Raw genomic sequence first — 144,179 nt, forward strand, 5'->3', positions numbered from 1 at the left:
TGTGCCTTGATAACTGAGGCGTCACAGTCCTCTGGGGTAGAGAATTCCAAAGCTTAATCACATCATTGAATGAAGAAAAGCAAATTACTGCGGATGCTGGAATCCAAAACGAAAGAGAAAATGCTGGAAAATCTCAGCAAGTCTGGCAGCATCTGTAGGGAGAGAAAAGAGCTAACGTTCGAGTCCGATGACTCTTTGTCAATGCTGGCAAACACAATTGAGTGAAGAAATCCCTCATCTTAGTTTTCTCTCCATTTTCCTACCTGTTCCCCATAACCGTTGGCTCACATGTCAATCAGAAATCTGTCCAACTCATCCTTGAATATATTCAGTGACCACCCCGACTCCACTGGTCCCTTTGGAAGAGAAATCCAGAGACTAACAACCCTCTGAGGAAAGAGATGGCTGGAAATACATAACGTACCTACAGCACAATATTACACAACTGGAAATAATAAATGTATTTTATTATAGAACCGTAAATAATATATCTAATATGTACCATATAACACTTTTTAAAAATTAAGTTACGGGATGTCGGCGTCGTTGATTAGGCAAGCACATATTGCCCATTCCTAGTTGCCCTTCAGAAAGTGGTGGTGAGTTGCCTTCTTAAACCGCTGCAGTCCTTGAGGTGTAGGTACTGTGTTGTTAGGGAGGGAGTTCCGGGCTGTTGCCCCAGTGACAGTAAAGGATGGCAATATATTTCAAAGTCATATCTCGACATATCTCTGTCCGATGTTAATTTACTGTCTCCTTGAATGTCAGCCATCTCCTGGGGAAACCAGCCCTTTAATTGTGAACATTGGGAAAGAGACCATCCTTTTAGCCAGACAAATAAATGTGTCAAGCTGAGGGAGCAAAGGGTGTCAATGTCTTTAAGAGAGAGAGACCTGAGCCAACCTTTCCAGAGTCTGCGCCCTCCCTGGATTCACTTCCTTTCCCTTCAGTTGCTGCAAGTGACCACTTGAAGGTCAGAATGAGAAAAGAAATGGAACGGGGGAGAAAAGAAAGTGTTTTACTCACAGATGTTGGAGACAGGAGGAAGTTTGAATCATTGTGGAGCTCCATCTTTATTCACTCAAAGTCCTCGCCATGATTGACTGGAGGACCAGCGTCTTCCGGTCCTCCCATTGGGCAAGACCTCAGCAGGAAGGTCAAGGGGTGGGTCCTCCTCGCACATGCGCAGCTTCCCCTCTTCCTTGGACATGCCCAGTCACGAGCCGGGAGGGAGATCACCGAGCGGCTTCTCGCTCAAGCCAGAGCCGTCAGCCGGTTGCCTGGAAACCTTATCTCGAGGAGGTGTCGAGGGGCGGGGCGTGGCTCCCGTGTCCGCATGCCGGGTCTGCGCAGGTGACCCCGAAGACGTCACCGCGAAGCATAGTGATTCCTATTGGCTGATTCCGGCAGGGCTCTACTGTGACGTCACAGGGCGGAAGTTGGACAATGAGTTACAGTTTAAAAGTTCCTCCTCTGGTCAACATCTGGGAGGAATCAATGTTTCCCCTTTCCATTTCTTTTCTCATTCTGGTAGGATATTGGTGACTTGCAGCAACTGAAGGGAAAATATGTGAATCCAGTTTGTATATTAAACACATTTTTAGTCCAGTAATATAGACATATGTCTGGCAGCCTAAAAGAAGATTTTCAGCTCTCTGTGTCCAGGACAGGAAGCAGTGAGCATGGATCTGTCAATCAGCCTGAATTAGCCCCTTCAGGAGAATTGGGAGGGTGAAGATTAGATACAGCAGAGTGAGAATGGAGAGAAAGTGTGTGGGATGGAGACTTACAGCTTTGGGGAATGAGAGAGGAAAAATGTTCCATAGAAACTAACATTTTTCTCAATTTCTTTTCTGTACTGACAGTGATGACTTTTGTAAATCCATTTTACAGGACACAGGTAAGGGAGGATTTCAGACTGAAATCTCAAACCAGACGTCACATCAAGATCTGACAGTCATGCAGTTTTTGCATGGTGAATATCATCCACCTTTGACAGAAATCGCAAACGTCACATCTGGTATCTGTCAGAGTCACTCGATTCCTTGGGACCTGAATCTCATCGGCCTTCGAATCTAGAAGGAGAAATGTTTGTCCGATCGGTCAGCTTCAAAGATTTTAAACATCAGTATGACTGGAAAAGCACCGAGACACACACACCCGAGTGAGAGTGTTCCAGAGAACGGACTGTGGAAAGACCTTTAACCAGTTAAACAGTCTGAAAAACACTGCACCATTTACAGTGGGAAGAGACAGTACCAGTCTTGTGTGTGTGGAGAAGGCTTAAACCGATCATCAAATTTGGAGGGTCATGGACACCTGCCCCATGGAGAAACCTTGGAAATGCGGAGACTGTGGGAAGGGATTCAATTTCCCATCAAAGCTGGAAATCCATCAACGCAGTCACACTGGGGAGAGGCCGTTCAACTGCTCTCAATGTGGGAAGGGATTTTGTCAGTTATCCCACCTGCTGACACACCAGCGTGTTCACACTGGGGAGAAGCCGTTCGTTTGCTCTGAGTGTGGAAAGGGATTCAGTGACGTATCCACCCTGCATAGACACCAGCGAATCCACACTGGGGAGAGACCGTTCACCTGCTCTGAGTGTGGGAAGAGATTCATTCAGTCATCCCACCTGCTGGAACACCAACGAGTTCACACTGGGGAGAAGCCGTTCACTTGCTCTGTGTGTGGAAAGGGATTCAGTAATTCATCTCACATGCTGACACACCAGCGAGTTCACACTGGGGAGAGGTCATTCACTTGCACTGTTTGTGGGAAAGCATTCTCTCGGTTATTCCACTTGCTGACACACCAGCGCGTTCACAGTGGGGAAAAGCCATTCACCTGCTCGGAGTGTGGGAGGGGATTCAGTGATTCATCCAATCTGCTGACACACCGACGAGTTCACACTGAGGAGAGACCATTCACCTGCTCCATGTGTGGAAAGCGTTTCAATCATTCAACATCTATGATGAGACACCAGCGAGTTCACACCGGTGAGAGACCGTTCCCTTGCCCCATGTGTGGGAAGAGATTCACTCTGTTATGTAACCTGCAGAGACACCAGCATATTCACAAGTGGTGACAGGGGTTGGATTCTGCTGTTATTGCTGCTGTTAATCACATCCAGGACTGAACTATGTTCATTCTGACACTTGGTGAATCGGGAGGATCAGAGGGTTTCTTTCTGCTGGACTGGCTGGTCTCGTTACTTTGCTTCCAGTAGGCTGATGCTCTTTGAGCCGGGGAGAGAACATTTCCACTGAAATGATCCACAGAAGCTGATGAAGGGCATATATTTTGTCCTGGATAGTAAATAGTGTTTCCCACCCACTTCTGGTAGATTTAAGATAAATACATTTGTCTCTGTTCCATTGAGTCTACAGCACAGGGCCACGCCAATCGGCTCAATTGGTCTCTGTTATTATTAATGCTCCACATGAGCCTCCACCCAGCCCTCTTCATCTCCCCCATCAGCATACATATCCTTCTATCTAGCTTCCCCTTCAATGTATTCATGCTGTTCACCTCAACCTCTCACTGTGGTTCCACATTCTCACCACTCGCTGGGTAAAGAGGTTTCTCATCAAATCCTATTGGATTATGGAACCCCTGAAAATGGATTGAAAATACACACAGCGTTTGAAACAAAAGGGTGAATTGTCAGCACTGATGAAGGTAAATGTCCTGATAGACATTACAGCAACTTAGTCGAAAGGTGACGAAGGCTGATATCTAAATGTTGAAAGGTGTTGACAAATCGGAATGGCAGGAAGCTGGGAAAAGGTGATAGGATCATAATAATAATCTTTATTAGTTTCACAGGTAGGCTCAAATAAACACTGTGTTGTACCCTCAATAACGACGCTTAGAGAGTAAACGGTAAAGAAGGCTTTAATAAGCTAAGAACTAGCCTGGTGCCGAGACAGGTGCTAACTGGGTGCCGCCCACAAGGCGGCCCTTTATATATGACTCCCAGGTGGGCGGAGCTGGAGGCGGAGTCCCCCAGGGTTCCAAGCCCGATCTTAAAGGGACATCACCTTACATGATGATAAGGGTACAGTAATACAGTAACCGTTCATCACATTCACCCCCGTTTTAAAAAAAGTCTGGCGGGGGTGAAGTGCCATCATAAGTCCATTCGTCTTGGCAGCCTGATCGTCCTTATCGACCTCCTCAGCGCGGGCAGTGGTGCGGCGGACACGGACGTCTTAGTTGAGGGTACGTCCGGGAGCACGGTGGTCGGAGCCTTGGTCCGGGTCGAGGTAGGGGATTGGGGTGCAGGGGAAATAGTTGGGGCTGGGGGTAGCGGTGCCGGCGCCGGTGGGGTGTGTAGAGGGGGGGGCGCTAGGGGGCACGCGCAGTAGGTGCCCACCAACGGAGAGTGGGGCCAGGCGGGGGGGTGTTATAGTGGAACCAGCGGGTGCCTGATCCCGGAGGGAAACTGTATATCTTGCCTGCCGTCAGGGTACTCGATATAGGTGTAACTGGGGTTTGCGTGTAGTAATCGGACCTTCTTGACCAGGGAGTCCATTTTATGGCTCCTCGTGTGCCTCCGGAGAAGAACAGGTCCCGGAGCCATCAGCCAAGGTGGAAGCGAGACCCTGGAGGTAGACTTCCTGGGGAAGACAAACAATCGGTTGTGAGGGGTCTCATTCGTGGCCGTGCAGAGGATCGACCTAATGGAGTGTAGGGAGTCGGGTAGGACCTCCTGCCAGCGGGTGGTTAGGAGAAATCTCGACCGTAGTGCCAGAAGGACAGCCTTCCAAACTGTTGCGTTCTCCCTCTCCACCTGCTCGTTTCCCCGCGGGTTATAACTGGTCGTTCTGCTCGAGGCGATGCCTTTGCTGAGCAGATACTGACGCAGTTCATCGCTCATGAATGATGTACCCGGTCGCTGTGGATATAAGTGAGGAAACCGAATAGGGTGAAGATGCTGTGCAGTGCCTTTATCACGGTGGCAGAAGTCATGTCGGGGCAGGGAATGGCGAATGAGAAGCGGGAGAATTCATCAATAAAGGTGAGGAAATAGGCATTGCGGTAGGTGGATGGGAGGGGCCCCTTGAACTCCACGCTTAGTCGCTCAAAGGGCCCCGAGGCCTTCATGAGCCGAGCCTTGTCTGGCTGGTAGAAGTGCGGTTTGCACTCCGCACAGATCTGGCAGGCCCTGGTCATGGCCTTGACCTCCTTGGTTGAGTAAGGTAGGTTGCAGGACTTGATAAAGTGGACGAGCCGGGTAACCCCTGGGTGGCACAGGTCATTGTGGATGGCTTGCAGGCGGTCCTCCTGCGCGTTGGCGCACGTGCCGCGGGACAGGGCATCCGGGGGCTCGTTGAGCTCCCCTGGACGATACTTGATATTGTACGTGTAGGTGGAGAGGTCGATCCTCCACCTCAAACTGTTATCGTTTTTAATTTTGGCCCGTTGTGCGTTATCGAACATAAAGGCGACCGACCATTTGTCGGTGACAAGGGTGAACCTCCTACCGGCTAGGTAGTGCCTCCAGTGCCGTACAGCCTCCACAATGGCTTGTGCCTCCTTCTTGACTGCAGAGTGCCGAATCTCGGAGGCAGTGAGGGTCCGGGAGAAGAACGCTACTGGTCTGCCTGCCTGGTTGAGGGTAGCAGCCAGGCAATGTGTGACGCATCGCTCTCTACCTGGAAGGGGATAGTTTCGTCCACCGCGCGCATAGCGCCCTTGGTGATGTCGGCCTTGATGCGGTCGAAGGCCAATCGAGCCTCAGCCGACGGGGGAAATATCGTGGCTTTGTCCGCATATTTGGGGACCCACTGGGCGTAATAGGAGAAGAGCCCCAAGCACCGTTTGAGGGCCTTGAAGCTGCGAGGAAGGCGGCATTCCTTTAGGGGCGCACGCGGTCGGGGTCGGGACCTAGGACCCCGTTTTCCACGACATAGCCGAGGATGGCTAGCCGGGTTGTGTGGCAAACGCATTTTTCCTCGTTATAGGTCAGGTTGAGGGCTCGGGCGGTCTGGAGGAACTTTTCGAGGTTTGCGTCATGGTCCTGCTGGTCATGGCTGCAGATGGTGACATTGTCCAAGTATGGGTATGTAGCCCGCAAATCATACTGGTCCACCATTTGGTCCATCGCCCTTTGAAAGATGGAAACCCCATTTGTGATGCCGAAGGGGACCCTGAGGAAGTGGAAGAGCCGGCCGGCTACTTCGAAGGCAGTATAGAGGCGGTCTTTTGGTCGGATGGGGAGCTCGTGGTAGGCGGATTTGAGGTCGACCGTGGAAAATACTCGGCATTGGGCGATCCGATTTACCATTTCTGCTATGCGAGGAAGAGGGTACGCATCAAGCTGCGTGAAGCTGTTTATGGTCTGGCTATAATTCACGACCATCTGTTTCTTATCCCCGGACCGGACTACCACCACTTGTGCTCTCCAGGGGCTGTTGCTAGCCACGATGACCCCCTCTCCCAGTAAACGCTGAACCTCTGACTTGATAAAAGTCATGTCTTGGGCACTGTATCGCCGGTTCCTGGTGGCGACGGGCTTACAGTCGGGAGTGAGATTTGCGAATAGCGAGGGGGGTGCGACTTTCAGTGTCTCAAGGCTGCACACCGTCAGGGGGGCAAGGGTCCGCCGGACTTCAGTGTCAAGCTTCGGTGGCTGCACTGGAAATCCAGTCTGAGCAGTAGGGGGGCGCAGAGGTGGGGGAGGATATAAAGTTTGAAACGGGTGTATTCGGCGCCCTGGATCGAGAGATCCGCGATACAGTACCCCGTGATTTGTACTGAGTGGGACCCGGATGCGAGGGCTATGGTTTGGGATGAGGGATGGGCGCACAATTGCAGCGCCTTACCGTTTCTGAAAGCTCTCCGTGCTCCCGGAGTCGAAGAGGCATGAAGTGTCCCGCCCGTTGTCTTGGACCTTCATCATCGAGTTCTGCAGATGTTTTGGCCGAGGGTGATCGCTCCCAATCACGGGTAGTCCGAGTCCTCAGCCGAGTCGGACTCATAAGATGGCCACCGCCGTCGGTCGCACGTGTTGGGTCGAGAAGATGGCCGTCCCCATGATTCGCACGAGGCAGATGACGCGTCAGAAGGGGGCGTGTCGGGTTGATGCGCAGCCGCATTGCGAGCCCTGCAGGCCTGAGAGCCTGATTTTCGGGCCGGCTGTTCTTTGTTTTTCTGGCCCCTGAGCCTGGCCAGGCAGACCCTCGCAAAATGACGCTTCTTCCCGCATTCGCTGCAAATAGCAGAGCGGACTGGGCAGCTGGGCATGGATGCTGGCCCTGCCCGCAGAAGTGGCACGGTGTGCCACCAGGATGAGCGGGTTGCCACGCGGTGCAGGCCCGTAACGTGGCTGAGTCTGAGGAAGTCCGAGGGGGGGTCGCAGAGTCCGCGGGGTACGTGCCCAAATTATGTCGGGCCAGCGAGGAGGCGAGCGTTAGCGTGTCCTGGAGGTCTTTTGCCCCATTTTCGAGTAGCCGCTGCCGGATGTAGGTCGAGCGGATGCCGGACACGAACGCGTCTCTGATGTGCAGGTTCATATGGGTTTCCCCTGTCAAATCCTGATGATCACAGTCCCTGGCAAGCGCGGTGAGTTTTTCAACAAATTTGTCTAGCGATTTCCCCGAGCGCTGCCGTCAGGTAGAGAGTAGTGCCTGACATGCACGTCGTTGATAGGCTTGACGTACCGCTTGCGGAGTAACTCAACCGCCTCTTCATAAGTAGTCGCCTTTTCGAGCATGGCGGAAATTCTGTGACTCACCTGGGCGTGGAGTAGGCGCAGCTTGCGTGGCCCTAGGATGGGAGTCTCTGAGGAGTCCAGGTAGGCCTCGAAGCATCGGACCCAGTATTAAAAAAATTATTTTGCCTCCGGTGTCCGTGCTTCCAGGTTGAGCTTCTCTGGTTTTAGGCCGGCGTCCATCCTGATGTAGTTTAGCTTATTAAATTGTTGTACACGCAATAACGACGCTTAGAGAGTAAACGGTAAAGAAGGCTTTAAAATAAGCTAAGAACTAGCCTGGTGCTGAGACAGGTGCTAACTGGGTGCCGCCCACAAGGCGGCCCCTTATATACGACTCCAAGGTTGGCGGAGGCGGAGTCCCCCAGGGTTCCAAGCCCGGTCTTAAAGGGGACATCACCTTACATGATGATAAGGGTACAGTAATACAGTAACCGTTCATCACACACTGCAATGAAGTTTCTGTGAAAATCCCCTTCTCGCCACACTCCGGCGCCTGATCAGGAACACTGAGGAAGAATTCAGAATGTCCAAGTCACCTAATAAGTACATCTTTCAGGATTTGTGGGAGGAAACCGGAGCACCCGGAGGAAACCCACGCAGACATGGGGAGAACGTGCAGATTCCGCACAGACAGTGACCAAGCCAGGAATCGAAACAGCAGTGCTAACCGCTGTGCTAACCGCTGCTACCGTGCCACCCATATCGCTGCTGTTAATACTAATCGCTTATTGTCACAAATAGGCTTCAATGAAGTTACTGTGAAAAGCCCTGAGTCACCATATCCAGCGCCTGTTCGGGGAGGCTGGTACGGGAATTGAACCCGTGCTGCTGGCATTGTTCTGCATTACAAGCCAGCTGTTTAGCCCACTGTCCTAAACTAGCCCCTATTAAGGATGATGTGGAGATGCCGGCGTTGGACTGGGGTGAGCACAGTACGAAGTCTTACAACACCAGATTAAAGTCCAACAGGTTTGTTTTGATGTCACTAGCTTTCGGAGCACTGCTCCTTCCTCAGGTGAATGAAGAGGTATGTTCCAGAAACATATATATAGTCAAATTCAAAGAAGCCAAACAATGCTGGAATGCGACCATTAGCAGGTGATTAAATCTTTACAGATCCAGAGATGGGGTAACCCCAGGTTAAAGAGGTGTGAATTGTATCAAGCCAGGACAGTTGGTAGGATTTCGCAGGCCAGATGGTGGGGGATGAATGTAATGCAACATGAATCCCAGGTCCCGGTTGAGGCCGCACTCATGTGTGCGGAACTTGGCTATAAGTTTCTGCTCGGCGATTCTGCGTTGTCGCGCGTCCTGAAGGTCGCCTTGGAGAACGCTTACCCGGAGATCAGAGGCTGAATGCCCTTGACTGCTGAAGTGTTCCCCGACTGGAAGGGAACATTCCTGCCTGGTGATTGTTGCGCGATGTCCGTTCATTCGTTGTCGCAGCGTCTGCATGGTCTCGCCAATGTACCACGCTTCGGGACATCCTTTCCTGCAGCGTATGAGGTAGACAACGTTGGCCTATTAAGGATGGCATTAGTTCAGTACTGAGAGATCACCTTAGCTTGAAAGATCAGGATGTGGATTCAGTTTGGTTCATGATAAGAAATATTAAATATATGAGGTCTCTTGTGGGAGTACTTAATGGCCCTCCTAAGAGTGATTACACTGTAGGTAGAGTGTATAGGAAGTAATACATGAGGCTTGATGATTGTGGTACATTTGTTTCAAGGGTGGTGTTAATCTACATAGAATCATAGAATTTACAGTGCAGAAGAAGGCCATTTGGCCCATCGAGTCTGCACCGGCCCTTAGAAAGAGCACCCTACCTATGCCCACACCTCCACCTATCCCCATAACCCCATTACACTATGGGCAATTTAGCATGGCCAATTGACCTTATCTGCACGTCTTTGGACATACATTGGAGAATCTGATTCTCAAAACTTAACTGGAAAATGGGTTCACAGAGTCTTTCTGGGAAGGTAGTGACGTAGTGGTATTGTCGTTGGACTCATGCTCTGGAGACTCTGGTCTGAATCCCACCATTGCGGATGGTAAAATTTGAATTCAATAACAAAAGCTGGAATTAAAAATCTAAAGATAACCATGAAGCCATTGTCGATTGCCTTAAAAATCCATCTGGTTCACTATTGTCCTTTAGGGAAGGAAATCTGTCATCCTTACCTGGTCTGGCCCACATGTGAGTCCAGATCCACGGACAATGCGGGTGACTCTTTTTAAAATTTAAAGTGCCCAATTATTTTTTTCCCAATTAAGGGGCAATTTAGAGTGACTAATCCACCTACCCTGCATATCTTTGTGTTGTGGGGGTGAGACCCACGCAGACACGGGGAGAATGTGCAAATTCCACATGGACAGTGACCCGGGCCATGATCAAAACCCAGGTCCTCAGCGCCGTGAGGCAGCAGAGCTAACCACTGCGTCACTGTACCGCCCATGTGGTTGACTCTTAAATGCCCTCAGGATTGGGTAACAGATGCTGGCTCAGCCAGTGATGCCCACATCCCATGAACGATTAAAAAAACATTTCTTTGAGCCTACATTCTTGAGCCAACCAGGGAGCTGGTCATCCTAGACCTGGTAAGTTGCAATAAGACAGGATTAATCAATATCCCAATGGTGATGGAGCCTTTATGTAACAGTGATCATAATGATCATGAATTGCACATTCAGTTTGAAAGTGAGAAGCATCGGTCTAAGGCGAGTGTTTCAATTGTAAATTAAGGTAACTCGAAGGTTATGAAGGGAGAGCTGGCTAAGGTGAACTGGGAAACTAGGTTAAAAGTTAGAACATCAGTGTTGCAGTGGCTGACTCTTAATAGCTCTCAGCAAAGATTTATCCCAGTGAGGGAAAGCTTTTTGAGAAGGATGCATCATCCATGGTTAAATAAGGAAGTCAAGGATTGGATTAAATTGAAAGAAACACCGTCCAAATCTGCAAAGGTTCGTGTTCGCTTAAAGGTTGGACAGATTTTAAGAACCAGCAAAGATTGACCAAAGAGATAGTAAAGAGGCAAAAATTAGAGTCTGAGGGAAACATTCTCAGAATATAAAAACAGATAGTAAAAATTTCTATTTAAAAAGGAATAGAGTGACTAAAGCTAGTTTTGGTCCTCTGGAGAATGAGTTTGGGGAATTGATAATGGGAAACAAAGAAATGGCAGAGGCATTAAACGGGTATTCTGTGTCGATCTTTACAGGAGCAGACTGAGAACAATTCACAAAGATAATTGAAAATCGGGAGGTAATAGGGAGGGAGGAACACAGAACAATCAACAGGGAAAAGATGCCAGGAAAACTATTCGACCTAAAGGCTGACAAGTCCCCAGGACCGGATGACCTGCATCCTTGGGTTTTAAAAGAAGTGGTGGCAAAGAGGGCAGATGCATTGGTTATAATCAAAGAACAAAGAAAAGTACAGCACAGGAACAGGCCCTCAGCCCTCCAAGCCTGCGCTGACCATGCTGCACTTCTGAACTAAAAACTTCTACACTTCCCTCTACAGGTCCGTATCCCTCTATTCCCATCCTATTCATATATTTGTCAAGATGCCCCTTAAATGTCTCTATTGTCCCTGCTTCCACCACCTCCTCCGGCAGCTCAGCAAGTTCCAGGCACTCACTACCCTCTTGTGTAAATCATTTGCCTTGTACATCTCCTCTAAACCTTGCCCCTCGCACCTTAAACCTATGCCCCCTAGTAATTGACCCCTCTACCCTGGGAAAAAGTCTCTGACTATCCACTCTGTCTATGCCCCTCATAATTTTGTAGACCTCTATCAGGTTGCCCCTCAACCTCCTTCGTTCCAGTGAGAACAAACCAAGTTTATTCAACCTCCAAAATCCCCCCAAATTCCTCAGATTCTGGAAAGGTCCCAGTGGATTGGTAAATAATAAATGTAACACCTTTATTCAGGAAAGGAGGGAGGCAGAAAACAGGAAACCATAGGCCAGTTAGCCTAACATTGATAGAGAAAGTCCAGAAATCCATTACCGAGGAGATTACAGCAGGCTCATCAGGCACATCCAACATGGCTTTGTGAAAAGGAAATTGTGTATGACTAATCTGTTAGAGTTTTTTCACATAGTAACATTCAAGTTGGATAAAAGGGAACTGGTAGATATGGTGCACTTCAATTTCCAAAGACATTTGATGAGATGTCACATCATAAGACAAAGGAGCAGATTTAGGCCATTCAGCCCAGCAAATCTGCTCAGCCATTCAATCATGGCTCATATGTTTCTCTCAGCACAGGGCTAAATCGCTGGCTTTGAAAGCAGACCAAGGCAGGCCAGCAGCGTGGGTTCAATTCCCGTACCAGCCTCCCCAAACAGGCGCCAGAGTGTGGCGACTAGGGGCTTTTCACAGTAATTTCATTTGAAGCCTACTTGTGAAATGAAAATCGCTTATTGTCACATGTGGACATGATTTGCTGGGCTTCCCACGCACCTCGCACACCTATCCCCTACCCCGAAAAACTTGCTCATCATAGTCACTGTCATGTGTGCCCGGTGGACTATCTTAAATTGTATCAGGCTAAGCCTGGCGCACGATGAGGAGGTATTAACCCTGCTTAGGGCATCTGCCCATAGACCCGCCTCTATCTCTCCTCCTAGCTCGTCCTCCCACTTGCCCTTAAGCTCCTCCACCGGAGTTTTCTCCGCCTCCGAAAGCTCCTGGTAAATATCTGAAACCTTCGCCTCTCCCACCCAGGTACTGGAAACTACTCTATCCTGTATCCCCCTTGGCGGCAGCAGCGGAAAGCCCGGCACCTGTTTTCTCAGGAAGTCGCGCACCTCAAATACCTAAAACCATTCCCTGCTGGCAATTAAAATTTATCCTCCAAAGCTTTCAAGCAGGGAAAGCTCCCATCTATAAATAGATCCCCCATCCTTCTAATTCCTGCCCTCTGCCAACTCTGGAACCCACCATCCAGCCTACCCGGTACAAACCTGTGGTTGTTATAAATCGGGGTCCAAATCAATGCTCCCTCCACTTTCTTATGTCTCCTCCATTGCCCCCAGATTCTCAGAGCCGCCACTACCACCGGATTTGTGGAGTATCGGGCCGGTGAGAACGGCACAGGTGCCGTTACCAATGCTCCCAGACTGGTGTCTTTGCATGACGCCGCCTCCATCCGCTCCCATGCCGACCCCTTCCCCACTACCCACTTCCTAATCATGGCTATATTAGCCGCCCTATACTTTCTTACTTATCTTTGTAACATTGGAACATAAGAGCAGGAGTTGGCCATTCAGCCCATCGAGCTGGTTCCGTCATTGTCATAAATCTGCCTGGCGACAGCAGTAGATGATATTAAAAGTCCTCAATTCATATGCGTCTCTCCCTGGTAATGGGTTTAGAGCAGCCGTTTAGAGAAGAATCAAAAATGAATGGCTTATGGAAGAGAAATAGATTACAGATGATTGGGAAAAGTCCAAGAGATAGTCATATGATAATGTTTAGATAAGGAAGTTGATCAGGACAGACAGCTGAATATGCACAAAGCATAATCAAAGAACAAAAAAGGTATAATTGACCAGACCCTGAGAGGCAAAGAGAGGCAGTTAACATCTCGGAGTCTCCGAGAGAAAGGTAGGCAGGTTCCAGCCATCCAGCCTGAAGACCAGGTTTACAGTCAAATACATTTCTAAGTCTTGGAGCCAAGGCAGTGCAGAAAACCTTTGTAACGGCAGTTTGAAATAGCTTCGCTGGATCAGAGGAGAACGTTTTCCCAGACTTGTGTATCATCCCTGTATTGTGTGGTAACTATAGCCGGTTATTTAATTTGGATGTTGTTTGGGGAACAGGGGAAGTCTTACAAAGTTCAGGATTGTAGATATATTGTGTAACCAGGAGTAAGTTCTCTATAAAATGTGGCGTTTAGTAATTCGCACATCTGAATTGCGTGAGAGTAGAATCATCCTGTTTGAGTGTATTTGTCTTTACTTTAATAAATAGTCTTTAATAATTGTTGTACGATGACTGGGCAATCTGTTCTCACTGGGGTTTCATTTGTCTCCTCACACCAAAACAAAATAAATCTATACACCGCCATGAACCGGTGTTCCAAGTTGGGATATCCAACAGATAACATTAGCATGCTTCATGACACCCTTCAGTGCGTTCATGGCTGATCATCCACTTCAATGTCTTTTTCCCCACACTATCCCCATATCCCTTTGTGTTATTGGTATTTAGAAATCTGTCAGTCTCTGCCATAAACACACTCAATGACTGAGCTCCCACCGCCCTCTGGGGTCGAGAATTCCAAAGATTCACAACCCTCTGAGTAAAGAAATGTCTCCTCCGAGACCGGTCCTAAGTGGCTTCCCCCTTATTTTGAAATTGTGCCCCAAGTTATAGGCTCCCCAACCAGGGGAAACAACTTACCTGCATCTCTCCTGTCTATCCCTTTCATTAAAAAATATGGATAAAATAAAGTAAAAAGAATTGGATACAAGGGGGACCGAAAACAAGCTTACTGAAGTGATGGGGGGGGGGGGGGGGGGGTGGGGGGCGACAATGCCAGATAGAAATAGGTGTTAGATTGTAGAAGAGGTGAGTTCAAAGTGGAGAGATAAGAATATCATTCACACTATATGTTAAAAGCCTGTCCAAAGTGTTAGTGAGAGAGAATAACATCAAATTGAAAAAAATGTTTCTCCACAGCAGGGTTAATGGGAGATAGGAGGAGAGAAGAGAGAGAAACCGCTAACAAACAGGACTCTGTCACAAAGCAGAGAACTCCAGGCAGAAAGCTGCTGGTTTTTAGATTCCTCAGAGAACAATTATGCTGAATGGAAGAAGGACTCTCCCACCTTCAAGAGAACTCATGGATGGTAACTACCTTCTGGATTTAGCTCATGGAGTTATATAATAATAATCTTTATTGTCACAAGTAGGCTTACATTAACACTGCAATGAAGTTACTGTGAAAATCCCCTCGTCACTACCCGGCTCCCGTTCGGGTACACAGAGGAGGAATTCAGAATGTCCAATTCACCTAACAAGTGCGACTTTTGGGACTTGTGGGAGGAAACCGGAGCACCTGGAAGAAACCCACGCAGACACTGGGAGAACATGCAGACTCCGCACAGACAGTGACCCAAGCAGGGATTCGAACCCGAGTCCCTGGCGCTGTGAAGCAACAGTGCTAACCACTGTGCTACCATGCCGCCCATATTGGATGTTGTTTGGGAAAGGGCCATTTCTCAGTGTTCAGGAGCGTAGATAGCTGGGAACAGGGGAACTTCATAAGATGCTGTGGATGTATGACCATTATTGTAGTGAAGTGCATTGTTGTAGTGTATTGTTGTCTTGTGTGTTTATTTTAAGTTAACAAATATTCTTTATTAATTGAGTACACCACTACTGGACTTTTCCTCACTGGTTTACATATCTTTCCTCATATTATCCCAGATTGTAAATATACACCACTAACTTGGTGTTCCAAGTTATCCTTCCAGGTTTTGGGATGCCCTCACATTTAACATAAGAGGGTTTCTTAACAAAATTGGGAGATCATCTGGGATTTTGAGAAGCAGAATACCTTGGGTGAAAGGGAATTTATGACTTTTAAATGTAACGAGAATGAGCAAAGTGTTGAAATAAGGGATTGTGTGATTTAAAATAAGGTGACTGCAATGGCTAAGACTTGTTTGGGAGTAGACAATGTATGGTTTGCAAAATGTACCTAAAACTATATTGATGGAATTGGCAAACTCATAACAATTAGGGTTACCCACAGGAAATAAGAAAGGTAGCTGAAAGAATAGCGAATAATTTAAATGTACAAGAGTTGCCAGACAGACCAATTCCTCCCAAAAATGAGGCAATTGTGTTGGCAAAAATTCAATTACGAAAGTTGAAATGGAGGAAAAGGAAAAAGAAATGGAACAAGTGAGATCTTTCCCAAGGGAATTGGAAAGGGAGAAGTTAGCAATGGGAGAAAGAGAGAATTTCAGCTTAAAATTCTGGATGTTAGGGCATAGTTCTATGTATGAACCTAGTGGGGAGATGTTTAGATTTGCACTTCCAAAATTTGGTGAAAGCATGTCGAGAAAATAGCTGGAGAAATTAAATTGTTGATTGCTGCTCTGAGAGTAAACTTGTAGATAGGGCTAGTGAAGTCGATGCATCTTTCTCAAAGGAAATGTCTGGGGCGTATGATACAGCGAAGAAAGCTACATTGAATGCTTATGAGTTAATACCGGAGGCTTAGAGGCAAAAGTTTTGAAATGTAAGAAAACGGTCTGGACAGACTTAGATTCAATTTGAAAGGGTTAAACAAAATAATTTGGATTCGTAGGAAAGAGCATAAAAAATATAAGGAACCAATGAGGTTCTTAGAGATATAATGTTTTTGGAAGAATTCAGAGATTCACTACAGGAACTCATGTACAGGAACAAAAGGATAAGACTGTCGGGCAGGCTGCTGAACTTGCTGATGTCACACTTTTAAATATGAGAAAGATAGAAAATGGGAAGGTGCGAGAAAAGACAGTCAAGCAAGAGAAGGAATGGTTGAAAATTCCAAGGAGACTTCACCTCAAAGTAAAAAAGATGTTGCTGAAGGAATAAGGGTTATGAGGAAAATTAGATGCTTTCATTGTACTAAATTGCACCATATAATATCATTATGTTGTGATTAAATGGCAAACCAGTTGGAGGTATACATCTTGAGAAAGGAAATATTAAATGAGAGACAAGAGAACAAGATAAGCTAGTAGGGTATATACACAGAGAAGAACAAACAATAGGACTAATTGAAGGTGTGAAAATGGGTGCACAACCTGTAAAGGGGCAGAGTGAATTGCAGGTGGTTATGTGTTTAACGATTTTGTATGTGAAGGGAAAGTCTTTTCAGGTTTACAGGATGGAATGGGAAAAGATATTAACATTTTAACAGATACAGGAGCAAGGCAATCCCTAATGGTATGGGATAAATATATTTGTTCAGAAGTGATGTTGAAGGAAGAAATTTTAGTTACCAGTGTTCACGGGGAGGTTAAAGGATTCCTCTGTGAGAGCAAACTTAAGAAGTAGCTTTGAAGATGGGAGGAATGGTTGTAGGAGTGGTAGGAACATTGCTAATTGCAGGGATTCAATTCATTTCAGGGAATGATACAGGTGAGTCACAGATAATAGTGATGCCCACTGTGGTTGAACAGCCAGGAGACAATCAAGCGACAGACAAATTGCAAATGGAACATCCTTGGGTGTTTCCTGATTGTGTAGTAATGAGATCACAAGCACAGACAATGAGACAAGAGGAGCAAGTAAGTGTATTGATGTTGTCCATCATAATTTCCTTGTGTGTTTTCCTTTAAGTTAATACTTTACTAATTGATCACAACAAGACTGAACTGTTCCTTCCTGGTTTGCATATCTTTTTTTCACATTATACCAAATTGAAAATATGCACCACTAAGAACCGATATTCCACGTTACCCTTCTGGGTTTTGGGATACCCTCACATTTAACATAAGCAGGATTATTAACATTTTTAAAACCATGTTCTGTTTAATTAATGAACTTTTATCAATAAAAATGTTTGATTTTATTCAACGTTTCATTACTAGATTGATGCACTATAGGGAAAGTGGAAGAGAAGGGTTGGCAGACTCTTTAACAGAAAGTGAGTCCCTCTGAGGTAATTGGCAAAGAAGCCAGAGGGGGAGTTGAGATTTTATTTTATTTGTTTACACAGCGAGTTGTTCTGATCTGCCTGAAAGCAGATTCACGAGCATCTTTCCAGTGGGTAAATACTTGAAAGAGAAGAATTTGCAGGGCTGTGGGGAAAGAGCAGAGCAGTTGGATGACTCAGAGACCTTTCAAAGAGATAGCAGGGGCACGATGGGACGAATGAACTCCTGCAGCCTGTGAATCTGAGTCTCCTGTTTTTGTGCAGGTTAAAAGGGACAGATTTCATTGCAGCCCCTTCCCTGTATATGTATTTAAAGAGACGGGTTTCTCTTCAGCTCTGAGTGACCGATATAACAATTGGTTGGAGGCCCATTTCCCAGTCAGTTCTCCAGCACCTTCCTGTCTCTCTATTAGTGCGATGCCCATGGCAGTTTCCCAACTGGTGCGCAGGCCCCGTTATTCTCAGCTAAATTCAGCCCTCAGCTCCGTCTCCTGCCTGTCATTGACACGAGAAACAGAAAGGTGCCCGAGGCTCAAATGCGAAATCTAAACTTGTGGTTCTAAACCAACACTTCAACATTTGTTAGTCAATTCCATGTTATTTATACCGGGGATTTTATTATTTGATTTTGGCTCTGGAGGCAAAGAGTGGGAGTTTTAAAGGGTATCGTTCCCTTTCTAACTTTGTATTGTATGTAGCTGTGTTTTTCAAAATATTTTGACCGGGGCCCATTTTTACCAACTGGCCATTCTCCGGGATCCATGCCTGCCGACCATCGCGACCCATGGTAGCCGACCATCACGACCCACGCCAGCAGACCATCGCGACCCACGCCAGCCGACCATCGTGACCCACGCCAGCCGACCATCGCAACCCACGCCAGCCGACCATCGCGAGCCACGCCAGCCGATCATCGCGAGCCACGCCAGCCGATCATCGCGACCCACGCCTGCCGACCATCACGACCCACGGCAGCCGACTATCACGACCCATGCCAGCCGACCATCGCGACCGAAAATTTTTCTGTAACTTTAATGTGACAGGTGAGACTGCTTGGTTCTCACGATCTCATTTGCTTTGTCATTCACTGTTACATTTCTGCCAAGGACTTCAACTGATGATTTAAGTTCTCATTGCATCCGTTGAAAGAAATCAAGAAGGTTTATCCTTGAACTCATCATGATTCATCTTTAAATGCCTTTGAAGTTTTGAGGGTTTTAAACTTTCATTTGCCAGTTCCTCCCGCATAGAACACACGTGAGCTTTGCACCTGGATTCACATTAGCACAATTAATAAAGCCATACGTTAAAAAAAATCATCTTTATGATGTTCTGTTCCTGATTTTGGATTCTTTTTAATGTGTTGTTCACCAGAGGCCCTGGAGCTCACATGAGCACTGCTGGCAGCTACAAATTGGAGCAATCTCCCTTGCACCCTGAACATTGGTCTGGCCAGGTGACCTGCTCTCTGCCGCCACTTCTGGGCAGAAAACTCCATCGATGTTTTAAAAGAATTTACTCCTTGGTCAGCACGCTGACGTCAGGAGGAAACGTTCTGCCCCGCTGGGCTCCAGGCCTGCGCACTGCTGAGGGGTAACACATGCACGGGGCGGTCGGCATTCCTAAAGTTGGTTGCGGCCGGTCACGGCCATTGTGCACTTCTTCACGTGATCGGGAATGCCATGACCAATGGCCCCACGATCCTCCCAATGCTTGCCTTCGACTCACCTGCCGATCGTGACCCTGAGTTTGAAAATGACTGGTCTATAGTGTCAGCCGTTGCTCAGTGGGCAGCTCTCTCACCTCTGAGTCAGAAGGTTCTGGGATCAAGTCCCACACCAAGGACCGGAAGACAAAAATCACTTCCAAAGGGCAGCACGGTGGCGCAGTGGGTTAGCATTGCTGCCTCACAGCGTCAAGGTCCCAGGTCTGATCCCGGCTCTGGGACACTGTCCATTTGAAGTTTGCACATTCTCCCCGTGTTCGCCCCTACAACCCATAGATGTGCAGGTTAGGTGGATTGGACACGCTAAATTGCCCCTTAATTGGAAAAAATGAATTGGGTACTGTAAAAATAAAATTTTTAAATCACTTCCAACATTCCTCGTCCCGGCACTGAGGGAGTGCTGCACTGTCTTTCAAATAAGATGTTAAACTGAGGCCCTGTCTGCCCCTCAGGTGGGTGTAAAAGTTCCCACAGCCACTATTTTGAAGAAGAGCAGGGGAGTTATAGATCATAGATCATAGAACAGTACAGCACAGAACAGGCCCTTTGGCCTTCGATGTTGTGCCGAGCTTTGTCCGAAACCAAGATCAAGCTATCCCACTCCCTGTCATTCTTGTGTGCTCTATGTGCCTATCCAATAACCGCTTGAAAGTTCCTAAAGTGTCTGATCCCCAGTGTCCTGGTCAATATTTATCCCTCAATCAACATCACTAAAAACACATCATCTGCTCATTATCTTTTTAAAAATAAATTCCAATTAAAGGGCAGTTTGACATGTCCAATCCATCTTTTTGGGATGTGGGGGTGAGACCCAAGCAGACACGGGGAGAATGTGCAAACTCCACAGACATTGACCCAGGGCCGGGATTGAACCACTGCGTCAACCTATCTGTTCATTTGTTATCTGGAACTTAATTGTTTCAGCCTCCCCTAACTTACCATTTAATAAATTCACTTTGGTTCGGACAAGACTTTAACCAATTAAGAAAAAGGCAGAATTCTCTGGATAGTAAATTTAAAAATAAGTTTATTAAATGAAAAATGTTTACTGGACAACTTTAAGACATTGACTTTTACAACTTCATGCGGGTGATCAGTCTGTAGAAGTGTAACCCTCTCTGCCTCCTTCTTTGACAGCAATTCTTGTGGAATTCAGCCTCGGGAGTCTGGCTCCTTCTTTGACAGTAATTTCCTTGGAACTCGGCCTCGGGAGTCTTCAGTACTTGGCCAGCAAGGAAGACCTTCGGAACCTCTACTTTTATCCCCAAAGTGACCATTACCTCACGTCAGAGTTGGGTCTGTTGTAACATGATAATTGCTCAATTTGGTCACTGGGTTAATTTAATTGGATCCCCAATTACTGACACCACCTTCTCTCATTATCTCAGACAGGAATACAATAGAACTGTTTCATACTATCCCTTTATCTGTTTCTATACAATCCCTTATTCACACAGTTTCAAATGTTGAGGCTAATCAGAGCTTGAAGGTCTCTCTTGCCAGTACATTTATCCTCATTGCACATTCTTTACATACACAGCAATTACGTTTTTACAATTTTACAAAAAAAAACTTTGTCTTTCACTATAACCACTGATTCATTATTGATTCATGAATTGTAACTCAATTCAGGCTCATTATTTATTCAATCAAAGGGCGGCATGTGGCGCAGTGGTTAGCACTGGGACTGCGGCACTGAGGACCCGGGTTCGAATCCCAGCCCTGGGTCACCTGTCCGTGTGGAGTTTGCACATTCTCCCCATGTCTGCGTGGATTTCACTCCCACAACCAAAAGATGTGCAGATTAGGTGGATTGGCCACACTAAATTGCCCCTTTATTGGGAAAAAATAATTGGTACTCTAAATTAAAAATAATATTTTCTTTTTAATTATTTATTCAATCATGTGTTACTGACTGGTAGCTAATTAACACAGAACTCGTTCAATAATGCATTTGGTTAATACTGTTATGGGACAGGGTTCAGAAAATTCCAAAGTGTATTACGGAGTTCATCTGGCCTATAACTGTTTATTGATGTTGGTTATGATGAGCAGAAGTGTCTGCCTTTCAGGTGTCATTCAACAGAATTCTTAGGCACTTTTAATCAAAAAACAAACTTTATTCTACAAATTTAGTAAACATTTGTATAAACACACAGTAAGAATTATTATCAACTACAAACATAAAGAGCCCACGCAGCTACAGTAATCTATGTATAACCCTTAATGAATACCCCCTTCACTGTTCCAATTTAATAACAAGATCCAAGTAAAAACCAGAACCCCCTTTTCAAAGGTGTGGCCCAGCACACAGCACTCTTACTGGTAGAAGACTTGGTATTGATACTTTTGTTTCCTTTCCAAACAGCAGGTTTGAATTCTTTCCAGAAAGCAACAATCTCTTTTAAGTTATCAAGCAGTCTGGAAACAGCTTTTAAAATGAAGATAGAGAAACACTTCTTTCAACCTGTGCAGTTCAAACCAGCCCAAAACTCAAAGCGAAAGTAAAATTTCACAGAGCCACCGCCCAGCTCCACCCACACAATGACATCACTGAAGCCATGTGATAAGACAAAAACATTTCTTAAAGGGACACTCCCATGACAATACAAGATTCACTGGTTCAAAGAGACAGTTTTGTGGAAGGCAATCACTTTCTTTCTTACTCATCTTGATTGGGTTGAACAAGGAGTCTCAGACTTGAGCCAGATTTTGGCAGTATAAGATGCCCTGTACCTTTACAAAATTCTGGAACAATTTGTTAATTTAAACTATTTTTGCTAGTTCAGTTTGTGGAAACATTTTGATTTATACAGCATTATTTTTTTAAATGAAGATCCAGTCATGTGTTAGGGTTTCACTGAAGGTAAGCATCCAGTTACAACAGGCGGTAACAAAGGCAAATGGTATGTTGGCCTTTATAGGGAGAGGATTCGAGTACAGGAGCAGGGATGCCTTGCTGCAATTATACAGAGCCTTGGTGAGGCCACACCTGGAATATTGTATGGAGTTTTGGTCTCCTTATCTGAGGAAGGATGTTCTTGTTCCAGAGGGATTGCAGCAAAAGTTTACCAGACTGATTCCTGGGATTGCGGGACTGACTTATGAGGAGAGATTGAATTGGTTAGGATTGTATTCACTGGAGTTCAGAAGAATGAGGGGGAATTCTAACAGGACTCGACAACGCTGATGCAAGAAGGATGTTTCCGATGGTGGGGGTTTCCAGAACCAGGGGTCACAGACATTCAAAGAAACTGAGTCTTAATTTTGTGTAACAACCTTGGGCAGGATTCTCCCTTGGCTGATGTCGAAATTGGGAAACGCAATTGGGCAGAGAATGGGTTCTGATGCCAAAATCACGGCGGGTGCCGATTTGACGCCAAATCGCAATTCTCCATGACCTCGACAGCAGCAATGCAGTCCAGAATGCATGTACAGTAAACACTGCTTGCATATCAGTAGCGGCCTTGACCCAGTATTCTCCGGTGCCTCCGCGATTCTCCGCCTCCGATGGACCGAGTTCCCTTGAGCTTTTAAAAATCATGAAACCAGCGTTGTGGCTTATGAGGGACAGAGATTGGGTACAGAAGTGTCCAACATCGCTATAGTTTGCTGATAGTTGTCCCGCTGGCCAGGGGGCTTTTGTCAGGGCTGGGGGGAGTAGCGGGGGTAGCCAGGAGTGGGGCTGTGGGGTCGGGGTGGATGGGCACGGAACACCATTATCTCAGCTGGAAAGGCAGCTATGCAGCTGCGCTGCTGCTGACCGCCCACTGTGGTCGTAGGGCCATGGGTCTTATAGGTGCCCGACCCCAGGCCACCCCCCCTAGGTGCCCTCTGGCCCCAGCGACCCATCAGCTGTATGGGCGCACTCTAGCACAACCAGTGCCATCTTGTTGACTGGAATGAGTGTGTGTGTTTGTGAGGATTGTAATGTGTATATGCGACTACAGCTTGTCAGCCTCAGAGTGTCAATCATGGACCCGGCAAATCCCGCATTGTTTATCATTGGAATCTAATGTGTTCCACATGGTGCCAGTGCTAGCCCCTCCACAGTCGCTGAATCGGTCCAGGTTTGGCACCAGTTTTGCTGTCGCCAAAGTCCACAAATCCTGCCCCAGCGTCAACACTTAATCTCAGGAACAGAGAATCCAGCCCCATGTCTTTCACTCAATTTCAAATCACCTGTGAAAATCCAAATACAGCATATCGTGGAATTTATTGATTTAAAACAGAACGAGTTGTTGTGATTTGGGATTCTCTGCCTGACAAAGGTGCAGGAAGTAAATTCAACTGTAACTTTCAAAAGGGAACTGGACAGATTTGATAGGAAATGAAACTTGCCGGGTGATGGGACCAATTAGATAGTTCATTCAAAGAGCTAGAATAGGAACAATGGGTGGGATGGCCTCTTTCTGTGCTCTCTGAGACTCGTTTGCATTTGAAGAAAGTGGGAAATACCTGGAACCCACCTCCTATGAGTGGAGTAGAAGCAGAGATGATGGAATGTTTCCAAAAGGAAATTGGATGGATTCTTGAAGGAAATAAACCGACAGGGATAAGGGGATATGGGTCACAGTCTGAGGATACGGGGTAAACCAATGAGAACAGAGATGAGGAGACATTTCTTGATCCAGAGAGTGGTCGGCCTGTGGAATTAGTTACCACTGGAATAGTTGAGTCCAAAACATTGTATGTTTTCAAGAAGCGGGGCGGGGGGACAGTGGGATTATGCTATTAAACTGGATGATCAGCCATGATCATAATGAATGGTGGAGTAGGCTCGAAGGACTTAATAGCCTCCTCTTCCTCCTATTTTCTATAGAATAGGACAATGGTTTGATCCACAGAGAGCTGGCATGGATCCAATGGGCCGAATGGCCCCATTTTCAACCCTGATGCCAGTCTGATCTAAGGAGAAATTTCAACTGTTACAGTCTCTCCACCTCACTGAAGTCCCTCATCCCTGGTGCCATTCTCATAAATCTCCTCTGCACCCTATCTGAGAACGTCACATCTTTCCTAAAGTGTGGAGCCCATATATAGGATTCCATTATGGAGTGATAGAATTGAAAAGCAGGGAGGTTATGTTCAACTTGTTTAGAACCAGGGTTAGACTAACTGGGAGCACTGTCAACATTTGTCATCTTCATTCAGAAAAAGGAAATAGTGGCACTGGAGAATGTGCATCAAAGATTCACACTATTAACACCAGAAATTAGCCACCGTTGCATCACCTTTCCGGTTGGATTTTTGTTCCTTAAAGGAATCTATGTTTGTTGTATCAATGAAAGTCACCAAAGTCCCAGAGGACCATAGGCTGCTTTCCCCTTTGGGAGAGAGAGAGCTGATTGGTGAGATTGAATCTGAGGGTCGCCACACCTCAGGTGAGGGGCAATGTTGAGAAGGCCATTTCATTGATAATCGCACCTGGTACAGGAGTTGAAGCCGTGCTGTTGGCATCGCTCTGCATCATGAGCCAGCAGTGCAGCCAAGTGCGCTAACTAATCCCCTCGTAAAATGCAATAATTCCTTAAATATTAGCTATTGCCTGTCAGCCAACAAACCATTAAGGTAATTTCCCATTCTACCTCAGACAACTTGCCCCTCATACCCTGCTGTGAGAAAGACACAGATAAATTAAAGAAATAAACCAAGTCATGACCATATCCCATCTTCATGGCAATGTGGTATGATTTGGGGGATTCCAAACAGAAATGGGAATGAAATATCTTCTAACTTCCAAACACCCCTTCACTCTGTAGTCCTTGTGAAAGTTGAAACCAGGTATTCACAACAAGGCTCAAGTATCAGCCCACTGGACACAAAGTCATGAGACCAGTCAGTCCAGCAGAAAGAAATCCTCCAACCCTCCCCATTGACCAACTGAATAAAATGCAGTCCTGGATGTAATTGAGAGCAGAAACAATAACCGCAGAATCCAATCCCAGTAATCAATTGGGAACTTGTTGTGTCTGAGCAAGTGCGATGAATGACCAAATCCCTTCCAACACTGAGAGCACGTGAACGGCCTCTCCCCAGTGTGAACTCACTGGGATTTCCATGAGTGAATTCAATTTAACTTATTCATTTGAATATGACCATATTGTTAGTATGTTTTGAAAAACTCTGGGTGTGTAACCTGTATTGTTATCCTCCTGTTTGTATATGATTTTACCCTCTTTCCTCACTCACTGGGTGCGATCCAATGGCCAACCTGCACCGGCAAAGCAGCTCACCGCAGTGCTGTGTGGCTAATGAAAGCCAGGAGACCTTGTCCCGGGATCTACTCGGCTTGCCACGCCTTGCAAGATTCAACGCGATCTCGCGAGAAGTTGTGATGTAAATCCCGTCATTATGGGCGGGATCACTTTTTGGCAAAACTGCATATTAGGGCGAGGCCATCAGTCTCACCCTAATGTGCAGATTCCCGAGGTACCTGAGGCTTTGGGATTCAATCCCTTCGCCTCAGAGACCTTGAGAGGGCACCGTTCAGCACTGGACCCTATAAAAAGAAACAGACGGAACAGCACTTGTAGGGGTCTCCCAGAGGATTGTAGGTCACAAACTGCATGCTCTTTGGGAAGGGTGGCGCCCTGGCACTTCTGGTGCCATCTAGGCACCCTGGCAGTGCCATCCTGACACCTTGCTGGTGCCATTTGGGTGCCTGCCTGGCACTACCAAGGTGTCCAGGTCGCACTGCCAGCATGTTGGCACTTTCAGGTGCCAGGCTGGCATTTTTTACATGCGTGCGATCGGGCAAGTGGTGCCCAGAATGAGTCTTGAGGATGGTGCGGGTGGGGCCGGCGGTCCTCCCATACTCTGTTCGGGCTGGTGTAGAGCAGAGGGGAGGTCAGGGTTCATTCTGGAGGCCTCGGAGATCGAGACAGCATTTAAAAATGGCCTCCCGATCTCTCATGACAGCGGGGAGTTCTGACCAGCGGAACTCCCCACTGTGCAGCCTTGGCTGCGCATTGCTTGTTCATGTTCCTTATACAACGTGAGGCGTGTTGAATAGCCATGTGCTTCTCTGCACTGCATGTGGCGGGAAACTCGCAGCTAAACGTGCTGGCTAGGGGAATTTGTTCGTCTTCGTAGATTCGCGTCCACTATGTTAACATGTTAACTGTTCAATTGCTCTGGCATTTTATCTGGCGAGCCTAGGCCCCTCAAATATCATGTTCTGAAATAATTCTGCAATACCTTGTTGTATTTATGTTGGCAATATCTCTTATTCTGCTCTGTACCCAATTTCCACCAGTTTTTGTTATTCCGTTGTGTTTATTGTTAAAAAAAATGTTTTAAAACAATCTGTCCAATTTATCTGTGAAAATATTCAATGCCCCTCCCGGCCTCCACTGGTCCCTGTGGAAGCGAAATCCAGAGACTAACAACCCTCTGAGGGAAGAGATGACTGGAAATATATAACATAGCTGCAGGACAATATTACACAACCAGAAATAATAATAAATATACTTTACTACTGAACCATCAATAATATATCTAATCTATATCAGATAACAACACCAGACTGAAACAACTGAAAGGGGGAGAAAAGAAAGTGTTTTACTCACAGATGTTGGAGACAGGAGGAGGTTTCAGTCTGTGTGAAGCTCAATGTTCGTCCTCACAAAGCCCGCGCTCTGATTGGCTGTAGGACCAGAGTCCTTCAGCTGTACAAGTCTTCCCATTGGCGAACAGCTCAGAAGGAAAGTCAGGGGTAGCCTCGCCCCCGTAATTACGCAACTTCCACTCTCCCTTGGACATGCGCAGTACCGGACCACAGGGGAGGGAGAGATCGCCGAGTGGCTTTTCGCTTTGGCCGGAGCTGTCAGCTGGTTGCCTGGAAACCTTGTTTCGAGGAGCTGTGGGGGAGGGGGCGGCGTTCCCGTGTCCGCGCGCCGGAACCCGGAAACGTCACCGCCGAACAGGGTAATTCCTATTGGCTGATTCAAGCAGGTTTCCACTGACGTCATACAAAGCGGAAGTTGGAGGTAAAACTTCCTCCTGTCTCCAACATCTGTGAGTAAAACACTTTCTTTTCTCATTCTCACCTTCAATTGGTCACTTGCAGCAACTGAAGGGAAAGGAATTGATTACAGGGAGGGTGCAGACTCTGCAAAGCTTGGCCTAGGTCTCTCTCTCTCTCTCTCTCAAAGACATTGACATCCTTTGCTCCCTCAGCTTGACACATTTATTTGTCTGATTAAAAGGATGGTCTCTTTCCTAATGTTCACAATTAAAGACCTGCTTTTCCCAGGCGATGGCTGACATTTAAGGGGGCAGTAAATTAATATCAGTCTTGAGATATGTCTGGTGTTGTTACATGGCACGGATTAGATACATTGGTAGTACAGTGGTTAGCACGGTTTCTTCACCGCTCTGAGGTCCCAGCTTCGATTACCGGCTTGGGTCACTGTGTGGAGTCTGCATGTTCTCCCCGTGTCTCCATGGGTGTCCTCCTTGTGCTCTGGTTTCCTCCCACAGTCCAAAGATGCACAAGTTAGGTGGATTGGCCATGCTAAATTGCCCTTGATGTCCATTAAGGTTAGGTTGGTTCACGGGGTGGAGGTGTGGGCTTAAGTAGGGTGCTCTTTCCAAGGGCGGTGCAGAGTCGATGGGCCAAATGGTCTCCTTCTGCACTGTAAATTCTATGATTATTGCTGGTTTTGTAATAAATTACATTTGTTATATTGCGTCTTCAAACATTTTACAGGATATTAGAAGAGGAGGAATTACAGGCAGTAATCTCAAACGTCACGTCGAGATCTGTTAGAGTCACTCGATTCCTTGGGAGATGAACATTATCGGCATTTGACTCTGGAAGAAGAAATGTTTGTTCTGTCTGCATCAAGACACTGAAAATGCAGAGACACATATGTGAGTGAGAATGTTCCAGAGCACTGACTGTAGAAAGAGGTTGAACCAGTGAGACAGCCTGAAAAAACATTGCACCATTCACAGCGGGAAAGACCGTACACGTCTTATGTGTGTGGATGAGGCTTCAACTGATTATCCGACACGGAGAGAAACAAGGGGACCCAAAACATGGAGAAACCATGGACATGTGGTGACTGTGGGAAGGGATACAGATTTCCATCAGAACTGGAAACTCATCGACGCAGTCACACTGGGGAGCGGCCATTCACCTGCTCTCAATGTGCGAAGGGATTCACTGAGCTATCCAGTCTGCATACACACCAGCGAGTTCACACTGGGGAGAAGCCTTTCACCTGCTCTCAATGTGGGAAGGGATTCAGTTTTTCATCCACCCTGCAGAAACACCAGCGAGTTCACACTGGGGAGAAGCCGTTCACCTGTTCTGAGTGTGGAAAGGGATTTAGACATTCATGCACTCTGCAGAAACATCAGCGTATTCACACTGGGGAGAGGCCTTTTACCTGCTCTCAGTGTGGGAAGGGATTCTCTCAGTTATCCCACCTGCAGGTACATGGGCGAATTCACACTGGGGAGAGGCCATTCACCTGCTCTCAATGTGGGAAGGGATTCAGTGATTCATCCCACCTATTGACACACCAACGAATTCACACTGGGGAGAGGCCATTCTCCTGCTCTCAGTGTGGGAAAGGATTTACTCAATTATCCAACCTGCAAACACACCGGCGCGTTCACACTGGCGAGAGGCCATTCACCTGCTCTCAGTGTGGGAAAGGATTTACTCAAATATCCACCCTGCAAACACACCAGCGAGTTCACACTGGGGAGAAGCCATTCACCTGCTCCCAGTGTGGGACGGGATTTATTGATTCATCCCATCTATTGAGACACCAGCGTATTCACACCGGGGAGTGGCCATTCTCCTGCCCTCAATGTGGGAAGGGATTCAGTGATTCCTCCACCTTGCAGTCACACCAGCGGGTTCACACTGGGGAGAGGCCGTTCAACTGCTCTCAATGTGGGAAGGGATTCACTCAATTTTCCAACCTGCAGACACACGAGCGAATTCACACTGGGGAGAGGCCGTTCACCTGCTCTCAGTGTGGGAAAGGATTTACTCAATTCTCCAACCTGCAGACACACCAGCGAGTTCACATTGGGTAAAGATCGTTCACATGCTGTCAATGTGGGAAGGAATTCCATGATTTATCGCACATGATGAGACACCAAGTTCATAATTAATTTCAGTGGTTCTATTTTGATGTTATTGTTTCTGCTCTTAGTTACATTGCGGATGGCATTTTGTTCATTCTGACAGTTGGTCAATGGGGATGGGTGGAGGGTTTCTTTCTGCTGGACTTGTCGGTGGTCAAAGGGCTGATGCTCATTGAGCCTTGTTGCGAATACCTGGCTTCAAATTGCACAATGATCACTGAGTGAAAAGGTGTTTGGAGTTTTGATGATATTTAGTTGTCAATTTTCTTTTCAATCCCCCAAAACATGCTATGTTGCCATGGAGATGGATCCTCATGGTTACATGGTTCCTTTGTTCAAGTTACGTGGGTGTTCTTTCACAGAAAGAAACTGTCAAGGTATGAGAGGCAAGTTACCTGTGATAGATTGGGAAACTGATGGGAGACAGGCAATAGCTAATCTTTAAGAAATAATTACATATTTACATGGGGATTAGTTAGCTCAGTTGGATGGATGGCATGCTTCTGACGCAGAGCAACATGAACAGTGCCGCTTCAACTCCCGCACCAGCTGTGCTTATCCATGAAGGCCCAGCCTTCTCAACATTGCCCCTCAGGTGATGTGCGGTGACCCTCAGGTTGAATCACCACCAGTCAGCTCTCTCTTCTGTCAAAGGGGGAGCAGACTATGGAGCGCTGGGACTTTGGCGACTTTCATTTCACCTGTATACGTAACATATAGATTCATTTTGAGAACAAAAATCCAACAGGAAAAGTGATACAACCGTGACTAACAAAGAAAAGTTAAAGATTCCATTAGATCCATGGAAAGTGGCCAAAATAGTAGTAAGTCTGAGGATTGGGTACTTGATTTATAATTCAGCAAAGGACCAAGAAACTTATAAAGTCCCAAAAGACGTGCTGTTAGGTAATTTGGATATTCTGAACTCTCCCTCTGTGTACCCGAACAGGCGCTAGAATGTGGCAACGAGGGGCTTTTCACGGTAACTTCATTTCAGTGTAAGCCTACTTGTGACAATAAAGATTATTAATATTATTATTAAAGAGAGAGAAAATAGGGTATGAGAGCAAACCTAAAAAGCGACTGGAAAAGTTCCTCTAGGAATGTGAAAAGGAAAAGATTAGCAAAGACAAATGTGGGTCCAGTCCAGACAGAGACAGGAGAGTTTATAATGGGGAATAAGGAAATGTCAGAGAAACTAAGCAATGTGTGTCTGTCTTCACAGAAGAAGGTACAGAAATCATCCCCAAAACACTGGAGAACCAAGGGATGAGTGAGCACGAGGAACTGAAAGAGATTAGTATTAGTGAGAAAGTAGTATTGGAGAAATTAATGGGATTGAAAGTTAATAAATTCCCAAAAGCTGCTGCTCTACATCCCAGAGTGTTGAAAGAGGCGGCTGTAGAGATAGTGGATACATTGGTGATCATCTTTCAAAATTCTATAGATTCTGGAATGGTTCCTGCTGATTGGAAGGAGGTAAATGTAACCCCACTATTTGAGGAGGGAGAGAGAAAACGGGGAACCACAGACCCATGAGCCTGACATCAGTAGGAGGGAAAATGCTACAATCTATTATAAAGGATGTGATAACATACAAATTAGGAGCAGGAATAGGCCACTCGGCCCCTCGAGCCTGCTCCACCATTCAATAAGTTCCCGGCTGATCTGATTGTAACCTCAACTCCACATTCCCACTGAACCGCCCCCGATAACCTTTCACCCCTTGTTTATTCATCTATCCAACTCTGCTCTCAAAATATTCAAAGATTGGGCAGCACGATGGCACAGTGGTTAGCACCGTTGCTTCACAGCTCCAGGGTCCAAGGTTCAATTCCCGGCTTAGGTCACTGTCTGTGCAGAGTCTGCAAGTTCTCCCTGCGTCTGCGTGGGTTTCCTCCGGGTGCCCCGGTTTCCTCCCACAGTCCAAAGATGTGCAGGTCAGGTGGATTGGCCATGATAAATTGCCCTCAGCGTCCAAAAAGGTTAGGTGGGGTTGCTGGGTTACAGGGATAGGATGGAGTCAGGTGCTCTTTCCTAAGGGCCGGTGCAAACTCAAAGGGCCAAATTGCCTCCTTCTGCACTGTAAATTCTGTGATTCTATGACTCTGTTTTCACTGCCCTTTGAGGAAGAGAGTTCCAAAGACTCCCAATCCTCTGAGAGAAAAAAGTTCTCCTCTGCCTTAAATGGACAAGTTATTACTTTTAAAGTGACTCCAGTTTCTAGGTTCTTTCCACATCCACCCTGTCAAGGCCCCTCAGGATCTTATACAGTTCAATCAAGTCACCTAAACTCCATCGGACACAAGCCCAGCCTGTCCAATCATTCCTCATAAGACCAGCCTCCAATTCCAGGTATGAGTCCAGTAAACCTTCTCTGAACTGCTTCCAACACATTGACATCATTCCTTAAATGAGAGCAATACTGTACACAGTGCTCCAGATGTGGTCTCAGCAATGGCCTGTATAACTGAAGGTTAACCTCCCTACTTTTTAGCTTCCCTAATTACTTGCTGTACCTGTATACTCGCCTTTTGTGATTCATGCTCTTGGACACCCAGATCCCTCTGAGTCTCAGATCTCTGCAATCTCTCACCATTTAGATAATAAGCTTTTTTATTCTTCCTGCCAAAATGGACAATTTCACATTTTCCCACACTATACTCCATTTGGTAGATCTTTTCCCACTCACTTAACCTATCTATATCCCTTTGTAGTCTCCTGATGTCCTCTTCACAATTTACTTTCCTACCTACCTTTGGAACATTGGAAAATAGGAACAGAAGTTAGCCATTCAGCCCATCGAGCCTGCTCCAACATTCAATATGATCATGGCTGATCATTCACTTCAATGCCTTTTCCCCCACACTATCCCCATATCCCTTTGTGTTATTGGGATTTAGAAATCTGTCAGTCTCTGCTTCAAACACACTCAATGACTGATCTCCCACAGCCCTCTGGGGTAGAGAATTCCAAAGATTCACAAGCACCTGAGTAAAGAAATTCTCTCCGAGACTGGTCCTAAGTGGCTTTCCCCTATTTTGAAATTGTGTCCCCTGGTTCCAGACTCTCCAACCAGGGGAAAAATCAGACCTGCACCCACCCTGTCTATTCCTTTATGGATTTTGTAAGTTTCAATGAAATCCTCTCTCATTCTTCAAAATTCTGGAGAAAAGAGGCCCAGGTTCCCCAATCTCTCTTCATAGGACAGTCCGATCTTGCTCAGAACAAGTCTAATGAATCTTCGTTACAGTCCCTCTATGGCAATAATATCTTCCCTAAGGTAGGGGGAGTAAAACTGCACACAGTACTCCAGCTGTGGTCTAACCAACGTTCTATACTATTGAAGCAAGTCTTCACTACTCCTATACTCAAATCCTCTTGTGATAAAGGCCAATATGCCATTAACCTTCCTAATAACTTGCTGCACCTGCATGTTCGCCTTCGGTGACTTATTGACAGGCCGCCTGGGTCCATCTATACTCGGGTCCCTTTACCACTATAACCACTCCCGTTAACTGCACAAGAGGCTCAGGTCGCAGAGGGAGACCATTTGGCCGAACGTGCTAATGCCAGATAGTCCAATTTTCTTTTGAAAGAAAGAGTTGAATATGTTTCTTGCACCCTTTTCAGGTAACGCACTCCTGATCACAACAACTTGCCTGTGTTTTAAAAACAAATTATTCAGGATCTAGTGTGTTTGGATTTTCATTGAGAATTTCAGAAAGAATCAAAATATTGCTCAAAATTAAAGCTCAATCTTTGTCAATCATTTTGATGAGGGGACCAAGTTTGTGGAAAATCTAAAGAAAAAGATCATTTTCGATAGTATCACAGCGGCTCCAAAAGATTTAGATTTTACATTTAGATATATTGTTACTTGTACTGAGGTACAGTGAAAAGTATTGTTCTGCATACAGTCCAGGCAGATTGTTGCATACATGAAAAACAGAGGACATACAATAAATACACAATGTAAATACACAGACATTGGGTGAAGCTTAATGAGTGTAGTGCTAAGTGTAGTCATTGTTGTAATGTACAAAACTGTAGGTAGGACTGGGAAATCCATTTAATTTTATAATTCCATCACTTTTCCACCATATTTATGGCTTTAAGTAACAAGGTCAAGGAAGCCATTTTAAACTCTAACATCCAGCGTCTTGCACCGATTATGCAACATTTCTTTGTTCATCACATATGGATTTCATGTTGGAAGCTAGTCACAAATCAGTTGATTAGAATTCGTGAAACAATGTAATCGATAAAATTGTAATGGCTGAATTGTTCTTTTATACATTAAGATTGTACAACCCAAATGTTTCTAAACTGCAGAGCTAGCATAAATTGTTTATACAAAGAAAGTATTTTGATAAGCAGCGGGCTACCATGTTATACCCAAGTCTGGCTCAAGAATAAGCGTATTATTCCACCTGATCAAAATTAGTAAAAAAGAAAGATATTGCTTTCCACAACCTGTCTTTTTAAACCAGTGTATCTTATATTAACCAAATGTATGAATTAGATTACTGTATTAATGAGCTACCAGCAGTAGCAGTAATACCTAGTGAGGCTTAATCAAATTGCAGCTAAGGAATCCATCATGAATCAGTAGTTATAGTGAAAGACTAAAAGTCTTTTTACATTTGCTGTAAAAATGTACAATCTTAATTGATGTGTATTTAAAAAAATACGAAATGAAGATAAATGTACTGGCAAGAGAGACCTTCAAGCTCAGATTAGCCTCAACATTTGAAACTGTATGAATAAGGGATTGTATAGAATCAGATAAAGGGATAGTATGAAACAGTTCGATTGTATTCCTGTCTAAGATAATGAGAGTAGGCAGTATAAGTAATTGGGGATCCAATTCAATTAATCTAGTAACCAAATTGAGCAATTATCATGTTACAACAGGCCCAACTCTGACGTGAGGTAATGGTCACTTTGGGGATAAAAGTAGAGGTTCCGAAGGTCTTCCTTGCAGGCCAAGTACTGAAGATTCCCGAGGCCGAGTTCCAAGGAAATTACTGTCAAAGAAGGAGCCAGACTCCCGAGGCGGAATTCCACAAGAATTACTGTCACAGAAGGAGCCAGAGAGGGTTACACTTCTACAGACTGATCACCCGCATAAAGTTGTAAAAGTCAATGTCTTAAAGTTGTTTAGTAAACCTTTTTCATTTAATAAACTTTTAAAATTTACTATCCAGAGGATTCTGAATTTGCCTTAATTGGTTGAAGTCTTATCCGAACCAAAGTGAATTTATTAAGTGGTAATTTGTGGGTAGCTGAAATCAATTAAGTTCCAGATAACAAGATCAGATAACATTAATCATCAATTTAAAAACTTGCATTTCTATAGCACCTTTCACAACCACAGGATGTCCCAAAGTGCTTTACAGCCAATGAAGTACTTTTCAAGTGTAGTCACTGTTGTAATGGAGGAAACGCAGCAGCCAATTTACACACAGCAAGATCCCACACACAGCAATGTGATAATGAGCAGATGATCTGTTTTTAGTGATGTTGACTGAGGGATAAATATTGACCTGGACACCGGGGATAACTCCCCTGTTCTTCTTCAAAATAGTGGCTGTGGGAACTTTTACATCCTCCTGAGAGGGGCAGACAGGGCCTCAGTTTAACATCTTATTTGAAAGAAGGCTGTTCTGACAGTGCAGCACTCCCTCAGTGCTGGGACGAGGAATGTTGGAACTGGTTTTTGTCCACAGGACCCTAACTGGGATTTAACCTTCTGATCCAGAGGTGAGAGAGTTGCCCACTGAGCCAAGGCAGACACTAGTTAGAAAGGAAAAGTTATACTTTAACCTTTGCCTCAATCTAATAATTAAATAACATCGATTTAACTGCCAAATGTTGAAGTGTTGATTTCGAGCCACAAGTTTTTCCCACTTGCTCCTCTGCACCTTTCTGTCTCTCTACTGCTCATATCAATGACAGCCAGGCGACGGAGCTGAGGGCTGAAATTAGCTGAGAATAATGGGGCCTGCATCCCAGTTGGTAAACTTCCATGGGTGTTGCACTAATAGAGTGGCATACATCATAGAATTTACAGTGTAGAAGGAGGCCATTCGGCCCATCGAGTCTGCACCGGCTCTTGGAACGAGCACCCTACCCAAGGTCCACACTAAGGGCAATTTTGGACACTAAGAGCAATTTATCATGGCCAATCCACCTAACCTGCACATTTTTGGACTGTGGGAGGAAACCGGAGCACCCGGAGGAAACCCACGCACACACAGGGAGGATGGGCAGACTCCGCACAGACAGTGACCCAAGCCGGGAATCGAACATGGGACCCTGGAGCTGTGAAGCAATTGTGCTATCCACAATGCTACCGTGCTGGAGGACTGAATGGGAAATGGACCTCCAACCAATTGTTACATCGGTCACTGTTCCGATCCCAGACCAGACCCCAACAGTGGCTGGGATACAGGACCCCAATATTTCAGTTTATTTGTAAGGCTGCGGAAAGAATGATTCGTTCCAGGAGTGATTGCATGAAGAAATAGGGTTTGGTTATGTTTAAAAGAAAACTTTATTGTGGCTACAATATTAAACGTTTTAACTTCACACCCAAAAACAACAGCTTACAATTACCCATTTAAACATTACTACTCAATCCCCCATTAAACAACAGGAAAAGAAAGATACAGCTCTCAATCTGTCTTACTGTGGGAGAATTGTGGACCCAGAATTCAACTCCTCTCTCCAAACCTTTCTCCAAAAACTGATCTTTAAAGATTTTTAAAATGTCTTTCTGACTTCCTTGGTTGCACGCAGCAATGACCTCGTCTCCCTAAGCTGGAAAACAAATGATCTCTGACAGCTGCAAAGTACATTCATTCCACAAATACTTTCCCAGTCAGACCACAGTCCATTAGTCCAGACTGAAAAAACACATTCCTTTGTCAATTTCACCTTCTGGCTACTAAAAACACCCAGGCCCTGCAAAACAGGATCCTTCGTTAAAATAAAAACAGGACCTCTGCAGTGAATCACACTCTAACCCCACGCTTTTAACCCTGAAATTGCCCAATACATTTATGATCCAATTTTCCTAAAATCTTCCAATCGTCACAGCTTCCCCTTTAAAAAAATGAACCAGCAACGTCCGCAGATGGCTTTATTTTTCTAAAAACTTTTTAACTTTAAACATTTCTTCTGATTACATGCAACTTATAATCTATAATAACATTTTACATTTTTCAACAGGCTAACATACACGTGAGTATAGTCCATTTTAGTCTTCTCACATGTCACAGTCATTAGCATAAATTTAACCACTACTTCGAGCGAGAGAGATTTCAACGGTCAGGGTGGCCTCCCAAGATTACACAAGAAAAGCTTCATCAGCAATTCAGTGATAAATGCACAGAATGGTGGCACAGTGGTCAGCACTGCTGCCTCACGGCGCCGAGGTCCCAGGTTCGATCCTGGCCCTGGGTTACTGTCCGTGTGGAGTTTGCACATTCTCCCCGTGTCTGCGTGGGTCTCACCCCCACAACCCAAAGATGTGCAAGATAGGTGGATTGGCCATGCTAAATTGCCCCTTAATTAGAAAAAATAATTGGATACTCTAAATTTAAAAAAAAACACAATTCAGTGATATGTAGTTGCCTGGCTCTGACAGCAGAATTCTTCTCTTGATGGTCAGACAGGTTGCTATCGATGCTGCAGCATTCATCATCTGTTCTTCACATTTATCAGCTGCTTTGTATTCTGTGTCTGTTGAGGATAGCCAAAAATAATGGGTAAGTGCTGGTGCATTTGGACAGTGCAAAACAACAGTCAGTGCATGCAAACGTTTGCTGAACATTCTGGCTACATTTGTACAAGCTCTTCAGCCTCCACCACAGACGATGCTCTCTATAAAACTGTGAGACAGCTCCAGTCCTGACCAGATACTAGTATAATCACCTCTTGTGTCACTACCGGTGTGGCATGGTAGCACAGTGGTTAGCACTGTTGCATCACAGCACCAGGGACCCAGGTTCGATTCCCAGCTTGGGTCACTGTCTGCGGAACTGCACATTCTCCCCATTGAACCAACTTGCTTGAACTAAAATTATCCGCTTCATCCACCACCTGCTCTTGTTTTTACCAACCATCTGATCAAACATGTTTTCTGACAACTGAACCTCAGCCTCCCTATTGGCACTCCTCAAATTCTCTTCCTCCTGTCTTAACCAGTGGTTTTGTGATCTGATTACCACACAATTAGGAAACACTCCTGGATCTATTTCTTGCAACATCTCAGTTCCACTTTCCACTGGCTTTTCAACCATAGTAGGTTGCACTCCCACCTGTGATCCAGGTATATTATTATCTAGGATAAATCTTATCCTAGAAAGGTAATTTTTCTTTTACTCCTACTACCACTTCACCACTTTTCACTGAACTCTCTCGCCATACCTTACATAGTGGCACACTACTGCTCTCACCACTAAATAATAATAATAATCGTTTATTGTCACAAGTAGGCTTCAATTAAGTTACTGTGAAAAGCCCCTAGTTGCCACATTCCGGCACCTGTTCGGGGAGGCCGGTACAGGAATTCAACGCGTGCTGCTGGCATTGTTCTGCATTACACGCCAGCTATTTAGCCCACTGTGCTAAACCAACCCCATATTCCACAAATGACCACATTTTCTGCCAAAACTCCTCCCAAACCATTTCTCACCATTAAAGATTGACTTGCTCAAATATATTCAGAACTACCTGGAAATCAATGACACAGGTGAGGTTTCGGCGGTGGTGCCTGGGAGGCAATGAAGGCGGTGGTTAGAGGGGAGCTGATCTCGATACGGGCCCACAGAGAGAAAGCCGACAGAGCAAGAGACGGACGGACTGATAAAGGAGATACTGCAGGTTGACAGGAGGTATGTGGAAAACTCAGAGGCAGGGCTTCTAAGGGAGCAACAGAGGCTACAGGCGGAGTTCGGCTTGTTAACTACAGGGAAGGTGATGGAGCAGCTGAGGAATGTGAGGGGGCGATATATGTACATGGTGAGAAGGCCAGCAGAATGCTTGCACAGCAGCTTAGAAAGAGGGAGGCAGCCAGGAAGAGAGGGAAAGTAAAGGATGGGGACGGAAACGTGGTCGGAGACTCAGCAGGGGTGAATAAGGCGTTCAAGGAGTTTTACAGCAGGTTGTATGGGTCGGAACCCCCAGCTGGGCCGGAGGGAATGAGGCACTTTTTAGGGGGGGCTGAAGTTCCCCAAGGTGGACAGGTGGTTTGGGGAAGGGCTGGGGACCCCGATTGGGTTGGAGGAAATAGCAGAGGGACTGAAGGCCATGCAGTCGGGTAAAGCCCCGGGGCCAGACGGGTACCCAGTGGAGTTCTGTAAAAGGTTCTCTGGGCTATTGGGGTGGCTGTTGATGGGGACATACAATGAGGCAAGGGAACCTGGGGTGCTTCCCCCGACGATGTCACAGGCCACTATCTCATTGATCCTGAAGCGGGACAAGGACTCAGAGCTATGCGGAACCTATAGGTCATCCCTACTAAATGTGGACGCCAAACTGCTGGCCAAAATCTTGTCCTCTCGGATTGAAGACTGCCTTCCGGCCGTGATTGCGGAGGACCAGACGGGATTTGTTAAGGGTAGGCAGTTGGCGGCCAATATAAGAAGGTTGTTAAATGTGATTATGATGCCCCCAGAAGGTAGGGACGTGAAGGTAGTGGTCGCAATGGATGCAGAGAAGGCATTTGATTGGGTGGAATGGGAATATCTGCGGGAGGTACTGGGGTGGTTTGGATTAGGGCAGGACTTTATTGACTGGGTCAGGCAGTTGTATCAGGTTGCGAGCTACGGACGGACAGGTCAACATCGGACTATGTCAGGCTGCATCGGGGACGGGACAGGGATGCCCACTCCTGTTCACGTTGGCCATAGAGCTGCTGGCAATTGCACTGAGAGCCTCAAGGGGATGGTCCGGGGGGGGGGGGGGGGGAGTGGAACACAGAGTCTCTCTATATGCAGACGACCTGCTCCTATATGTTTCGGACCCACTAGAGGGGATGGAAGAAATTATGAGGATTCTGGGGGAATTTGGCCTGTTTTCGGGTTATAAACTGAATATGGGGAAAAGTGAGATGTTTGTGATCCAGGCAAAGGTCAGGAGAGGTGATTGGGGGAGCTGCTGTTTAGGGTGGTAGGGGGAAGCTTTCGATACCTAGGCATTCAGGTGGCGCGGGAATGGGAATGGCTACACAAGTTAAATTTGGCCCGATTAGTAGACCAAATGAAGGGCGATTTCCGAAGGTGGGACGCGCTTCCGTTGTCACTAGCTGGGAGGGTGCAGATAGTGAAAATGACGGTCCTCCCGAGATTCCTGTTTGTGTTTCAGTGTCTCCCCATCTTTATTCCATGGTCCTTCTATAAACGGGTCAATAAGGTGATCACTGGCTTTGTATGGGTGAGTAAAACCCTGCGAGTAAAAAAGGGGATGCTTGAGCGGAGCCGGGGGAAGGGCGGGCCGGCGCTGCTGAACTTTAGTAATTATTATTGGGCGGTGAATATAGCCATGATCAGGAAGTGGGTGGTGGGGGGAGGGTCGATATGGGAGCGTGTGGAGGCGGCATCATGCAACGGCACCAGTTTGGGGGCATTGATAACGGCGCCTCTGCCATTCCCGCCGGCACAGTACTCCACTAGCCCGTGGTGGTGGCAGCCCTGATGGTCTGGGGCAATTGAGGAGGAATGTGGGAGTGGAGGGAGCATCGGTGTGGTCTCCAATCTGTAATAATCACCGGTTTGCCCGGGAAGGTTAGATGGAGGGTTCCGGAGTTGGCAGAGTGCAGGGATTGAGAGGATGGGAGATATGTTTATGGAGGGGAGCTTTTCTAGCCTGAGAAAGCTGGAGGAGAAATTTGGATTGGTTAGGGGAAATGAGTTTAGGTACCTCCAGGTACGGGACTTCGTACGCAGGCAGGTCTCAACCTTCTCGTTCCTACCACCAAGGGGGATACAGGACAGGGTAGTTTCCAGAATGTGTATGGGAGAAGGGAGGGTTTCGGACATTAATAGGGAACTTATGGGGTCAGAGGAGACGCAAACTGAGGAGCTGAAACACAAATGGGAAGAGGAGTTAGGAGGAGAGATAGAGGATGGTCTCTGGGCGGACGGGTTGAGTAGAGTCAATGCGTCCACAACATGTGCCAGGCTCAGCCTGCTACAATTTAAGGTCATTCACCGGGCCCACATGACAGTGGCCCGTATGAACAGGTTCTTTGGGGTAAAAGATAAGTGCGCAAGGTGTGCAGGAGGGTCAGCGAACCATGTCCATATGTTCTGGGCATGCCCGATGCTTAGGGGATTCTGGCAGGGGTTTGCGGATGTCATGTCCAAGGTGTTAAAAACAAGGGTGGCACCGAGTCCAGAGGTGGCGATTTTTGGAATGTCGGAAGACCCGGGAATCCAGGAGGAGAAAGAGGCAAACGTTCTAGCCTTTGCTTCCCTGGTAGCCCAGAGATGGATACTATTAGCCTGGAGGGACCCAAAGCCCCCGAAGACGGAGACCTGGCTAACTGACATGGCTAGCTTTCTCTGTTTGGAGAAAATCAAGTTCGCCTTGAGAGGATCAGTGTTAGGGTTTGCCCGGAGGTGGCAGCCGTTCGTCGACTTCTTTGGGGAAAATTAACCATCAGCAGAAGGCGGGGGGGGGGGGGGGGTGAGGGGGGATTCGGGGTTCGCTTAGTTTAGAGTAGGGGGTTAGTAAAGGTGGTCCCTGTAAGGGTGAAAGACGGCTTTTGCACTATGTTTATATTTACATGGACATTGTTTATTTTGTTGTCGTTGTAATACCATAAATGCCTCAATAAAATGTTTATTAAAAAAAAGATTGACTTGCTCCTGTATCCCTCAAGATCTGAATCTCCTTACCTACTCCACCTTGTACACACGAGTAAACCTCACCCTCACAAATATCCTTAAAAAGTTCTGTTACCTGCTTATCCACCAACCTCTCAATAGGCTCTACACTCTGTTGCACTTTTCCACTGGGACAATGTTTTTTCCTCCCACTTTAATAAAACCCACTGGCTTATCCTGTTTGATTGAGTCTGTTTTCCCACTACTTTTCTTAAGCCACAAACTGTGACTTTACATGTCCAACATGTGCCAAACCCATAACAATCTTAAGGGATACAGGGGCTACGTAAACTCTCTTACTGGAGAAGGATTTGTTTCTTCTTTCAGAGACTCAATGAAAGCTGAGGAATTAGTGAATGGGAAAAGTGGAGATTGTATTCCAGTCCCATTGTATAAAGTACAATTGGAGTGTGATCTCGTGTCAGGTCCAGTAGTTGTTGGGCTGGCTGAGAAATTCCCAGTGGACGGAATAGATTTACTTTTGGGGAATGATTTGGCAGGAGTGACGGTTGTAGATTCAACCATGATAACAGAGGGTGTGAGAGAATTACTGCAGTTATCACATGAAATACCAACAGTAGGGCATGTGGGAATTAAGAAAACTCATTGGGCATTAAATTACTCAAAGAAAAATGTTGAAAGATGTTAATCACAGATCAAACAGTGAACCAGATTCTCAGAATTCTAAGACTGAAGGTGACCATAGGAAAGAGGAGTTTGAATTTAATAGTAGTGACAGTGATGAAGAGACAGACGAGAGTACCAAATTCAATTTTGCTTCTGATTATGGAGTGATGATGAACAGCTATTACCAAATAGACCTGTCACTAACTGATCTTGTGCCAATGACAAGTAATTCTCCCAGAGCTCAGAATGAAGGCAGAAAATTGGAGGAAGAAAGTGAATTGGACTTTTCTAAAAGTGATTTGTTAAAGTCCCTTGTAGTAAATCCATTGCTATCCCCTTCAGGGGAAATATTTCCCACAGCATGCCTCCTTTGAAGCAACGTATACTTGATAGCACAGCATCAGTTCGTCAGGACGAGGACTGAGAAGTGGCACTAAGCTGGTTCACCCACATCCTTTTAAAGATCCACAGTGCCTCTTAAAGGGAGCAAATGGCAAAGGAGATGAAATAATCAGTCATCAATATCTTTTAAAACTAAGAGGAAGGTGAATGGAGACCTATGTCGTGATTCTGTCACCACATCTGGTAACAAAAACCAGAAAATGCATGGGTCCAACAATGTGTTATCCTCTGATTCTGAAGGTCTGTATTGCTAAATCGGGATAAGAGTTGTGATTACGAAAACTCCAAAGAGGAGGTAGAAGCTGTAAAACAAAGAATGGTTCTTATTTCTGAAAGTAACCATGTGCAAGAAAAGAGAGCATGTAAAGCTGGAGGGGTTGGAGAGTGTTTATGGATTTAAAATGAACCAAATATTTCCCTCAGCATTGACAATAGTGCTTTTTGTTTGACTGTAGCAAATCTTTGAAATATGGATAAACATTTATTGGACAATCAGAAAAGACTGATTACATTACACGTGCTTTCAGAACACAGCTCCTTCATCAGGTGATGAAGGAGCTGTGCTCCGAAAGCTAATGATTCGAAACAAACCTGTTTGAGTTTAACCTAGTGTTGTAAGACTTCTTACTGAGCCCACTCCAGTCGAATGTTGGCATCTCCACATCTTTACATTGCACGACACCCAGAAAGGGGCAGATATAACAAAGATGCTGAAAGGGTATGAATAGAATTGAATGGAAGCACCAAGCGGCACTCGGTTAACAAATCATGAAGTAAACATCAGAAATTCTGAACTAATAAAGCAAAATCCTCCTCAGTTAGAAACTGAAATAAAAAGCACGTTCGATATGTAGCGGAAACAATTAAAAATGCAATGATCCACAGAACGCCAAGTAGAGTTTGACAGATTGACATCCATGTTGGTGGGCGAACCATTGCTGGCCATCCCAGACATTTCCAGACCATTTAAAATGGCCACAAATGCCAGTGACCTGGGAGTAGGGGCAGTGCTACTACAGGACAACAATGAAGGAATAAAGAGGCTAGGGAGGTATTTTTAGAAACAAATTCAGTCTGTGCCAAAGAAAGTATTCCATCATTGAGCCTTGGCCTTGCGACTAGCCCTTTAGCACTTCGTAGTACATGTCCAACATGACAATCAGCAAAGCATTGTTACACAGACCATAATCTATTTGCATTTGTAGAGAAGTTTAAAACCTGGAACGCAAGATTATTCCATTGGAGTTTATTATTACAACAGTTCAATGTTACAATTGTACATATTCCTGGAAAGGATAATGTGATTGCAGATGCTTTGTCATGGGTTTAAGGGCTGACTAGTTACCAATATAAAGACTGGGTAGGTAACTTGTATAATGGGGATGGATTGAACGTTTGTGATTTATGTCTTGCATATCTCATAATGAAACGTCCATTTGATTGATTTGGCCGGTTGCCAATGAATTGGCCCAAAGATCTGTGATCTGTCCAGTAACAGGTGGTGATTGGATATTATTCCACTAGAACGCTTTTCCGAGTCCCAAGATATCAGTTTGGTATCAGTTTTGACTCTGGCAGCACGCTGATACATCTAACTCTCTCCAAAAAGGTCCAGCTAACTCTCCACAGAAGGCCATTGTGAGGGCTGGCTCTCTCTCCAGAGAGCCTGGTGGGTGCTGTACTTCTGAGACTACAGGGACCGAAAGACAAACTACAAACTGAAAGCAAAGTTTGACGTGAACTAAGGTGTCTCTCCAGAAAAGGTTTGACTCCTACATTTTTAATGTAGAGAGTACCTGAATGAATGAATCTCCAAAGAAGATCTTTACAGACTGCAAACCAAAGACTTTAATCTGCAAGCTTGTTGTGAAGAAAGACTCTTTCCTCCAATTTTGAATTTTTTTGCCCCTTTCCACCCCTTTGCGGTTGTCTGTCTTGTGTGTGTGTGTATGAGAGAGAGAGGGTGGGGCAGGTTGATGTGGGTATTAGGTATTAACTTGTAGTTAACCAGTTGCATTTACTGCATATTTCACGGTAGTTCACGTTATAAATAAAAAGTAATAACGTTTACATTTTCTAAGTAATCTGCTGTAACCTCCTTAATAATGGATTCTCGCACTTTCCCTGTCACACATGTTAGGCTAACTGGCCTATAGTTTCCTGCTTTCTGCCTCCCTCCTTTCTGGAATAGAGGTGTTACATTCTCTATTTTCCAATCCACTGGGACCTTTCCAGAATCTAAGGAATTTTGTGGGATTATAACCAATACATCTACTCTCTTTGCCACCACTTTTTTTAAAGCCCAAGAATGCAGGTCACCCAGTCCTGGGGACTTGTCAGCCTTTAGGTTCAATAGTTTTCCTGGCATCTTTTCTCTGGTGATTGTTCTGTGTTCCTCCCTCCCTATTACCTCTCGATTTTCAATTATCTTTGTGAATTGTTCTCGGTCATGTACCGTGACGATAGACACAAAATACCTGTTTCAAGCCTCCATCATTTCTTTGTTTTCCATGATCAATTTCCCAGGCTCACTCTCCAGAGGACCAACCTGGATTTAGTCACTCTTTTCCTCTTCAAATACTTGCAGAAACCTTTACTATCTACTTTTGTAGTCCGAGAATGTTTACCCTCATACTCTAATTTCTGCCTGTTTCTTATCTTTTACTCATTCTTTGCTGATTCTAAAATCTGCCCAACTTTTGAATGAACACTAACCTTTGTAGATTTTGATGGTGTTTCTTTCAATTTAATACATTCCTTGACTTCCTTATTTAACCATGGATGATGCATTCTTCTCAAACAGCCTTTCTTTCTCTCTGGCATAAATGTTTGCTGAGAGTTATTCAAAGTCACCCACTTCCATACTGATGTCCCAATTTTCAACCTAGCTTCCCAAGTTCGCTTTCGCCAGCTCTCCCTTCATACCCTTCAGAGTTCTCTTTATTTAGTTTTAACTTAGGCCAGCACTTTTAAAAAAGATTTAGAGTACCCCATTCTTTTTTTTCCAATTAAAAGGCAATTTAACGTGGCCAATCCACCTACACTGCACACCTTTGGGTTGTGGGGGTGAGACCCACACAGACATGGGGAGAATGTGTAAACTCCACATGGACAGTGATCCGGGGCCGGGATTGAACTCAGGTCCTCAGCGCCATGAGGCAGCTATGCTAACCACTGCTCCACTGTGCCGCCCTTAGACCAGCACTTCTCACCTTCAAACTGAAAGTGGAATTTTATTATATTATGATCAATGTGACTTAGAGGCTCCATCACAATGAGATTATTGACCAATCCTGTCTTGTTGCACATTACCAGATCGAGGATAGTCTGCTCCCTGGTTGGCTCTAAAATGTATGGCTCCAAGAAATTGTTCCAAAAAGACTCTGAACCCATTTTTTAGGATATTTTTGCGAATCTGATTCTCCCAATTGACATTAAAATTATCGGGGACCTTGATGATTGTTCCTCCGTTGGTGTGTGTCCTTGTGTCTCTTCAGGTTCAATGCTCAGTTGAAGTTTCATCCACATACAGAACACCAGGAAAGGTTTCTCCTCAATGTGAATGTTGTGATAATATTTCAGGCTTTGCACAGTCAGTGCAGTGGAACTCTCACTTGGATGAGTCCTTGTGCCTTTCCAGTGAAAGTAATATTTAAATTATTTGAAAGCTGACAGATCATAATTTCTCCTTCTAGATTCAATGGTTCATGATATTCAGATCCTGATGAATTAAGTGAATCTGTCAGATGACAACGAGGTGCCTGGCTTGCAATTTCTGTCTTCAAATCCACCCATCTGATGAATGAGTTTGCAAATGTCATCACTGTCAGTACAGGATAGAAATTAAGAAATAATCCTCCCACCAGAATTACTCCTGCTGCTTATCCACAATTCTCCTCCCCTGAAGGTGCTGACTCTCGGGTTCAGTTTCACATTCACTTATTGCCCTCCCCAATATGTCACACATGTATCTAAATCTTTACACCTAGAGTTAACAAACTGTTTTGCTAAGGGGAGCTCGCAATCAAATCCAGTGACTACCCACGTGTACGTTGTATCAGTGTGGGGTCACTGCCCTCCCACCGCTACTTGTCACCCAGGAGTTTGGAGACTGGGCTTTCGATGAGTAATGACGGCCGCATCTCCCACAATCCCCAGCGTTGGTGAAACCGCTCATTCCACCGCGCCCGCGACCCAGGCCTATGCATGTTCAAGAGAGGGAAGCTGCGCATGTGGTGCAGAGTCGAGCCCACCCCCCTGAACGTCCTGTTACGATATTAACCAATAGCAAAAGTTGGTGGACCGGAAGGACTCTGATCCTCCAGCTAATCAGAAGGCGGACTTTGAGTGAATGAAGATTGAGCTCCCCACAGACTGAAACCTCCTCCTGTCCCCAACATCTGTGAGTAAAACACTTTATTTTCTCCCCCTTTCCATTTCTTTTCTCATTCTCACCTTCAATTGGCGACTCGGAGCAACTGAAGGGAAAGAAAGTGAATCCAGGGAGGGTGCAGATTCTGGAAAGGTTGACCCAGCTCTCTCTCTCTCTTAAAGACATTTGCTCCCTCAGCTTGACACATTTATTTAGGGCAGCACGGTAGCATTGTGGATAACACAATTGCTTCACAGCTCCAGGGTCCCAGGTTCGATTCCGGCTTGGGTCACTGTCTGTGCGGAGTCTACACATCCTCCCCGTGTGTGTGGGTTTCCTCCGGGTGCTCCGGTTTCCTCCCACAGTCCAAAGATGTGCAGGTTAGGTGGATTGGCCATGATAAATTGCCCTTAGTGTCCAAAATTGACCTTAGGGTTACTGGGTTATGGGGATAGGGTGGAGGTGTTGACCTTGGGTAGGGTGCTCTTTCCAAGAGCCGGTGCAGACTCGATGGGCCGAATGGCCTCCTTCTGCACTGTAAATTCTATGATTACGACACTTGGATTCCATTCAGTAGCCCAATCCATGCCGACTTTGTAGAGAAATCCAATCAGTCACATTCCCCCCTCGATATCCCCGTTACTCTGCAAGTTTATTTCCTCACACTTTTATTTTGAAATGATGATCGTCTGTGCTTCCTCCACCCTCATAGGCAGCGAGTTGCAGATCTCTCACATCTCACTGTTGAAATAACTATCTCCCTCACAGCCCCATCAGTCTCCAGTCCTGTAATCAAGTCCTGTATATTACACACATTTTTAGTGCGGTATTATTGAGTATTTACTGAAAAGCGGAGCGAGAATGGAGTGAGAATGTGTGCGATGGAGATTCACAGCTTTTGAGGAACAAGAGAGGAAAGAATGTTCCATAGCAACTAGAATTGTCTGTTCTGAATTTCTATCCTGCACTGACAGTGATGTCTTTTGTCAATTGTTTTTACAGAATATTAGAAGAGGACGAATTCCAGTCAGATATCTCAGACTTCACAACGCGATCTGACAGTCACTCGATTCTTTGGGGCTGAATATTATCAGACTTTGAATCCAGAAGAAGAAAAGTTTGTCTCATCTGTTGGCTTCAAAGGATTTTCAGCAACTTTGCAATCTGAAAAGTACCAAGACACACATACCTGAGTGAGAGTGTCCCAGTGCAGATATTGAATGAGCTTTAACCAGCTACACAGCCCAAAGAAACATCGCTCCATTCAGAGAGGGGAAAATCCATACACGTGTTTGCTGTGAAGACAAGGTTTCAACTGATCATCGGACCTGGAGAGAGACACACACTGCATGCAGCAACCATGGAAATGTGGGGACTGTGGCAAGAGATTCAAATACCCGTCACAACTGGAGGCTCATCGCCGCCGTCACACTAGGCAGAGACCATTCATCTGCCCAGAGTGTGGAAGCAGTTTTAGTCATTTATCCACCTTGCAATCCCACCAGCGAATTCACACTGGGGAGAGGCCGTTCACTTGCCTTGAGTGTGGGCAGGAATTTACTCAGTCATCCAACCTATTGAGACATCAGCGAATTCACACTGGGGAGAGACCATTCACTTGCTCGGGATGTGGGAAGGGATTCAGTGATTCATCTAAACTGCTGCAACACAAGCGAGTTCACACTGGGGACAGGCCGTTCACCTGTTCCGTGTGTGGTAAGGGATTCGGTGCTTTACCGACTCTACTGACACACCAGCGAGTACACACTGGGGAGAGGCCTTTCACCTGTTCTGAGTGTGAGAAGGCTTTCACTCATTCATGCAGCCTGCAGGAACACAGGCGAGTTCACACTGGGGAGAGGCTGTTCTCCTGTTCTGAGTGTGGGAAAGGATTCACTCGGTCTGCACACGTGCGGAGACACCAGTGTGTTCACACCGGGGAGAGACCATCCATCTGCTCTGAGTGTGGAAAGGGATTCACTCAGTTACCGCATCTGCAGAACATCAGCGTGTTCAGGGAGGTGGGATGGAAGTTTTCGGAAATGGGAAGAGAAGGGGATTAAGACGCTAAAAGATTTGTTTCTTAGAGGTCGGTTTGCAGGATTGAGGGAGCTGGAAGCTAAGTATGGGCTGGAGCAGGGAGAAATGTTTAGATACATGCAGGTTCGAGATTTTGCCAGGAAGGAGATACAGAGCTTCCCGGAGGAACCGGCCTCCACATTGCTGGAGGAGGTGCTGACGATCAGGGTACTGGAGAAGGGGGTAGTGTCAGCAGTGTACGGAGGTATTTTGGAAGAGGATAAGGCACCACTGGAAGGGATCAAAGCAAAGTGGGAGGAAGAGTTGGGAGAGGTTAGAAAGGGGTTCTAGTGTGAGGTGCTCCGGAGAGTAAATGCCTCTACCTCATGTGCGAGGTTGGGGCTGATACAGCTGAAGTGGTATACAGAGCACACCTCACGAGGGTGAGGGTGAGCTGATTTTTTGAAGGAGTAGAGGATGTGTGTGAGCGTTGCGGGGTCGGGATTTGGGGGGGAGGGGGGGGCGCGAATCACGTTCATATGTTTTGTTCCTGTCCAAAGCTAGAGTACTGGAAGGAGGTTTTTAGGGTAATTTCTAAAGTGGTGCACGTGAAACTGGACCCGGATCTCCGGGAGGCCATATTCGGGGTGTCAAATCAGCCAGGGTTGGAACGGGGGCAGAAGCAGATATTGTAGCTTCTCGTTGATCGCCCGAAAGCGGATCCTGCTGGGAGCAGCCTCTCCACCCTGTGCCCTGGCGTGGCGGGGGGGACCTGTTGGAATACTTGACCCTTGAGAAGGTTAAGTTTGAACTGAGGGGAAGGATGGAGGGGTTCTACAAGTCATGGGCATTATTCATTAAGCACTTTCAAGAACTGGATAACATCGAACATTAGTTGGGGGTAATGGGGGGGGGGCTGCTTGTATTAAGGGTGACTATGGGTAATCCCAGATTCCTTTTTGTCATTTGTTTATGTAAACATGCGGGCTGATGTTTGGGGGTTGGTGGGAGGATGGGATTGTTGTTATTGTTATGGGGATTAACATATTTGTTGCTGATTATTGTTTATTGTTGGTGGGTGTAAATTTGGCAGAAAATGTGAAAAAGGAGAATAAAAATATTAAACAAAAAACAAACTCCTCTGCCATTTCCTTGTTCCCCATAACTGAAACAGCGGTGTGGAGGCACATGGTGGTTAGCACTGTTGCTTCACAGCTCCAGGGACCCGGGTTCAATTCCCGGCTTGGGTCACTGTCTGTGCGGAGTCTCCACGTTCCCCCCAAAACTGCGTGGGTTTCCTCCCACAAGTCCCAAAAGATGTGCTTGTTAGGTGAATTGGACATTCTGAATTCTCCCTCTGTGTACCTGAACAGGTGCTGGCGTGAGGCGACTAGCGGATTTTCACAGTAACTTCATTGCAGTGTTAATGTAAGCCTATTTGTAACAATAATAAAGATTATAACAATAAAGAATATCATTACTATCTCCTCAGATGTATTTTCTAAGGAGCCTCCATGGAGTTGAGGATTCAATCAGATCAGCCGTGAACTTATTGAATGGTGGAGCAGGCTCGAGGGGCCGAGTGGCCTACTCCTGCTCCTAATTCGTATGTTATTACATCCTTTATAATAAATTGTAGCATTTTCCCTCCTACTGATGTCAGGCTAATGGGTCTGTGGTTCCCCATTTTCTCTCTCCCTCCTAAAAAATTGGGGTTACATTTACCACCTTCCAATCTGCAGGAACCATTCCAGAATCTGTATAATTGTGAAAGATGATCACCAATGTATCCACTATCTCGACAGCCACCTCTTTCAACACTCTGGGATGGAGAGCAGCAGCTTTTGGGGATTTATTAACTTCCAACCACATTAATTTCTCCAGTGCTACTTTTTCACTAATACTAATCTCTTTCATTCCCTCGTGCTCACTGATCCCTTGGTTTTCTGTGTGTTTTAGGACAATTTCTGTATCTTCCTCCATGAAGGCAAACACATTGTTTAGTTTCTCTGCCATTTCCTTATTCCCCATAATAAACTCTCCTGTCTCTGTCTGGACTGGACCCACATTGGTCTTTGCTAATCTTTTCCTTTTCACATTCCGATAGGAGCTTTTCCAGTCAGTTTTTATGTTTCTCCCCAGTTTGCTCTCATATTCTATTTTCTCTTTATCAGTTTCTTGGTCCTTTGCTGAATTCTAAACCAAGTTCCCAATCCTCAGGCTCACTAATATTTTAGCCACTTTGAGTCTCCTCCATTGATCTAATAGAATCTTTAATATTTCTTGTTAGCCACGATAGCTTCATTTTGCTGTTTAATATTTGCTTCTTAAAGGAATCTATATTTTATGTAAATGAAATGCTAGTGGTTGCCGGTCTATTGCCTGTCGTTATACAAAGAACAAAGGACAGTACAGCACAGGAACAGGCCCTTCGGCCACCAAGCCGGCTCGGATCATGATGTCTATCTAAACTAAAACCTTCTGTGCTTCCAGGGTCTGTATCCGTCTATTCCTATCCTATTCATGTATTCGTCAAGATGCCTCTTAAACGTCACTATCGTACCCGCTTCCACCACCTCCTCCGGCAGCGAGTTCCAGGCACTCACCACCCTCTGTGTAAAAAACCTCCCTCACACATCTCCTCTAAACTTTGCCCCTCGCACCTTGAACCTATGTCACCTGGTAATTGACTTTTCCAACCTGGGAAAAAGCTTCTGACTATCCACTCTGTCCATGCCAGTCAATTTTGTAAACTTTTATCAGGTCGTCCCTCAACTCTGTCGCTCTAGTGAAAACAATCCGAGTTTATCCAACCTCTCCTCACAGCTAATACCCTCCAGGCCAGGCAAAATCCTGGTAAACATCCTCTGTCCTCTCTCCAAAGCCTCCACATCCTTTTGGTAATGTGGTGACCAGAATTGTCAGCAATATTCCACGTGTGGCCTAACTAAGGTTCTGGACAGCTGCAGCATGACTTGCCAATTTTTATACTCAATGCCCCAACCAATGAAGACAAGCATGCCGTCTGCCTTCTTAGCTCCTTATCCACCTGCGTTGCCACTTTCAGTGATACGCTGATTGTAATTTCCCAATCTACCACAGACAACTTGCCCCTCAGACCATGACAGTTTCCTTCTGTGAGAAACACCCAGATAAATTAGACAAAAGAACCCTGTAACCACCATAGCCCATCTTCATGGCAACGTGGCTGCTTTGGGAACTAAATATCTTCCAACGTGCAAACACCTTTTCATTCTGTGCTCATCGTCAAACTTGGAACCAGGTAATCGCAACTAGCCTCAAAAATGGTCAGCCCACCGGAGGCAGAGGTGTTAGACCGGCCGGTCCAGCAGAAAGAAACCCTCCAATCATCACCATTCACCAGACGTCAGAATGAACAAAATGCAGTCCTGGATGTCAGTGAGAGCAGAAACAACAACAACGGAGCCAACATCTGTAATTTATTGTGAACTTGTTGGAGTCACAACAGGTGTGATGAATCACAAACCCCCTCCCCAAATTGAGAGCAGATGAATGGTCTCTCCCCAGAATTAACTCGCTAGTGTCTCCGGAGATGGGACAGATCATTGAATGTCTCCCTGCTCAGAGCAGGTGATTGGTCTCTTACAGGGGTGAACTCGCTCGCGTTCCTGCAGGGTGTATGGATATCTGAATCCCTTCTCTCACTAAGAGCAGGTTAACGCCTTCTCCAGAGTGTGAACTCGCAGGTGTCTCTGCAGGTTGGATAACCGAGTGAATCCCTTCTCACACGGAGAGCAAGTGAATGGCCTCTCCCCAGTGTGAACTCGCTGGTGTGTCCGCAGGTTGGATAACTGAGCGAATCCCTTCTCACACTGAGAGCAGGTGAACGGCCTCTCCCCAGTGTGAACCTGCTGGTGTTTCCGCAGGCTCGATGAGGTACTGAATCCCAACTCACACTGAGAGCAGGTGAACGGTCTCTCCCCAGTGTGAACTCGCTGATGTCTCCGCAGGTGGGATAACTGAGTGAATCCCATCTCACACTGAGAGCAGGTTAACGCCTTCTCCCGTGTGAACTCGCTGGTGTCTCTGCAGGTGGGATGACTGAGTGAATCCCTTCGCACACTGAGAGCAGGTGAACGGCCTCTCCCCAGTGTGAACTCGCTGATGTTTCTGCAGGTCGGATGATTGAGTGAATCCCTTCTCACACTGAGAGCAGGTGAACGGCCTCTCCCCAGTGTGAACTCGCTGGTGTGCCAGCAGTCTCGATGAAGTAGTGAGTCCCTTCTCACACTGAGAGCAGGTGAACGGCCTCTCCCCAGTGTGAACTCGGTCATGTTTCTGCAGGTTGGATGATTGAGTGACTCCCTTCTCACACTGAGAGCAGGTGAACGGCCTCTCCCCGGTGTGAACTCGCTGATGTCTCCGCAGGTGGGATAACTGAATGAATCCCTTCTCACACACAGAGCAGCTGAACGGCCTCTCCCCAGTGTGAATGCGCCGATGAACTTCCAGCTGAGATGGGACCCTGAATCCCTTCCCACAGTCCCCACATTTCCACGGTATCTTCGTATTTTGGGTCTCCTCGTGTCTCTCCAGGTTTGCCGATCATTTGAAGCCTCGTCCACACACAGAACACGTGTACGGTCTCTCCCCACTGTGAATGGTGTGATGTTTTTTCAGGCTGCGTAACTGGTTAAAGCTCTTTCCACAGTCAGCGCTTTGGAACACTCTCACTCGGGTGTGTGTGTATCGGGGCTTTTCCAGTCACACTGATGTTTTGAAGCGGACAGAAAATACATTTCTCCTTCGCGATTCAAAGTCCGGTGATATTCAGTTCCAAGGAATTGAGAGACTCAGTCAGATTGAGACGTGACGTTTGAGATTTCTGTCTGTAATTCCTCCTCTTCTAATATCCTGTAAAAACAATTTACAAAAGTTACTTTTCTTCTCCTCATTTTGGAGATGGTATCCTGAGGGGAACGACAGTCTGGCCGTGGGGTTAATCCTCCGGGTCCTCAGTCTTATTGAGGAATGTCCCCTTGGATCTATTGTGGTGGTGATTCTTTTGTATTTTTGTTATTATGGGAGGGTTTATGTGTTGTTGACTTTATCCAACTCTGGTACAGACGGGGCTTTTATCTGTGAAAGGAGCAGTTTGGGGAAACATTGGTAAAGAGAGTTGGAGGAGGGGGTAATGGCGCACGCCCGATTGTGGTGTGAAAATCTGTTCCTGTCTCTCTGTCGCCTAACTAATGGCGGCAGTTAATCTGCAAATTTTCTCAGGGAATGTACGGGGCATCCATCACCCTATTAGAAAGAAAGAGATCTTCTCCTTTCTCAAGGAGAAAGTCGACATAGCTTCATGACAAGAAACTGAGGCGGGATTGGATGGAGAAACACTTTAAACTGAGGTGGGATTGGGTGGGGCAGTTTTTTTCACCTCTTTTTCATCCAGTAACAGACTTGTGGCGATGCTTATTATACACTATCCAAGCAGTCAGGGTAACTCTGCCGATTACAATGTGCATGTCAATTTCCTTTGTGCCGGTCCCCCCATCTCCCGTCCCTCCCCTCCGCCCCCTTCACTCGTCATTTCTGGGTCCTTCACTGTACAATGGGAGTTATCTATTATTTACAAGGGGATGGGGATGGTGCCCCCCCCCCATTGATTGGCCTCCCCCCTTCCACCCCGCGCACTCCCTGTCCTGCCTGTTTTAAACCTTCCCTTGGGGGTTCCTCTTCTTGTGTTTTTGTTCTAGGCTCTCTGGTCTCTGTGTCAGTTGGTTTCTGGTTCTCCCTCCTTGTCCCAGTACCCCCAACCCCTGTTTTCCTGCCTGCTCCCTGTGATCCCATTGGCCCCCGTATGCCCACCTCCCTCCCCAGTGTTCCATTGGCCGCTGGCTTCAAACAGGTCCTGGAACAAGTTGGTGAATGGCCTCCACACTTTGTGGGAACCATCCTCTGACCCTCGGATGGTGAACTTGTTCTTCTTCAGGTGGAGAAATTCCGATAGGTCTGCCAGCCAGTCTGCAGCTGTGGGTGGTGCTGCTGATCACCAGCCGAGCAGGATTCTCCAGCGGCCGATTAGAGAAGCAAAGGCAAGGGCGTCCACCCTCTTCCCCATGAATAGTTCTGGCTGGTCCGATACCCCGAAGACTGCCATTTGTGGGCACGGCTCCACCCTCATAACCATGGACATTGCCTCTAAATAGGCTGTGCAGAATTCGACAAGTCTGGGGCATACCCACAACATGTGGGCATGGTTTGCTAGGCCCCGCTGGCACCATTCACATTTGTCCTCCATCTCCGAGAAGAACCTGCTCATTCGGGTTCTTGTCAGGTGCGCTCTGTGCACAACATTCAGCTGCATGAAGCTTAGCCTTGCGGAGGAGAAGGTGGAGTTGGTCCCGTTCAGTGCTTCGCTCCAGAGTCCCCACCCTATTTACGTCCCTCGCTCTTCCGCCCATTTTCCCTGGGTTTTGTCAAGTAAGGAGCGCATCCTTATTAAGAGTTGTCCGTACAGGTCCCCACAGTTTCCCTTCCCCAGACTGTCTGCGTCCAGTAACTCCTCTTGCATTGTACTTCTCAGGGTTCCTGGGTGTGCTGGTGTCTCCTTGCAGAGAAAGTGTTTGACCTGGAGCTCATCCCCGTTTGGTAGGTTCAGTCTCTCCGTCAGCTCCTCTAAGGTCGCTAGTCTATTTCCCGTGTAAAAGTCCCTGACCATCAGTGTTCCCCCGTCCTGTCTCCACCTCTTGAAGGTGGTGTCGAGAATGGCTGGTGCAAACCTATGGTTGCCGCAGATGGGGGCCATGAGGGACACATCGGTCAGACTGAAATGCTGCCACATCTGGTTCCAGGTTCTCAGGGTAGCTACCACCACTGGACTGGTGCTGGCGGGGATGGGAGTGTTGCCATGGCGAAGGCCCGGAGGATCATTCCTGGAAATGAGGACTCGTCCATCATCAACCATTCCATGTCAGGGTCCTTTACCCATCTCCTCACTCTTTCGGCCGTGGCTGCCCAGTGATAGTATTGCAAATTCGGGAGGGGGGAGGCCTCCCATGTTTCTTCTCCATTGTAGTACTGTTTTAGGGATTTTTGAATTCTTGCCCCTCCGCACAAACACCATAATCACTTTATCTATTGAATGGAAAAAGGCCTTGGGGATGTAGATCGGTAAGGATCGAAACAGGAAGAGGAACATGGGCAGTACGTTCATCTTGATCATCTGCATCCTTCCCACCAGGGAAAGCAGGAATCCATCCCATCTCTGTGGGTCGTTTTTGACTTCCTCCGCCAGACTGGTCAGCTTCCACTTGTGGATCCGTGTCCACTCGTTGGAAACCTGGACCGCCCCACCGTATCCCCCCTCTTTTATTTCCCCCCCGCCCCACCATATCCCCCTCTTTTATCTCCCCCCCGCCCCACCGTATCCCCCCTCTTTTATCTCCCCCCCCGCCCCACCGTATCCCCCCTCTTTTATCTCCCCCCCGCCCCACCATATCCCCCTCTTTTATTTCCCCCCCCACCCCACCGTATGCCCCCTCTTCCATCTGCCCCCCACCCCACCCCACCCCACCGTATCCCCCTCCTCTATCTGCCCCCCTCCCAGACGCTCTCATCCCAGTGGGAGATGTGCCGCGGTCCCGCTCTCTCCCGTACTTCCTGACACTAGCTTTCCCATTGGTGTGTGGCCCACCCACCCAGGATCGATCTGACCCCCTCCTACACCCATTCTGCTTGCGTCCCTGCTGTCTCCTCCTCACCCTCTCCTGTGCTCTGCTGCCCTCGCCCCCTCCCTCCTATGAGCTGGCTCCCCTGTTCATTGCGAGGTGACGCAGTGCGACCTGTGAGCCCTGTCGATCTCTGGCGGTTTGGGGAAGCTGTCTCTCCCAATCAGGTTGTCCAGCATTTGGGCCACATAGTCGATTGGGTTCCTGCCCCTGATCCCCTCTGGCAGGCCCACTATCCGAATGTTCTGCCTCCTTGACCGATTCTACTGGTCCTCGACCTTTTCCAGCTCTCGAACTGTGCTCCCCTGGGCTTCCAGTTTCCTCCACATGCCATTGAGCATCTTCTGCATGGCGGCTAGCACCTCCGCCAGCTTGACTGTCACCCTTAACTCAGCCTTAATGTCATCTTTCATTGCGTTAGTTCCTTGGTCTGGAGCATCCTCCATCCATCGCCTGGTCGGGGGGAGGGGGGGGGGGCTTGTTTTCTGGGTCGCCGGTCTCCCTCTGTCGGGAAGACTGGAGACCCCTCGCCTCGTGGGGCCGCCGACCCGCTTGCTCACCGCTCCTGTCTCCTGCCACAGTTTCTGTGACCCTGCAGCCTTTCGAGCTGTTGCTTCTTGGCATTTTGTTGTCCGCACTATTGTTGAGGGTGAGGGGATGTTTAACTCTGATTTTGCGGCTACATTCGGCCGACAGTGCCTATTTTTCTGTTGTATGGAGGAGAGCCACCTGATGTGTGACTACTCAGCACATCCCCGTCACAAGTTCCCTCTCTTTTGAATGTTGACTTGAAACTGCGATCTTATGTTTTGGCGATCAGGCTGGAGGACATCCTTCCGACAATCGTGCAGGAGGACCAGACTGGGTTTATACGGGGAAGAGTTTCCAGTAACAACGTTGGAAGGTTGCTGAATGTGATTCAGGCTTTTCAGAAATATGCTTTGGATGGGCTGGTGATCTCCTTCGATGCAGAGAAAGCTTTTGCTCGAGTTGAGTGGAATTATCTGGTGTATCCGCTGCGAGGCTTCGGGTTGGGTGAGGATTATATTGAGTGGATTCAATTGTTACATCACAGACCGGCAGCGGCGGTGCTCACCAATGGTTTGCGGGCATCGAATTTTCAGCTTCAGAGAGGGACTAGACAGGGCTGCCCTCTGTCCCCCTTGTCCACTGAGCCATTGCCAGAGGCTATTAGATCAGACACTCTGATATCGAGACTGGAGGGTGGGGTGAGGCAGCACAAGATCACTCTGTGTGCAGAGGACGGGCTGCAGTTTGTGTTGAACCCCAGTGTTTCAGTCCCGGACATTATTGGAGAAGTGGATAGATTTTTTGAAGTATTTTCATTCAGATTTTAACATTTACAATACATAACATTACAAAGTAAAACCAACACAAAACCCCTAAACCCACCCCACCCCCAACTCCCAAACCAACCCACCCACCTCCCTCCCCTCCCACCTAGCAGTTGACGGTAAACAGCACCATGAAATTATAGAACATGGAATCCTTACAGTGCAGAAGGAGGCCATTCAGCCCATCGAGTCTGCACCGGCTCTTTGAAAGAGCACCCTACATAAGCCCATGTCTCCACCCTATCCCTGTAACCCATTAACCCCACCTACCCTTTAATGTAAGCCTACAAAGCCTCCGTCTCCTTGCTCCAACCCCACGCCTACTCTGCGTCCGCCATCCAATAATAGTATAACAGGTTCAGCAGTGCCAAGCCCCCTGACTGTCGCCATCTCTCAATCACCATCTTCCTAATTCTTGCCACCTCATCTGCCCACACAAACGATTAAACCAACCTATCCACCCCCATAAAGACCAATTACGGCAAAAAGACCAGTAGGCACTAAGATTTAAAAAATCACAGTAAAATGTTCATAGAATCATAGAATTCACAGTGCAGAAGGAGGCCATTCGGCCCATCAAGTCTGCACCGGCTCTTGGAAAGAGCACCCTACCAAAGGTCAACACCTCCACCCTATCCCCATAACCCAGTAACCCCACCCAACACTAAGGGCAATTTATCATGGTCAATCCACCTAACCTGCACATCTTTGGACTGTGGGAGGAAACCGGAGCACCCGGAGGAAACCCACGCACACACGGGGAGAACGTGCAGACTCCACACAGACAGTGTTCCAAGCCAGAATCGAACCTCGGACCTTGGAGCTGTGAAGCAATTGTGCTATCCACAATGCTACCGTGCTCATCTTAACCAGCTGCGCCCGATTGTGGATAGATTTAGTGCCATCTCTGGTTATAAGATGAATTTTACTGAGTCAGAGGCCATGCCAGTGGGGGGAGGGGAGGGGGGGAGGGGAGGGGAGTGGGGGAGGGGAGTGGGGGGGAGGGGAGGGGGGGTTGAGGGATAAGCCCCCTCCTCTTACTATGTTCCCAATCTGATGCTCCCCCCTTGGGATTTAAATATCTGGGAATGTCAATTACCCCCCCTCTTTCAGACAGCTATATGGGGCCAACTGTCCACAGCTGATGGTGGCTATTAGGTGGGACCTTGCCCAGTGGTCGGCTCTTCCGATTTCATGTCGAGGGAGGATCGCCTTCATTAAAATGAATGTGTTGGCCTGACTGTTGTACCCTCTGCAGATGCTGCCTGTACTGCTGTCAACCAGAGTCATTAAGGAAATTAATGGAATGATTAGTACATTTATCTGGAACAAAAATAAACCTCACCTCAAGTTTGTTAAGCTCCAATCACCAGGAGCTCAGGGAGGTTTGTGTCTCCCGAATGTCAGGCTTTATCTATTGGCCTCTCATCTTAGGTTCACACGGAATTTGGTTAGGATAGACCCAACATCCATCAGGGTCGATATGGAAGCAGGCCAGTCTGTTCTCCCTCTATCCTAAACTGGCATAGACTGATTATTCATTCTAAGTCTGATGCATTTGTTAAATTATGAGACCCCGATCTCAAATACATGTGCTCCAATCTGTCTGACTTGCTCCTCCAGGGCTTTACATCCGTGAATTCAATTCAATTGAGCCCAGAGTAGGGCACAGTGAGGCACAGTGGTTAGCACTGCTGCCGCACAGAGCCAGGGACCCAGGTTCGATTTCTTGAGTGGCTGTCTGTGTGGAGATGCGCATTCTCCCTGTGTCTGCGTGGGTTACCTCCAGGTGCTCCAGTTTCCTTCCACAGTCCAAAGATGTGCAGGTTAAGTGGATTAGTCATACTAAATTGCCCCTTAGTGTCCAAAGGTGTTAGGTTAGGTGGGTTGACGATGATCAATGCACCGGATTATGGGGATAGGGTGGGGAGTCTGCCTCGGTGAGTGCTTTTTCTGAGGGTCAGTGCAGACTTGAAGAAGCAAATGACCTTCTTCTGCACTATAGAGATTCTGTGTCATCTATGTTATTTTAATTCAACTATGCTGTTAGTCTGTTTTGTTAAATTTTGGGGTGTGCCTTGTTATCCTTGTGTTTTTATATAATCTTACCCTCTTTCCACACTCACTATGTTAACCTGTTAACTGGTTGTTCAATTGATCTGGCATTTCACATAGCAGCTCTTGTCCCCAAAATATCCTGCTACAAATTAATTCTCAATGTGTTGCTTGTATTTATGCGGCAATATCAGTTGTTCAACGCTATATATTTTCCATCAATATTTCTGTTAGTCTGTTGCATTCATTATTTTAAAAATGGTAAAAATATATAACAAAAGAAATATTAAAAATCTGTCCAACTCATCCTTGAATATATTCAGTGACTCCGACTCCACTGGTCCCCGTGGAAGAGAAATCCAGAGACTAACAACCCTCTGAGGGAAGAGATGACTGGAAATATATAAATAGTGACAGTACAATATTACACAACCATAAATAATAATAAATGTATTTTATTACAGAACCTTAAATAATATATCTCATCTGTACCATTTAAAAATACTGGACATATCTCTGTCTGATATTAATTTACTGTCCCCTTAAATGTCGGTCATCTCCTGGGGAAATCAGCCCTTTAATTGTGAACATTGGGAAAGAGACCATCCTTTTAGCCAGACAAATAAATGTGTCAAGCTGAGGGAGCAAAGGATGTCAATGTCTTTGAGAGAGAGAGACCTGGGCCAAGCTTTGCAGAGTCTGCAGCCTCCCTGGATTCACTTCCTTTCCCTTCAGTTGCTGCAAGTGACCAATTGAAGGTGAGAATGAGAAAAGAAATGGAAAGGGGGAGAAAAGAAAGTGTTTTACTCCCAGATGTTGGAGACAGGAGGAGGTTTTACCTTCACATCCGCTGTGACATCACAATGGAGCCCTGCCTGAATCAGCCAATAGGAATTACTCTATTGCGCGCGGTCGTCACCAGGTTCCAGTGCGCAGGCCCGGCGCTCCCTGCCCCCATCCGTTGTTTCGTCCGCCCCTGAACAAGGGAGAAAAAAAACCTGACAACATAAGCTCCTCGAGACAAGGTTTCCAGGCAACTGGCTCCGACCAGAGCGAGAAGAATTGGTGATCTCTCCCTGCCCACGACTGCGCATGTCCAATGGAGAGGCGACTGCGCATGTCCAATGGAGAGGCGACTGCGCATATGCAAATGAGAGCCCGCCTCCTGACCTTTTTTCCTGAGGTATTGACCAATGGGAAGAGTTGGAGGACCGGAAGGACTCTGGTCCTCCGGCTAATCAGCGCGGGGCTTCGTGTGACTGCTCGATTGAACTTCACAAGTTCCTCCTGTCTCCAACATCTGTGAGTGAAACACTTTCTTTTCTGCCCCTTTCCATTTCTTTTCTCATTCTGACCTTCAATTGGTCACTTCCAGCAACTGAAGGGAAAGGAAGTGAATCCAGGGAGGGTGCAGCCTCTGCAAAGCTTGGCCCAGGTCTCTCTCTCAAAGACATTGACATCCTTTGCTCCCTCAGCTCGACACCTTTATTTGTCTGGCTAAAAGGATGGTCACAAGGAACAGAAAGAATGTTCCACACCCGCCAACGCATCACCAGACTGCTCAGACTTGTATAATCCTGCATAGAATTCTCAAAATTCCTGTTTATTTCCTCTGTCTTCGTGACCCTTTTCCCTCCGCCATGCCACACAGAAAATCGCTCCGAAGTCATGATCATGATAGGAAAATAGTCCGAATTAGAGCTTAAGTTAGTCTGAGCTGCAAACCATCCCTCCAAATCCTTGCCATTCTGAATTTAATGAAGGCCAAGGCAGTAGTCGGATTATTGAAAGACTTGACGGAGTTGGCGGATACAGTTTTCAGGATCTCAGGATAAAGCAACATAATTTACTCCCACAGCCTTGAGTTCCCTTCAAACTTCATCGAAGCTTCAATGCATCGTTTTCTTTGCTGCCGTAAAGTCCTGGAAGAAGGAAATCTTCATTCCCTCATGGAGCCAGGTCCCACCTCACCTTCCCCGTCTCCGGGACATACTGGTGACCTTTCAAGTTGTGGAAGGGAATGATTACAGGCCTGGGATGAAAACTATCCCTTGGCCACAAAGACAGGATCCAATGCCCTTTCTAATTGGAAACACCCAAGCTTCACATCCAGCTGGAGAAAACATGGCAGCCGGTCCTCGAAGAACCTAACGGGAGCCTTACCCTCCACACCTTCTGGCAGGCCGACGACTCTGAGCTCCAAGTCCTCCGGGACTTCTGCCATTGGTTAGTTTTCCAGGGATTGAATTCTTGCCTTCGTTGAGGAGGCAACTTGCTCAACGTTCAGGATTCTTTCCTCGGGATCATCGAATCTCTTTCTGTCATTTTGCAGCTCGGCCTCATGAGCTCACAGATATTGTGTCAGCACACTCAGCCTCTGGTCAATAACAAGGCCGATAGTAATAATAATAATCTTTATTGTCACAAGTAGGCTTACATTAATACTGCAATGACGTTACTGTGAAAACCCTCTAGTCACCACACTCTGGCACCTGTTCGGGTACACAGAGGGCAGAATTCAGAATGTCCAAATTACCTAACAGCACGTCTTTCGGGACTTGTGGGAGTAAACTGGAGCACCCGGAGGAAATCCACGCAGACACAGGGAGAACATGCAGACTCCGCACAGTCTGTGACCCAAGCCGGGAATCAAACCCATATCCTTGGTGCTGTGAACAACAGTGCTAACCGCTGTGCTACATTGCCTCAGCCATCATGTATTTTCAGGACCAACATTGATACATTTCTAGATATTGAAGATATCGAGGGATATGGGGATTAGTTTGGGAAAATGGTGCTGAGGTAGATCGGCCAATGAGCTCATTGAATGGTTGAGCAGGTTCGATGGGCCGAATGGCTGACTGCAGCTCCATGTCCAGGACAGGAAGCAGTGAGCAGGGACCTGTCAATTAGCCTGAATCAGCATCTTCAGGAGAATAGGGAGGGTGAATATTAGATACAGCAGAGTGAGAATGGAGGGAGAGTTACTGCTTTTGGGGATTGAGAGAGGGAAGAATGTTCCATAGAAACTAGAACTGTCTGTTCTGAATTTCTATCCTGTACTGACAGTGATGTCTTTTGTAAATTGTTTTTACAGGATATTAGAAGATGAGGAATTACAGACAGAAATTTTAATGATCACATCTCAATCTGACAGAGTCACTTGATTCATCAGGGCCTGAATATCATCAGCCTTTGAATTTCGAAGGAGAAATGTTTCCCTGATCTGTCTATTTTAAAAGATTTGAAACATCAGTGTGACTGGAAAAGCACCGAGACACACACACCCGAATGAGACTGTTCTGGAGCACTGACTGTGGAAAGAGCTTTAACCAGTTACACCGCCTGAAGAAACATCACACCATTCACAGCGGGGAGCGACCGTACACATGTTGTGTGTGTGAACGAGGCTTCAACTGACCGTCAAAGCTGGAGAGACACGAGGACACCCAAATCATGGAGAAACCTTGGAAATGTGGGGACTGTGGAAAGGGATACAAAGCCCCATATAAGCTGGAAATTCATCAACGCAGTCACACTGGGGAGAGACCGTTCACCTGCCCTCAGTGTGAGAAGGGATTCACTCAGTTATCCGACCTGCAGAAACACCAGCGGATTCACACAGGGGAGAAGCCGTTCACCTGCTCTCAGTGTGGGACGGGACTCACTCAATTATCTGACCTGCAGAAACACCAGCGAGTTCACACTGGGGAGAAGCCGTTCACCTGCTCTCATTGTGAGACGGGATTCACTCAATTATCCAGCCTGCGAAGACACGAGCGAGTTCACACTGGGGAGAAGCTATTCATCTGCTCTCAGTGTGGGACAGGATTTATTCAGTTATCCGCACTGCAAATACACCAACGAGTTCACACTGGAGAGAAGCCATTCACCTGCTCTCAGTGTGGGAAGGGATTCAGACATTCATCCAGCCTGCAGAGACACCAACAGATTCACAGTGGGGAGAGGCTATTCATCTGCCCTCAGTGTGGGAAGGGATTCAGAAATTCATCCACCCTGCAGAAACATCAGCGAGTTCACACTGGGGAGAGGCCGTTCACCTGCACGGTGCGGGGGAAGGGATTCACTCGGTCAACACACCTGTGGAGACACCAGCGAGTTCACGAGTGATGACGGGTTGGATTCTGCTGTTATTGCTGCTGTTAATCAAATCCAGGACTGAACCATGTTCATTCTGACAGTGGGTAAGTTTGTGAATAGGAGCTTAAATGTAATTTTAGTGGAGTCTTGTTATTCCCAAATTGATGTTTTATTGTTGCTAAGTCCCTCCTCCCTTCAGTGGCGGCAGCCGAATATTCGGCAATTGTCATCTCTGACCACGCCCCTCATTTTGTTGATTTTGGCCCTTCCCAACGCCCACCTTGGAGACTCGACACCACGCTGAGGTCTGATGACAAATGTTGTGAGTGGTTGTCTGCGGCCAAAGCTCAACAAATCAGAGTCAATATCTCCTTCCACACTCTGGGAGGCCCTCAAGATGTAATCATGGGGGAAATGATCTCATACAAAGCTCACACCATGAAAACAGATTGGAGCGACAAAGACTGGTGGACTCCATTTTGGAAGTTGACCGCCAATATTCACTTGTCCCAACACCGGAGCGACTGAAGTACAGGAAGAAATTACAGCTCCAATTTGAACTGATATCTATGGATAAGGCTGTGGGTCAGTTACGCTGTTCCAGGGACACCTTGCACAAACATGGGGAGAAGGCTGATTACCTTCGGAATAAGGAAGGTAACCTGGATCAGCTCCTCTCCAGGTTAAAGCAGCTTTTGGTTCATATCACCGTGAGCTGTACGAGTCGGAGCCTCCAAACACATCAGGTATGATGGTTTTTTTGGATGGTTTACATTTCCCGACCGGAGAGGGAGGCAGGAGATGGGAATCGGATTCCCCCCTGTGCCGGGCAGGAATATTGATGTGTATTGGGCAGCTGCAACCTGGCAAAGCCCCAGGTCCGGACAGCTTCCCAGCTGAATTTTAGAAATGTTCTCGGAGCAGCTCATACCTTTGTTAATGGACATGTTTAACCACTCGCTGTGCAGAGGGTCACTACCCCTGACCCTCACTCGAGCCTCAAATTCTTTGCTCCTCAAGGGGGACAAGGACCCAGTAGAAGGTGGGTCGTACCGACCCATTTCACTTCTGAACACCGATGTTAAGCTGTTGGCTGAGGGTGTCGTTCCAGCTGGAGCCGTGTCTCCCAGTTATCGTGCCTGAAGATTGGACAGGCTTTGTGAAGGGGTGGCAGTTGTCGGCCAATGCTCAACGCCTCTTAAACATTGTCCTCTCCCCCTCCACTGCTCTGGAGCCTGAGGTCATTGTGTCTTTGGATGCTGAAAAACATTTGATAGGCTGGAATGGAACTATTTGAGATTTTGGGGAGATTTGCAATCGGCCCTACATTTGCCTCCTGGATTTGTTTGCTGTATAATGCCCCCAAGGCCAATATTCATACAGATTTTAAAAATAAATAAATTCAGAGTACACAATTTTTTTTTTTCAGTTAAGGGTCAATTTAGCATCGCTAACCCACTTACACTCACAACTTTGGCTTGTGGGGGTGCGACCCACGCCGACACGGGGAGAATGTGCAATTTCCACACAGACAGTGACCCAGGGCCGGGATCGAACCTGGGTCCTCGTCGACTGGTGTGTAAGGGAACCCTTGGGTGGAACTGAATGTAGAATGGGATTAGAATTTAAATAATTACCAATCATAGTGTTAGGTTAGTAGCATGAACTTTATTCATTTTGTTTAATTTCCATTAAAGTTTGTTTTGCTAAGAGGAATGTAATCCTGTGTTACGGTTCTTTTAGTTAATTACTGAGTGTTTGGATTTCTCTTTAAATATTAACAGTCCCGACCGGGATTGTAACAGCCTGGCAGAGCATATTTCCACTGAGATTACCCTAAAAAGCTGATGAAGGACATTTATTTTACCCTGGATAGTAAATAGTGGTTTCCCCCCACTACAGTTGGATCTAAAATAAATACATTTGCCTCTGTTACATTGAGTCTACAGCACAGGGTCAGGCCAGTCATCTTGATTGGTCTCTGTCAATATTAATGCTCCACATGAGCCTCCACCCAGCCCTCTTCATCTCCCCCATCAGCATCTCCTTCTATTCCTTTCTCCCGCATGTATGTATCTAGCTTCCCCTTCAATGTATTCACGTTGTTTACCTCAATCACTCGCTGTGGTAGTGAGTTCCACATTCTCACCACTCGCTGGGTAAAGATGTTTCTCGTGAAATCCCTCAGTTACCTGTGATCCAGTTAAGGAACAAATTGATGGAAGAAACTATATCGATGGAACAATTCTAGTAACGGACATTAAAGAGGCGGCGGAAGGTTTTTCAGAATTTTCAAATCAAACACCGGCACAGAAAGGACTGAAAGCTGATCCGAAACACCGTGGAAGTGGGAGAGTGTTCCAACTAGGGGCTGGTTTAGCACACTGGGCTAAATCACTGGCTTTTAAAGCAGACCAAGCAGGCCAGCAGCAAGGTTCAATTCCCGTACCAGCCTCCCCGAACAAGTGGCGGCTAGGGGATTTTCACAGTAACTTCATTGAAGCCTCCTTGTGACAATAAGCGATTTTCATTTCATTTTCATTTCACCTGAAACACTGGTTTGTGTGGTGGCTTGTCTTTTTGGATACTAGTGAGACAGGTCTGTGGAAACAGTGAGAACTCAACCCTCTTTCATTAAACAACAATAAAAGTCTTCAGTAAAGTAGATGAAAGATAATGAAACATTACAAAGAACAATCTTATACTTCGGCACATTAACAGTAAGCACTTAGTCTCTCAAAGACGGGGAACACAAAGGCATCTATTTCCCACATAATCCTCAACTCTACCGAGACCCCTCCTTTTCCCAAACAATAACCATAAATCCATTGGTCAAATCTAGCCAGTAACTACCACAAGACACGGCCTAAGTGACCAGGACTTGGGAATGGTCTTCGGTTTAGCAAAGAAAATGATCTTTTGCACAAACTGGCCTTTTGTCTTCAGCACTTCATCTGTAGCTGAGCTGTTTCCCTGGGGATGGCTTCCCCTCACTCTCTCTCTTACTTGTTTATTCAACACCTCATCTGTGACCAGCCTGCTTCCTGGTTCACAGCGCTCTGCAATTGAGACATTTAATAGTCAAAGAACAGCCTGTTCCCTAATCTTTCCTGTTCCTTCTGTTCTCTTAGTTGCTGCCCAGATATGTCTTACAAAGTACTTGGCTGTTTGATTTTACTTATGCAAAAAAACAAGACATTCATTTTAATAGCATCCTACCATCCAGATCTGGGAATGAGCAGAAAGGGTTAATGACCATTAACACTGAACTAAATGGTCCTGTTAGTGAGATGCAGGATACAGCTGGAAAAAATCCAAACCACTGGACTGAGATCAAAAGACCAGTCACAACCTCAGAACGATTGGTGTAAACTAATTGGTGAAATGTGTGGAAGGTTCAGAAAGAAAATGCAAGATCCAAAACGAGGAGGCTGTTGATGTTGTTCAGGAATAATTCCATGGAATCCGATCTGAATGGGATCAGGAGAAACTGACAGATTGAGAATTGTTAAAGCTCAGACCAAACGAGAATATCAAACCTTTCTGCTTGAGCAGAAACAGCATCTGGATGATGTTCTTAAAGTGGCCCAAGGAAGATCTTGGCCAAATAAAGAACCAATTCTTGGTTCAAAACGAAGCCATTTCGAACTTATCTCAAAAAGAGAATTTAAAATGTTTAAGGCTGGAAATTGAACTTTAATCTGAAACTATGAATTAGGAACAGCAGTCGGCCATTCGGCCCCTCGAGTCTGCTCCGCCATTTGATAAGATCATGGCTGATCCAATTGTATTTCAAGCTCCACATTCCCGATAACCTTTGATTCTCTAACCTAACAAGAATCTATCTACCTCTGTGTTAAACATATTCAGTGACCCGCCTTCTGCGGCAGAGTTCCAAAGTCACACATCCCTCTGAGGGAGAAAGAATCTTGTCTCTGTCCGAAAAGGACGGCCCCTAATTTTAAAGCAATGCCCCCTATTTCAGGACACGTCCACAACAGGAAACATCCTTTCCATGTCCACTTTGTCAATACCGTTCAGGATCTTATTTACTTCAATCAGATCAACCCCTCACTCTCCGAAACTCCAGCGGAAACAATCCCAGTCTGTCTATATGACTGTACGACAACATGTAACAAAGAGAGGGAGAGACAAGTTAACTACGGAATTAACAAAGCTGTTTTTTGTCGAGGTGAAAGATGAGGATGTATGAGATAGGAGCAGAAATAGGCCATTCGGCCCCTCGAGCCTGTTCCACTTTTCATTAAGATCATGGCTGACCTGGTTGTGTCTCCAGTTCCATACTACCCAATGACCTTTGATTCTCTTGTCTAATAAACATCTAGCTACCTCCACCTTAAACATATCCAATGAACCTGCCTCCACCTTCTGAGGCAGAGAGGGCCAACATTGCACAATCCTCTGAGAGAAAAAGGACAATAAAGTTCAAATCTGAAATCAGCAGAGTCTGTTTTGAAGACAGGTTGAAAGTTCACCTGTGGAGAACAACGAGGAATCTTCAGTTGCACGCGGACCTTTGGCTGGAATGACTGCAAGAAGCAAACTTTCAGAAACCAGGTAAAAAGTGTGACATTTTTCATCTCAAAATGGACGTGGAACTCCGCAGAGAGCTGAAAGATGAGTGAATTTGGACAATGGGGGATTGATCAATGTGTATTTAATGCTGTTTCTCTCTGATTCCTATCACCCGATGCCATTAATCCTTCTCAAACACTCTGATTAGAAACATCAGCTATAGTTCAGGGGATACAATAATGACCTGATTGAGTAAACTGCACATCCACTGACTTTGTAAAACAATTGCTTTTTCTTGCTCCCTATCCAGTTGTATTTGTGTCTTTTTATGGAAGGTTTACTCGACATAAAGATATTTCACTAGTCCTGATAAAGTGACTGACTCCAGCTATGCTGCATGGAATCCCCCCTCTTTTTAGTGACTTCAATGTGTTGATATCACAAAATTGAAACAAGAAGAATTTTATACTCCTGAACCTTGTGTCGATCTTCACCATGTGGCGAATCTGGGTAACATTTCCAACAATCTGATCCACATACTGTTGAGGTGCAGCCACTGTCTAGCACTGCACAGTTGAATGAGTCTGTGACAAACACACTCATCACTGGATCACTTCATGCTGATCTTTCAGAAGGCCTTTGACAAGGTCTCACGTGGCAGATTACTGTGTAAAGTTAAAGCACAGGGATTACGGGTAGTGTTTTGAGAAGGATAGAAAACAGGAGGCAAAAAGTTGGAATAAATGGGTCTTTTTCCGATTGGCAGGCAGTGACAATGGGGTACCGCAGGGATGTGTGCAAAGACCCCAACTGTCCACATTATATATTAATGATTTGGACGAGGGAACTAAATGTATTATCTACAAATTTGAATATGGTACAAAGTTGGGTGGGAGGGTGAGCTGTGAGGAAGATGCAGAGATGCTTCAGTGGGATTTGGACAGACTGAGTAAGTGGGCATGTGCATGATATGTGCAGTATAATGTAGATAAATGTGAGATTAGCGGCTTTGGGAGCAAAAATGGGAAGGGCAGATTATTATTTGAATGGATGTTAATTGAAAGAGGTGAATGCTCAGCAAGATCTTGGTGACCTCATACATCAGTTATTGAAAGTAAGCGCGCAGGTACAGCAAGCAGGTAGTAAAGAAGGCAAATGTATGTTGGCCTTCATAGCAAAAGTATTTGAGTATCGGAATAGAAATGTTTTACTGCAATTGTATAGGGCACTGGTGAGGCCACACCTGGAGTATTGTGTGCAGTTTTGGTTTCCTTATCTGAGGATGTTATTGCTATGGAGTGGAAGGTTTACCAGGCCGATTCCTGGGATAGCGGGACTGTCATGAGCAGAGACTAAATCGGTTAGGATTATATTCATTGGAGTTTAGAAGAGTGAGAGGGGATCTCATAGAAACTTACAAAATTCCAACAGGATTAGACAGGGTAGATTCAGAAAGAACGTTCCCGATGGTGGGCGAGTCCAGAACTAGGGGTCATAATTGGGGGATAAGGAGTAAACCTTTTAGGGCTGAAGTGAGGGGAAATTTCTTCACCCAGAGAGTGGTGAATCTTTGCAATTCACCATCACAGAAAATAGTTGAGGCCAAAACATTGTGTAATTTCAGGAAGAAATTAGACACAGCTCTTGGGACTAAAGGGATCAATGGATATGGAGGGAAGTCTCAGGGTATTGAACTTGATAATCAGTCATGCATCATAGACATCCAACAGATCATCTTTCTTGTAAACCTCATCAATGAAACCCTAATGGAAAATCCAAACTTTAATCATGATCCAAACTACGGGCACCCAGCTCCCAGAATACTTTGCTTCTGATTTTCCTTTTGTTAGGAAGTGAGGATGCCGAGGCCAGACCTTGTTTCCTCCTTGGTGGGGATGTAACCCCTGTCCACATCTCCACTTCATTCTTTCACTGGTCGTATGGCTCAGACTCCGAGAACATCGGCGAGTAATCAGACCCTGACAATTTCCACTTGCTCCAGTTATTTCTCACAAAAACTACTGGGATTGTAAGATTCTGTCTGAACTATTATTTTTCAACCTTCACCATCTGGCAAACGTTCTGTGTTCCTATGTTATAATCCTGAGAGCTTTATGGTGAAGGAAGAAACTGGAGCCAATCTGTACTTGGTATGGATTTATTCACAGAGTGAAACATTACAGGTAGATACCTCCTCACCCCACTCCACTCCATGTCAGTCAGTGTTTCTTGTTACAGAAAGGAGGGGAATTAATTTAAACAGCTCTGATTTCTCCTCTCACTACTGGTCTGTAAACAGAATGGAGGTTTTGATTCCTGATCTCCCCCTTTATAAATGGTGGCGTATTTTTCTTCACCTTTCAGTTTGGTGTGAGCTCGAACCTCCATTAATAATCCAGCTTTAGGGTGGACTCAATCTCTATTTGGTGTGGATTTGTTCAGAGTGAAATGTTCCATTTATAAACCACCTGCCACCACCTGATGTCAGTCAGCGTCTCTTTCTGCTCCTTTATAACAAACAATAACATTGACTGGGCAGTGAAACAAAAAACAAATTACCAAAGTAAAGTTATAAAACTTGAAACTAAAATGTTGTCTTGTGAGTCAATGATGCAGCCCAACCCCCTCAGTGCCCACCGGGCATGAAGAATGGCTCTTTATATTTGCTCAAGTAACCATCCAATCAATACTGTGGATACTGAAACCCAACAGATACAATTAACACCACAATCAGAGCATCTAAAATGTCTCTAATCAGTGTGACTGCCTTGGTGTCTCAGCAGCTCGGATGAACAAATAAATCCCCACACACAGAACAGGTGAACGGCCTCTCTCCACTGTAAACTCGCTGGTGTGTCTGCAGGTGGGATGACTGAGTGAATCCCTTCCCACACGCAGAGCAAGTAAAAGGCCGCTCCCCGGTGTGAATTCGCTGGTGTGTCTGCAGGTAGTAAGACTGAGCAAATCGCTTCCCACACTCCGAGCAGGTGAATGGCCTCTCCCCGGTGTGAACTCTCTGGTGTCTCTGCAGAGTGGATGAATCAATGAATCCTTTCCCACACATGGAGCATGTGAAAGGCCTCTCCCCACTGTGAACCCGCTGGTGTGACAGCAGGTTGGATAACTGAGGGAATCCTTTCCCACACGCAGAGCAAGTAAAAGGCCGCTCCCCATTGTGAATTCGCTGATGTGTCTGCAGGTGGGATGACTGAGCGAATCCCCTCCCACACTCAGAGCAGGAGAACGGCTTTTCCCTGGTGTGAATTCGCTGATGTTTCTTTAGAGTGGATGAATCAATGAATCCCTTTGCACACTGAGAGCAGGTGTGTGGCCTCTCTCCCGTGTGAACTCTCTGATGTAACTTCAGGTTGGATGACTTGGTGAATCCTTTCCCACACTCAAAGCAGGTGAACGGCCTCTCCCGGGTGTGAGTTCGCTGGTGTAACTGAAGGTTAAATAACCGAGCGAATCCCTTCCCACACTCTGGGCAGGTGAACGGCCTCTCCCCAGTGTGGCTGCGTCGATGAATTTCCAGCTCGGATGGGGCTTTGTATCCTTTCCCACAGTCCCCACATTTCCATGGTTTCTCCATTCGGCAGGTGTTTACGTGGCTCGCCAGGTTTGGCAATCAGTTGACAGCTTGGCTCACACACACAGAACACGTATGATCTCTCCCTGCTATGAATGGTGTGATGGTTTTTTCAGGCTGTTAAGTTATTTCCACAGTCAGTTAACTGGAAGACTCTCACCTCGGTGTGTGTCTCAGTGCTCTTTCAATCACACTGATGATTAAAATCTTTTGAAGTAGTCAAAACAAACATTTCTCCCTCGAGACTCAAAGGCCAATGATATTCAGGCTCTGTGAATCTGAATGTCTTTGGCAGATACTGACAAGATGTCTGGTTTGAGATTTCTGTCTGTAAATCCTCCTCTTGAAACATCCTGTAAAAGGAGATTCCAAAATTCATTACTCAGCACAGGATAGAAATTCAGAAAAGACAATTCTGTTTTTATGGAATATTATTTTCCATCTTGTTTCCCCAAAAACTGTAATTTCCATCCCACACACACTCCCTCCATTCTAGCCAGACAAATAAATGTGTCAAGCTGTTGGAACAAAGAATGTCAATGTCTTTAAGAGAGAGAGAGACCTGGACCAACCTCTCCAGGGTCTGTACCCCCCCTGGATTCACTTCCTTTCCCTTCAGTTGCTGCAAGTGACCAATTGAAGGTGAGAATGAGAAAAGGAATGGAAAGGGGAGAAAAGAAAGTGTTTTACTCCCAGATGTTGGAGACAGGAGGAGGTTTCAGTCTGTGTGAAGCTCAATCTTCATTCACACAAAGCCCGCGCGCTGATTGGCTGGAGGACGAGAGTCCATCCGGTCCCACAACTCTTTCCAATGGTCGAAGCCTCAGAAGGAAGGTCAGGAGGCGGGCTCTCCCATGCACATACGCAACTTCCCCTCTTCCTTGGGACATGCGTAGTCCGGGGGGAGATCACCGAGCGGCTTCTCGCTCTGGCTGGAGCCGTCAGCCGATTTCTTGGAAACCTTTGTCTCGAGGAGGTACAGGGTGAAAACTGGTGGGGGTGGGGCTCCCGTGTCCGCGTGCCGAGCCTGCGCACTGAGTCCCGAAAACGTCACTGTTGAAGAGAGTGATTCTTATTGGCTGATTCAGACCGGGATCTCGTGACGTCACAAAGCGGACGTTGAGGTGAAACTTCCTCTTGTCTCCAACATCTGTGAGTAAAACACTTTCTTTTCTCCCCCCTTTTCATTTCTTTTCTCATTCTGACCTTCAATTGGTCACTTGCAGCAACTGAAGGGAAAGGAAGTGAATCCAGGGAGGGTGCAGACTCTGCAAAGCTTGGCCCAGGTCTCTCTCTCTCTCTCAAAGACATTGACTTCCTTTGCTCCCTCAGCTTGACACATTTATTTGTCTGACTAAAAGGATGGTCTCTTTCCCAATGTTCACAATTAAAGGGCTGTAGGAGATGGCTGACATTTAAGGGACAGTAAATTAATATGAGACAGATATGTCTAGTATTTTTACATGGTACAGATTAAATAATTATGGTTCTGTAATAAAATACATTTATTATTTATGGTTGTGTAATATTGTACTGTCGCTATTTCTATATTTCCAGTCAACTCTTCCCTCAGAGGGTTGTTAGTCGCTGGCTTTCTCTTCCACAGGGACCAGTGGAGTCTGGGAGTCACTGAATATGTTCAAGGATGAGTTGGATGGATTTTAATATTTATTGTTATTTTTTTTAAACTATTTTTAAAATAATGAATGCAACAGACTAACAGAAATATTGATGGAAAATGGGTATAGTGTAGAACAACTGATATTGCCGCATAAATACAAGCAACACATTGAGAATTAATTTGTAGCAGGATATTTTTGGGACTAGAGCTGCTATGTGAAATGCAACATCAATTGAACAACCAGTTAACAGGTTAACACAGTGAGTGGAGAAAGAGGGTAAGTTATATAAAAACAGAAGGGTAACAATGCACACCCAAAATATTACAAAACATACTAACAGCATAGTCAAATTAAAATAACATAGATGACACAGAATCTCTATCGTGCAGAAGGAGGCCATTCGCTTCTTCAAGTCTGCACTGACCCTCAGAAAAAGCACTCACCGAGGCAGACTCCTCACACTATCCCCATAATCCGGTGCATTGATCATCGTCAACCCACCTAACCTAACATCTTTGGACTCTAAGGGGCAATTTAGCATGACCAATCCACTTATCCTGCACATCTTTGGACTGTGGAAGGAAACCAGAGCACCCGAAGGAAACCCACGCAGACACGGGGAGAATGCGCATCTCCACACAGACAGCCACTCAAGGAATCGAACCTGCGACCCTGGCTCTGTGCGGCAGCAGTGCTAACCACTGTGCTTTACTCTGGGCTCAGTTGAATTGAATTCACTGATGGAGAGCCCTGGAGGAGCAAGTCAGCCAGATTGGAGCACATGTATTTGAGATCGGGGTCTCATAATTTAACAAATGCATCAGACTTAGAATGAAGTAGACATTTAAAATTCCAATGGGATACATTCCGTAATCAGTCTGTGCCAGTTTTGGATAGAGGGAGAACAGACTGGCCTGCTTCCATATCGAGCCTGATGGATGTTGGGTCTATCCTAACCAAATTCCGTGTGAACCTAAGATGAGAGGCCAATTGATAAAGCCTGACATTCGGGAGACCACCCCCCCCCCCCCCCCCCCCCCCCCGCCCCTTGGTATTTGGAGCTTAACAAACTTGAGGTAAGGTTTCTTTTTGTTCCAGATAAATGTACTAATCATTCCATTAATTTCCTTAATGACTGGTCGACAGCAGTATAGGCAGCATCTGCAGAGGGTACAACAGTCTGGGCAACACATTCATTTTAATGAAGGCGATCCTCCCTCACCATGAAATCGGAAGAGCGACCACCGGGCAAGGTCCCACCTAATAGTCACCATCAGCTGTGGAAAGTTGGCCCCATATAGCTGTCTGAAAGAGGGGGGTCATTGATATTCCAGATATTTAAATCCCAAGGGGGGAGCATCTGATTGGGAACTTAGCAAGAGGAGGGGCTTACCCTTCAACATCCCCCTCTCCCCACCAGCATAGCCTCTGACTCAGTAAAATTCATCTTATAACCAGAGAAGGCACTAAATCTATCCACAATCGGGTACAGCTGGTTAAGATGAACATTTTGCTGTGGTTTTTATTTTTATCTCCGTGCCTAATGGTCTTTTTGCCGAAATTGGTCTTTATGGGGGTGGATAGATTGGTTTAATCGTTTGTGTGGGCCGATAAGTGGCAAGGATTCGGAAGACGGTGATTCAGAGAGGGTGACAGGCAGGTGGCTTGGCCCTGCTGAACCTGTTCTATTATTATTGGGCGGCGAACACAGAGTAGGTGTGGGGTTGGAGCAGGGAGACAGAGCCTTTGTAGGCTTCCATTAAAGGGTAGGTGGGGTTAACGGGTTACAGAGATAGGATGGAGACATGGGCTTATGTAGGGTGCTATTTCGAAGAGCCGGTGCAGACTCGATGGGCCGAATGACCTTCTGCATTGTAGGAATTCTATGTTCTATAGTAGGGTGCGGGGGGGGGGGGGGGGGGGGGGGGGGGGGGTGGGGTGGGGGGGGGGGAATACGGTCTGATCATGGGAGGGGGAACTTCACAACTGTTCACAGGATCCATTGACTGACAGATCAATCCCAGAACAGGGAAAATGACAGGCACAGCGAGGGAACTGGAACGTTCATGGAGCAGATGGGGGCAGTGGACCCCTGGCGGTTCATGGAGCAGACGGGGGCAGTGGATCCCTGGCGGTTCATGGAGCAGACGGGGGCAGTGGATCCCTGGCGATTCTTACACCCGGATGAGAAGGAATTCCGTTCTTCTCACCAGTACACAAGGTCTACACTCACATCGGCTTCTTTGTTGTGGGGAAATCGGTGCCTCCAGAAATAGTCAGAGCGGAATAATCCATGATTGTAATCTCAGACCACACTCCACATTACATGGATGTGAGGTTGGAGACGAGCCAAGCCCAATGCCCACATGGAGGTTGGACACGACCCTCTTGGCTGACGAGGTCTTCTGCCAGAAAACATCAGTGGCCATCGGCAAGTACATCACTAACAACCAGAATGGGGAAGTCTCACCTTCCACGTTCTGGGAGGCACTAAAGGCTGTGATTAGGGGAGAAATAATCGCCAAAAGCTTGCAGAGACAGGGAAGAGAGAGCGGTTAGGCAGCAACTGATCGACTCCATTCTGGAGGTTGATAGACGATACTCCGAGGTCCTGACCATAGAACTTCTGCTGGAGAGGAAGAAGCTGCAAAAGAACTTGACCTGCTGTCCACCAGGAAGGCAGTGACCAACTCCGCCAGGCACGAGGGACCTTTTATGAGCACGGAGAGGGCTAGCCGCCTGCTGGATCACCAGCTGAGAAAGAAGGCAGCCACGAGGGAAATAGCCCAGGTAAAGGATAACAGTGGCAGACTGGTATAATAATGATCTTTATTATTGTCACAAATAGGCTTACATTAACACTGCAATGAAGTTACTGTGAAAATCCCCTAGTCACCACACTCCGGTGCCTGTTCGGGTACACTGAGGGAGAATTCAGAATGTCCAATTCACCTAACAGTATGGCTTTCGGGACTTGTGGGAGGAAACCGGAGCTCCCGGAGGAAACCCGTGCAGACAAGGGGAGAACGTGCAGACTCCACACAGACAGTGACCCAAACTGGGAATCGAACCTGGGACCCTGGCGCTGTGAAGCAAAATTGCTGACCACTGTGCTACCGTGCCGCCCAACCTTAACAGTCCCGTAGCCCAACCAAAAAAGGTCAACCAAACATTCGAGGCCATCTACCGGGGACTGTACACCTCCGAGGACCCCCTCCCTCCCCTCCCCCGGAGAGAGTTCGGAATCTTCTTGGGCTACAAACTCAACCTGGGCAAAAACAAAGATTTCCCGGTGAGGCAGAGAGGGGGAGGGGCAGAGCTGAGGGCCTCCCAGTTAAAATAGCCCAAAACAAATCCCGCTACCTGGAGATCCAGGTTCCCCACGAGTGGACACGGATCCACAAGTGGAAGCTGACCAGTCTGGCGGAGGAAGTCAAAAACAACCCACAGAGATGGGATGGATTCCTGCTTTCCCTGGCGAGGAGGATGCAGATGATCAAGATGAACGTACTGCCAGGTCCTCTTCTGTTTCGATCCTTACCGATCTACATCCCCAAGGCCTTTTTCCATTCAATAGATAAGGTGATTATGGGTGTTTGTGCGGAGGGGCAAGAATTCAAAAATCCCTAAAACAGTACTACAATGGAGAAGAAACATGGGAGGCCAGGCCCTCCCGAACTTGCAATACTATCACTGGGCAGCCACGGCCGAAAGAGTGAGGAGATGGGTAAAGGACCCTGCCATGGAATGGTTGATGATGGACGAGTCCTCATGTACAGGAATGACCCTCCTGGCCCTCGTCACAGCAACACTCCCATCCCCGCCAGCACCAGCCCAGTGGTGGTAGCTACCCTGAGAACCTGGAACCAGATGGTGGCAGCATTTCAGTCTGACCGATGTGTCCTTCATGGCCCCCATCTGCGGCAACCATAGGTTTGCACCAAGCCATTCTCGACATCACCTTCAAGAGGTGGAGACAGGACGGGGAACACTGATGGTTAGGGACTTTTACACGGGAAATACACTCGCGACCTTAGAGAGCTGACGGCGAGACTGGACCTACCAAACAGTGATGAGCTCCAGGTAAAAAACTTCTCCGCAAGGAGACACCAGCACACCCAGGAACCCCTGAAGAAGCACAGTGCAAGAGGAGTTACTGACGCAGACAGTCTGGGGAAGGGAAACTGTGGGGACCTGTACGGACAACTCTTAATAAGGATGCGCTCCTTACTTGATGAAACCCAGGAAAAATAGAGAAGAGCTAAGGGATGGAATAGGGTGGGGACTCTGGAGCGAAGCACTGAACGGGACCAACTCCACCTTCTCCTACGCAAGGCTAAGTCTTCATGCAGCTGAATGTTGTGCACGAGCACACCTGACAAGAACCCGAATGAGCAGGTTCTTCTCGGAGATGGAGGACAAATGTGAATGGTGCCAACGGGTCCTGGCAAACTATGCCCACATGTTCTGGGTATGCCCCAGACTTGTCGAATTCTGCACAGCCTATTTAAGGCTGCAGACTGGCTGGCAGACCTATCGGAATTTCTCCACATGGAGAAGATCAAGTTCACCGTCCGAGGGTCAGAGGATGGTTCCCACAAAGTGTGGAGGCCATTCACCAACTTGTTCCAGGACCTGTTTGAAGGCCAGCGGCCAATGGAACACTGGGAGGGAGGTGGGCGTACGGGGGACAACGGGATCACAGGAGCAGGCAGGAAACTGATGTGGGGAGGGGGGGGGGGGCTACTGGGAAAAGGAGGGAGAAGCCAGAAACCAACTGACACAGAGACCAGAGAGCAGAGAACAAAAACACAAGAAGAGGAACCCCAAGGGAAGGTTTAAAACAGGACAGGGAGTGCGCGGGGTGGAAGGGGGAGGCCCATCAATGGGGGGAAGGGAGGGCACCGTCCACCTTGTAAATAACAGATAACTCCCATTGTACAGTGAAGGGCCCAGGAAAGGACCCAGAACGACAAGTGAAGGGGGCGGAGGGGAGGGACGGGAGATGGAGGGACCGGCACAAAGGAAATTGACATGCACATTGTAATCGGCAGAGTTACCCTGACTGCTTGGATAGTATAATGAGCATTGCCACAACCCTGCTACTCGATGACAAGAGGTGAAAAAAGCTGCCCCACAACAATCCCGCCTCAATTTAAAGTGTTCCTCATAATCCTGATGTGTTTCCTGTAATAAAGCTATGTCGACTTCTCCTTAAGAAAGGAGAGGATCTTTTTCCTTCTGATAGGGTGATGGCTGCCCCGTACATTACCTGAGAAAATTTTGCAGATTAACTGCCGCCATTAGTTAGGCGACAGAGAGACAGGAACAGATTTTCACACAACAATCGGGCGTGCGCCATTACCCCCTCCTCCAACTCACTTTACACCAGAGTCACCAAAGTCTCCCCAAACTGCTCCTTTCACAGAATAAAAGCCCCGTCTGTACCAGAGTAGGATAAAGTCAACAACACATAAACCCTCCATAATAACAAAAATACAAAAGAATCACCACCACAATAGACCCATGGGGACATTCCTCAATAAGACTGAGGACCCGGAGGATTAACCCCACGGCCAGACTGTCCTTACCCTCAGGATACCTTCTCCAAAATGAGGAGAAGAAAAGTAACTTTTATAAATTGTTTTTACAGGATATTAGAAGAGGAGGAATTACAGACAGAAATCGCAATCGTCACGTCTCAATCTGACTGAGTCTCTCAATTCCTTGGAACTGAATATCACCGGACTTAGAATCGAGAAGGAGAAATGTTTTGTCTTTTCTGTTGGCTTCAAAACATCAGTGTGACTGGAAAAGCACCGCGACACACACACCCGAGTGAGAGTGTTCCAGAGCACCGACTGTGGAAAGAGCTTTAACCAGTTACACAGCCTGAAAATACATCACACCCATTCACAGCGGGAGAGACGTTACACGTGTTCTGTGTGTGGACGAGGGTTCAACTGATCGACAAACCTGGAGAGAGACAAGGAGACTCCCACCCTGGAGAAACGGTGGAAATGTGGGGACTGTGGGAAGGGATTCAGGGCTCCGTCTCAGCTGGAAGCTCATCGGCGCAGTCACACTGGGGAGAGGCCATTCACCTGCTCTGTGTGTGGGAAGGGATTCATTCGGTTATTCGCCCTGCAGACACACCAGCGAGTTCACACTGGGGAGAGGCCGTTCACCTGCTCTCAATGTGAGAAGGGATTCGGTGATTCATCCACCCTGCGGATACATCAGCGAGTTCACACTGGGGAGAGGCCGTTCACCTGCTCTCAGTGTGAGAAGGGATTCACTACTTCATCGAGCCTGCGGAGACACCAGCGAGTTCACACTGGGGAGAGGCCGTTTTTCTGCTCTCAGTGTGAAAAGGGATTCACTCGGTTATCCAGCCTACTGACACACCAGCGAGTTCACACTGGGGAGAGGCCATTCACCTGCTCTCAGTGTGATAAGGGATTCACTACTCATCGAGCCTGCTGGCACACAAGCGAGTTCACACTGGGGGAGAGGCCATTCACCTGCTCTCAGTGTGAGAAGGGATTCACTTACTTATCCGACCTGCGGAGACATCAGCAAGTTCACACTGGGGAAGAGGCCGTTCACCTGCTCTCAGTGTGAGAAGGGATTCACTCAATCATCCGACCTACGGAGGACATCAGCAAGTTCACACTGAGGAGAGGCCGCTCACTGCTCTCAGTGTGAGAAGGATTCGCTCAGTTATCTGACCTGCAGACACACCAGCGAGTTCACACTGTGGAGAGGCTGTTCACCTGCTCTCAGTGTGAGAGGGATTCACTCGGTTATCCAACTGCAGAGACCACCAGCGAGTTCACACAGGGGAGGAGGCGTTAACCTGCTCTTAGTGAGAGAAGGGATTCAGATATCCATACACACTGCAGGAACACTAGCGAGTTCACACCTGGAAGAGGCATTCGCCTGCTTTGAGCAGGGGAGACATTCAATGATCCGTCCAACTCCGGAGGACACTAGCAAGTAATTCTGGGAGAGACCATTCATCTGCTCTCAATGTGGGGAGGGGTTTCGTGATTCATCACACCTGTTGTGACTCCACAAGTTCACAATAAATTACAGATGTTGGCTCCATTGTTATTGGTTCTGCTCTTACTGACATCCAGGACTGCATTTTGTTCATTCTGACATCTGGTGAATGGTGATGATTGGAGGGTTTCTTTCTGCTGGACTGGCCGGTCTAACACCTCTGCCTCCGGTGGGCTGACCATTTTTGAGGCTAGTTGCGATTACCTGGTTCCATGTTTGACGAGGAGCACAGAATGAAAAGGTGTTTGCACGTTGGAAGATATTTAGTCCCCAAAGTAGCCATGTTGCCATTAAGATGGGCTATGGTGGTTACAGGGTTCTTTGCCTAATTTATCCGGGTGTTTCTCGCAGAAGGAAACTGTCATGGTATGAGGGGCAAGTTGTCTGTGGTAGATGGGAAATTACAATAAATATATCACTGAAAGTGGCAACGCAGGTGGATAAGGAGCTAAGAAGGCAGGCGGCATGCTTGTCTTCATTGGTCGGGGCATTGAGTATAAAAATTGGCAAGTCATGCTGCAGCTGTACAGAACCTTAGTTAGGCCACACGTGGAATATTGCCTCCAATTCTGGTCACCACATTACCTAAAGGATGTGGAGGCTTTAGTTACAGAGAGGTTTACCAGGATGTTGCCTGGCCTGGAGGGTATTAGCTGTCAGGAGAGGTTGGATAAATTTGGATTGTTTTCACTTGAGCGACGGAGGTTGAGGGACGACCTGATAAAAAGATTACACAATTCTGAGTGGCACGGACAGAGTGGATAGTCAGAAGCTTTTCCCAGGTTGGAAAAGTCAATTACCAGGTGACAGGTTTAAGGTGCGAGGGGCAAAGTTTTTTAAAAAACATTTTATTAAGGCATTTATGCTTTTATAACAGTAAGCAATATAAATACAAATGTAAGCATAGTTCAGTGCGTAAACATCCCTCCATCTCCCACTGCTCCCGCCTACTCTCGACACAAAATAGCCTAACTCCCCCCTATCCCATCACCCCCCCCCCCCCCCCCCCCCCCCCCCCCCCCCCCCCTCATTGCCTCGGCTGACAGTTCAGTTTTCTCTGTAGAAGTCGATAAACGGCTGCCACCTCCGAACGAACCCTAACGTTGATCCTCTCAGGGTGAACTTAATTTTCTCAAGTCTTAAGAAACCCGGCCATGTCGTTAACCCAAACCCCTAATTTTGGGGGCTTCGAGTCCCTCCATGCTAACAATATCCGTCTCCGGGCTACCAAGGAGACAAAGGCCAAGACGTCAGCCTCTCTCGCCCCCCGAACTCCCGGATCTTCCTCAACTCCAAAAATCACCACCTCTGGACTCGGCGCCACCCTTGTTTTTAGCACAATGAACATGACATCCGCAAATCCCTGCCAGTGTCCCCTAAGCTCCGGGCATGCCCAAAACATGTGGACATGGTTTGCAGGCCCTCCCGCGCACTTCACACACCTGTCCTCTATCCCAAAAAACTTGCTCATCCGGGACACCGTCATGTGTGTCCGATGAACCACCTTGAATTGTATCAGGCTGAGCCTGGCACATGATGAGGACGTGTTGACTCTGTTCAGAGCATCCTCCCACAGACCCGCCTCTACCTCCCCTCCCAACTCATCTTCCCATTTACACTTTAGCTCACCTAACTGGGTTTCCTCCCACTCCATAAGTTCTTTGTAAATTTCCGAAAGCTCCCCCTCCCCCACCCCCGTTCCAGAAACCACCTTGTCCTGTATCCCCTGTGGCGGTAGAACCTGCCTTCGCGCAAAATCCCTTATCTGCAGATATCAAAACCCATTCCCTCCCGGCAATTCAAACTCCTCCTCCAAATCCTCTAAACATGGAAAACTCCCATCAATAAATTGATTCCCCAGCTTCTCAATCCCTCTCTCTGCCACCTCCGAAGCCCCCCATCCAGCCTCCCCGGGACAAACCAGTGGTTGCCCCAAATTGGAGCCCACACCAACGCTCCCTCCACTCCCGTATGCTTCCGCCACTGCCCCCAAACTCTCAGAGCCGCCACTGCCACTGGGTTTGTGAAGTACCGGGCTGGGGAGAATGACAGAGGAGCCGTTACCAATGCCCCCAAACTCGTGCCCTTACATGATTCCGCCTCTACCCACTCCCACACTGACCCTTCCCCCGCGACCCATTTCCTGATCATGGCTATATTTGCCGCCCAGTAGTAGTTACTAAAGTTCGCCAGTGGCCCCTCCCCACCCCCACCCCCCTCCAGCTCCGCTCTAACAGCACCTTCTTTACTCGCGGGGTTTTACCCGCCCACACAAAACCAGAAATCACCCTGTTCACCCGCTTAAAAAAGGCCTTTGGTATAAACATAGGGAGGCACTGGAAAACAAACAGAAATCTCGCGACGACCGTCATTTTTACGGTCTGTACCCTCCCCGCCAGTGACAACGGGAACCTGTCCCACCTCCGAACGTCCTCTTTCTTTGTTCATCTAACGGGGTCAAATTTAATTGATGTCACTGCTCCCATCCCCGTGACACCTGAATTCCCAAGTAACGGAAACTCCCACCATTTTAAACGGCAGCTCCCCCAGTCTCCTCTCCTGCCCGCTCGCCTGGATCACAAAAACCTCGCTCTTACCCACCTTCAATTTGTACCCCGAGAACCGGCCAAATTCCCCTAAGGTCCGCATAATCTACCCCATCTCCCCTAACGGGTCAGAAATGTATAGGAGTAGGTCGTCTGCATAATGACCCTGTGTTCAACCCCCACCACCCCCCCATCTTTCCCCGGACGAGCCCCTTCCAGTCCTTTGACGCTCTCAGCACCATCGGCAATGGCTCTATAGCCAAGGCAAACAACAGTGGGGGAGCGAACATTCCTGCCTTGTCCCCCGGTGCGGTCTAAGGTAGTCCAAACTCACCCAGTTCATCCACACACTCGCCACTGTTGCCTGGTACAGCAACCGAACCCAGTCAATAAAGCCCTGCCCAAACCCAAACCGTCCCAGGACCTCCCACAGATAATTCCATTCCACCCTGTCGAAGGCCTTTTCTGCATCCATAGCGACCATTAGCTCTGTCTCCCTCCCCACGGAGGCCATCATGATCACACTTAGGAGCCTTCTAACGTTGGCCGTTAGCTGCCTGCCTTTAACAAACCCTGTCTGGTCTTCCCCAATCACCCCCGAAAACAATCCTCTATCCTTGAGGCCAAAATCTTGGCCAGCACTTTGGCATCAACATTCAGTATGGAGATTGGTCTGTATGACCCACATTGCCGTGGGTCCTTCTCCTGCTTCAGCATCAATGAGATAATCGCCTGTGACATTGTTGGGGGAAGGACACTCCACTCCCTTGCCTCATTAAATGCCCTCACCAGCAGCGGGCCCAGCATCCCAGAAAACTTCTTGTAAAATTCCACAGGGTAGCCGTCCGGTCAAAGGGCCTTGCCCGACTGCATGGCCTCCATTCCCTCTATTACTTCTACAATCCCGATCGGGGCTCCCAACCCATCCACTAACCCTCCCTCCACCTTTGGAAACTCCAACCCTTCCAAAAACTGCCTCATCCCCTCCACCCCAGCTGGGGGTTCCGACTCATACAGCTGACTATAAAACTCCTTAAACACCCCATTCACCCCCGCTGGGTCCAAGATCGTGTTCCCTCCTCTGTGCTTCACTCTTCCTATCTCCCTGGCCACCTCCCTCTTCTTTAGCTGGTGTGCTAGCATCCTACTGGCCTTCTCCCCATACTCATAAACCGCCCCCCTCGCCTTCCTCAGCTGCCCCACCACCTTCCCTGTGGATAACAGACCAAACTCCATCTGCAGCTTCTGCCGCTCCTTCAAGAACCCTGCCTCCGGGGCTTCAGAATACCTTCTGTCCACGTGGAGTATTTCCCTAACCAGCCTATCCATCTCTACCCGCTACACCTTCTCCCTATGAGCCCGTATCAAAATTAGCTCCCCCCTAACCACCGCCTTCAGCTCTTCCCACACCGTTGCTGCCGAAACCCCCCGTGTCATTTATCTCCAAATAATTCTGGATGGCCTCCCTCACCCACCCGCACACCCCCTCGTCCGCCAACAATCCTACATCCAATCTCCAGTGCGGTCGCTGACCCTACTCCTTGCTCACCCGTAGATCCACCCAGTGTGGGGCCGATCCGACACAACAATCGCCATATACTCGGTATCCACCACCCCCGCCAGCAAAGCCTTGTTCAAAATGAAAAAAATCATCCGGGAGTACACTTTGTGCACATGGGGAAAAAAAAGAAAAATCCTTCGTTCTTGGCCGTCCAAACCTCCATGGGTCACCCCCGCCCCCCCTTCATCTGTTCCATAAACCCCTTTAGCTCCTTTGCCGCGGCTCACACCGTCCCTGTCCTTGAAGTCGACCGATCCAACCTCTGATCTATAACCGTATTGAAGTTCCCCACCCCATGATCAGCTTATGCGAATCCAGGTCCAGAATCATCCCCAACACCCGCCTCATAAACTCCGCATCGTCCCAATTAGGTGCGTAAATATTCACTCATACCACCGGCATCCCCTCCAGCTTCCCACTCACCATGATATACCTACCCCCTCAGTCCGCCACTATATTGCGTACCTCAAATGACACCCGCTTATTTAATCAAGATCGCAACCCCCTGAGGGGCAGCATGTGGTGCAGTGGTTAGCACTGGGACTGTGGCGCTGAGGACCCGGGTTCGAATCCCGTCCCTGGGTCACTGTCCGTGTGAGGTTTGCACTTTCTCCCCATGTCTGCATGGGTTTCACCCACACAACCTAAAGATGTGCAGGTTAGGTGGATTGGCCACGTTAAATTGCCCCTTAATTGGAGAAAATTTAATCGGGTACTCTAAAATTATCTTTTAAAAATGATTACAACCCCCCTAGTTTTAGCACCGAATGAAATATCTGCCCGAACCACCTGTTCCTCAGCCTAGTCTGATCCACTACCCTCAGGTGTGTCTCTTGTAACATTGCCACGTCCGCCTTCAACCTCTTCAAATGTGCGAACACACAAGCCCTCTTGACCGGCCCATTCAGCCCTCTCACGTTCCATGTGATCAGCCTGGACGGGCCCCTGTTCTTAACAAAGTTCATCGCCTCATCCGTAGGGAAGTAACCCACAAACGAGCTGGTTACAACGTGCCGAACTTCACCCCTTTCTGAAAGAGGCCGTTTTAACTTTGTTGAAGCTCGACCTTCTTTTGGCCAGTTCCGCACCCAAGTCCTGGTAAATGTGCAGCTCGTTATTTTCCCATTTACCGCAGCTCGTCTGCCTGGCCCACCTCAAGATCTGTTCCTTATCCAGGAACCGGGGCATCTGTACCACCATTCGTACCACCATCGCCCTCAGTGGATCATTCATCCGTGGCTTCCTTGCAAGCGCTCTGTGCGCCCTATCCACCTCCAAGGGTCGAGCAAACCTTCCCCATCAGATTCACGAACATACGCACCACGTATGCCCCTGCGTCCAATCCCTCAATGCCCTCCGAGAGGCTAATAATCCTCAGGTTCTGCCTGCGCCACCTGTCTCCAGATCCTCCACCTTCTCTTGCAGCCTATTCTGATGGTCCCTCATCAGCTCCACTGCCATCGCGGTTAGCTGGTCCTCGTGCTCAGCCACCGCCTCGTCAACCTTCTGGATCGCCTGTCCCTGGGCTTCCAATCTTTGCCCCACCCGGTCAATCCCCGTCTTAATCGGGTCCAGGTACTCTTGTCTTTGCTTGGCGAAGCTCTGCTGAAGGAATTTCACCAGCTGCTCTGTTGACCACTGGGCCGACAATCCCAGTCCCTGAGCCTCCGCCATGTTTTTCTTCATTCCCTTCTTTGCCCAACAATCTCTCCTTTTCAGACCACTTCTGGTCCATGACTCCATAAACCCAGTGGGGGATTCTTCTCCTCTACCTCACCAATCTCCAATTTTACAGATCAAATCCCCAATAAGTCAGGGGAAAAGGTCCCAAAGGTCCACCACGAGCGGGAGCTATCAAATAAGCGACCTCTCACTCCATGGCCGCCACCGGAAGTCATCTTTGTCCTTCTTAAGCAACAAGAAGATGGACGCCTGCCCTATCGTTTGTGGCAAGGCAACACTGTCCATTGCATCCTTGAACATTAACCATCAAAGGCACCAACCTATCCTTAAATCTTTAATAACATTCAACTCTGCCCCCCCCCCCCCCCACACACCACCACCACCACCAATACTCAGACAGCCCCACTCGCCCTTCTCAGCTGATGCACCACTTTCCCTGTGGACAATAGGTCAAACCTCGCCTGTAATTCCTTCCTCTTTGCCAGGAGCCCCGGGTCCAGGTCCCCCACCTACCTCCCATCCACCTCCAAAATCTCTTCCATCAGTTGTTGGCGTTCCTCCCTCTCCTTCCTATCCACCTTAGCCTTAAACAGGATCACCTCGCTCCTCATGACCGCTTTCAGAGCCTCCCAAACCACCGATGAAATGCCCAGCAGAACCTGAGTTGACACCTTTAACCACAATTTCTGAAGAATGGATCTCTGGTTAGAAGAAAGATGTCATTCGACAGTTCGAAGTAGAGTAAATTTGACCTGTCTGGGACACGGGTCAGAAGGAGAATAAGAACCAAGCCGCGAAGATTCTGTTTCAGCGACGACCGAGGATCAAATGGCTGATGGCTCAGAGAATAGAACAGACCTCAGAGAAGAATGTGGCCAATTCAGTTCAAAGGGGTAATATCTACTTATGTCTGAAGCTCTGACATCACCTCGGTCAGAGTTTCCCCGGTGAGGGGAGCAGCCCCACCCGACGACCCAGCCCCCGCCACCTTCCTTCTTGCAGGACTCACAGCAGCACTCGCTGGCGGACCTTCGCTCGCCCCCTTCTTTCCAGCACCTTTCCTCTGGGACTTCGACATTCGTCGGCCTCCTTACAACTTCCCTCAACAACTCATCTAAAAACTGTCCCAAAACTGGGAATAAACATCCAAAAATCTGAGACTCTCACAGGAGCCACCTAACGTGCGACATCCACCGACATGTTGTCACCGGAAATCCCCGGAATGAACAATATCAATATGACACCAGCATCTCCATATTAACGACAGGCCATTCATCTGCTCTGTCTGTGGACAGAGCTTCTCTCAGTCAGGCAGCCTGCTGGCACTGGGGACAGGACATTGAAAAATGTTCCAGGAGTGGGATGGAATTCAGCCAATCCTCCAGCCTGTTGACACACCAGCGAGTTCAAACTGGGGAGCTGCTGTTTACATGTTCTCTGTGCGGATAGAGAGTCACTCACTCATCCCACTTCCTGACACACCAGTGACTTCATGTTTGACTGCAGGGGTTGGGCTCTGCTGAGGGGAATATTCACTCTATCTGAGCCCCTCAGAATTACACACAACTCAATTCAATCTCCCCTCAGCCTCCTCTGTTCCAATGAGAACAACCCCAGCCTCTCCAATCTTTCCTCATAGTTAAAATTCTCCCTCCTGGGTAACATCATCATAAATCCCCTCTGCAGCCTCTCTCGTGTGATCACATCCTTCCTGTAATGTGGTGACCAGAACTGTCCACAGTGCTCCGGCTGTGGTCTAACTGGTGTTTGATCCAGTTCCAGCACAATCTCCCTGTTCTTATATTCTTGGCCCTCGGCTACCAAAGGAAACTATCCCACCTGCCTTCCTAAGCACTGATAACAGAGAGTGAGAGGCAGCTGAGAGAGACAGAGGGAGAGAGAGGCACCAGAGGGAGAGGGGAGCATCAGAGACTGAGAGAGGCAGGAGCGATATAGAGAAGAGCGAGAGAGGCACCCTAGTCAGTAACAAAAATAAATAATGAAATTGAGTTCAGACACGGATCTGCATGAACTGACACCACTTTGTTCACAGATTAACAGAGTAATCACTACTTGAATAAATGTTATTCACTTTTGGAATTGAATGAATTAAGGGTCAGATTAACTATATCACCTCCAGTATCAGGTAGGTCTGTTTAATACAGAACAGGGTTAAACCCAGTGTCCATTATTACAGGTCTCTGTGGCTGTTGGATGCCTGGTTTCATTGTACAGCTGACGAGCCCACAGCTTCAGTGAACTCGTCTACCCAGGGTCTGTTTCTAAACCCTCATCACAACATATTACTTGGTTAGCTATTTATATATGGTCATCATGGTCAGACAGCTAACACAAAGCTCAACCAGATACTGTGGTTCATCTTTCTACTGATTTCAGCTCCTAAAAGGAGTGACGGCATCTCCAGCACTCAGCTCTGTTGCTGGGCTGTCATTGACATGAGCAATAGAGAGACAGAAGTTGCCTGATGCTGAATAGGAAGTTGAAACTTGTAGCTCTAAATCAACTGTGTAAGATTTCTGAAAAGATCAGTAACTTTAAAAGATAAATTTTAAACCCAGTGAACAAATTAAAGAGTTAGAAGGCAAAATCTTCACGTTTGATGACTTTTTCTGCAAAAAACTAGAAGTAACAATGCCTGAACACTATTTTTATTAGGAATGTATCTCTTAACCTATAAATAGTCTTTGCCCTTTTACTTTTTTTTAATTTTAGAGTACCCAATTTATCTTTTCCAATTAAGGGGCAATTTAGCATTACCAGTTCACCTACCCTGCACATCTTTGGGTTGTGGGAGTGAAACCCACGCAAACACGGGGAGAATGTGCAAACTCCATACGGACAGTGATCCAGAGCCGGGATCGAACCTGGGAGCTCGGCGCTGTGAGGCAGCAGCACTAACCACTGCGCCACCATGCTGCCACTTTGCCCCTTTACTTTAATATGGTAATGCTTGCGTTGGACTGGGGTGAGCACAGTAAGAAGTCTTACAACACCAGGTTAAAGTCCAACAGGTTGGTTTCGAATCACTAGCTTGCGGAGCACAGCTCCTTCCTCAGGCAAATGAAGAGATGGGTTCCAGAAACATATACATAGACAAAGTCAATGATGCACGATGATACTTTTGAATGTGAGTCTTTGCAGGTAATTAAGTCTTTACAGGTCCAGACGGAGTGAATAGAGAGAGGGATAATTACAGGTTAGAGAGGTGTGAATTGTCTCAAGCCAGGACAGTTGGTAGGATTTCGCAAGCCCAGGCCAGATGGGTGGGGGGGGGTGAATGTAATGCGACATGAATCCAAGGTCCCGGTTGAGGCCGTACTCATGTGTGCGGAACTTGGCTATAAGTCTGTGCTCGGCGATTCTGCGTTGTTGTCCTGAAGGCCGCCTTGGAGAGGCTACTCCCACTTAATAATAATAATAATCTTTATTTTTGTCACAAGTAGGCTTACATTAACACCGCAATGGGGCAGCTTGGTGGCGCGGTGGTTAGCACTGCTGCCTCATAGCGCCGAGGTACCAGGTTTGATCCTGGATCTGGGTCACTGTCCGTGCGGAGTTTGCACATTCTCCCCGGTTTGAGTGGGTTCGCCCCCTCAACCCAAAGATGTGCAGCCCAGGTGGATTGGCCACGCTAAATTGCCCCTGAATTGGAAAAAATGAATTGGGTACTTTAAATTTTTAAAAAACACAGCAATGAAGTTACTGTGAAACTCCCCAAGTCACCACATTCTGTCGCCTGTTAGGGTACACAGAAGGAGAATTCAGAATGTTCAATTCACCTAACAGCACGTCTTTCAGGCATTCTAGAACGAGAGGTAATAGTCTTAGGATAAGATGGGCAGCATGGTAGCACAGTGGTTAGCACAGTTGCTCCATGTCTCCAGGGTCTCAGGTTCAATTCCGGTTTGGGTCACTGGCTGTGTGGAGTCTGCATGTTCTCCCCATGTCTCCGTAGATTTTGTACCCGTGTTCCGGTTTCCTCCCACATTCAAAGATGTGCAGGTTAGGTGAATTGGCCATGATAAATTGCCCTTTGTGTCCAAAAAGGTTAGGTGGGTTTCCTGGGTTACGGGGTTGGGGTGGAGGCGTGGGCTGGAGTGGGGTGGTCTTTCCAGGGGCTAGTGCAAACTCGACGGGCTGAATGCCCTCCTTCTGCACTGTAAATTCTAAGATTCCACCGGGTGCTTCAGTTTCCTCCCACAAGCCCCGAATGACATGCTGTTAGATCATTTGGACATTCTGAATTCTCCCTCTGTGTGCCCGAACAGGTGCCAAAATGTGGAGTGTAGGGGCTTTTCAGAGTAACTTCATTGTCGTGTTAATGTAAGCCTACTTGTGACAATAAAGATTATTTTAAAAAAGAGGTAGCAAATTCTAAAGAGTTGAAGAGAAGCTGCTTCTCCCAAGGGCTGTGAATCTGTGGAATTCATTACCCCAGAGTGCGGTGGAGCTGGGACAGTGAATAAATTTAGGGAGGAGTTAGACAGATTTTTAATCGTAGAATAGATTATCATAGAATTTACAGTGCAGAAGGAGGCCATTCAGCCCATCGAGTCTGCACCGGCTCTTGGAAAGAGCAACCTGCCCAAGGTCAACACCTCCACCCTATGCCCATAGCCCAGTAACCCCACCCAGCACTAAGGGCAATTTTGGCAAATCCACCTAACCTGCACATCTTTGGACTGAGGGAGGAAACCCACGCAGACACGGGGAGGATGTGCAGACTCCACACAGACAGTGACCCAAGCCGGAATCGAACCTGGGACCCTGGAGCTGTGAAGCAATTGTGCAATCCACAATGCTACCGTGCTGCCGGTATTAAATCGGGTTGAAGGGTTATACTGGATGGGCCAAATAGCCTAACTTGCTCCTATATCTTTTGAACTATTGAAAGGGGGGGGGGGGGGGGACATTGATTTGCTCCCAGATGTTGCCCAGAGAAGAAAGTTTTAGTCTGAAACTCATTGTCCATCCTCCACATTGTCACATCACAAAGGAGCTCGTCCTCAAACTCAACCAATAGGAATAAGACGTCACTGCCCAACGCGCAGACGCGGCATCCCCCGCCCCCACCCATACCCATTGTTCCCTTTCCCCCACATATTCTCCAGATGAGGTTTCCAGGCAACCGGCTGACAGTTCCGGCCGTCGGTGATCTACCCCTCCCCTGACCCGGGGTGTACATGTCTCAGGGAAGGGGAAGCTGCGCATGTGCAGGGGAGCTCACTTCCGCTGACCTTACTGCTGGGGTGTTGACCAATAGGAAGATTGGAGGACCGGAAGGACTCTGCTCCTCCACCAATCAGAGCTCCTTCATTGTCTCAATGCGGAAGCTGGACGTGGAGGTTTCTGCCGAGCAAAGCTGTTGTTCCTCCGACCCTGAATGAGCTTGAGCTGCACACAGACTGCTGTCTGCAACATCTGTGAGTAAAACACTTTCTTTTCTCCCTCTTGCCATTTCTTGTCTCATTCTGACCTTCAATTGGTAGCTTGCAGCAACTGAAGTGAAAGAAAGTGAATCCAGTGAGTGTGCAGACTGGAAAGCTTGGCCCAGGTCTCTCTCTCTGGCTGACTGAAAGACATTGACATACTTTGCTCCCTCAACTTGACACATTTATTTGTCTGGCTAAAATGATGGTCTCTTTCCTAATGTTCACATTTAAAGGGCAGCTTTCCCCAGGAGATGGCTGACATTAAAGGGAACAGTAAACAGGACAAACCAAACCCAACCAATTACTTTCCTGTCGGAATACTCTCCACCATCAGCAAAGTGATGGGAGGAGTCATTAACAGCGCTAGCAAGTGGTACTTACTCAGCAAAACCTGCTCACGGACGCTCAGTTTGGGTCCAACCAGGGTCATTCAGCTCCTGACCTCATTACAGCCTTGGTTCAAACATGGACAAAAGAGCTGAATGCCAGAGGTGAGGTGAGAGTGACTGCCCTTGGTATCAAGGCAGCATTTGACTGACTATGGCATCAAGGAGCCCCAGCTAAACTGGAGTTAGTGGGAATCGGGGAAAACTCTCCGCTGGTTGGAGTCATACCTGGCACAAAGGAAGATGACTGTGGTGGTTGGAGGTCAATCATCTCAGCTCCAGGAGGTCCTCAGGGCACACTCCTGGGCCGAATCATCTCTAGCTGCTTCATCAATGACCTCCCTTTCATCACAAGGCTAGAAGTGGGAATGTTTGTGGATGACTGCCCAATGTTCAACACCATTCGTGATTCCTCAGATAATAGAGCAGTCCATGTCCAAATGTTCAACACCATTCGTGACTCCTCAGATAATGAAGCAGTCCATGTCCAAATGCAGCATGTCCTACACAGTATCTGTGATGTTGGCTGATAAGTGGCAAGTTACATTTGTACTACACAAGTGGCAGGCAATGACCATCTCCTATAAAGGAGGATCTAACCACCACCCCTTGACATTCAGTGGGATTAGCTTTGCTGAATCCTCCACAGCCAACATCCTGAGGGTTACCATTGATCAGGAACTGAACTGGACTAGCCATATTAATACGGTGGCCATCCGGGCAGGCCAAAGACTACAGTGAATAATGCACCTTCTGACCCCCAAAGCCTGTCCACCATATACAAGGCACAAGTCAGGCATGTAATAGAATAATTACCACTTGCCTGGTTGAGTGCAGCTCCAACAACACTCAAGATGCTGCTCTACACCATCCAAAACAAAGCAGCCTGCTTGACTGCTCCCCATTCCATGAATATTCAAACACTCCACCACCGACGAACAGTGGCAGCCGGGTATACCATCTGCAAGATACACTGCAGTAACTCACCAAGCTTCCTCCGACAGCACCTTCCAAACCCATAACCACTACTATCTAGAAGGACAAGAGCAGCAGATAGTTGGGAACCCCACTACCTGGAGGTTCACCTCCAAGTCACTCACCAGACAGACTTGGAAATATATCGCCCTTCCTTCATTGTTGCTGGGGCGACATCTGGAACTCCTTCCCTGACAGCACAGGGGATGTACCAACAACTCAAGGACTGCAACGGTTCAAGAAGGCAACTCATCACCACCTTCTGAAGGGCAACTAGGGATGGGCAATAAATGCTGGCTGAACCAGCAACTCCCACATCCCGTAAATGATTTTTTTAAAATGTTATATTGCACAGAGATATATCTAGTGTTGTATGGAATGTATTAGATATATTATTGATGGTTCTGTAATGAAATACATGTATTATTAGTTCTACCTACATGATATATTTCCAGTCATACAGTCATTGCAGCATTTACAGAATCCATTTGGGAACTCAAGTCAATGCTGACTCTCTGTACAGTAATCCAGTCAGTCCCATTCCCTTTCGATATCCCTGTTCCCCTGAAAGCTTATTTTCTTCATATATTATTTTGAATTATTGATCATCTCGACTTCCACAACGCTTGTGGGCAGTGAGTTCCATGTCATGACCGCTCCGTGACCAAATAAAGTTCTTCCTCAGAATTTCCCTATCTCTAATCAGTAAATGTACTTGTATGGAGATTCTCTACTCTTGTACAGGTTTTAGTGAGTTTAGATTTGTTGATCAACACCTTCAAGAAAATTGGGAGGGAAAGTAAGTGAATATAGGTCTCTCTGTCCAGGGCAGGAAGCAGTGAGCTTGGATTTGTCAATCAGCCTGAATCAGCACCTTCAGGAGAATTGGGAGGGGGAATATTAGATACAGCAGAGTTAGAATGGAGGGAGAGTGTGTGGGATTGAGATTTAGAGCATTTCAGGGAAAGAGAGAGGAAAGAATGTTTGATAGAAACTAGAATTGTCTGTTCTGAGTTTCTATCCTGTACTAACAATGATGACTATTGTAAAATCTGTTTGCAGGAAGTTCGAACAAGAGGAGTTTGAGGCCGAGATTTCAAACTAAATATCACGTCAAGAACTGACTGAGTCACTCAATTCTTGGGATCATTGGCCTTTGAATCTAGAAGGAGAAATGTTTGTCTATTCTGTCTGCTTCAAGAGATTTTAAACATCAGTGTGTCTGGAAAAGCACTGAGACACACAGACAGCCCGTGTGAGACTGTTGCGGAGCACTGACTGTGGAAAGAGCTTTAATCAGTGACACAGCCTGAAACAATACTACAGTCACAGCAGGGAGAGACTGTATAGGTGTTCTGTGTGTGGATGAGGCTCCAACTGATCATCCAACGTGGTGAGACGCAAGATCACCCGGACCATGGAGAAACCATGGAAATGTGAGGATTGTGGGAAGGGATTCAGAGCCCCACACGAGCTGGCAAGGCATCAACGCAGTCACACTGGAGAGAGGCCGTTCACCTGCTCTCAGTGTGAAAAGGGATTCACTGACATTGGCAGCCTGCGCCAACACGAACGAGTTCACACTGGAGAGAGGCCTTTCACCTGCTCTCAGTGTGAAAAGGGATTCAATGACATTAGCAACCTGCGGAAACACAAACGGGTTCACACTGGAGAGAGGCCTTTCACCTGCTCTGTGTGGAAAGGGATTCACTGACATTAGCAGCCTGCGGAGGCACGAACGAGTTCACACTGGAGAGAGGCCTTTCATCTGCTCTCAGTGTAAAAAGGGATTCACTGACATTGGCAACCTGCGGAAACACGAACGAGTTCACACTGGAGAGAGGCCTTTCAACTGCTCTCAGTGTAAAAAGGGATTCACTGACATTGGCAACCTGCGGAGACACGAACGAGTTCACACCGGGGAGATGCCATTCACCTGCTCTGACTGTGGGAAGGGATTCGCTCAGTTATCCAACCTGCAGAGACACCAGAGAGTTCACACCGGGGAGAAGCCATTCATCTGCACTGTGTGTGATAAGGGATTCACTCAATTATCCGGCCTGTGTAGCCACAATGTCACTCACACCAAGAGCAGGCCCTTTAAATGCTCTGACTGCTGGAGGGGTTTCAAAAGCTCACAGCGACTGATGTCCCACCAGCGTGTTCACTCTGAGGCGAAACCGTTCAGCTGCTCTCACTGCACAAAGTGCTTTAGAACCTCATCCAACCTGATGAAACACGAGCGAGGTCACACCGTTGAGAGCCCGTTCACCTCTCCGACTGGGAAAAGATTCACTCGGTCATCACCTGCTGAGCCACAATGTCACTCACAGCAATGAGAGACCGTTTAAATGCTCCGACTGTGGGAGTGGGTTTCAAAGCTCTCAGGTACTGATGGAACACCAGCGCATTCACACTGAGGAGAGACCGTTCAGCTGCTCTCACTGCACAAAGAGGTTTCAAACATCATCCAGATTGCGGAGACACCAGCGAGTTCACACTGGAAAGAAGCCATTCACCTGCTCTCACTGTGGGGAGGGATTCACTCAGTCGTCCAACATGCTGAGGCACCAAAGGGGTCACAAGTGATGTTGGATTGGATTCTGCTGTTAATCACATCCAGGACTGAACCTGGAGTGGGTGAAAGTGTTTGTCTCCTCGCCAACTCCTGGTGCTGTAATTGCGGACCCTGGTGAACTACTGCTCCCCGGACCTGGAATACCCAACTGTGAAGTGCTGTCCACACTGCCTTCCACGGAATTCACTTCTGCCATCATCACAGCGGTCTACATCCCACCCCAGGCGGAAGTGAAGAAGGCCCTTGATGAATTGTAACCGCTATAAATAACAATAAAGCCGAATACCAGGAGGCCTTGTTCATCGTGGCCGAGGATTTTAACCAGGCCAACCTCGAGTGCACTGCCCAAATTCCCCCAACACATCTCCTGTCCCAACAGGGGCCCCAACATCCTTGACCACTGCTACACAAACATCAAGGGCGCCTGATGCTCCATCCCCTGACCGCACTTCGTAAAATCGGACCACAAGATGGCGCTCCTTAAGCAGAAACTTAAGCTGGAGAATCTGGTTATGAAGGTTGTGCAATGCTGGTCTGAGGCAACAGAAGAGCTCTTACGTGACTGATCCATATTCAAGAACTCGGCAGTTAACCTAAACAAGTATGCCAGCACCATCACAGACTTCATCAGTAAGTGTGTAGAAGATTGTGTGTCAAAGAAGGTAGTACGTACGTTACCCAACCAGAAACCATGGTTTAATCGGGAGATTCACTCCTGACTGAAGGCCACGTCTGAGGCGTTCAAGTCAGTACAAAAAAATCTAGGTATGACCTCTGCAAAGCCAACAGGGATGCCAAGAGACAACAGAAGAGTTGCCCAGACTAAGCGAGAATCATGGACTCTCATCGATTGTGGCGAGGCTTAAACAACATAATGCGCTAAAAAGCAAAGCTGAGTAGGATCTTTAGCAACAGCGCACTCCTTCCCAACAAACCCAATGCATTCTATGCTTATTTCGAGCAGGAAACCAACAAACCTCTGTCATCTGCCCCAGCAGCCTTGGTCACACCCATGCCCACCGTCCCAGCCTCCAAAGTCAGAGTGGCCTTCTTGAAAGTGAACCCTCGGAAAGCGACAGGTACTGACGGGAGTCCCTGCCATGCACCCAGACCTTGTGCGGACCAACTGGCGGGTGTGTTTGTGGACATCCTCAACCTCTCCCTACTCCATTCTGAGGTTCCTACCTGCTTCAAGAAGACCACTATCATACCAGTGCCAAAGAAGAACCAGGCAACGTGCCTCGATGACATCGATCATTATGAAATGCTTAGACCACAGCTGGAGTAATGTGTGCAGTTTTACTCCCCTTACCTTAGGAAAGGTATTGCCACAGAGGAACAGCAACAAAGTTTCACCAGACTTGTTCTGGGTTTGGCAGGACAGTCCTGTGAAGAGAGATTGGGGAAACTAGGCCTCTTTTCTCTAGAGTTTCAAGGAATGAGAGGGGATTTCATTGAAATTTACAAAATCCATAAAGGAGTAGACAGGGTGGGTGCAGGTGAGATGTTTCCCCTGGTTGGGGAGTCTGGAACCAGGGGACACAAATTCAAAATAAGGGGGAAGCCACTTAGGACCGGTCTCGGAGGAGACATTTTTTTACTCCTCGGGTTGTGAATCTTTGGAATTCTCTACCCCAGAGGGCTGTGGGAGCTCAGTCACTGAGTGTGTTTAAAGCAGAGACTGACAGATTTCTGTTTCTTTGTTTAATAAATTATGTTTCTCTAATTAAGGGGCAGTGTGGCGAGGCCAATTCACCAATGCTGCACAACAAGTTCGGTTGTGGATCTGAGACCCACAAGACACTAGGAGAATGTGCAAACTCCACATGGACAGTGACCCGGGGCCAGGATCGAACTCAGGTTCTTGGTGCCGTGAGGCCACCGTGCCACCCAACTGACAGGTTTCTAAATATCAATAACACAAATGGATATGGAGATAGTGTGGGGAAAAAGACATTGAATCATAGAATCATAGAATTTACAATGCATAAGGAGGCCATTCGGCCCATTGAGTCTGCACCGGCCCTTGGAAAGAGCACCCGACCAAAGTCCACCCCCCCCCCCCCTATCCCCGTAACCCAGTGACCCCACCCAAACTTTATGGACGCTGACGGCAATTTATCATGGCCAATCCATCTAACCTGCACATCTTTGGACTGTGGGAGGAAACCGGAGCACCCAGAGGAAACCCACTCGGGCACAGGGAGAAAGTGCAAACTCCGCACAGACAGTGACCCAAGCCGTATTCGAACCTGGGACCCTGGAGCTGTGAAGCAACTGTGCTAACTACTGTGCTACCGTGAAGTGGAGGATCAGCCAAGATCATATTGAATGGTGGCGCAGGATCGATGGCTGAATGGCCAACTCCTGCTCTGACGCTCCGATGGTATAAAGATTGGTAGGAAAGTAAATTGTGAAGAGGACATAAGGAGACTAGAAAGGATAGAGGTAGGTTACGTGAGTGGGAAAAGATCTGCCAAATGGAGAATAATGTGAGAAAATGAGAAATTGTCCATGTTGCCAGAAGAATAAAACAGTTTCTGATTTGAATAGTGAGAGATTGTAGAGCTCTGAGACTCCGAGGGATCTGGGTGTCCAAGTGCATGAATCACAAAACGGGAATTGAATACAAAAGTAGGGAGGTTGTGCTTCAGTTATACAGGACATTGATGAGTCCACATCTGGAGCACTGTGTACAGTATTGCTCTCATTTAAGGAAGGATGTAAATGTGTTGGAAGCAGTTCAGAGAAGGTTTACTGGGCTCATACCTGGAATTGGAGGCTGGTCTTATGAGGAATGATTGGACAGGCTGGGCTTGTGTCCAATGGAGTTTAGGTGACTTGATTGAACCGTATCAGATCCTGAGGGGCCTTGACAGGGTAGATGTGGAAAGGATGTTTCCTCTTGTGGGAGAATCTAGAAATTGGAGTCACTTTAAAAGTAATACTTGCCCATTTAAGGCAGAGGAGAACTTTTTTTCTCTCCGAGTTGGGAGTCTTTGGAACTTCTTCCTCAAAGGGCAGTGGAAGCAGAGTCTTTGAATATTTTGAAGACTGAGTTGAATAGATTCTTGATAAGCAAGTGGGGTGAAAGGTTATCGGGGGGAATCTGGAGTTGAGGTTACAATCAGATCAACTTATTAAATGGTGGAGCAGGCTCGAGGGGCCGAGTGGCCTACTCTTGCTCCTAATTTGTATGTTATCACATCCTTTATAATGGATTGTAGCATTTTCCCTCCTTCTGATGTCAGGCTAATGGGTCTGTGGTTCCCCGTTTTCTCTCTCGCTACTTAAATATTGGGGTTACATTTACCACCTTCCAATCTGCAGGAACCATTCCAGAATCTATAGAATTTTGAAAGGTGATCACCAATGTATCCACTATCTCTACAGCCACCTCTTTCAACACTCTGGGATGTAGAGCAGCAGCTTTTGGGGATTTATTAACTTTCAACCACATTAATTTCTCCAGTACTGCTTTTTCTCTAATGCTAATCTCTTTCAGTTCCTCGTGCTCACTGGTCCCTTGGTTCTCGCGTGTTTTTGGGACAATTTCCGTATCTTCCTCTGTGAAGACAGATACACATTGTTTATTTTCGCTGTCATTTCCTTATTCCCCATTATAAACTCTCCTGTCTCTGTCTGGAATGGACCCACATTGGTCTTTGCGAATCTTTTCCTTTTCACATTTTACAGGAACTTTTCCAATCGTTTTTTTATGTTTCTAGCCAATTTGCTCTCCTATTCTATTTTCTTTTTATGAGTTTCTTGATCCTCCTTTGCTGAATTCTAAGACAAGTTTCCAATCCTCGGGCTTACACTTATTTTGGCAACTATATGAGTGATAAGATTTTTTATTTTATCTTCAAAAATAAGCCCAAGATCTGGTTGATTGGAGGTGTCCAAAAATACAACTTTATTATCCATCTTGATTCTCTTACATAAAAAGAAATCAAAATTCAGATCAAATAAAACATCAAAACATAATAAAGAGAGTTAAACAAAAACATCAGAAAATATTAGAAAATGAATCAATGGTTCAGAATTTCTTAAAGCATCAGTACAGAACAAACTTTAGTCATGAAACTTTATTCTTAAAGAAATTCTTATCAATGGTCTAACCCCTTATTGGTTTCAAATTCTCAGCTGAGGCTTCCTGATTTATTCAAAAAACTCTCTGTCACTTGGAGCATGATTTATTATCCAGGCATTGGTCATTACTTAAGATTCATTAATGTCTATCAATTTAATTAAATGTCTACATGCTCCCGCCACATGTACCAATCCTCTGAAGATAAGGTGTGCTGCATTAACCTTGCTTGTTGCTAAGGCTTTGCTACATTTTGTAAATGTTTCTGTTGCTAAGGCTGCGATACTTTTTCATTACTAGATGTATTTGTAGAACAATGGTTTATTCATTACGAGGGCTTTTATGCAACTTTTTTTGAAACTGTGTTAGATTCTGACACATTAAGTTGCTGTACAGCAATTCTCATATTTTTATCTGAAACAATGACTTTGCCTTGTGGATATTCCATTTTCTGTCTGTATGTATACTGAATTTAAGAATGATACTGCATTGATTCTTCAAGGTACCAATAAATCAGTGAAGCAATAAATCTGTAATCGATTAATGAGCCTCTTCCTTTGACCTAATGGAATCTTTAATTTTTCTTGTTAGTCACGGTTGCGTCACTTTTCCAGTTGGATTTTGTTTCTTTAAAGGAATCTATATTTTATGTAAATATGTGATAATTCCTTAAATGCGACTGCCTGTGTATCATTACACATTTTATTGTAAGTTCCCAATCAACTTGGCCCTCATAGCTTGACAGTTTCCTTCTGAGACGGAACCATTTAACCACCATAGCCTATCTTCATCTAAACCTGCATGCTTTGGGGTTCCAAACAGAAACAGGAACTATCTGTCATCTACCTTCCAAACATCCTTTCACTCTGTGATCCTTATGAAATTTGAAGCCAAGTATTTGCCACAAGGCTCAAGAGCATCAGCCCACTGGAGGCAAAGTCGTGAGACCGGCCAGTCCAGCAGAACGAAACCCTCCGACCCTCCCCATTGACCAACTGACAGAATGAACACAATGCTGTTCTGGGTGTAATTGAGAGTAGCAACAATAACAGCAGAATCCAACCCCTGTAATCACTTGTGACCTTGTTGGTGTCTCAGCAGGTACAAGGAAACACAAAATCCCTTCCCACACTGAATGCAGGTGAATGCTCACTCCCCGGGGTGAACTGGCTGATGTCTCCGCAGGGTGGATAAATGTCTGAATCTCTTCCCACACTGAGAGCTGCTGAATGGCCTCTCCCAGTGTGAATGCACCGATGAGCTTCCAGTGCAGATGGGGCCTTGCATCCCTTCCCAGTCCCGGCATTCCCACTGTTTCTCCATGTTTTGGGTCTCCTTGTGTCTCTCCAGGTTAGACAATTGAAGCCTTACTCATACAGAGAACACGTGTACAGTCCCTCCCCTCTGTGAAGCTCTGTAACTGGTTGAAGCTCTTTCCACAGTCAGTGCTCTGGAACACTCTCACTCGGGTGTGTGTGTCCCAAAGAATCAAGTGACTCTGTCAGAACAAGATGTGATGTTTGGGATTTCTGTCTGTAATTCCTCCTTTTGACTGTATAATTCCTGGAAAAACAAATTACAAAATACATCACTGTCAGTACAGGATAGAAACTCAGAACAGACAGTTCTAGTTTCTCTGGAACATTCTTTCCTCTCTCATTCCCCAAAAGCTGTAAATTTCCATCCCACACACTCTCCATCCATTCACTGTATCTAATATTCACCCTCCCAATTCTCCTGAAGGTGCTGATTCAGGCTGATTGACAGATCCCTGCTCACTGCTTCCTGTCCTGGACACCGAGATCATAACAAATAGGAGCTGCAGTCGGCCATTTGGCCCATTAAACTTGCTCAACCCTTTATTTGTCGTATGAGGAACGGTTGAGGACTCTGGGTCTGTACTCGTTGGAGTTTAGAAGGATCGGGGGGGATCTTATTGAAACTTACAGGATACTGCGAGGCGTGGATAGAGTAGACATGGAGAAGATGTTTCCACTTGGAGGAAAAACTAGAACCAGAGGACACAATCTCAGACTAAAGGGACGATCCTTTAAAACAAATGTGAGGTGGAATTCTTTCCGCCAGTGGGTGGTGAATCTGTGGAACTCTTTGCCCCATTTGAGTTTTCCCCATTTGGGAAGGCCCATGTGCCTCGGACACCAACGACATGGCCGGTAGGGACAAGCCCCGCCATCAAGGTAGCGGAATTAATTGGATATTATCGATCAAGGCCAAATCACTGAGTGTCTTTAAGACAGAGATAGATAGGTTGTTGATTATTAAGGGGATCAGGGGTTATGGGGCGAAGGCTGGAGAATGGGGATGAGAAAATATCAGCCATGATTGAATGGTGGAGCAGACACGATGGGCCGTGTGGCCTAATTCAGCTCCTTGGCCTTATTAGGGTCACAAGTAGACTTGTATTAACGCTGCAATGAAGTTACTGTGAAAATTAAGGCTGAACCTGTCAAAGGTTCGCTCCCTTACACAATTGAAATCCGCACCACCTCCCCCCATAATCAGCTGGTGAGAATCCAAATCCTAGATTTGACTATTTTGAAGGCAGTGCTGGATAGATTCTTGATAAGCAAGGGAGTGAAAGGTTATCGGGGGGTCGGTGGGAATGTGGAGTTGAGGTTACAATCAGATCAGCTGTGAACTTATTGAGGGGAGCCTGCTCCACAGTTTGGTTGTGGGATGCAGAATGTATTTATCCCAGAACCCGACTCATTCCACTTCCCTTTCTCTTTCCTCTTTTTCGGAGATCATGTTTGGCTGATCCCACATGCTATTTACACTTCTGAACCTTTTGGTGTTTGTTGCTACACGAAATCGGGCTGCCCTAAAATTCGGCCCCTTCAGTGAACCTCTGAGCACCCGGGACAAAACTGAATAGAACCGACCCCCCCCCCCCACTAAAATTCGGCCGGTTAAGAAAGCCTTAATCACTGTATTAAGTTTATCTTTTCTCTACACCTTGCTATAACGTAACATCGTATTCTGCAGTCTCTCCTTCCTTCCCTATTTACGGTATGCATTGTTTGTACTGCATGCAAGAAACAATACTTTTCACTGTATCCTAATACATGTGACAATAAAAAAATCAAATCAAAAAAACTACATTTACATCATCATCAAAACATATACACAAGGGCAGGCAAAGAATTATACAGTCAATAGGAAAGACGATCTGGTGGGTGTCTATTCTGCACTGGTTGCCTGCTCACTGAAGGGATTTGGTTCTTCTTACCCTTGAATGTCCTCTCCTGGTCTTCAGAAGATGTCTCTCCCCTGGAAGGTGTTATAGTCTTTTTTGCAGACAGAAGATTAGGAGCAGCAAGGGGTTCTTCAGCAATCTTGGTTTCTGCGGATTGACCAGAAGTCGCAGCCACATGATCAGATAGTATGGATGGCGGTTCATCCTGAGGTAGCTCTAGCACACACAGTACTGGCACATTGATGGGTGTCACTAACAACTGATGGGTGTCACTAACAACTGATCTGTGTCGTCTCCACACTCGCTCATCTTCAGTTTGCACAGTGTAGGAGACAGGGCCAGTTTCAGACAACACAGTTACAGGGACCCTCTTCTCGCTGGTGGTGCAGCTGCACACCAAAACCTGCTCTCCTTGTCCAAAAAAGCATCTTTTGGGATTCCCTTCTCTTCTTCAGGTTTGTGACTGCTGATTGTGTTCCACTGTCTCAGACGTCTCCAGGGGAAATGTTGATCAGATGTCGTTCTCAGCTTCTTCTTCAGTAGAACAAAAAAAGAACTGTACAGCACAGGAACAGGCCCTTCGGCCCTCCAAGCCCACGCCGACCATGCTGCCCGACTAAACTACAATCTTCTACACTTCCTGGGTCCGTATCCCTCTATTCCCATCCTATTCATGTATTTGTCAAGATGCCCCTTAAATGTCACTATCGTCCCTGCTTCCACCACCTCCTCCGGTAGCGAGTTCCGGGCACCCAGTACCCTCTGCGTAAAAAACTTGCCTCGTACAATTACTCTAAACTTGCCCCTCTCACCTTAAACCTATGCCCCCTATTAATTGACCCCTCTACCCCGGGGAAAAGCCTCTGACTATCCACTCTGTCTGCCCCTCATAATTTTGTAGACCTCCATCAGGTCGCCCCTCAACCTCCTTCGTTCCAGTGAGAACAAACCGAGTTTATTCAACCGCTCCTCATAGCTAATGCCCTCCATACCAGGCAACATTCTGGTAAATCTCTTCTGCACCCTCTCTAAAGCCTCCACATCCTTCTGGTAGTGTGGCGACCAGAATTGAACACTATACTCCAAGTGTGGCCTAACTAAGGTTCTATACAGCTGCAACGTGACTTGCCAATTCTTATACTCAATGCCCCGGCCAATGAAGGCAAGCATGCCGTATGCCTTCTTGACTACCTTCTCCACCTGTGTTGCCCCTTTCAGTGACCTGTGGACCTGTACTCCTAGATCTCTCTGACTGTCAATACACTTAAGGTTTCTACCATTCACTGTATATTCCCGACCTGCATTAGACCTTCCAAAATGCATTACCTCACATTTGTCCGGATTAAACTCCATCTGCCATCTCTCCCCCCAAGTCTCCAAACAATCTAAATCCTGCTGTATCCTCTGACAGTCCTCATCGCTATCCGCAATTCCACCAACTTTTGTGTCGTCTGCAAACTTACTAATCAGACCAGTTACATTTTCCTCCAAATCATTTATATATACTACAAACAGCAAAGGTCCCAGCTCTGATCCCTGTGGAACACCACTGGTCACAGCCCTCCAATTAGAAAAGCATCCTTCCATTGCTACTCTCTGCCTTCTATGACCTCGCCAGTTCTGTATTCACCTTGCCAGCTCACCCCTGATCCCGTGTGACTTCACCTTTTGTACTAGTCTACCATGAGGGACCTTGTCAAAGGCCTTACTGAAGTCCATATAGACAACATCCACTGCCCTAGTAGTAAAGCTGGGGAACTCTGAGTGGTCGCGTGTGTGGTGTTGCGAGATGTCGCCAAGAAACTGTTTAGACGGCAATTTAATGAACCTTGGTCCTTGAAGGTTTTCAGTGCATCTTCAAGGACTGGACAAACCTTTCGGCTGAACCATTTGTGGATGGGTGGTAAGGTGCTGATTTTATGTGTTGGATACCACTCATCTTTAGATAGTTCTCAAACTCCTGAGCTGTGAATTGTGGACCGTTATCACTCTCAATTTGTTCTGGTTTCCCAAATCTGGTGGGAAAATTGCATCGGGATTTTCGATGATTTGTTCCGCAGTTGTTGATTTCATTAGGACCACCTCAGGCCATTTGGAGTGTATCTAGGACAACCATCAACATGTGCCCCTCGTATGGCCCTGCAAAGTCAATGTGTAACACCATGGTTGAAGTCTCCCTGCTGCCAATGAAAGAAAACCTTTTGTGGTCCAAAATAGTTAAGGGCCTGTGGGCCGTTAGCAATGTGAAGTGACGACCACAGAGATATTGGTGAAATCTTCTCGCACCATAAATAATACTCAGTGCCTCCTTCTCCAACTGGACGTAATCTGATTCAGCACTTGTTAAGGTATGTGACAAAAGCTATTGGCCTTTCTTCCCCTGAAGGTGGTATGTGTGACACCACCATCCCAACACCGTACGGCGCAACATCATTGGTAAGTTGTGGTGGTAACTTTAGGTTGAAATAGACGAACATTCCTGAATTCTTCAGTGTTTCTTTAACTGACTGATGTGCTTTTTCACACTCTGCTGTCCATTGCTATGCTTGTTTTATGCACAACTAATTAGGTCATGGTTTAAGCAGGGTTGCTCGCTTTGAATCAAATTTCTCATATTGGTTAATTAAACCGAGGAATGATCTTAACTGTGTTACATTCATTGGTCATGGATCCTCCATGAGAGCCTCCATCTTCTTAGCTGCCTTCTGTTAGAATGGTGAGCAAATGTGGAGATTCAGCCTCAAAATTCATATGCAGATAGGCCTGCGTTAGGTCGATTTTACTGAATTTCTGTCCTGCTAGGCCGGTGAACAAAACCTCAATCAACAGCAGCAGGTATTGATCCGCACATAAAACCAGATTGATGGTAGTTTTAAAATCTCCATAAATGCGTATAGTCCCGTCCTGCTTCATTACAGGCACAATAGAGGCTGCACAGCCACGAGCGGCGATGAGTTGACTAGTCGTTAATTAATACACTAATCTTCAATTGACACATTTGGTTAATATAAGATCCGATGGTTCAAAAAGACAATTTGTGGAAAACAATAGCTTTCTTTCTTACTAATCTTGAGTGGATTCAGCAATGAGCCTTATTTTTGACAGACTTTGACAGAATATGATGTCATGCAGTTTATTAAAATTAGGAAATATTCTCTTAGTTCAAATAATATCTGGTGGTTCTTCTGTTTCTCGGAACATTTAGGTGCAATGTTATTTTTAAAAATACACATTCATCTATGTTATTTTCCTTGACCTATTTATGACAGCGAATACGTTATTAAAGTGATTGATTTTAAAACTAGAATTGATTACCGAAGCCTACATACAGTTTGCTAAATTACAATGGTGATTACACTTCATTGAACATAGAACATAGAATTTACAGTGCAGAAGGAGGCCATTTGGCCCATCGAGTCTGCACCGGCTCTGGGAAAGAGCACCCAACCCAAGGTCCACACCCCCACCCTATCCCCAGAACCCAGTAACCCCACCCAACACTAAGGGCAATTTTAGACACTTAAGGGCAATTTAGCATGTGCAATCCACCTAACCTGTACATCTTTGGACTGTGAGAGGAAACTCCGCGGAGCACCCGGAGGAAACCCACGCACACACTGGGAGAACGTGCAGACTCCACACAGACAGTGACCTAAGCCAGGAATCGAACCTGGGATCCTGGAGCTGTGAAACAATTGTGCTAGCCACAGTGCTACCGTGGTGCCCTTAAACATTGGCTGTGAAACATTTTAGGACGTCCTGTGAAAATGTTTAAATTGTCCAGGAATTTAGATATATTACACTCAATTCCTTCATCAAGATGATTAATAAAAATTCAATCTTCAACTTCTGTGATACCCATATATTTGTCACCATTTTGAAAACTCTTGTGAAAATCCAAACACACTGTGTCCTGAATGATTTGATTAAAAACACAGCGCGTTGTTGTGATTTGGAATGTGCGCCTGAAAACAGCGCAAGAAGCAGTTTCAACTGTTGTCTTTCAAAAGGGAACTGGACAGATTCTTGAAAGGACAGGAAAATTGCAGGGTGATGGTTTTAATTGGATAGCTCGGCCAAAGCATGAGCCGGTTGGGCAGAATGGCCTCCTGTGCACTCTGAGCTACGTGTGCATTTAAACCAAGTGGTAATGAGCTGGAACCCATTTCCTATGAGGCCGGGAGAAGCCTAGATGACAGGATGGTTAGAAATGGAATTTGGATCAATACTTTAGGGAAATAAACTTGCAGGGATATAGGGATAGAATGGGGAAATAGAACTGACTGGTTTGCTCTACACAGAGCCAGCATGGCCTGGTCCCGAGTGGCTCCACTGTCTGCCCTCATAAACCTACACACTAAAGAGAGAAATTTCATCAGCTCCAGTCTCTCCAATTGAAAGCAGAAACGCATCTGAATCCAACCATTGTCATCACTTGTGAACTCGTGGTATGCCAGCAGGTGGCGGGAGTGAGTGAATCCCTTCCCACACTCAGTGCAGGTGAACAGGCTATCCCCGGTGTAAACTCGCTGATGTCTCAGAATGCCGGACGACATTTTAAATCTCTTTGCGCAGTGAGAGCAGCTAAACGGTTTGTCCTCGGTGTGAATACGCTGATGGACCCTCAGAACTGCAGCATTTTTGAAGCCCTTCCCACATTCCGAGCATTTAAAGGGTCGTTCATTTGTGTGAGTGACCTGGTGTACAAGCAGGCTGGATGACTGAGTGAATCACTGCCTGCACATGGAGCAGGTTATTTGTCTCCCCTCCCCCCCCCCCCCCCCCCCAGTGTGATCTCGATGGTGTCCGCAGGGCCGGTGCATCACTGAATCTCTTCCCACACTCAGAGCAGACGGATGGCCTCCCCCAGTGTGTACCCGCTGATGTGTCACTAAGTTGGAAGAATTCCTAAATCTCTTCCCACAACTGGAGCAGGTGAATGGCCTCTCACCGGTGTGAACTCGCTTGTGTATCTGTAGATAAGTTGACCGAGTGAATTCATTTCCACACTCAATGCAGGTGAAGAGCTTCTCCCCAGTATGAACTCGTCAGTGTGTCGGTAAGTTGGATGAATGTCTGATCCCTTCCCACATTCAGGACAGATGAACGGCCTTTCCCCAGTGTGACTGCGGCAAAGAATCTCCAGCTTAGATGGGGCTGTGAATTCCTTCCCACCTAGGGAGCAGGTGAATGGCCTCTCTCCGGTGTGAATGCGACGATGCGTTTCCAGCACAGATGGAGATGAAATGAAAATGAATGAATGAAAACCGCTTATTGTCACAAGTAGGCTTCAAATGAAGTTACTGTGAAAAGTCCCTAGTCGCCACATTCCGGCACCTGTTCGGGGAGGCTGGTACGGGAATTGAACCGTGCTGCTGGCCTGCCTGGTCTGCTTTCAAAGCCAGCGATTTAGCCCAGTGTGCTAAACCAGCCCCAGATCTGAAACCCTTCCCAGCCACCACATTTGCACGGGTTTCTTCATGATGTGGATGCATTTGTGACTCTGCAGGTTGGACAATCAGTTCAAATGTCAACCACACACAGAGCACATGTACGGTCTCTCCCCGCTGTGAAGAATGTGATAAATTTCTTCTGCTTTATAATTAGTTAAAGCTCTTTCCACAGTCAGCGCTCTGGAACACTCTCACTCGGGTGTGTGTGTCTTGGTGCTTTTCCAGTCACACTAATGATTAAAATCTTTTGAAGCAGACAGAACAGAAAACATTTCTCCTTCCAGCTTCAAAGGCCGATGATATTCCGATCTCAAGGAAACGAGTGAATCTATCAGATCGAGACTCATTTGAGATTTCGGTCTGTAATTGTTCCTCTTCTAATATCCTGGAAAAACAATACACAAAAGTTATCACTTTCAGTACAGGATAGAGATCCAGAACAAACAATTCTTTTTTTTGAAATATATTTTATTCAAGATTTTTTGGCCAAACATAACAATATGTAGTGTTTCTTTTACACAACAATAAAGCAATATAAATAACAGTGGCCAGTTTTAAACAACTAAATAAATAATATATATACAGAAACAAAAACAAAACTAATTGGCAACTGCCTTGTCAAAAATAAATACTCTCCAAAGATACAATCCAACAGTCCAGTGTACAAATACCTATAACAAATGCCTATACATATACAATAACATCCCTGAGAGTCCGTCCGATTCCTCACCCCCCTCCCCCTCCCCCCCCCCTCCCCCCTGGGTTGCTGCTGTTGTCTTCTTCTTTTCCATTCCCTCTATCTTTCTGTGAGGTAGTCGACGAACGGTTGCCACCGGCTGGTGAACCCTTGAGCCGAACCCCTTAATACAAACTTAATCCATTCTAACTTTATAAACCCTACCATGTCGTTTATCCAGGTCTCCACACCCGGGGGTTTGGCTTCCTTCCACATTAACAATATCCTGCGCCGGGCTACTAGGGACGCAAAGGCCTAAACATCAGCCTCTCTCGCCTCCTGCACTCCCGGCTCTTCTGCAACCCCAAATATAGCCAACCCCCAGCTTGGTTCGACCTGGACCCCCACCACCTTCGAAAGCACCTTTGCCACCCCCACCCAAAACCCCTGTAGTGCCGGGCATGACCAGAACATGTGGGTGTGATTCGCTGGGCTTCTCGAGCATCTCGCACACCTATCCTCTACCCCAAAAAATTTACTGAGCCTTGCTCCAGTCATATGCGCCCTGTGTAACACCTTAAATTGTATCAGGCTTAGCCTGGCACACGAGGACGATGAGTTTACCCTACGTAGGGCATCAGCCCACAGCCCCTCCTCAATCTCCTCCCCCAGCTCTTCTTCCCATTTCCCTTTCAGCTCATCTATCATGATCTCCCCCTCGTCCCTCATTTCCCTATATATGTCCGACACCTTACCATCCCCCACCCATGTCTCTGAGATCACTCTATCCTGCACCTCCTGCGTCGGGAGCTGCGGGAATTCCCTCACCTGTTGCCTCGCAAAAGCCCTCAGTTGCATATACCGAAATGCATTCCCTTGGGGCAACCCATATTTTTCCGTCAGTGCTCCCAGACTCGCAAACGTCCCATCTACGAACAGATCTCTCAATTGTGCTACCCCTGCTCTTTGCCATGCTCCAAATCCTCCATCCATTCTCCCCGGAACAAACCTATGGTTATTTCTTATCGAGGACCGCACCGAGGCTCCCGTCGTCCCCCTATGCCGTCTCCACTGCCCCCAAATTTTCAATGTAGCCACCACCACCGGGCTTGTGGTGTATTTCTTCGGTGAGAACGGCAGCGGTGCCGTCACCAAAGCTTGTAGGCTAGTCCCACTGCAGGACACCCTCTCCAATCTCTTCCATGCCGCTCCCTCCTCTTCTCCCATCCACTTACACACCATTGAAATATTGGCGGCCCAGTAGTACTCACTTAAGCTCGGTAGTGCCACCCCGCCCCCCTGTCCCTACTATGCTGCAAAAATCCCCTCCTCACTCTCGGGGTCTTCCCGGCCCACACAAAACTCATAATACTCTTCTCGATTCTTTTGAAAAAAGCCTTTGTGACCACCACCGGGAGGCACTGAAACACAAAAAGGAATCTCGGGAGGACCACCATTTTATCCGACTGCACCCTCCCTGCCAGTGACAAGGACACCATGTCCCATCTTTTAAAGTCCTCCTCCATCTGTTCAGAACAAACAATTCTAGTTTCTCTGGAACATTCTTTCCCCTCTCATTCCCCAAAAGCTGTAAATCTCCCTCCCACACACTCTCCCTCCATTCTCACTCTGCTGTATCTAATATTCACCCTCCCAATTCTCCTGAAGGTGCTGATTCAGGCTGATTGACAGATCCATGCTCACTGCTTCCTGTCCTGGACACAGAAACATGAAAATTTAAATGCAGGCTGCCAGACAGATATGTCTATATTACTGGACTAAAAATCATAGAATCTACTGTGCAGAAGGAGGCCATTCGGCCCATCGAGTCTGCACCGGCCCTTACGGAGAGCACCCTACTCAAGCCTACGTCTCTATCCTATCCCCGTAACTGTCACCCAGTAACCCCCACTTAATCTTTTTGGACACTAAGGGCAATCTGGCATGGCCAATCCACCTAACCCACACGGCAGCACGGTACCACAGTTGTTAGCACAATTGCTTCACCGCTCCAGAGTCCCAGGTTCGATTCCCGGCTTAGGTCACTGTCTGTGCAGAGTCTGCATGTTCCCCCCGTGTCTGTGTGGGTTTCCTCCGGGTGCTCCGGTTTCCTCCCACAGTCCAAAGATATGCAGGTTAGGTGGATTGGCCATGATAAATTGTCCTTAGTGTCCAAAAAGGGTTGATGCGGTTCCGGGGATAGGGTGGAGGAGTGGGCTTAGGTAGGGTGCCCTGTCTAAGGGCCGGTGCAGGCTCGATGGGACGAATAGCCTACTTCTGCGCTGCACTGTAAATTCTATGATTCTACATCTTTGGACTGTGGGAGGAAACCGGAGCACCCAAAGGAAACCCACGCAGACACGGGAAGAACTGCAGACTCCGCACAGAAAGCAAACCCAAGCTGGGAATCGAACCTGGGACCATGGAGCGGTGAAGCAACTGTGCTAACCACTATGCTACCAGGCTGCCCCTAAAAAATGTGTTCTGCTCCTAAAAGTGTGTTTAACAAACAGTCTTGATTCCCTTTATTTCCCTTCAATTGCTGCAAATCACCAATTGAAGGTCAGAATAAGAAAATGAATGGAAAGGGGAGAAAATAAAGATGTTGGAGACAGAAGGAGGTTTCAGTCTGTGTGAAGGTCAAACGTCGTTCAAACAAAGCCCGCGCTCTGATTGGCTGAATAACCAGAGTCCTTCCGGCCTCCAATATGTTCCATTGGTTGCCGGCTGCCTGAAAACAATGGGCAATGATGTCACGTGGCACTGGAAAAACTTTTGTCTCATGGAACGCAGACAATTTGGCCAATAGGATTAGCTGTATCCTGCACATGCGCAGCTGCCCCTCTCCCTTGGACGTTCAGTACCGGGCTGCCCGCCCGTGCGGCGGATAGAGAGGTTTACCCAGCGTGGGGCATTGTGGTAGGCCCGGCCGCCATTGCTCACCCGTAGCCCAGTCTCCTGGGATTGGAATGAAAAGCGTCACTCTGACACAATGTACATATGGGTGGTCACTGGATTTGATTGTGACGCCCCCCTTAGCAAAACAGTTTCTTAACTTCAGGTGTAAAGATTTAGATAGCTAGATTACATATTGGAAAGGGCGATCGGTAAATGTGAAACTGAACCCGAGAGTCAGCACCTTTAGGGGAGAAGAATTGGGGAAAAGCAAGATAACATAGTGGGATGAATTAGTGTCACAATCAATAGGGAGTGTGTGGGTGACAGAGATTTATTGGTTAAGAGGGAGAAGGTTTCTGCTGTTGTTGCTGCTGTTCAGGACCAAACCTTATTCATTTGAAAGGTTGGGGCTCATTTTTTGCTGATGTTAGAGACCACTGTAACTGGGCTGTAGTTTAATGCTCTGGATTTAAGTCCAATGAACCATATTTGCATTGAACTCCCTGTATCATCTCCTTGATGTGGGATCAGTTGGAACTCTGAATTACTGGGTTAACAGTGTATCTTTAAGAACTGCTGTTTGTGATCTCTCATTCATTCAGGGACTCTCAGCTGAAATTATTTTACAAAACAGTTCGCGTTCCGCATCGCACCCAAACAAATCTCAGGTGTGGATTTGACAATTCCAAGTCTGAAATGTTTCATTGATTGAAATGACATAGAATAGATATTGAAGAAACATGCCATTCAGGCCACCTGGTCTATTTAGAATTAGAATGTACAGTGCAGAAGGCGGCCATTCGGCCCATCGAGTCTGCACCGGCTCTTGGAAAGAGCACCCTACCCAAGGTCAACACCTCTACCCTATCCGCATAACCCAGTAACCCCACCCAACACTAAGGGCAATTTTGGACACTAAGGGCAATTTATCATGGCCAATCCACCTAACCTGCACATCTTTGGACTGTGGGAGGAAACCGGAGCACCCAGAGGAAACCCACACACACACGGGGAGGATGTGCAGACTCCGCACAGACAGTGACCCAAGCCGGAATCGAACCTGGGACCCTGGAGCTGTGAAGCAATTGTGCTATCCACAATGCTACCGTGCTGCCCTAAAGATGGCTTTGTTATGGCTTTGATGCTTCACACATGGTTCCTCCCAGTCTTATTCACCTTCACTGTCAGTCAGGGCTCAGTGGGTTACACTCCTACCTCTGAGTTCCAAGGTTCTGGGCTCATGCCCCCATTCAGGACTGGAGAACTACACTCAGGGCTGACACTGCAGTGCAGTACTGAGGTAGGGCTGCTGTGTTGGTGTTACCATCCTTCAGATGAGATGTTAGTGAGGCCCAGTTTACCTGCTTGGTTAGATTTAAAAGTTGTTATGTTTGAGACGGGCAGGGGAGTTGTCCCGGTGTCCTGGTCCATATTTATCCCTCAATCACGAACAACAGCACAAAAACAGATCTTCTGCTCATTATCACACTGCTCTTTCTGGGGTTTTGTTAATTGTCGATAGGTTGTAGGGAGTCTACAAATAGGTACAGACAATGAGTGTGAAAAATTTGCAGATGGAGTATAAGGCAGGAGGAATAGAGAAGCAGTATCCTATTTAAATGGAGAGAGATTACAATACTCAGTGTTACAGAGGGATCTGGGTGTCCTGGTATAGGAATCACAAAAAGTTAGTGTGCAGGTACAGCAAGTGATTAGGAAAGCAAATGGAATATTAGCGTTTCTCACAAGGGGAAATGGAAGCTACAGCTATGCAGGGCCTTAGTTAGACCACATCTGAAATATTGTACATTGCATCTTCACCTTGTTTGAAAAACAAAGATATAATTGTGTTAGCTGTAGTTCAGAGAAGGTTCACTCGACTTAGTCCTGGGATGATGGGCTTCTCTTATGAAGAAAGGTTGAACATGTTGGGTCCGTATCCACTGGAGTTTAGATGAAGGAGAGCTGATCATAATGAAACATTTACAATCCTGAGGGGATTTGATAGGGTAAAAATCTGGAGGCTGTTTCCAATTTTGGGAGAGACTAGAACCAGGGGACACAGTTTATCAATATGAGGTCCACCATTCAGACGGAAATTGAGGAGAATGTTTTTCCCTCAGTGGGTCTTCAGTCTGTGGAATTCTCTTCCCCAGAGAGCAATGGGGCTGGGTCATTGAATATGTTCAGGGCAGCGTTGGACATATTATTAACAGAGGCGACAAGGGTTATGGGGGTGAAACAGGAAAGTGGAGTTGAGATTACAAGCAGATGAGCCATGATCTTATAGAATGGGGCAGTAGGCTCGAACGGCTGAATGGCCTACTGCTGTTCATATGTCCCTATCCGGTTGTGCCTAAATTTGCTGGCATGTTTCCTACATCACAACAGTGACTACACCTCAGAAAGTACATCATTGGCAGCAAAATGCATCGAGAATTCCAGTGGCCCTGAAAGGTGTTATATAAATACAAGTCTTTTTTTTCTATCTGCAAATCCCTCTGTTCTTTTCTCTTTCATGGACGTATCCAGCTTTTCCTTAAAGTCACGCACACATTGACACTCAAATTGATAAAGGAACCAAAGGCGACATGAGGGGAAACCTTTTTTTACAGAGCGATGGGTGAGGATGTGGAAGGTTCTGGTGAGAGTGTGGTGGAGGCAGATTCAATCGCCGTTTTCAAGAGGGAATTGGGTAAATGCTATAAAGGGAAAGAATTTGCAGGGTTATGGGGGAAAGACAAAGGAGTGGCACTAGCTGAGCCGCTCTTACTGAGAGGTGACAGACACAATGGGCCGAATGGTCTCCTTCTGTGCTGTGAGCATTCTGTGATTCTATGCTGCAAATCGTGGGATCTCCATGATCCATCAGGAAGTTATGGAATGGGGAGAATCGAGAGTCCCTCAAGTGTTGCCCCTCCCTGTCTGGGTCAGGTTAGATGCATAGCCATCAGACAACATCCTTCTCCCTCTCCAACTACGAATCTCTGTCCCCCACAACCCACATTAATCACTTTGAACTTGAACAAAAGGAGCTATCTGGCAGAAGGGAGACCAAATTCAAGGAGACTCAGCAGAGGTGGCAGCAGAGTGGTGTTGAATTCACACAATGAGATAGGAGATGAATCAGTCTTGTTGCCGATGGTACAGAATGTCCAGCAGAGGCAGTGTAGATGGAGCCAGATGTCCAATCTGGGCCAGAGCCCCTTGTATGTGATGCTGCTGGATCAATGTTAAAACGGCAGACTGAGACTGTGTAGTACAGCAAGGCAATATTACTGGTTTCACAAACCAGAGGCCATGTCACATCACCCTCATCTCTCCACACTGCGTTTGACAAAGGACCTGTATCCCTCATCGGGTATCCCTGAGATTGTTGAATGTCTCAGCCATTAAGAATTGAAAGGAAGTCTGTGGGGCTCTTTGTCTTAGCAGACAAGCAGACTCCTGTTGGACAGCCTGGGATGTGAAATGCAGATGGCTTTTGTACAGCTCTCTTTGAATTTTGTCTGTATGGCCCACAATGTGTCTTCGGTGGGTCTTCAGTGATAACGAGGTGCAAGTTTTCTATCTACTACCAGATCGCTCCTTTTGTTCGAGGGCATCACTCTTAAACAGACATAGATTCAGTCATATTTGTGTCTTTGTTCAGTGACCATGTCTCTCCACTGGTTGAGATCGTTGTCCCTCAACATGTCACACAATCTTATCAAAACTTCACAGGACTGTTGTCCCAAAAGCTTAGCTTATGTCTCTCTTTATGAACATGATATGTCAGACAGCATCTCGGATTTTAAGCATAGAGCTGGATTCTCCACTGTCAGGATTCTCCGTTGCACCGGCAGTGCACTGACACCCGGGAATTTTCCAACGGCGTGGGGCTGCCCACAATGGGAAATCCCATTGGCCGGCTGGCAGGACGGAGAATCCCGCTGCCGGAGTGGGTGGCGCATATACAACTGGTGCAGCGGGACGGAGAATCCCACCCATGGTTTTCCTTTTAAGGTTCAGAGGTAATTGATCAAAATATTGTCAACAGAAAGGCAATTTATTCATCTCATCTACACGTTCCTGAATCTCACTGGAATATAGGTGGACACCAGATTGATACATTCCAGTTAACTACATCCAAGGTGAGTTATTCTAATTCCTTTCTGTCCAGGACAATCAAACATTCCCATCTGATCCCAGGTATTAACATAATCTGTTTGTTTATTCTTTATTGTCGATGTCAGGCTGGGGTTGTTCACCTTGGAGCAAAGGAGGTTATGGGGAGATTTGATAGATGTGGACAAGGTTATGATAGAGTTAGGTAAGGTGGATAAAGAAAAGCTGTTCCCATTAGCTGATGGGACAAGGATGAGGGGGACACAGATTTCAGGTTTTGGGTAAGTGTTTCAGGGGGATGTGAGGGAGAATATTTTTACACAGCGAGTGGTAATGACCTGGAACTCACTGCCCACGAGGGTGGAGGAATTGGAGATAACGACCAATTTCAAAATGAAATTGATGAGCACTGGAAGGAAGTAAACTTGCAGGGGAACAGGGACATCGAGGGGGAATGGGACTGACTGGATTGTTCTACAGTCAGCATGGACTCCAGTTACTGAATGGACCTTGTTGAAGGTAACTTTGTGACATTGAACCCGAATCTATGCAGCTGTTGATCGAAATGAACAGGTTTTTCACCAAATATTTCTGACTCTTGACCAATGAGAAAGGTGTTACCAGCTTCCCCACAACAAATTGAGGCAATCAGCTTGGAGCCTCTTCGAACGATGAACTAAAACTTGTGTCAAACAGGGTGTTCTGGAATAGCTGGTACTCTGACCCCTTCCTGACCTTAACACCAGTTTTTTTTATTCTTAAAGCTACAGTACAGTATTTGACACTTAAAGAGACAACCACTGAAGACATTTCATCACCGAGCTTACGTACAGGATAATTTATTAATTACACAGACGTGTTAATGAGGTGATGTCTCACTGATCCTGATGGCTGACTCCAGCTATTCTCCATGGAATCACCGCTCTTTTTAGTGACTACAATGTACTGACATCACCAAACCTAAACACGTAGAGCTTTCATACTCATCGATCCTCAAAGAGGCTGAATGCGCCCCGGTGCCCAAAGCGGGGGTCACAGGAACAGGGTACAGAGGAGCCAAAGAGAAACCATTTGGGTCCAGAACATTGTGAACATCCTTTTACTCTGGTTGTCTTTGATCCTCAAGTCATTTTTGCTTTTTTAAACCATGTTCGGTTTCATTAATAAACTTGTATCAAGAAAAATATTTTATTTTTCTGGACTGTTCATGGTTAGATTGATGCACTTTAGGGAAAGTGGGTGAGAGGGGTTGACAGGCTCTTTAACAGAAAGCGAGTCCCTCTGAGGTAATTGGCAAAGGAGCCAGAGGGGGAGATGAGATTTTATTTTATTTTTTGACACAGCGAGTTGTTCTGATCTGCCTGAAAGTAGATTCAATAGTATCTTTCCAAAGAGTAAATACTTGAAAGGGAAGAATTTGTAGGGCTGTGGGGAAAGGGCAGAGCAGTTGGATGAATCAGAAGAGACCTTTCAAAGAGATAGCAGGGGCACAATGGGCTGATTGGACTCCTCCTGCAGCCTGTGAATCTGAGTCTCCTGTTTTTGTGCAGGTTAAAAGGGACAGATTTCATTGCAGCCTCTTCCCTGTATATGTATTTAAAGAGACAAGTTTATCTTTAGCTCTGAGTGACCGATATAACAATTGGTTGGAGGCCCATTTCCCAGTCAGTCCTCCAGCACCTTCCTGTCTCTCTATTAGTGCGACGCCCATGGCAGTTACCCAACTGGGGCACAGGCCCCATTATTCTCAGCTAAATCGGGCAGGAGATACAGAAGTCTGAGAACACGCACGAACAGACTCAAAAACAGCTTTTTCCCGCTGTTACCAGACTCCTAATTGACCCTCTTATGGACTAACCTCATGAAATGAAAATCGCTTATTGTCACAAGTAGGCTTCAAATGAAGTTACTGCGAAAAGCCCCTAATTGCCACATTCCAGCTCCTGTTCGGGGAGGATGATACGGGAATCGAACCGTGCTGCTGGCTTGCCTTGGTCTGCTTTCAAAGCCAGCGATTTAGCCCTGTGCTAATCAGCCCCAGTTATTAACACTACACCCTGTATGCTTCATCCGATGCCGGTGCTTATGTAGTTACATTGTATACCTTGTGTTTCCCTATTATGTATTTTCTTTTATTCCCTTTGCTTCCCATGTACTTAATGATCTGTTGAGCTGCTCGCAGAAAAATATTTTTCACTGTACCTCGGTACACGTGACAATAAACAAATCCAATCCAATACAATTCAGCCCACAATTCCGTCTCCTGCCTGTCATTGACATGAGCAATACACAGACAAGTGCCCGAGGCTCAAATGGGAAGTTAAAACTTGTGACTCAAAATCAACACTTCAACATTTGTCAGTGAAATATGTTATTTATACTGGGGGTTTTTATGATTAGATTTAGGCACTGGAGGCAAAGGGTGGGGGTTTTAAAGGGTAACTTTCCCTTTCTAACTTTGTATTGTCTATAGCGTGAGCCATGGCTCAGTGGGCAGCTCTCTCACCTCTGAGTCAGAAGGTTGTGGGATCAAATCCCAGTCAGGGACCTGTGGACAAAAAACAGTTCCAACATTTGTCGTCGCAGCACTGAGGGAATGCTGTACTGTCAGGACAGCCTTCTTTCAAGTGAGATGTTAAACTGAGGCCCTGTCTGCCCCACTCAGGTGGATGTTCCCACAGCCACTATTTTGAAGAAGAGCAGGGGAGTTATCCCCGGTGTCCTGGTCAATATTTATCCCTCAATCAACATCACTAAAAACAGATCATCTGCTCATTATCATATTGCTGTGTGTGGGATCTTTCTGCGTGTAAATTAGCTGCTGTGTTTCCTACATTACAACAGTGACTACACGTCAAAAGTACTTCATTGGCTGTAAAGCACTTTGGGACATCGTGGGTGTGAAAGGTGCTATAGAAATGCAAGTTTTTAAATTGAAGGTTTATGTTATCTGATGTTGTTATCCGGAACTTAATTGATTTCAGCCACCCCCCAACTTACCAATTAATAAATTCAGACAAGACTTTAACCAATTAAGACAAAGGCAGTATTCTCTGGATAGTAAATTTAAAAATAAGTTTATTAAATGAAAAAGGTTTACTGAACAACTTTAAGACATTGACTTTTCCAACTTCATGTGGGTGATCAGTCTGTAGAAGCGTAACCCTCTCTGGCTCCTTCTTTGACAGTAACTCTTGTGGAATTCAGCCTCGGGAGTCTGGCTCCTTCTTTGACAGTAATTTCCTTGGAACTCGACCTCGGGAGTCTTCGGTACTTGGCCAGCAAGGAAGACCTTCAGAACCTCTACTTTTATCCCCAAAGTGACCATTACCTCACGTCAGAGTTGGGCCTGTTGTAACATGACAATTGGTCAATTTGGTCACTAGATTAATTTAATTGGATCCTAATTACTGACACCACCTTCTCTCATTATCTCAGACAGGAATACAATAGAACTGTTTCACACTATCCCTTTATCTGATTCTATACAATCCCTTATTCATACAGTTTCAAATGTTGAGGCTAATCAGAGGTTGAAGGTCTCTCTTTCCATTACATTTATCTTCATTGCACATTCTTCACATGCACAGCAATTAAGCTTTTACATTTTTACAGCAAATAAAACTCTCTTACTGTAACTACTGATTCATTATTGATTATTTAATTGTAACTCAATTAAGGCTCATTACTGAATCAGTCATCTGTTACTGACTGGTAGCCAATTAATACAGTAATCTTTAATTAATACATTTGGTTAATACAATATCCACTGGTTGAAAAATACTTTTATGTAAGACAATCACTTTCTTTCTTACTAACTTTGATTGGATTGAACAATGAGTCTTAGACTTGAGCCAGACTTTGGCAGGATGATACCCTGTAGCTTTATAAAATTCTGGAACAATGTTACTTTAAACAGTTTCGCCTCATTCAGCTGTTTCTAGAAACAGTTTGGTTTATACAGAATGAATTTTTAAAATAAAGGTCCAGTTTCAGAATTTAACATGGCTTCCTTAACCTTGTTACTTATAACAGTGAAGTTGGACGAGTGATTGATTTTTTAAACAAAATATTATTAATGAGGCATACCCAGAATTTCCGACATTACAATAGTGACTAAACTTCAAAACTACTTCAAAGGCTGTAAAAAGCTTTAGAAGATTGTGTGGTCATGAAAGGTGTTGTAGAAATAGATATAGAATCCCTTGAGTGCAGAAGGAGGCCATTCAGCCCATCGAGTCGGCACCGACTCTTCCAAAGAGCACTCTACCCATATCCACGCACCCGTAACAAAAGAGAAAATGCTGGAAAATCTCAGCAGGTCTGGCAGCATCTGTGGGGAGAGAAAAGAGCTAACGTTTCAAGTCCAATGACTCTTTGTCAAAGTTAACAATCAGAGAATGTGGGGAATATTTATACTGTGGAGAATGAAAGATGAGTCATAGCCACAGAAACCCAGGGAAACGGGGTAATACTCCCCACATTCTCTGACTGTTAGCTTTGACAGAGTCATTGGACTCAAAACGTTAGCTCTTTTCTCTCCCTACAGATGCTGCCAGACCTGCTGAGATTGTCCAGCATTTTCTCATTTGTTTCAGATCCCAGTATCCGCAGTAATTAGCTTTTATCCACTCATCCGTAACCCCATAACCTAACGTGCACATCCCTGGACAGTGAGGGGCAATTTATCAGGGCCAATTCTCCTAACCCATACATCTTAGGACTGTGGGAGGAAGCCAGAGCACTCCGTGGAAACCCACAGACACGGGAGAACGTACAAACCCCACACAGACAGTGACCAAGGTCAGAATTGAACGTGGGTCATGGTGGGGTGAGGCAACAGTGCTAACTACTGTGCCACTGTGCCGCTCAATTAAATGTAATTTATTTTTACAACTTGTCAAACTTGGATATATCACACTCGGTCCACTCACGAAGATCACTTAAAGGCTGAGACTTGATTTTATGTAACAACCATGCTTTTCACTGCATTTCAAATACCCTGTGAAAATCCAAACACAGTATCTCATGAAGGTATTAGATTTAAAACAGAATGACTTGTTGTGATTTGGGATTCACTGCCTGACAATGGTGCAGGAAGTAAATTCTACTGTAACTTTCAAAAGGGAACTGGACAGATTCTGCAGGAAAATAAACTTGCAGGGCGATGGGACCAATTAGACTGTTCATTCAAAGAGCTAGCATGGGAATGGTGGGCTTAATGGCCTCCTTCTTTGCCCTTTGATTCCTGTTTACATTTGAAGAAAATCTTAGACTTGAACCAGAGTTTGGCAGTATTTGGGAATTACCAGAAACCCACTTCCGAGGAGGGGGGTAGAAGCGGAGATGATGGAATGTTTCCAAAAGGAAATTGGATGGGCTTTTGAGGGAAATAAACCGACAGGGATACGGGAATAGAACAGGGCAATCATTTGATCAATAGAAATCTACAAGTTGTGAATCTTTGGAATTCTTTACCCCAGAGGGCTGTGGGAACTCAGTCATTGAGTGTGTTTAAAGCAGAGACTGACAGATTTCTAAATACCAATAACACAAATGGATATGGGGACAGTGTGGGGAAAAGCATTGAAGTGGATGATCAGCCATGATCGTATTGAATGGTGGAGCAGGCTCGACGGGCTGAATGGCCAACTCCTGCTCCTATGTTCCAATGATACAAAGATAGGTAGGAAAGTAAATTGTGAAGAGGACATAAGGAGGTTACAAAGGGATATAGATAGGTTAAGTGAGTGCGGAAAAGATCTGTAAAATCGAGTATTATGTGAGAAAATGTGACATTGTCCATTTTGGCACAAAGAATAATAAAGCTTATTATCTAAATTGTGAGAGATTGCAGAGCTCTGAGACTCAGAGGGATCTGGATGTCCGAGAGCATGAATCACAAAAGACAAGTATACAGGTACAGCAAGTAATTAGGAAAGCTAATAGAATGTTATTGTTTATTGTGAGGGGAATTGAATATAAAAGTAGGGAGGTGATGCTTCAGTTATACAGGACATTGTGGTGGGACCACATCTGGAGCACTGTGTACAGTATTGCTCTCATTTAAGGGATGATGTAAATGTGTTGGAAGCAGTTCAGAGAAGGTTTACTGGACTCATACCTGGAATTGGAGGCTGGTCTTATGAGGAATGATTGGACAGGCTGGGCTTGTGTCCGATAAGAGTTTTGGTGACTTGATTGAACCGTAGAAGATGCTGAGGGGCCTTGATGTGGAAAGGATGTTTCTTCGTGTGGGAGAATCTAGAAATTGGAGTCACTTTAAAACTAATAACTTGTCCACTTAAGGCAGAGGAGAACTTTTTCTCTCCGAGGGTCGCGAGTCTTTGGAACACTCTTCCTCAAAGGGCAGTGGAAACAGAGTCTGTGAATATTTTTAAGACAGAGCTGGATAGATTCTTGATAAGAAGGTGAAAGGTTATCGCGGGGGTCGCCGGGAATGTGGAGTTGAGGTTACAATCAGATCAGCCGTGAACTTATTGAATGGTGGAGCAGGCTCGAGGGGCCGAGTGGCCTACCCCTGCTCCTAATTCGTATGTTATCACACCTTTATAATAGATTGTAGCATTTGCCCTCCTACTGATGTCAGGCTAATGTCTGTGGTTCTCTGTTTTCTCTTTCCCTCCTTACACAGTGGGGTTACATTTACCACCTTCCAATCTGCAGGAACCATTCCAGAATCTATAGAATTTTGAAAGATGATCACCAATGTATCCACTATCTCTACAGCCACCTCTTTTAACACTCTGGAATGTGGAGCATCAGCTTTTGGGGATTTATTAACTTTCAATCCCATTAATTTCTCCAGTACTACTTTTTCACTAATACTAATCTCTTTCAGTCCCTCCTGCTCACGAGTTCCTTGGTTCTCTCGTGTTTTTGGGACGATTTCTGTATCTTCCTCTGTGAAACAGACACACATTGTTTAATTTCTCTGCCATTTCCTTATTGCCCATTATAAACTCTCCTGTCTCTGCCTGGAATGGACCCACATTGGTCTTTGCTAATCTTTTCCTGTTCACATTCCCATAGGAGCTTTTCCAGTCGGTTTTTATGTTTCTCGCCAGTTTGCTCTCATATTCTATTTTCTCTTGATCAGTTTATTGATCCTTCTTTGCTGAATTCTAAAACAAGTTCACAATCCTTAAGCTTACACTTATTTTGGCCATTTTAAGAACCTCTTCCTTTGATCTAATGAATTTTTAATATTTCTTGTTCGCCACAGTTGCATCACTTTTCCTGTCTCAGATTCACTGAAAGAGAAGAGAGAACGAAATGCAGCCCTGGGTGTAATTGAAGCAGAAACAATAACAGTAGAATCCATCACTGTAATCAATTGTGAACTTGTTGGTGTCTCAGCAGGGACGAGGAAACACAGAATCCCTTCCCACACTGAGAACAGGTGAACGGCCTCTCCCCAGTGTGAACTCGCTGGTGTGTCTGCAGGCTGGATAATTTAGTGAATCTCTTCGCACACTGAGAGCAGGTGAACGGCTTCTCCCGAGTGTGAACTCGCTGGTGTGTCTGCAGGCTGGATAATTGAGTGAATCCCTTCCCACACTGAGAGCAGGTGAACGGCTTCTCCCGAGTGTGAACTCGCTGGTGTGTCTGCAGGCTGGATAATTGAGTGAATCCCTTCTCACACTGAGAGCAGGTGAATGGCTTCTCCCCAGCATGAACAAATGTGTGACTCCGCAGGTTGGATAACTGAGTGAATCCCTTCTCACACTGAGAGCAGGTGAACGGCCTCTCTCCAGTGTGAACTCGCTGGTGTGCCCGCAGGTTGATTAACTGACTGAATCCCCTCTCACACTGAGAGCAGGTGAACGGCCTCTCCCCTGTGTGAACTCGCTGGTGTGCCCGCAGGGTGATTAACTGACAGAATCCCTTCCCACACTGGGAGCAGGTGAACGGCCTCTCCCTAGCGTGAACCCGCTGGTGTATCTTCAGGCTGGTCAACTGAGTGAATCCCTTCCCACACTGAGAGCAGGTGAACGGCCTCTCCCCAGTATGAATTCGCTGATGTAAATTCAGGCGAGATAACTGAATGAATCCCTTCCCACACTGAGAGCAGGTGAACGGCCTCTCCCCAGTGTGAATTCGCTGATGTAAATTCAAGCTCGATAACTGAGTGAATCCCTTCTCACACTGAGAGCAGGTGAATGGTCTCTCCCCAGTGTGACTGTGTCGATGAATCTCCAGTTCTGATGGGACTCTGTATCCCTTCCCACAGTCCCCACATTTCCACCGTTTCTCCATGTTTTGGGTCTCCTCGAGTCTCTCCAGGTTGGACTATCAGTTGAAGCTTTGACCGCACACAGGACACGTGTATGGTATCTCCTCGCTCTGAAAGGTGCAATTTTTTTTCAGGCTGTGTAACTAGTTAAAGCTCTTTCCAGTCAGTACGTGTGTCTCGGTGCATTTCCAATCACAATGAAATCTTTTGAAGCAAACAGGTTGGGCAAACATTACTCCTTCTAGATAATGGTCGATGAATCGAGTGACTGTCAGAACTAGACGGATGTTTGAGATTTCGGTCTGTAAATCCTATCTTTTAACATTCTGTAAAAGGAGTTTACAAAAGACATCACTGTCAGTGCAGGATAGAAATTCAGAACTGACAATTGTAGTTTCTCTGGAACATTCTTTCCTCTCTTGATCCCCAAAAGTTGCAAATCTCCATCCCACACACTCTCCCCCCATTCTCACTCTGCTGTATTTAATATTCACCCTCCCAATTCTCCTGAAGGTGCTGATTCAGGCTGATTGACAGATCCATGCTCACTGCTTCCTGTCCTGGACACAGGGACCATAACAAACAGGTGCTGCAGTCGGTCATTCAGCCCATCGAGCCTGCTCAACCATTCAATGGGATCAGTGGCTGATCTACCTCAGCACCATTTTCCCACACATATCCCCCATATCCCGTGGTATGTTCAATATTGAGAAACCTGCCAATTTCTGACTTGCAAATACTTGATGACTGAGGCTCCACAGTCCTCTGGGGTAGAGAATTCCAAAGCTTCACTACATTGTCTTTAAATTCATTGACAATCCCGGCCCCGGGTCACTGTCCATGTGGAGTCTGCACATTCTCCCCGTGTCTGCATGGGTCTCACCCCCACAATGTAAAACGATGTGCAGGGCCAGTGAATTGGCCATGCTGAATTGCCCCTTAATTGGGAAAAAAAGAATTGGGTACTCTAAATTTTTTAAAATAAATTAATTTACAGGATTGGGGCGTCGCTGGTTAGGCCAGTATTTGTTGCCCATCCTTAGTTGCCCTTCAGAAAGTGGAGGTGAGTGGCCTCCTTGCACACCCACTGTGCTGTTAGGAAGGGAGTTCCAGGATGTTGCCCCAACGACAGTGAAGGAACGGCGATATATTTTCAAGTCGGTCTGGTGAGTGACTTGGAAGGGAACCTCCAGGTGGTGGGGTTCCCAGGTATCTGCTGCTCTTGTCCTTCTAGATGGTAGTGATCGCTTTGCTGAGCACCTTCGGTCTGTGCACATTCAGGACCCTGACCTTCCCGTTGCTTGCCATTTTATTTATTTATTTATATAAATTTGAAGTACCCAATTAAGGGACAATCTTACCGTGCCAATCCTCCTACACTGCACATCTTTGGATTGTAGGGGCAAACGTCAAGCAGACACGAGGAAAATGTGCATACTCCACATGGACAGTGATCCAGAGCCGGGATCGAACCTGGGACCTCGGCGCCGTGAGGCAGCAGTGATTAACCACTGTGCCACCGTGCTGTCCCTGCTTGCCATGTTAACACAAGACCCTGCTCCCATGCCTGCCCTTGGCTTGTTGCAATGTTCCAGTGACGCTCAACACAAACTGGAGGAACAGCATATCATCTTCCGGTTAGGCACGCTACAGCCTTCCGGTCTCAACATCAAATTCAACAACTTCAGATGATGAGCTCTACCCCACCTCAACCCCTTTGTTTTCTTTCCATTTCATTTTAACTGTCTATTACCTTTTCTTTCTTTCTTGTCTTTCTTCATATATATATATATTTGCCCCTCACTCTTTCCCCCTATCTTATCCTCCCTTTCTTTACCTTTTGTTTCCTTTGCTTCCCCCCTTTTTCTCATTTTACCGCTCTCCCAACCATGTCCCCCCTCCCCCACATCTACATCTGTCAAAGCTTACCCTCTGATTTTAGTTTCTCTGCTGTTTGGTCTTTCACACCTTTTATTCTTTCTGGGGACTGCCATTATAATCTTTATTTTATTAATAATCTTTATTGTCACAAATAGAATTACATTAACACTGCAATGAAGTTACTGTGAAAAGCCCCAGTCGCCACATTCCGGCACGTGTTCGTGTACACAGAGGGAGAATTCAGAATGTCCAAATTACCTAATGGCACATCTTTTGGGACTTTTGGGAAGGAACCAGAGCACCCGGAGAAAACCCACACAGACATTGGGAGAACACGCAGACTCCACACAGTGACCTAAGCCGGGAATTAAGCCTGGGACCCTGGCGCTCTGAATCCACAGTGCTAACCACTGTGCTACTGTGCTGTCCTTTAGCACTCTTTTTCCTTTGTTTCTGTGGTTCTGACTCATCTTTCTTTCCCTCGCCCGACAGTATAAATATCTCCCACTTTCTATCTTTTTTCCCTTTGACAAAGGGTCATCTGGACTCGAAAACATTAGCTCTTTTCTCTCCTTACAGATGCTGCCAGACTGGCTGAGATTTTCCAGCATTTTCTCTTCTGGAAATATATAATGTAGCTCTACAGTACTATATTACACAACTGGAAATAATAATAAATGTGCTTTATTACAGAACCAATAATATATCTAATCTGTATGATGTAACAACACTACACATATTTCAATCCAAAATTAATTTACTGTCCCCTTAAATGTCAGCCATCTCCTGGGGAAATAGCCCGTTAATTGTGAACACTAGGAAAGAGACCATCAGGGGCAGCAAGGTAGCACAGTGGTTAGGCGAGTTGCTTCACAGCTCCAGGGTCCCAGGTTTGATTCCCGGCTTGGTTCACTGTCTGTGCGGTGTCAGCACGTTCTCCCCTTGTCTGCGTAGGTTTCCTCCGGGTGCTCCGGTTTCCTCTTACAGTGCAAAGATGTGCAAGTTAGATGGATTGGCCATGATAAATTGCCCTTCGTGTGCAAAAGGTTACTGGGTTACGGGGTGGGCTTAAGTGGGGTGGTCTTTTCAAGGGCCGGTGCAGGCTCAATGGGACAATTGGCCTCCTTCTGCACTGAATATTCTATGAATCCTTTTAGCCAGACAGATAAATGTGTCAAGCTGAGGGAGCAAATGATGTCAATGTCTTTAAGAGAGAGAGAGAGAGACCTGGGCCAAGCTTTGCAGAGTCTGCACCCTCCCTGGATTCACTTCCTTTCCCTTCAGTTGCTGCAAGTGAACAATTGAAGGTCAGAATGAGAAACGAAATGGAAAGGAGGAGAAAAGAAAGTGTTTTACTCACAGATGTTGGGCACAGCAGGACGTTTCAGTCTGCATGAAGCTGGAACGTTATTAACACAACGCCCGCGCACTGATTGGCTGGAGGACTAGAGTCACTCCGGTCCTCCAACTCTTCCCATTGGTTGCTGGCCGACTGGAAAAAAAGCAACGGATGTCACGTGGTCGTGGATGCCCTTTTGACCTAAATGGCAATGCACATCTTTTCCTCTCCTTTGGACATGCGCAGTCCCTGTCCGTCCGTCCCCCGGCGCTGTGGATAGAGCGGTTTCCCGGCGCGGGGGACTATGGGAAATTCAGCCGCCAGTACCCATCCGTAGCCCAGTCACCAAACCCCTGGGGCTGGGATAAAAGGGGGAGGGGGGGGGGGGAGGAGAGAAAGAGGGCGCAGGGACCCCACCCTGACACAAAGCACATGTGGGTAGTCACTGGGTTTGATTGTGACGTCCCACTGAGAAAACAGTTTGTTAACTTTAGACACCTGGGTGACATATTGGGGAGGGCAATAGGTGAGAGTGAAACTGAACCCGAGAGTCAGCACCTTCAGGGGAGGAGAATTGAGGGAAAGCAGGAGGAGGATAGTGGGATGAATTAGTGTTACAATCAACAGGGAGGGAGTGTGTGGAGGCAGAGTCAGAGAGAAGTAGTATTTCTGTCACATGATCATGAGCATGGACAATTTTATCAAATCATTTGTGAAACCTGGATTTACAATGTCCGTGAAAACATCTTGGGATACTGAATTACATTAAATGTGCTGCATAAATGCAGATTAATCTGTTATTGAAGGCTGTCACTTGAGCTCCTCTAATACCCTGAACACCAAGTCCCCGATCATGAACAGTCTGATTAACCAGCTTATTCACACAGTTCAGACCAGCCCACCCAATCTCAGTGAATCTGCTTTTCTCAGGCTCCCTTGTAACTCCATCCCTGCTCTCACTGCGCTGAGCTCAAGTGGGAACAAAGCATTTATGTCTTCAGATTTTTAGTGCGAGAGGTTAAATCTATCAGGAGACAATGAATAGGCCAGTCACTGTTCTCATCAAAACACAAGGCTTAGGGGCTAATGGAGGGCTGTAACTTATGAAAGATTTTGATACACATGGAGAATGTTTTCACCTGTAAGGGTAAGAGAAAAACTAGAAGCTATGAATGTGAGATAATCTAATCAGGAATTCAGGAGAAACTTCTTCCCCAGAGAGTGGTGGGATTGTGGAACTTGCTACCACAGGGATTGGTGGAGATGAATAACATCGATATATTTATGGGGAAGCTGGATGAACACATGAGGGAGAAATGATCGAGTCAGATGGGAAAGCATGAGAGGAGCCTCAAGTGAAGTATAAACACTGGCATGGATTGGTTGGGCTGTTTCTGTGCTGTATATTTAATGTAATTTAGCCTGGTATTGCCTTTAACTCTCACATAGTCGATTCCAGGTTAAAGTGAAAGAGTTTCACTCCCGGAAAAACATTTCAGCTCATTGTTTCCAGCTATTGTCCGATCAGTACCTCTTGTCAGCCAGGTGTCCGTGTGAGGAGTCAAGGTATTCAATTCAACTACAAAGATCTCATGTAATTTGTACCAATATATCTTTGAAGAGCAGATCTTTTTTTCAAATGGACTGGATTATTTAAATGTATTAGGTTTTACTCAATTCTTTAAAGTGCTTGATTATCAGACAGTCTTATTCAAATCGGAGAGTTTGTTTTATTCAAGACAAAGTAGGCACATGATCAGCACCCCATTCACCATCTCCACCATTGATACCCAGTGGCAGCAGTGTGTAGCAACTACAAGCGGCACAGTGGCACAATGGTTAGCACGATTGCTTCACATTGCCAGGGACCGAGGTTTGATTCCTGGCTTGGGTCACTGTCTGTGAGGAGTCTGCACATTCTCCCTGTGTCTGCATGGGTTTCCTCTGGGTGCTCCAGTTTCCTCCCACAAGTCCTGAAAGATGTGCTGTTCGGTGAATTGGACATTCTGAATTCTCCCTCAGTGTACCCGAACAGGCGCCGGTGTGTGTTAATGTAAGCCTACTTGTGACAATAATAAAGATTATTCTATTAATCTCCCGAGATTTATTTTCTAAGGGGCCTCTGTGGAGTTGAGATTTCAATCAGTTCAACCGGGAACTTATTAACTGGTGGAGCAGGCTCGGGGGCCGAGTGGCCTACTCCTGCTCCTAATTCGTATGTTATCACATCCTTTATAATAGATTGTGGCATTTTCCCTCCTACTGATGTCAGGCTAATGGGTCTGTGGTTCCCAGTTTTCTCTCCCTCCTTAAATATTGGGGTTACATTTACCACCTTCCAATCTGCAGGAATCATTCCAGAATCTATAGAATTGTGAAAGATGATCACCAATGTATCCACTATCTCTACAGCCACCTCTTTCAACACTCTGGGATGGAGAGCATCAGCTTTTGGAGATTTATTAACTTTCAACGACATTAATTTCTCCAGTACTGCTTTTTCACTAATACTAATCACTTTCAGTTCCTCGTGCTCACTGGTCCCTTGGTTCTCCAGTGTTTTTAGGACAATTTTAATATCTTCCTCTGTGAAGACAGACACACACTGTTTAGTTTATCTGCCATTTCCTTATTCCCCATTATAAACTCTCCTGTCTCTGTCTGGAATGGACCCTCATTGGTCTTTGCTAATCTTTTCCTTTTCACATTCCTATAGGAGCTTTTCCAGTTCTCCCCATTTTGCTCTCATATTCTATTTTCTCTGTATCAGTTTCTTGGTCCTCTTTGCTGAATTCTAAACAAGTTCCTAATCCCCAGGCTCACTACTATTTGGGCCACTTTATGAGTCTCCTCCATTGATCTAATGGAATCTTTAACTTTTCTTGTTAGCCACGATAGCTTCACTTTTGCTGTTTAATTTTTGCTTCTTAAAGGAATCAATATTTTATGTAAAGAAAATGCCTGTCTATTGTCTATCGTCATACATAGAACAACAAAGGACAGTACAGCACAGGAACAGGCCCTTCGGCCCACCAAGCCTGCTCGGATCATGAAGTCTGACTAAACTATTGTAATTTCCCAATCTACTAGTCGACTTGCCCCTCATACCATGACAGTTTCCTTCTGCAAGAAACACACAGATAAATTAGGCAAGAGAACCATGTAACCACCATAGCCCATCTTCATGGCAATGTGGCTGCTTTGGGAACTAAATATCTTCCAACGTACAAACACCTTTTTCATTCTGTGCTCCTCGTCAAACTTGGAACCAGGTAATCGCAACTAACCTCAAAAATGGTCAGCGCACCGGAGGCAGAGGTGTTAGACCGGCCAGTCCAGCAGAAAGAAACCCTCCAATCATCACCATTCACCAGATGTCAGAATGAATAAAATGCAGTCCTGGATGTCAGTGAGAGCAGAAACAATAACAACGGAGCCAACATCTGTAATTTATTGTGAACTTGTTGAAGTCACAACAGGTGTAATGAATCACAAAACCCCTCCCCATGTTGAGAGCAGATGAATGGTCTCTCCCCAGAATTAACTCGCTAGTGTCTCCGTAGTTGGGACGGATCATTGAATGTCTCCCCTGCTCAGAGCAGGTGAATGGCTTCTTCCAGGTGTGAACTCGCTAGTGTTCCTACAGGGTGTATGGATATCTGAATCCCTTCTCTCACTAAGAGCAGGTTAACGCTCTGTATCCCCAGGTAAAGTATTTCCCACTTTAAAGTAGTGAATCTCTTCTCACAATGAGAGCAGGTGAACGGCTTCTCCCCAGTGGTCTCGATGGTGTCTCTTGAGGCTGGATAACTGAGTGAATCCCTTCTCACACTGAGAGCAGGTGAATGGTCTCTCCCCAGTGTGACTGCGTCAATGAGTTTCCAGCTCTGATGGAGATCTGTACCCCTTCCCACAGTCCCCACATTTCCACGGTCTCTCCATGTTTTGGGTCTCCTCCTGTCTCTCCTGGTTGGACAATCAGTGGAAGCTTTGTACACACACAGAACACGTGTACGGTCTCTCCCCGCTGTGAATGGTGCTATGTTTTTTCAGGCTACGTAACTGGTTGAAGCTCTTTCCACATCAGTCCCCTGGAACACTCTCACTCGGGTGTGTCTGGATCGGTGCTTTTCCAGTCACACTGATGTTTAAAATCTTTTGATGCCGACAGATCGGCAAACATTTCTCCTTCTAGATTCAAAGGCCGATGATACTCAGATCCCAAGGTATCGAGTGACTCTGTAAGACCGAGACGTGACAATTGAGATTTCGGTCTGTAATTTCTCCTCTTGTAATATCTGTAAAAGGAGTTTACAAAAGTCAACACTCAGTACAGGACAGAAATTCAGAACAGAGAATTCTAGTTTCTATGGAACATTCCTTCCTCTCATTCCCCAATACCTCGTCTCCAATACCTATTCCCCATACCTAGTCTCCAGGGAGCGGACTCGGAGGGATGGAGTTTTGGAGCTGTGACTGTAGGAAGGATGAGCTGGCTGACCACTGCATCCTGGTACAGGAGGCCATCCAAGCGGGGGGGAGGAAGTGGTAGTTGTCGGGGTTTCTATAATTAGGGGAACTGATAACATCCTTTGGAAGCAGGACCAAGAGTCCCACATGGTATGTTGCCTGCCCGGTGCCAGGGTGAGGGGCATCTCTAACCGGCTTGAAAGGATATTGGAGAGGGAGGGGGAGGATCCAGTTGTTGGGGTCCACGTTGGGACAAACAACATCAGCAAGACTCGGAAAGAGGATCTGTTTGGGGAATATCAGGAACTAGGAACAAAATTAAAGAACAGGTCTTCAAGGGTTATAATCTCTGGATTATTTGCCGAGCCACGTGTAATTTGGTGTAGGAATGAGAAAAATTAGGGAAGTAAACACATGGCTAAAGGAGTGGTGCTAGAAAGAGGGGTTCCATTTCATGGGGCACTGGCATCAGTATTGGGACAGGAGGGATCTGTACCGTTGGGACTGTCTTCACTTGAACCGATCTGGAACCAGTGTCCTCACGGAAAGGATAAATAGGGAAGTCACAAAAACTTTAAACTAACAAACGGTGGGGGAGGGGGAGGCCTCAGGGGAACTCAATACAGTTCCAAAAACAAGTAGCAGGATGGTCTGGACTGGGTACGAAATATACCGGTTATAAAGTTTACAGGAGGGACAGAGAATATGGCAGAGGGGGTGGAGTAGCCTTACTGATTAGAAATACTATCACCTCAATGGTGAGGGAGGATAATGAGGGGGAAGCATCCAGCGGAGACCAGGGGCTGGATTCTCCGTCGTCGGGATCCTCTGCTTCGCCGGCAGCGCGCTCACGCCCGCCAATTTCCCAACGGCATGGGGGTGCCCACAATGGGAAACCCCATTGGCCGACGGTATGGAGAATCCCACCCCATATGGGTGGAACTGAGGAACAAAAACATCTAAAACTGTAATGGGTGTTGTGTATCGGCCATCTAGTAGCAGTTCTGAGGCGCTAGATTGTATAAAGGCAGAAATTAGGCGAGTGTGTAGCAAAGGCAGAGTAGTATTAATGGGGGATTATAACTGAGACACAGATTGGGAGAGGCAGACAAGCAACTGTCAGAAAGGGAGTGAATTTCTGGAATGTTTCCTGCAGCAATATGTTCCAGATGTAACAAGGGGACAGGCAATATTAGATTTAGTTATGAGTAATGAGTCCAATTTAATCAGTAGCCTAACTGTGCACGAACATTTATCAAATAGTGATCACAACATGATTGAATTCAGTGTAGTGTTTGAAAGTGAAAAGCACGTTACAGACAGTAGAATTTTAAACTTGGGTAAGGCTGACGTTAACGGGATGAGACAGAGACTGTCCACGGTAAACTGGGGAGATCTGTTAATGGGTCAAACAACTGAGGATCAGTGGAGAATATTTAAAGAAACATTTAACGAGATACAGAGCAAGTATATCCCCCTGAGAGGAAAAGGCTCCACTTCACAAAGAAAACCCAGCCACGGACAAAAAAAGAGATTGGGGACAGCTTAAAACTAAAAGAAAAGGCGCACAAAATCACAAGACATAGGATAGATCCGGATGAATGGGATAGGTACAAGGACCTGCAAAGGGTCATAAAGCAGCTTGTAAGAGCGACTGAAAGGGATTATGAAAGGAAACTTGCAAGGGGCATCAATATCACTGAGAAGAAATGTTTAGTTATACAAAGGGAAAGCGGGTGTGAAGAGCAATGTAGGCCCAGTAAAAGCTGAAAATGGAGATACTGTCAGTGATAATGGGGGAATGGCAGACATGTTGAAGAATTACTTTGCCTCAGTATTTACAGTTGAAAAGGCGGATAACTTGCCAGAAATTAATAGTCGACAGAGAACAAGGACTTAATACAATTAACATAACGATACCATCACTAACTAGGAAACTAATGGAACTAAAGAGTGACGAATCCCCAGGACCTGACGGTTTCCATCGAGGGTGTTAAAGGAAGTCAGGGAGGACATTGTAGATGCTCTAACTAGAATCTCCAAGAGTTCCCTCGATTCAGGAGTAGTCCCTCTGGGTTGGAAAATTGCACTTTTTGAAGTGCGGATACACCAACGAGTTCACACTGGGGAGAGGCCATTCACCTGCTCTTAGTGTGGGAAGGGATTCACTTTTTAAGGGTGAAAGGGGAAAAACAGGGAATTACAGACCAGTTAGCCGAACACATCATGGTAGCACAATGGATAGCACTGTTGCTACATAGCGCCAGCAACCCAAGTTCGATTCTCGCCTTGGGTCACTAAGTGTGGAGTCTGCACATTCTCCGCCGTGTCTGCATGGATTTTATCCTGCTGCTCCCACAAGTCCCAAAAGACGTGCTGTTAGGTGAATCGGACAGTCTGAATTCAGTCCCTCAGTATTAATGTAAGCCTACTTTTGAGACTAATAAAGATTATTGTTATGAACATCTATGGTGGGGAAACTGCTGGAATGTATAATAAGGGATGGGGTAACTGAACACTTGGAAAAACTTTGTTCGATCAGGGATACCAGCCTGATTTATTTTACTGAATTTATTGAGGAGATGACTAAGGTAGAGGACAGGGGAATGTCTATGGATGTCATTTATATGGACTCACAGAACGCATTTGATAAAGTCCCACACAAAAGACATTGACACATATAGGAAATTGGTTGAGTGGTAGGAGAGTGTGGGGATATGGGTATTTAATACGGGACAATGAAGAGTATAACACCGAGTTGTAGAGAAAACAAAACTTATTTTATTTAACATTAACTATATGCACAGCTCCAGTTGCTGAGTTAGGAGAGATTACTTGAATTTGACCTGTTGCACTTTTCAGGATTAAATTCAATTTGCCACTGTTCTGCCATCGAACCAGCCCGTCCATAACATCCTGTAATCTGAGGCGTTCCTCACCATTTCCCACACCCCCAATCTTTGTGTCATCTGCCATCTTATCATATCTCCAACATTCACATCCAAATCATTGATGTACGCTCCGAACAACATGGAACCCAACACCGATCGCAGTGGAACACCACTGGACACAGGCTTCCAGTCACAAAGACAATCTTTGACCATCTCCCTCTGCCTGCTGCCAGGAAGCCAATTTTGGTATCAATTTGCCCTGGATCCCATCTTGACCAGTCTCCCATGTAAGACCTTGTCACAAGTCTTACTAAAGTCGATATGGGCTACATGTGGGCGGCACAGTGGGTGACACTGTTGCTCCATAGTTCCATGATTCCAGGTTCGATTCCCGGCTTGGGTCACTGTCTGTGTGGAGTCCGCACGTTCTCTCCGTGTCTGTGTGGGTTTCTTCCGGGTGCTCTGGGTTCCTCCCACAAGTCCCGAAAGACGTGCTTGTTAGGTGAATTGGACATTCTAAATTCTCCCTCCATGAACATACAGGGGCTGGCTGATCACAGGGCTAAAGAGCTGGCTTTTAAAGCAGACCAAGGAAGGCCAGCAGCACGGTTCAATTCCTGTACCAGCCTCCCCGACCAGGCACCGGAATGCGGCGACTGTGGGATTGTAAGCAGTGTTAATGTAAGCCTACTTGTGACAAAAGATATTATCAACTGCACTCCCCTCAACTACACACCTCGTCATATCCTCGGAAAATTCAAATGAAATAGAATCCACAGAATCCTTCTGCACCGACCCTCCGATAGAGCATGCTACCCAGGTCCACTCCCCCTCTCTATCCCCTTAAACCCATCTACCTTTTGGACACTAAGGGGCAATTGATCATGGCCAATCCACCTATCCTGCACATCTTTGGACTGTGGGAGGAAACTGGAGCACCCGGAGGAAACCCACGCAGACATGGGGAGAACAAGCAAACTCCACACAATGTAGACCATAGATCTCTTCCTTTCCAACCCCCCACCGTCTTCCTTCAAACCAACTTTTTCCTTCTGATTTCCTGCTTTCAGAGACCCAAACTTTAAAGAGTCATAGAGTTTTACAGCACAGAAAGATGCCCTTCAGCCCATCGTGAAAATGCTGCCTGTTCAGCCATTGCACATCAAAGATGAAAAGAGAGAGCAACAACTTAGCTCTTCATGAAGACACATAGCCATTTGATCTGTCCCTCACTGCCACCAGCTCAGATACAACACTGCACAAACTTAGCAGCCACGATAGAGTTGGGATCAGCTGTGGTGAAACACTGGAACTGGATCCAGGTCAGGGTGAAATATAGTTTGCTTGCCAGTTCACTGGATGGTGAGATCAGAGATGGGTTCTGCTATGGGTGGACTCAGATGAGGATTTTAAGAGGCACTGATGAGGGTGTACATTGAGATGCTGAGTGGATTGGCTGTCTTGTCAGACAGTCAGTCCCCTTCACTGTCAAGCAGCATGTAGAGGTCTGACTCCAAGTCTCCAAATTGGCAGAGGACATTGTGCAGAACGTGCCCTGTCCACAGCCTCAGCTCCATCTCCTTGTTCTGGTGCAGAACCAGAGGCACTGCTACTGCTGCTCAGAAACCTGTTACAGCCTTTGTTTGGGTCAGTCTTTATAAGACATAATCTCCCTTTGACAAAGCTATGCTGACTATCCTTGATTAATTCTTGCATCTGCAACAGAGATTAATTCTGTCCCTCAGAATATTTATTTCCTGACCACTCACGTTAAACTCACTGGTCTGTAATCTTCTGGATTTTCCCTACTTCTCTTGAATAATGGAACCACATTATCTGTCCTCCTTCCTCTGGCACTGCTCCTGTGACCAGAGATTTGAAAATTATTCTCAGAGCCTCTGCAATCTCCTCCCCTGCGGCCCACAGCAGCCTGGGAAACATCTCATCTGGGCCTGGGGATTTAAACAAGTCACCATGTGACGGTGAGAATGAGAAAATAAATGTAATGGGGAGAAAAGGAAGTGTTTTACTTACAGGGGTTAGAGGAAATTTCAGTCTGTGTGAAGCGAGAGGAGCAGCAGCTTTGCTGGGCAGACAGTGAAGGAAACTCCGTGCAGCCACTGACAAGGGCCCCAAACTCTGATTGGCTGGAGGATCAGCGCCTGTCCAGTCCTCCACAAGTTTCTATTGGCCAATGTCACTCATGGAGACAATGAGGAAGCGGACTTTGGCGGGGATGTGACCTCTCTACGCTGAGCTGTTGTCCAATCCGGAGTATTTTGTTTCTGTGACTAGGGATGTTGCTCCCAATGGGAGACTGTGTGCTGGGAACGCCCCGCTGAGCCATTGTGACGTCGCACGGAGCGACGTTATGGTCACTGTGTCCAGGACAGGAAACCGTGACCATGAGTCTGTCAATCAGCCTGACTCAGCACCTTCAGGAGAATTGGGAGGATAAATATTAGATACAGCCGAGTGAGAATGGAGGGAGAGTGCGTGGGATGGAGATTTACAGCTTTTGAGTGGAAAGAACGTTCCATAGGAACCAGAATTGTCTGTTCTGAGCTTCTATCCTGTACTGACAGTGATAACCTTTGTAAACTCCTTTTACAGTATATTAGAAGAGGAGGAATTACAGACAGAAATCTCAAACATCACATCTTGATCTGACAGTCACTTGATCCCTTGGAGAACACACACCCGAGTGAAAGTGTTCCAGAGCACTGACTGTGAAAAGAGCTTTAATCAGTCACACAGCCTGAAAAAACATCGCAGCATTCACAGTGGGGAGAGACCGTACATGTGTTCTCTGTGTGAGTAAGGCTTCAATTGTCTCACCTGGAGAGACACAAGGAGACCCAAAACATGGAGAAACAGTGGAAATGCCAGGACTGTGGGAAGGGATTCAAAGCCTCATCTGCACTGGAAGCTCATCGGCACATTCACTCTGAGGAGAGGCCATTCAGCTGCTCTCAGTGTGGGAAAGGATTCAGTCTGTCATTCACCCTGCAAACACACCAGAGGGTTCACACTGGGGAGAGGCCATTGAACTGCTCTCGGTGTGGGAAGGGTTCAGACATTTATCCACCCTGCAGAGATATCAGCGAGTTCACACTGGGGAGAAACCATTCACCTGCTCTAAATGTGGGAAGGGATTCACTCAATTATCTAGCCTGCAGAGGCACAAGTGGGTTCACAATGGGGAGAGGCCGTTCATCTGCTCTGTGTGGGAAGGCATTCTGTGAATCATCCACACTGCGGAGACACCAGCGAGTCCACACCGGGGAGAAGCCATTCAGCTGCTCCGTGTGTGGGAAGGAATTCAATCAATTATCGAGCTTGACGTCCCACCGGCGAGTTCACACTGGGGAGAAACCGTTCTCCTGCTCTCAGTGTGGGAAGGAATTCTGTGTTTCCTCGTACCTGCTGAGACATCAATAAGTTCACAAGTGATTACAGGGATTGGATTCTGTGTTATTGGTTCTGCTCACAATTCCATTCAGGACTGCATTTTGTTCATTCTGGCACTTTGTGAAGTGGGAGGGTGTAGAAGCCAGGTATTTTGAATACAACTAGTATAGGTAAAAGATTGCTGTTTAAGCATAAATATTAAGCTCCAGTTTTAAATATCCATTTATACAGCATAATTCACTTTTACTGAGGTCCTTTGTTCTGGCAAATGCATATTTTCAAAGTCAGTGTGACATTCCAATTTGACACTGCTTGTGCTAATTGTCAAGGACAAGGACTGAATACCATAGCAACATGAAGGCACCATTGTTCACAATGCAGATAACAGCTAAGCTACCTTAAAACCAGTCTATTGCTGGTAAAGATTAGCAGAATATCACATTCCATAACATGAAGACATGAAACAATTAAAAGCTGATGTTGCACATTGAAGATGGACGGCTTGCCATCAAATCAAATGTGTTTGAGTCTAACCCAAACCAATTAGGATTATATTGGGGTGTGATTAGATGACTTAAGACAGATATGAAAGTGTATAACGGAAAAGTTTCCGCCCGCCATTTTAGTGTTGTCTGTCCTTAATTGCTGTCTTTAATTCTCTTAGTCTGTCTGTTAATGTGAGATGTCTTTTGGGGGTACTGTCTTTGTGTTAGTCTGTGTCAGTGATGTAGTGTACTTTTGTACTTTGAGTTTGAGTTTAGCTGAAGATTAGCTCTCTCTCTCTTCATGTTTCATTGCCAGACTTTGACCTTTTAAAAGTTACTTTCAAGCTGTCTGCCTAAGCAAAAAGATAATGCCTGTAATTCTCTGAAAGCTTCGAATTGTCTACGAATTGCCTTTTAAATGACTTTCAAATTTTAATCAAGCAACTACAAATAAAACAATTCTTTTTGGCACCTGAGAAGTTTTAACTGAAGTTTCTGCTGAGTCCCAGTATTCGCAAAGTGCTACTGGTAACTGAATAGCAGAAATGATATAAATTCCTTCAACTTTACACAGTCGAATAATACTAGGAATCCAACAACTTGGCATAGTCCAGAAATATTACAAATCTTACAACTTGTCGTATTGCGCCAGGACTTTGATTCATCAACTAAGCTTCCCCCAAACTTGGCGTAGTTCGGCAGGTTAAGATCCCTTCAAATTAAAGATTTCAACAATTGGCGAGCCAGCCAAGGTTAACATCCTATAAATTACAGATTCCAACAGAGGGTTGGAGGGTTTCTTTCTGCTGGACTGGCCGGTCTCACGACTTTGCCTCCAGTCGACTCCAGTAACAAGAAACATTAAAGATTCCATTAGGTCAAAGGAAGAGGCTCATTGATAGATTACAGATTTATTGCTTCACTGATTTATTGGTAACCTTTAAGAATTGATGCAGTATAATTCTGAAATTCAGTACACAGACAGAAAATGGAAAATCCACAAGGCAAAGTCATTGTTTCAGATAAAATATGAGAATTGCTGTACAACAATTTAATCTGTGTCCGAATCTAACACTGCTTCACAAAAAATTGCATAAAAGCCCTCGTAACGAATAAACCATTGTTCTAAAATACATCTAGTAACAAAAAAGTATTGCAGCCTTAGCAACAGAAACATTTACAAATATCGCAAAACCTTAGCAACAAGCAAGGTTAATGCAGAACACCATATCTTCATAGGATTGGTACACATGGCGGGAGCATGTAGACATTTAATTAATTTGATAGACATTAATGAATCTTAAGTAATGACCAATGCCTGGATAACAAATCATGCTCCAAGTGACAGAGAGTTATTTGAATAAATCAGGAAGCCTCAGCTGAGAATTTGAAACCAATAAGGGGTTCGACCATTGATAAGAATTTCTTAAGAATAAGTTTTCATAATTAAAGTTTGTTCTGTATTCATGCTTCAAGAAATTCTGAACCATCTATTGATTTCCTAATATTTTCTTATGTTTTTGTTTAATTCTCTTTATGATTTGATGTTTTATTTGTTCTAAGTTTTGATTCATTTTTATGTAAGAGAATCAAGGTGGATATTTAGCAATAAAATTGTATTTTTGGACACCTCCAATCAACCTGATCTTGGGCTGTTATTTGAAGATAAAATAAGAGATCTTTTCACTCAAAGTTGCCAAACTAAGTATAACTCTGAGGATTAGAAACATGTCTTAGAATTCAGCAAAGGAGGATCAAGGAACTCAAAGAGAAAATTGAATATGAGAGCAAACTGGCTAGAAACATTAAAAAAACGACAGGAAAAGCTCCTGTAAGAATGTGAAGAAGAAAAGATTAGCAAGGACCAATGTGGGTCCATTCCAGGCAGAAATAGGATAGTTTACAATGGGGTACAATGAAATGGCAGAGAAACTAAACAATGTGTGTCTGTCTTCATGGAGGACATGAAATTGGCCCAAAGACACGAGAGAACCAATGGACTAGTGAGCACGAGGAACTGAAGGAGATTTGTATTAGTTAAAAAATAGTACTGGAGAAATTAATGTGGTTGAAAGTTAATAAATCCCCAGAAGCTGATGCTCTACATCTCAGAGTGTTGAAAGAGGTGGCTGTAAAGATAGTGGATACATTGGTGATCATCTTTCAAAATTCTATAGATTCTGGAATGGTTCCTGCAGATTGGAAGGTGGTAAATGTAACCCCACTATTTAAGGAGGGAGAGAGAAAACGGGGAACCACAGACCCATTGGCCTGGCATCAGTAGGAGGGAAAATGCTATAATTTATTATAAAGGATGTGATAACATACGAATTAGGAGCAGGAGCAGGCCACTCGGCCCCTCGAACCTGCTCCACCATTCATTACATCCTGGCTGATCTGATTGTAACCTCAATTCCACATTCCCGCCGACCCCCCGATAACCTTGTTTAACCAGAATCTATCCAGTTCCGCTTTAAAAATATTCAAAGACCCTGCTTCCACTGCCCTTTGAGGAAGAGAGTTCCAAAGACTCACGATCCTCTGAGAGAAAAAAGTTCTCCTCCGCCTTAAATGGGCAAGTTATTACTTTAAAGTGACTCCAATTTCTAGATACTCCCACAAGAGGAAACATCCTTTCCACATCCACCCTGTCAAGGCCCCTCAGGATCTTATACACTTTAATCAATTCACCTAAACTCCATCGAACACAAGCCCAGCCTGTCCAATCATTCCTCATAAGACCAGCTTCCAATTCCAGGTATGAGTCCAGTAAACCTTCTCTGAACTGCTTCCAACACATTTACATCATTCCTTAAATGAGAGCAATACTGTACACAGTGCTCCAGATGTGGTCTCGCCAATGTCCTGTATAACTGAAGCATAATCTCCCTACTTTTGTATTCAATTCCCCTCACAATAAACAATAACATTCTATTAGCTTTCCTAATTTAAGGGCTATGGAGAGCAGGTAAATGGAGTTGAAATCAGCCATGATTGAATGGTGGAGTGGACTCGATGGGCCGAATGGCCTTACTTCCGCTCCTATGTCTTATGGTCTTATTACTTGCTGTACCTGTATACTCGCCTTTTGAAATTCATGCACTTGGACACCCAGATCCCTCTGAGTCTCAGAGCTCTGCAATCTCTCACCATTTAGATAATAATCTTTTTTATTCTTCTGGCCAACATGGACAATTTCACGTTTTCCCATGATATTCTCCATTTGGCAGATTTTTTCCCAGTCACTTAACTGATCTATATCACTTCGTAACCTCCTTACGTCCTCTTCACAATTTACTTTTCCACCTATCTTTATATCATCGGCGCAGGAGTTGGCCATTCAGCCCGTCGAGCCTGCTCCATCATTCAATACGATCATGGCTGATCATCCACTTCAATGCCTTTTCCCCCACACTATCCCCATATCCCTTTATGTTATTGGGATTTAGAAATCTGTCAGTTGGGTGGTACAGTGGCTAGCACTGCTGCCTCACGGTACCAAGAACCTGGGTTCGATCCTGGCCCCGGGTCACTGTCCATGTGGAGTTTGCACATTCTCCTCGTGTCTTGTGGGTCTCAGACCCACAACCTAAAACGACGTGCAGCTGAGGTGAATTGGCCTCACTGCACTGCCCCTTAATTGGAAAAGAATAATTGGGTACTCTTAAATTTATTAAATTAAAAAAAAGAAATCTGTCAGTCTCTGCTTTAAACACACTCAGTGACTGAGCTCCCACAGCCTTCTGGGGTCGAGAATTCCAAAGATTCACAACCCGAGGAGTAAAGAAATGTCTCCTCCGAGACCCGTCCTAAGTGGCTTCTCCCTTAGTTTGAAATTGTGTCCCCTGGTTCCAGACTCTCCAACCAGGGGAAATATCTCACCTGCACCCACCCTGTCTATTCCTTTATGGATGTTGTAAGTTTCAATGAAATCCCCTCTCATTCCTTGAAACTCTAGAGAAAAGAGGCCTAGTTTCCCCCAATCTCTCTTCATAGGACAGTCCTGCCAAACCCGGAACATGTCTGGTGAGACTTTGTTGCTGTTCCTCTGTGGCAATACATTTCCTCAGGTAAGGGGAGTAAAACTGCACACATTACTCCAGCTGTGGTCTAAGCATTTCGTAATGATCGATGTCAAGGCCACCGGACGGTATTCATTGAGGCACATTGCCTGGTTCTTCTTTGGCCCTGGTACGATGGTGGTCTTCTTGAAGCAGGTAGGAACCTCAGAATGGAGTAGGGAGAGGTTGAGGATGTCCGCGAACACACCCGCCAGTTGGTCCGCGGAGGATCGGAGTGCACGACCAGGGATCCCGTCAGGACCTGTCGTTTTCCGAGGGTTCACTTTCAAGAAGGCCAATCTGACTTTGGACGCTGTGATGATAGGTATGGGTGTGTCGAAGGCTGCTGGGGCAGATGACAACGGTTTGTTGGTTTCCTGCTCGAAATAAGCATAGAATAAATTGAGTTCATCAGGAAGGGGTGCGCTGTTACCAAAGATTCTACTCGGCTTTGATGTTTTAGTCCATTGTGTTGTTTAAACCTTGCCACAATCGATGAGAGTCCATGATTCTAGCTTAGTCGGGTATTGTCTCTTGGCATTCCTGTTGGCTTTGCAGAGGTCGTACCTAGATGTTTTGGTATAGGTCAGGATCGCCTCTCTTGAACGCCTCAGACGTGCCCTTCCACAGGGAGTGAATCTCCCGATTAAACCATGGTTTCTGGTTGGGTAACGTACGTACTACCTTCTTTGACACACAATCTTCTACACACTTGCTGATGAAGTCTGTGGTGGTGCTGGCATACCCGTTTAGGTTAGCTGCTGTGTTCTTGAATATGGACCAGTCACTGACTCCAAACAAGTTGCGTCGGAGCTCTTCTGTTGCCTCAGACCAGCATTTGCACAACCTTCTTAACCGGATTCTCTCGCTTAGGTTTCTGCTTGTATGCCGGGAGAAGGAGCACCATCTTGTGGTCCGATTTTCCGAAGTGCTGTTGGGGGATGGAGCATCAGGCGCCCTTGATGTTTGTGTGGCAGTGGTCAAAGATGTTGGGGCCCCTGTTGGGACAGGAGATGTGTTGGTGGAATTTTGGCAGTACACTCGAGGTTGGCCTGGTTGAAGTCCCCGGCCACGATGAACAAGGTCTCCGGGTATTCTGCTTCATTGTTATTTATAGCGGTTACAATTCATCAAGCGCCTTCTTCACTTCCGCCTGGGGTGGGATGTAGACCGCCGT

The 144,179-nt window shown here is 46.4% G+C and overlaps 4 protein-coding genes, 3 long non-coding RNA genes and 1 pseudogene across 8 annotated transcripts in view; 4 read left to right on the forward strand and 4 right to left on the reverse strand.

The window, feature by feature from the left end:
* Nucleotides 1-1,215: 1,215 nt before the first annotated feature.
* LOC140417992 (uncharacterized) lies at nucleotides 1,216-34,436 on the forward strand. The gene is given in 3 exon segments (XM_072501422.1): nucleotides 1,216-2,999; nucleotides 16,865-17,060; nucleotides 28,131-34,436. Coding segments are annotated over 3 exon segments (2,010 nt in total). The 5' UTR covers nucleotides 1,216-2,311; the 3' UTR covers nucleotides 29,257-34,436.
* Nucleotides 34,437-35,431: 995 nt separating this feature from the next.
* On the reverse strand, nucleotides 35,432-60,769 carry LOC140420249 (uncharacterized). Of its 2 annotated transcripts, XR_011946239.1 has the most exons (4): nucleotides 60,511-60,769; nucleotides 47,717-47,822; nucleotides 42,747-42,865; nucleotides 35,432-36,978 (listed from the first exon to the last, which is right to left on the reverse strand). It is a non-coding gene; the product is annotated as an uncharacterized lncRNA (long non-coding RNA). The 2 variants fall into 2 exon arrangements; XR_011946238.1 differs by lacking the exon at nucleotides 42,747-42,865 and having other exon boundaries at nucleotides 35,434-36,978; nucleotides 60,511-60,759.
* On the forward strand, nucleotides 47,818-48,978 carry LOC140420243 (uncharacterized). The gene has a single exon (XM_072504280.1). The coding sequence runs from the start codon at nucleotides 47,877-47,879 to the stop codon at nucleotides 48,588-48,590; it is 714 nt and encodes a 237-aa protein (XP_072360381.1). The 5' UTR covers nucleotides 47,818-47,876; the 3' UTR covers nucleotides 48,591-48,978.
* A 55-nt stretch (nucleotides 60,770-60,824) lies between the features above and the next one.
* LOC140420252 (uncharacterized) lies at nucleotides 60,825-65,488 on the forward strand. The gene is made up of 2 exons (XR_011946242.1): nucleotides 60,825-60,973; nucleotides 62,769-65,488. It is a non-coding gene; the product is annotated as an uncharacterized lncRNA (long non-coding RNA).
* Nucleotides 65,489-70,464: 4,976 nt separating this feature from the next.
* On the reverse strand, nucleotides 70,465-72,723 carry LOC140420240 (uncharacterized). The gene is made up of 2 exons (XM_072504278.1): nucleotides 72,470-72,723; nucleotides 70,465-72,250 (listed from the first exon to the last, which is right to left on the reverse strand). Exon 2 carries the CDS (start codon nucleotides 71,898-71,900, stop codon nucleotides 71,085-71,087), a length of 816 nt encoding a protein of 271 aa, XP_072360379.1. The 5' UTR covers nucleotides 71,901-72,250; nucleotides 72,470-72,723; the 3' UTR covers nucleotides 70,465-71,084.
* Nucleotides 72,724-89,963: 17,240 nt separating this feature from the next.
* Nucleotides 89,964-100,392, forward strand: LOC140420226 (uncharacterized). Its single transcript, XR_011946233.1, has 2 exons — nucleotides 89,964-91,818; nucleotides 94,251-100,392. It is a non-coding gene; the product is annotated as an uncharacterized lncRNA (long non-coding RNA).
* Nucleotides 100,393-120,749: 20,357 nt separating this feature from the next.
* Nucleotides 120,750-128,020, reverse strand: LOC140420241 (uncharacterized; annotated as a pseudogene).
* Nucleotides 128,021-141,899: 13,879 nt separating this feature from the next.
* The window catches only part of LOC140417993 (uncharacterized), a 92,051-nt gene continuing 89,771 nt past the window's right edge, over nucleotides 141,900-144,179 (reverse strand). Inside the window, exon 8 of the mRNA XM_072501423.1 lies at nucleotides 141,900-144,179. This exon is cut by the window's right edge and continues 1,103 nt beyond it. The gene's annotated coding sequence lies outside the window, so the exon portion shown is untranslated.

This window comes from Scyliorhinus torazame, chromosome 5, assembly GCF_047496885.1.
Source record: "Scyliorhinus torazame isolate Kashiwa2021f chromosome 5, sScyTor2.1, whole genome shotgun sequence".
In the NCBI taxonomy this organism is placed as follows: domain Eukaryota; kingdom Metazoa; phylum Chordata; class Chondrichthyes; order Carcharhiniformes; family Scyliorhinidae; genus Scyliorhinus; species Scyliorhinus torazame.

Coding starts and splice junctions, on each gene's coding strand:
- LOC140420240 (XM_072504278.1), bottom strand. CDS start 71,900: ATGGAGAAACCATGGAAATGTGGGGACTGTGGGAAAGGATACAAAGCC.
- LOC140420243 (XM_072504280.1), top strand. CDS start 47,877: ATGCAGCAACCATGGAAATGTGGGGACTGTGGCAAGAGATTCAAATAC.